Source organism: Giraffa tippelskirchi, chromosome 3, assembly GCF_054371585.1.
Source record: "Giraffa tippelskirchi isolate mGirTip1 chromosome 3, T2T-mGirTip1v1.2.pri, whole genome shotgun sequence".
NCBI lineage: Eukaryota > Metazoa > Chordata > Mammalia > Artiodactyla > Giraffidae > Giraffa > Giraffa tippelskirchi.
Window position 1 is genome coordinate 115,094,188 of NC_137277.1, and position 144,179 is coordinate 115,238,366.

Here is a 144,179-nt window from a genome sequence, read left to right on the forward strand (position 1 = left end):
GCTCCTTAACTGGTTTTCCGTGATCTAGTTTATCTCCATGAGAAGAACCCATTACTTTACATCAATTGCCACATTACTTTATTGTGAATATGTAATCTTCACTTCAAGTCTTTTCAAACAAATATCTCAATTTGGGAAACGCCTTATTTTATCCCAATTGCTCATCCAAAACAAAAAAAAATAATATGCAGAGTGCTATGCAAAATCTTATGGTAACCACAAACCAAAAACCTATAATAAATATACACACAAAAAAGAAAAAGGAACCCAAAGCACTAAAGATAATCAGTAAGTCAGAAGAGGAAAGAACAAAAGAAGAAAGGGGGGAAAGGACATTCAAAAACAATTCTAGGACAATTAAAACAATGGCAGTAGGAAAATACATATCAATAATTACCTTAAATGTAAATTAACTGGATGATCCAACGAAAAGGCATAGAATGGCTGAATAATACAAAAACAGGACCCGTGTTTATGTTGCCTGTGAGAGACTTACTTCAGTCTTAGAGACTGAGGGCAAGGGGGTGGAATGAAATTCGAAAGAAAGCTAGAGTAGCAATACTTACATTAGACCAAATAGATTTAAAAAAAAAAGGGCTATCACATGAGACAAGAAGGACATTACATAATGATCAAAGGATCAATCCAAAAAGAAGATATTACCATTGTAAGTATATATGCACCCAACATGGGCTTCCCTGATAGCTCAATTGGTAAAGAATTTGCCTGCAATGAAGAAGACCCCAGTTCGATTCCTGGGTCAGGAAGATCTGCTGGAGAAGGGATAGGCTACCCACTCCAGTATTCTTGGGCTTCCCTTATGGCTCAACTGGTAAAGAATCCACCTGCAATGCAGGAGACCTGGGTTTATTCCCTGTGTTGGGATGATCCCCTGGAGGAGGGAAAAGCTACCCACTCCAGTGTTCTAGACTAGAGAATTCCATGGACTGTATAGTCCATGGGGTTGCAAAGAGTTGGACATGACTGCGTGACTTTCACTTTCACATGCACCCAACATAGAAGCACCTCTCCATATATAAGGCAAATGCTAACACACATAAAAGGAGAAATTGACAATAACCCGATAATAGTGGAGGGCTTTAATACCACACTTATAGCAACGGCAGAATATCCAGACAGATAATAAATAAGGAAACATAGACCTTAAATGAAATGGCACATTAGACCAGATGGACTTAACTGATATTTATAAGGCATTTCAGAGGAGCCTATCAGACTACAGTCCATAGGACTGCAAAGAGTCAGACATGACTGAGCACACATGTATACCAACTGAAAGCAGCAGAATATACATTATTTTTAAGTGCACACAGAACATTATCCAGGATAGATCACATGCTGAGCCACAAAGAAAGTCTCAGTAAATTTAAGAAAACTGAAATCATATCAAACATCTCTTTGACCACAGCACTATGAGGCTGGAAATCAACTATAAATCTATAGTAATCAAAACAGTATGGTAGTGACACAGAAACAAACATATAGATCGATGGAACAAGATAGGAAGCCCCCAAATAAACCCAGGCACTTAGAGTCAGTTAATCTTCAATAAAGGAGGCAAGAATATACAGTGGATAAAAGGCAGTTTCTTCAGTAAGTGGTGTTGGGAAAATTAGACAGCTACATGTAAAAGAATAAAATTAAGACATTCTCTAACAGCATATACAGAAATGAGTTCAAAATCATTAAAGACTTAAATATAATTCAGGATACTATTAAACTCTTATAGGAATACATAGGCAGGACACTCTGACATAAACCAAAGCAATATATCTTTTTGATTCTGTCTCTTAGACTAATGGAAATAAAAACAAAAATAAACAAATGAGACCTAATTAAACTTGAAAGCTTTTTCACAGCAAACGAAGTCATGAACAAAATGAAAAGACAACCTACAGACTGGGAGAAAATATTTGCAAATGATGCTACCAACAAGGGATTCATTTCCAAAATATACAAACAGCTTATACAGGTAATATTGTGGCGGTGGGGGGGAGGGGGAGGGAGGAGGGAAAAAGACCTAAATAGACATTTCTTCAAAGAAGACATACAGATGGCCAACAGGCATGGGAAAAGATGCTCAAAATTCCTAATTATTAAAGAAATACAAATAAAAAGTGTATTGAACGTATCACCTCACACAGATCAGAATGTCTGTCATCAAAGATTAGTGACAGTAAATGCTGGAGAGGGTGTGGCAAAAGGGAAACTTCTTACACTGTTTATGGGAATGTAAATTGATGCAGCCACTATGGAGAACAGTATGGAGATTCCTTAAAACACTAAAAGTAGAGTTACCACATGATTCTGCAATTCCACTCCTGGGCACATATCTGGGAAAGTGTAAATTTGAAGATACCTTCTCCACAGTGTTCACAGCAGAAATTTTTATAATAGCCAAGGCATGGAAATAACCTAAGTGTCCATCAACAGTTGAATGAATAAAGAAGATGTGATACACACACACACACACACACACACACACACACACACAATAGAACATTGTACATTGTTGTCCTCAGTTGCTCAACGCAAAGAGCTCTGTCCTACTCTTTGCGACCGCATGGACTTTAGCTCACCAGATTCCTCTGTCCATGGAATTTTCCAGGCAAGATTGCTAGAGTGAGTTGCCATTTCCTACTCCAGGGGATCTTTTTGACCCAGGGATCGAACCTGCGTCTCTTGCATTTCCTTCATTGACAGGCGAATTCTTCATCACTGTGCCACCTGGAAAGTTACTTGGCCATAAAACAGAATGAAATAATGTCATTTGCAGCAACATGGATAGACCTAGGTATTATCATAATAAATAAAGTAAGTTAGACAGAGAAAGACAAATACCATATGATTATCACTTAACATGTGTAATGTAAAAAAAAAACACAATTAAACTTACTTACTAAATAGAAGCAGACTCAGAGGCATAGAAAACAAACTTAACAGTTACCAAAGTGGGTAGCAGGGAGAGGAGACTGATCAATTTGGAGACTGGGATTAACAGAAACACACTACTATATACAAAATTAATAAGCAAAAGGGACCTACTGTATAGTAGCTGTGTGCATGCATGTGTGCTAAGTCACTTCAGTCCTGTATCACTCTTTGCAACCCTAAAGACCATGGCCCACCAGGATCCTCTGTCCATGAGATTTTCTGGGCAAGAACACTGAAGTGTGTTGACCATGCCCTCTTCCATGGGAGTCTTCCCAGCCCAGGAATCGAATCAGTATCTCTTATGTTTCTTACATTGGTAGGCGGGTTTTTTTTTACCATTAGTGCCACCCTAGAAGCCCACTGTGTAGCACAGAAAACTGTGTTCAGTAATATACTGCTGCTGCTGCTGCTAAGTCGCTTCAGTCGTGTCCAACTCTGTGCGACCCCACAGACGGCAGCCCACCAGGCTCCTCCGTCCCTGGGATTCTCCAGGCAAGAACACTGCAGTGAGTTGCCATTTCCTTCTCCAATGCATGAAAGTGAAAAGTGAAAGTGAAGTCACTCAATCGTGTCTGACTCTTCGCGACCCCATGGACTGGAGCCTACCAGGCTCCTCCGTTTATGGGATTTTCCAGGCAAGAGTACTGGAGTGGGGTGCCATTGCCTTCTCTGCAGTAATGTACAGTAACCTACAATTGAAAAGAATCTGAAAAAGAATATATATATATATACACAAACATATATATATATTCATAAATGTATCACCTTGCTGTAGAGATGAAACTTAACACATTTTAAATTAACTATACTTAATTAAAAATTAAATTATCTAATGTCCAGTTCAATATGATATTTTTCTAAATATTTCCCCAAATAATATCCACCCTAATTCATTATCATTTTCTACACAAAATTCATGCATTATTAAAATTCCCTTTTGGTGCTTTATTTATGTGCTAGCATATAGTTCACATAAACTGCTCTTTATATACATATGGTAAATATTAATTAAACACTAGCATACGAAGATCCTGTGTTTGATTCTGTAAGACATTCTAGAATAATTCTGATAATCCATAGGTAAAAGTTTGTCCAATAGGGAAGTATACATTTGATCCTACCTAATTATAGAAAAACATGATATACCATATTTCCATGTGGCTCATAATGCAGTCATCATATGATATATCATTGATTTATGACATTTAGGTCAAGCCAATTAAGAAACTCTGCATTCAGATAGATGTATCTTTCCTTTTCTCCTTTGCCTTTCACTTCTCTTCTTTTCTCAGCTATTTGTAAGGCTTCCTCAGACAACCATTTTGTCTTGCTGCATTTCTTTTTCTTGAGGATGGTTTTGGTCACCACTTTCTGTACAGGGTTAGGAACCTCCATCCATAGTTTTTCAGGCACTCTGTCTATCAGATGCAACCCCTTTAATCTAGTTGCACTCCCTCTGTATAATCATAAGGGATCTGATTATAATGCCTGATTGGCTTAGTGGTTTTCCTGACTTCAATTTAAGTCTGAATTTTTCAATGAGGAGCTCATGATCCGTTCCACAGTCAGCTCCCTGTCTTACATTTGCTGACTGTATAGAGCTTCTCCATCTTTGACTGCAAGAATACAATCAGTCTAATTTCAGTTTCGACCATCTGGTGATGTCCATGTATAGGTTCATCTCTTGTGTTGTTGGAAGAGGGTATTAGTTATGACCAGTGTGTTCTCTTGGCAAAACTTTGTTAGCCTTTCCCCTACTTCATTTTGTACTCCAAAGCCAAACTTGCCTATTACTCCATGTGTATCTTGACTTCCTGCTGCAGATGGTGACTGCAGCCATGGCATTAAAAGACACTTGCTCCTTGGAAAAAAAGCTATGACAAAATTAGGCAGCATATTAAAAAGCAGAGACATCACTGTACTGACAAAAATCTGTATACTCAGAGCTATGTTTTATTCAGTAGTCATGTACAAGTGTGAGAGTGGGAACATAAAGAAAGCTGAGAGACAAAATATTGATGCTTCGGAACTGTGGTGCTGGAGAAGGCTCTTTACAGCCCCTTGGACAGTAAGGAGATTGAACCAATCAATCCTAAAGGAAATCAACCCTGAGTATTCATTGGAATGTCTGATGCTGAAGCTTCAATACTTTGGCCACCAGATGAGAAAGCTGACTCGTTGGAAAAGGCCCTCAGAAGATTGAGAGCAGGAGAAGGGGGGCGACAGAAGATGAGATGTTTGGATGGCATCATTGACTCAATGCAGATGAGTTTGAGGAAACTCTGGGAGAAAGTGAAGGACAGGGAAGCCTGACATGCTGCAGACCATGAGGTCGCAAGAGTTGGACACAACTGAGCAACTGAACAACAATTAATAAGCTCATTACCTCAGGGTCAGAAATATCCTCATTTTAGAATGAGCATTGGAATATAATAGCTAAGGATGCAGTTTTGAAACCAAAACTTTTGGGTGCACCACTCCCTAGAGATAGGCTATTGGAAAAGACATTGAGCTTTTCTATACTTACCTGTCCTCATGTGCAAAATGTGTGTAACAAGAGAGAGCTTATCATATAAGTCTATTGTGCGGATGGGATGGAAGGAGTAACATGTAAATCAATTAGACAATATTGGGTTGGCCAAAAAGTTGGTTTGGGTTTTCTGTAAGATGTTATGCAAAATCCCAAACCAACTTTTTGACCAACCCTATATGCTACATGCAGCTTCCTGGTAGCTAAGGTCGTAAAGACTCTGCCTGCAATGCGGGAGGCCCCAGTTCAATTCCTGAGTTGGGAAGTTCCCCTGGAGAAGGGATAGGCTGCCCACTCCAGTATTCTTGGGCTTCCCTGGTGGCTCAGATGGGAAAGAATCCACCTGCAATACAGGAGAATTGGGTTCAATCCCTGATTTGGGAAGTTCCCCTGTAGGGAGAGCATGGCAAACCACTCCAGTATTGTTGCCTGGAGAATCCCCAGGGAGAGAGGAGCCTAGCAGGCTAGAGTCCATGGGTTCGCAAAGAGTCTGACACAGTTGAGTGACTAAGCACAGCATATGTGGGATATAATAAGGGCTAAATATTTTTATTGTTGTTCAGTAGCTAAGTCATGTCCGACTCTTTGTGACCCCATGGACTGCAGCATGCCAGGTTTCCCTGTCCTTCACTATCTCCTTGAGTTTTCTCAAACTCATGTCCATTGAGTCAATGATGCCATTCAAGCATCTCATCCTCTGTTGCTCTTTACTCCTTTTGCCCTCAATCTTTCCCAGCATCAGTGTCTTTTCCAATGAGTCATTTCTTCGAATCAGGCTGCCAAAGTATTGGAATTTCAGCTTCAGCATCAGTCCTTCCAATGAATATTTAAGGCTTATTTCCTTTAGGATTGACTGGTTTGATCTCCTTGTCATCCGAGGGTCTAAGGGTCTTCTCCAGCATCACAGTTTGAAAGCATCAATTCTTCAATGCTCAGCCTTATTTATGATCCAGATCTCACATTCATAGATGACTACTGGAAAAACCAGAGCTATGACTATATGGACCTTTGTCAGCAAAGTGATGTCTCTGCTTTTTAATATACTGTCTTGGTTTTTCATAGTTTTTCTTCCAAAGAGCACGTGTCTTTTAATTCTGTGGCTGCAGTGACCATCTGCAGTGATTTTGGAGCCCAGGAAAATGAAATCTGACTCTGTTTCCCCCTTTTCCGCATCTACTTGCCATGAAGTGGTGGGACCGGATGCCATGATCTTAGTTTTTGAATGTTGAGTTTTAAGCCAGCTTTTTCATTATTCCCTTTCACCTTTGTCAAGAGGCTCTTTAGTTCCTCTTCACCTTCTGCCATTAAAGTGGTATCATCTGTGTTATCTGAGATTGTTGGTATTTTTCCTGGAAATCTTGATTCCAGTTTGGTCATCCAGCCCAACATTTTGCATGATGTGCTCTGCATGTAAGATAAATAAGCAGGGTGACAATATAAAGCTTTGTCATATTCCTTTCCCAATTATGAATCAGTCTGTTGTTCTGTGTCCAGTTTTAACTGTTGCTTCTAGACCTACATACAAATTTCTCAGGAGGGCAGGAAGGTAGTCTAGAATTCCCATCTCTTCAAGAATATTCCACAGTTTGTTGTGATCCACACAGTGAAAGCCTTTAATGTTGTCAGTGAGGAAGTTTTGTTTTTTTTTTTTTTTTAATTCCCTTGGTTTTTCTATGATATCACAGGTTTGGCAATTTGATCTCTGCTTCCTCTGGCTTTTCCAGCTTGCACATATGGAAGTTCTTGGTTAACATACTGCTGAAGCCTAGCTTGAAGGATTTTGAGCTTAATTTTAGCTATCATTTTAAATTATGATTGATCTTACATGAATGTGGAAAAACACACATCTTAGAACTGATAATCAGTTCAGAAATACTTCTAAGGTGAAAATGTAGTCCAAAAGTCTATATCCAGTTGGGGGAATCAGAGGAGGTATACAGTTAGTGGCATTTCAAATAGATCTTGATAACTAAGTAGGAAATTATACCTAGTCCAATAGATGCGACAACATCGAATATGCAAAAATAATTGGGCATTCTTATATTTTCCCTCTAGATAGTCTGTGATCACTTTCAGAACAAAGTGCTTGTTCTAGATTTCTTTTTCAGATTCGAAGTATCCATTCAAATATTAAAGGCATAGTAGGCCCTCAGGAAAGATTTATTTTTTTAAAATGAAGTTTTAATGCAATGAATTGGACATTGTGCTGAAAATTACTGGAAATGTGCATGTGCATTAGTAATTATCACCATAATATCAACAGATTTTCAATGGTAAGACAGTTAGCATTGGTAATAACGATTTGTGCACTGTATCAATTTTTTAAGAGTTTGCATTCTACAAGACCATAGAACTTTTCTCTTTCAAAACAGAAGTCTTTTTGTGGGAATCTGTATAAATTAAACAATTAATGGTGAAAGTTTAGGACCAAAGGAAAGGATATTTTTATAGCCAAAATATATTATAGAAAATATGGTATTAGATTTCCCATTTTTATTTCACCAGTGGTATTTTAAATGCAATATACCAAAAATAGAAGTAAATGCAAGGAAAATGTGGATGGTCATATACTGTTCTGTAGAATATTTTAATTCTCTTTCTTACTTTGTATTCATTAGAAATTGCCCATCATTATTCAGTTCAGTTCAGTCGCCCAGTCATATCCAACTCTTTGTAACCCCATGGACTGCAACACACCACACACCAGGCTTCCCTGTCCATCACCAACTCCCAGACCTTGCTCAAACTGATGTCCTCTAAGTCTGTGATGCCATCTAATCATCTCATTCTCTGTCGTCTTCTTCTCCTCTTACTTTCATTCTTTCTCAACATCAGGGTCTTTTCCAATGAGTCAGTTATTTGCATTAGGTGGCCAAAGTGTTGGAGCTTCAGCTTCATCATCAGTCCTTCCAATGAATATTCAGGGCTGATTTCCTTTAGGATTGACTGGTTGGATATCCTTGCAGCCCAAGGGACTCTCAAGAGTCTTCTCCAACACCACAGTTCAAAAGCATCCATTCTTCATCACTCAGCTTTCTTTATAGTCCAGCTCTCACATCTGTACCTGACTACTGGAAAAGCCACAGCTTTAATTAAATGGACCTTTGTTTGCAAAGTAATGTCTCTGCTTTTTAATATGCTGTCATACCCTCTTATCCTTCTCCATCAGAGGGCAGACAAACTGAAAACCACCATCACAGAAAACTAACCAATATGATCACATGGACCACAACCTTGTTAATATGCTGTCATACCCTCTTATCCTTCTCCATTAGAGGGCAGACAAACTGAAAACCACAATCACAGAAAACTAACCAATATGATCACATGGACCACAGCCTTGTCTAATTCAATGAAACTATGAGCCATGCCATGTAGGGCCACCCAAGACGGACGGGTCATGGTGAAGAGTTCTGACAAAATGTGGTCCACTGGAGAAGGGAATGGCAAACCACTTTGGTATTCTTGCCTGAAAATCCCATGAACAGATGGAAAGGCAAAAAGATAGGACACTGAAAGATGAACTCCCCAGGTAGGTAGGTGTCCGGTATGCTACTGGAAATCAGTGGAGAACTAACTCCAGAAAGAACGAGACATTGAGTCAAAGCAAAAACAACACCCAGTTGTGGATGTGACTGGTGAGAGAAGCAAAGCCTGATGCTATAAAGAGCAATATTGCATAGAACCCTGGAATGATAGATCCATGAATCAAGGAAAGTTGGAAGTGGTCAAACAGGAGTAAACATTGACATTTTAGGAATCTGTGAACTAAATGGACTGGAACAGGAGAATTTAACTCTGATGACCATTATATCTACTACTGTGGGCACGAATCCCTTAGAGAAAATGGAGTATCTGTCATAGTCAACAAAAGAGTCCAAAACTCAGTACTTGTATGCAATCTCAAAAACGACAGAATGATCTCTGCTCATTTCCAGGGATACCATTCAATATCATGGTAATGCAAGTATGCCCTGACCAGTAATGCTGAAGAAGCTGAAGTTGAACGGTTCTATGAAGACCTACCAGACCTTTTATAACTAACACCCCAAAAAAGATGTCCTTTTCATTATAGGGGATTAGAATGCAAAAGTAGGAAGTCAAGAAACACCTGGAGTAACAGGCAAATTTGGCCTTGGAGTACAGAATGAAGCAGGGCAAAGGCTAGCAGAGTTTTGCCAAGAGAATGCACTGGTCATAAAAAACACCCTCTTCCAAAAACACAAGAGAAGACTCTGCACATGGACATCACTAGATGGTCAATACCGAAATCAGATGGATTATATTTTTTGCAGCCAAAGATGGAGAAACTCTATACAGTCAGCAAATTGTGGCTCAGATCATGAACTCCTTATTGCCAAATTCAGACTTAAATTGAAGAAAGTAAGGAAAACCACTAGACCATTCAGGTATGATCTAAATCAAATCCCTTACAATTATACAGTGGAAGTGAGAAATAGATTCAAGGGATTAGATCTGATAGACAGAGTGCCTCATAAACTATGGATGAAGGTTTGTTGCATTGCACAGGAGACAGGGATCAAGACCATCCCCAAGAAAAGGAAATGCAAAATGGCGGTCTAAGGAAGCCTTACAAATAGCTGTGGACAGAAGAGAAGCGAAAAGCAAAGGATAAATGGAAAGATATACCCATTTGAATGAAGAGTTGCAGGAATAGCAAGGAGACATAAGAAAGCCTTCCTTAGTGATCAGTGAAAAGAAATAGAGGAAATCAACGAAAAGACTAGAGATCTCTTCAAGAAAATTAGAGACACCAAGGGAATATTTCATGTGATGATGGTCTCTATACAGGACAGTAATTATAGGGACATAACAGAAGCAGAAGATATCAAGAAGAGGTGGCAAGAATACACAGAAGAACTATACGAAAAAATATCTTTATGACTCAGAAAATCACAATGGTATGCTCACTCACCTAGAGCCAGACATCTTGGAATGCGAAGTCAATTGGGCCTTAGGAAGCATCACTATGAACAAAGCTAGAGGAGGTGTGGGATTCCAATTGAGCTATTTCAAATCTTAAAAGATGAGGCTGTGAAATGTGCTGCACTCAATATGCCAGCAAATTTGAAAAACTCAGCAATGGCCACAGGACCAGAAAATGTCAGTTTTCAGTCCAATCCCAAAGAAGGCAATGCCAAAGAATGTTCAAACTACTGAACAATTGTACTCACCTCACATGCTAGTAAAGTAATCCTCAAAATTCTCCAAGCCAGACTTCAACAGTATGTGAACTGTGAACTCTCAGATGTTCAAGCTGGTTTTAGAAAAGGCAGAGGAACCAGAGATCAAATAGCCAAATTCTGCTGTATCATCAAAAAAGAAAGAGAGTACAAGAAAAACATCTATTTTTGTTTTATTGACTATGCCAAAAACTTTGACTCTGCAGATCACAATAAACTGGAAAATTCTGAAAGAGATTGGAATACCAGACCACCTTACCTCCTCCTGAGACATCTGTATGCAAGTCAGGAAACAACAGTTAGAACTGGACATAGAACAACAGACTCTTTCCAAATCAGGAAAGGAGTACATCAGGGCTGTATATTGTCACCCTGTTTATTTAACTTATATGCCGAGTACATCATGAGAAACACAGGGCTGGAAGAAGCACAAACTGGAATCAAGATTGCCGGGAGAAATATCAATAACCTCAGATATACAGATGACACCACCCTTATGGCAGAAAGTGAAGAAGAAATAAGAAGCCTCTTGATGAAAGTGAAAGAGGAGAGTGAAAAAGTTGGCTTAAAGCTCAATGTTCAGAAATCTAAGATCATGGCATCTGGTCCCATCACTTCATGGCAAACAGATGGGGAAAAAATGGAAACAGTGACAGATTTTATTTTCTTGGGCTCCAAAATCACTGCAGATGGTGACTGCAGCCATGAAATTAAAAGACACTTAGTTCTAGGAAGAAAAGTTATGACCAACCTAGACAGCATATCAAAACGCAGAGATATCACTTTGCCAACAAAGGTCCATCTACTCAAGGCTATGGTTTTTCCAGTAGTCATTTATGGAAGTGAGAGTTGGAGTATAAAGAAAGCTAAGCACTGAAGCATTGATGCTTTTGAACCATGTGTTAGAGAAGACTCTTGAGAGTCCCTTGAGCTGCAAGGAGATCAAACCAGTTCATCTTAAAGGAAATCAGTCCTGTATGTTCATTGGAAAGACTGATGCTGAAGCTGAAACTCCAATACTTTGGCCACCTGATGTGAAGAACTGACTCCTTGGAAAAGACCTTGATGCTAGGTAAGATTGAAGGCAGGAGGAGAAGTGGACAACAGAGGATGAGATGGTTGGATGTCATCACTGACTCAATGGACATGAGTTTGAGTAAACTCTGGGAGTTGGTGATGGACAGGGAGGCCTGGTCTCCTGCAGTCCATGGAGTCACAAAGAGTTTGACATGACTGAGTGATCAAACTGAACTGAACTAAACATAATATGCAGGACATTACTCAAGAAGGTCGTTTACTAGATTGTCAGCATTAAATGTAAGAGCATATCTATGTCCACTTGAGTGACCAGTTGACTCTGTTTTTCTAGAGTGTGTATAAAAATTTTCATCATGATTATCTATAGTCCCATGTTAGCTTTGTTAGCTAAGTGCTGTATAGGTCATGTCGTGTCTTAGTCACCCAGTCATGTCCAACTCTTTTGCGACCACCTTGACTGTAGCCCACCAGGTTCTTCTGTCCTTGGAATTTTCCAGGCATGAATACTGGAGTGGACTCCCAGAGGATATTCATGACCCACGGATCAAACCTAGATCTCTTGTGTTTCCTGCATTGTCAGGCAGATTCTTTACCACTGTGCCACCTGGGAAACCCAAATGCTATACATAGATTATTTTTAAGTGTATATAACATAACTCATAATTATTCTGACTTTTGGTGGTTGAAAATGTGTAAAACCTAACATTATCCTTCTCTGAAGAAATAGGGTTTAAAGGAGATATTAGAGTTCCTCAACAGATTACTGAATTTGCAGTCTAGATGTGTACTTTGCGGCTTTTGTCAATGGATTTTGATTCTTAGGTCACAAATCAAGCATAAATATCCTTTGGATACACTAAACCTCTCTTTGCTAGATTGAAATGGCCTCCCTAATGCTACTTAGTATCAAAACAGATAAAATAATCTCAATTGGACAAATGATAGATATCAACTTTCAGCAATCACATTCAGATTTGCAGTGCATGTTCTGGTACCTTTAAATTTGCATAATTTCCTTCTGAAATAAATTTTAATCGAATACTTTGTACCCAGTTATACTCTTGTCTGAAATCTTCCAAAGCACTCTCGTTGCCAAGGAAACCATTTCCTTGTTATCTGTGCATTCAGCATTGTTTCACTGTCTGGCTCATTTTCCTTTTTCTCTTTCACTCTTTCCATGAGTCAAATGGAAATTTCATGTCATACATTAGTTAAAATAAAACACATTGCTTTCCTCTGAGTACAAAGTTCATTTAAAAGATGCAGAACACGAGTTTCAACAATGGCTTCTTCACCATATCGCTTTTGTGTGGGTATGGAAAAAAAGAGAAAGAAACCAAAAACAGAAAAACACAACCTTTTCTTTCAGGCTTTATTCTGCATTTGGAAGCTGAAAAGTGTATCAAGTCTTTGATTTGATCTCCCAGCTATATATGAGCGCTGTGAAAGTCTGACACAAGTGCTTTTTCAATAATTTTTTAACACTGGTTCTTTGCATATAGTATAAAAAGGAAAAGGTGGGAAAAAGACATAAACATGAAAGAGAATTTTAAAACAGTAAAATGATTTAAAGTCAAATATTTTCTAAATACTTCTTCTTTTCTTACCCTCTCACACGCTATTCCAATTCCCAAATTTTACTATTGGCAGACTACCTCTTTTGTAACCCCTTTGCAAAATGCACTTGTATACATTTTAATGAAGAAAAAATATATAGTCTTGGTAACAGTTTGATAACAGGGTTAATTTTTATTCCAATAATCTACACATGCTTAGTGTATTGAATACCACCATCAGCAGAATTTTGCAAACATGTGTGGATTGCCTAGGATATGAATGCTGCTTATTGAAGATAAAGGCAGAATCAGTACTTGACTGGTGATAAAAATTAAATAAGATAAAACCCAGTAATAAGTCATGATACAATATAGGCACCTCATTTACCTAATTTTATTTTCCACATACAAAAGTGTACAAAATTATTACAACAATAAGACATTTTCTTATAAAAATATTTTGTTGTTTAAAAAGTTCATACAAATCGAGTTTGTTTTTCTTCAAATCCATACATACACAGAAGGAGGTAAGAACTTGATCATTTGAAACACAGAGGTATGCTTCATTCTGGATAACTAAATTTACCAGAATCCTGATGTTTGCTCTTAAAAAAAAAAATGCAGTTTTAGTTTCAGTTACAGAATTAATTTCTTGTAAAATATCTGTTTTAGTAATGATGGGTTGTGTGTGCTATGTGCTAAGTCACTTTAGTCATGCCCGACTCTTTGTGATCCTGCGGACCAGAGCCTACCAGGCTCCTCTGACCATGGGATTCTCCTGGCAAGAATACTGGAGTGCGTAGTAGTCATTTCCTTCTCCAGGAGATCTTCTTCCCAACCCAGGGATCCAACTCTCATCTCCTGCATTGGCAGGTGGGTCCCCACTAGTGCCGCATGGGAAGCCTAGTGATGAGTTAATTCAATTCAACCTGAGTTTTCCACTGAAAACAAATAGAAATACAGGACAATATATTAGTTTGGTTGATTTATGCTTTCAACTTTCTCTTGGAACCAAAAAGTAGAGCTCAAGTCTTCCAGGGAAGAGCTGTCCTAGTAAATACCTTACACTTACAGTCTAGACTTGCAATTTTCTAGGTTCCCAAGCCCTGGGAGTAAGAAACTTTAAAAAATAACCAGCTATCATCACAAAGATAGAAACTCAAGTTTGAATCAACTCAGCCCATGATCTAGAAGCAAAAGCAAATTATGTTTGAGGGAAAGGAATAACATTTAGGGCCTCAAATTATTTATGAATTTAATTTAAAATATTATAGCAATGTCTGGCATTAGATAAGAAAAAATTAATTTTACAAGTAACAAGAACTGAATAAAAATTAAGAAAAAGAATATAACAGAAGCAGATATTAGTTTTAGCAGACAGTTTAAAGTAACTGTAAGAAATTTGTTTAAAATGAATGAAGAAGAATTTCAGTGAAAAAGCAGTTTAAAATAAAAATAAAACCAAATGAAATTTAAAATTAAAATTTATTATATGTTAAATAATAAAGAAACATGGGTTTTAAGGAAGATTCAATCCAGTTGAAAAGGAAATTAGCAGACTAGAAAATAGATCAGAAGAAATTGTCCAAACTGAAGGAAAGAGAAAATGAATAGAAATATAGAATATGAGTCATAGAAAAATTCTATCATATGTGTGATTGGACACCCAAGGGGAAAACATAGAATTAGAAGTAATATATGAAGATAAAAGGGCCCAGAATTTCCCCCAAATAGTTAAACACATTGTTAAAGATTCAAAAAATGATTCAAACCCCAAGAAAAATAAATAAAAAAATGATGATATTTAGACATGTAATAAAAACTACTAACATCAGAGAAACAAAAACCCCTAAAGCAACTGGAATGGATAAAACATACACATAAACACACAGACTGTCTACTGTCATTGAAACTATACTAAAACTGGGAACTATTTTTTCAACAGAAACAAGGGGAGCTAGAGGAAAACTGAATTATATTTTTTTAAGTGCTAAAGAAAGAACTGCCAGGCTAGGATTCTAAACCCAGCGAAAATTTCCTTAAAAAATATGGCAAAACAAATACAGTAAGAAAATACTATTTGTCAGCTGTAGGCTTGAATTAAGGAAATGTTTTACAGAGAAAGATAATAAAGCCAGAAAGAAGTAAAGATTCAGGAACAAGTAATAACAAATCAAAAGATTAGCCTTTTGCACTTTTTAAAAAATATTGGCAAACACCTCTGCAATAATAGCAACTTTGAAGGTTGCTATTGAAGGTTATTACATTATCGGATGAATGGTACATGTGCTAATTTATATTAAACATTAACACATCAATAATATGATTTAATTTATAATTTAGCTACTAAACTAATGAGAATGTGAAAAGTGAAAGTGAAAACATTAGTTGCCCAGAAGTGCTCAGCTCCTTGCAACCCCATGGACTGTAGCCCACCAGCCTCCTCTGTCCATGGAATTCTCCAGTCAAGAATACTAGAGTGGGTAACCATTCCCTTCTCCAGGGGATCCTTCCCACCTTCCCACCCAGAGATCAAACCTGGGTCTCCTGTCTTGCAGGCAGTTATTTTACCATCTGAGCCACCAGGGAAGCCCCTGAGAATGTGAAGGACTGCATTAATAGAAAAAAACATAAGATAGTAAAAATGTGTAATTAATCAGGAGAAAACAAAAATGATGATAGGAACATGGAGAAAGTATGACAAATAGCACATGATTACACAGTTGATTTAAAATCAGTTAATTCAGTGATTACAGTAAATTTCATAGATCAAAAATTAAAAAGAGAAAACCTTTATGGCTCATCTTTAGTTATTTTCTGTATTATGTGTGTGTTGATGTACACTATGGATGGTTTATAGATGCAGGCTATGGCAGATTATATTCCTGCCTTCTGCATCTCCCTCCGTTTTTGAAATGCGTATAAAAGGAAGTCACTATTTGAGATGAAGGAGCTCAATGTTTTGGGGAAGAATTATCCAGAACATATCAATGAGTGAACCAAAACATCACCTATTATTTTTAACAGTGGCTATGCTCATGTGGTAGCCCACTGTATCTATTTTACTTATTTATTTATTGGTTTTCTTTGGTGTATGCTACATTTTTATGAGGGATGCACAATGCTTTCATGGTAGGAAAAAAAAAACCAAAATATGAAACATAAGTTAAGTTACCTGTGGATGAATTCTTACATTTGTAGAAGAGAAGACAACAACAACAAATTAAAAAATAAATAGAAACAAGCACACAAGGGCTGCTGTTGGTGGAAGTCATGGACAATTCCTGTCCAATGGCCTTTGGTCAGTTTGAATGCTTTCCCATAGCCCTCAGGGTGGACACACTTTCTGATGTAAAGGAGCTGTATAACTACTCAAACTATGTTTTCTTGTTCTCTGTTCTGTTGGTCCTCAACAATCAGCTCCTGGTTGAGAAACCTGGCTTTTCATAAGCTTCACCAGTGAAACAAGGCACTTTGAATCTTTTGCACAATGCACTGAGCAACAGCTGCTTATCAGGTCTACTTATAGGTTCTTTGATGCTCGGCATAACTGTGTATTCCAGGGTGTGCAAATGTTGTTTGCATGCCAAAGAGCTTCTTTTGTCTTTTCCAATGGATTTCTGGTTCTGATCTGAACCGCATTCTTGAAATACCCAAAGTCTTATGTATGAAAAGGCATGCTCTTATATATAAATACCATATATATATATATATATATATATATACAAACTGATATATAAATACCTGGATATTCACCATTAGAAAAACTTTCAACCTTGGGAAAACAAAAGAGAGAGAGAAAGGGAAAGGAGAGAAGGAGAAAAAGAGTAGGAATAGGAGGAAGTATGGGGGACAAAATGAAGCATGAGTGTATCAAAAATCAAACTGTACCTTGAATAAGATTTAGATTTTAATTTTGGGGAATATATCAAAAAATAAAGTGTATTAGAAAGAAAAATGTAATGAATCTTTCTGCTTCTGTTTAGTTTTCAAATATTTGATTGCAGTCTTCCTGTTAAAATATGTACAATATGCTCTCCTCTCATTATTGGTGTAATTTCCAACAAAACTTAGCAATATATTTTTTTCTTTCAGGAATAGGTCAATCACTTCAGAGGTTTCAAAATGCTGATTGTTATTTCCTATGTGTTACCTTTTTATATAGAGGGGGTAAACCTGAAGAAATATAAAACTGAAATATAGATAGTAAAATGACAGAAATTCTCTATTTTGACTTTGTCATTTTGGGATTTCATTGCTAGTATCATTTAAAATTCTGCTAGTTCAGTTACTCTTGTCCTATTGGCTTTCACTCAGTGTATAAGTTCTTGTCAGGAGAACAACTGAAACTCACTTTATAAAAGTTTAAAAAGACACTGTCCTGTAAAACACAGGATGCCTTTGGAGTCCAGCATTGAAGATGTAAGAAAAAGACAATTTTTAGAGACAAGCATAATTAAAAGTAAATAAATTATAGAGTTTGATTCTGGACATGCTTTTACCTGTGTTCAAGGAGCTTTTCATAGTCTCAGTGTATTTATAACTGGAGAGGAACTTTAAGAGTATCCAGATATATATTTGGCAGCTGGAGCCGTTTTTAAACTGAAGTGAATCAGAATGTGATTTATTTATTTCCTAGCATTTATTATTTAAATTAAAGACACAGACCAAGGTTTGGATGTGTTCAACGATGTAGCTCTTCAGCAGAAAAAAAAAACAACCCCACAAACCCTCAGGCACGTGAACTGGCACCATCAGCATGAAGAAAAAGATGAAAGGAGACATGGGAATGCATTTCTTTGTAAAACTTTGTTTTTATACTCAAAACTTAAATTCTCAATTTTTTCATCATATACCCCAATAAATCTGGGGGAAAAGCTCAGCTGTGCTTTCTGGAGTTGGACTGAGAACTTTGAACGGCGTGTAGATTATGTGCTGTTAGAAATGAAGGGGTAGATGAACAATCAGTAACAGAATGACAGTAGCAAGGACTGGGATAGAAGACAGTTGAAGCAGGAATATGTGTAACTTTGCAGTAACCAGATTTTAGATATAAGGTTTAACATCTAAATATCCCTCAGCTATTCTTGTTGAACTAATAAGTAAGACATTTCAAACACTAAACAAGACTTTTGATTCCATTTTTTTAAAAAGCACTACATATGATACTTGACATGCAGTAGATGCTCCCCAAATGCCTGCAAATATCCATATGTGTTCTGGGCTCAGTTTTCATATCTTCAGTTTTGCCTGATACACATATAGCACCATTTCACCAGAATAAATGGAAACATCATTTCAGATTCACTCATATATCGAGTTTCTCTTTATCAAAACAACAGGTGATTCATTTACTTCCTCCTCTAGAAATATATTGTCTTTCCCCTTAGATCAGTCTTTTTTTTTCTTTTTTGCATTTTGTAGTATGATTTTGAATTCAATATGCAGCTATCTCTATAGTAGATCAGTCTTTTAGTGGTGTATTTCTGCAGATATATACATTTCCCTTTAGCTTAGTTTTCTTTTTCTTCTTCTTTTTGTTACCATCTTAAGAAGCTAAGCCTCTGTTGCCTTAGCTAATGGAGGAAAACCTGTATAAAAGCAGTTATTTGTAAATGGCCATCTTCATTTTATTGTTGAAAACATCATTCAGATCCTCAGATGGTTCCTTCATGATGCTTGTCTAGGGAAGCAGAATAAGAATGATTTCATTTGAAAGAAAGGAAATTGTTCCTTGAGCTATAAGCGAACAGATGAATGGAAACTATCTTCTTCCTTTTTTCTGTGACTTTCTACTACCTTGGATCCTTCTAACTTTGCTTTATTCAGTTGCATTGATTATGGTCTCTTTCACACCTTAATTACTTGACCCTTCTTCTACTATGTGAAAATTAGACTAAATCTGTCAAAGGTTCATAGTTGTACTCTAAGGAAAACTAGGCAACAGTGGGTCTGGACTTTAGAAACTGAGTGCTAGAACTTGAACAGTGATGTTAGAATTAGGCCAGGGATCAAGCTAAATTCATTTAAAGTGAAGGGAGAAATTCCAAAAGAGACAATTTAGAGGCTATTTGTCAATGTTTATTTTGACATTGAAAGTTGTTTTTGACCTATTACTTGATATAGCATTGCTCTTTAAAAGAAAAAAAAAATCTAACTGCTTTGAATATCATAATTGCATCTTTGCCTAAGATCTCAAATATTTTGAGAGACTTTGCCAAGTTTCCTATCTGAAAGCATCTTAATTCATTATACGGCTTTTTACTTGGATGTACATGCTATGAACTAAAGAGAGAAAAGGGTTATTACGGAAACCTGGCCTAAGGAGAAACAGGATTGGCTTTAGAGCCACATCTGTTAAAAATATAATTAAGAGAGTGTTTTCCTTAAATTCTGGATGAGGCTAAACTGGTCATCTGACATGTTGCCTGGCTTGTACAGGGATTTCATGAAATCTGTGCTTAGTGCATTCTTTTCTATAATCATTTGTATTACTATGTGTCCATTCACCCAAAGCTAAAAGGAAGTCAAGTGTTCAGACTAATATAAAACTTCAAAGATTTCTTTTGTGTGATCTTTTCTAGTTTTGTCTTAATATAATTTTGCTTTCCTTGATTGAGAGAGAGCTAGGGCCTGAGCATGTGGCTGTGTGGAACCATCGCTCACATAAGGTCTCTGTGTAGGAACTTCTAGGTGGCTCAGAAAAAGTGATGACAGGTCAGAGCAAGTCTTCCCAGTGGTGTAACTTCTGGTGGATTCTTTAGCTTTCACTAGCGTAATATTAAAACCATGGAAGGGTGACAGGCAATATCCTTTGTCTCTTAACAGTCATTCAATTTCACCTCTGCTTCTACCGGTCCAATTCTTTCTGATTAGCTATTTCAGTGGCAAATGAAATAAAAATCCATGGTATTAACCTGTCATATTATGAAACCTTTTTTGCTCTGGTGCATACATTTGGCACAGCTGTGAGTTTCACATTTAAATAGCCCTCCACCAGTGGACTGCTTGAAACTATTGCTTTTCTATGGGAAATTAAACAGGGAGCTGCTTAATGCTCCTTGTTAGTTTTTTAATAAAAATGAAAGTGAGAAGCCAGCAATACCAGCGCAAATGCCTGCAGGACCCCATGGCTGTGCTAAAAGCCGAGAGGAGGAACCAAAATGCATATGACTCTAAACTGGCCCTGCACTGGTGGCTTTGCAATATCCACTCTACTGTGGTCCTACGAAATTGCCTCTCAAATGTTGTTTAGAGGTTATGTTAAATTGGGAGAGTCTTCTCCTGGGATCTTAGGCAGGAGAATGTGGTTTCCTAATAAAATATTGAAAGTTACAATGTAGAGGCAGAGCTACAGCTGTTGAATTTGTGCAGCTTCTATGGGTTCAGGGTTTAAGAAGAGGATAAAAAATAGTGGGATGGGGGAGAGAGGAAGTGAAGAGACTGGGAGAATGAGATGCACAAAGAGGAAACACAGAAAGAAGACAAGAGACTGAAACAGAAACTGAAAGACAGAGTAAGAGCAAGACAGAAAGGGTAGAAATAGGAAAGATGAAGGAAAGAGAAAGAGGATAGACAGCACCCTGAACATGAGTGTCTGGCATGGCATTAAACAGAAACCGTTCATCTAAGTTTATTAGCCCTTGATCTCACCAAACTCATTTCTAGGGCATACTAGACTTTCAGGGAAAATAATTCCAAATTAATCCTTATTTCAATGAAGGATTCTTACTTCAATTCAGACCATGTCTGGTGGAGTATTGCAGAGGTTTGCAATTGTAAACATGGCGTTAGTCACCAGCAACAGTATCCCAAATTAATGTGTTTATTTTCCTTATTTACCATACAAATAAATTTATTGAGACAACAAAACTCAATGATCTATTTTTTTTAAATTGGGATATGAACTAACTTTAAATCTTAAAAAGTTACTGTACAAGACTGTTGACTGGGAAAAAAATGCACAACATGAGAATTGTGAGCTGAGGAAATAGACAATACTGTAATAGTGAGGACTTTGATATGTCAATGGTTATAGAGACAAAATGGTTAACAATGGTTAGATCCTAGAGACAGAAAATCAATAAGGAAATACTGGTTTTAATCTGCATGTTAGACCAGATGAGTTTAACAGACATTTATAGAACGTTCCTTCCAACCACAGAAGAATATCCATTTTTCTCAAGTGTACATGAAGCTTTCCCCAGGGTAGATCATATGTTAAGCCACAGAAGAAATCTCGATAAATTTAAGAAAATTGAAATAATATTAAGCACCTTTTCCAGCAACAGTGATGTGAATCTAGAAATTACTTATAAGAAAACTGGCAAATTCACAACATGAATTAATTTGTGGAGAATAAGCAACATGTTACTAAACAGCACATAGGTCAAAGAATATGAAAAGAGAAACTAAAAAAAAAACTTGAAATAAATAAAAATGGAAATATAATAAAAATATATGAGATGCAGCAAAAACAGATCTAAGATGGATATTTATATGATAAAAACCAACATTAAGAAAAAAATATAGCTCAAATAAGCAACCTTACTTTATACATCAAGGATCTAGACAAAACTATAATAACAATAACCAGTGTTGTAGAAGGTTAGAAATAACAAGGATCAGTATGGAAATAAATGAAATATTCATTAGATAGAAAATAAAAAGTTCAATAAAACTAGGAGACATTTTTTAAGGTAAACAAAATAAACTAAACTTTAGCTAGAGTTACCAAGTAAAAATGAGAAAGGGCTCAAATAAATAAATCAGAAATGAAAGGGAAAATACTACAACTGATAGCACATAAACACAATGGGTTCATAAGAGATTACTGTGAATGATTATATGCCCACAAATTGGATTATCTAGAAGAAATGAGTAAATTCCTAGAAACATACAACCTGTCAAGACAGAATAATGAAAAACCAGAAAATCTGAGCAGACTGATTACTAGTAAAGTGATCTAGTCAGTAATCAAAAAAGAAAAAAAAAAGCCTCTCAAGAAATAAAAGTCAAGACCAGATGGAGTCACTGGTGAATTCTATGAAATGTTTAAAGAAAATATAATACCAGTTATTTTTAAACTCTTCCAAAATGGAAGACAAGGGAAACTTTCAAACTTCTATGATGAGACCAGCATTACCCTGATGCTCAAATGACCAAGAAAGCTACAAGGAAAGAAAATTATGTCAATATCCCTGATGAATATAGATGTGGATATCTTCACCAAAGCATTAGCAGACTGAATTCAGTGGTGCATTAAAAGGATCATTTACTATGATCCAGTGGGATTTATTTCAGGAATGCAGGATGGTTCAAAGTCTGCAAATCAATCAGTCATCACATTTACAAAATGATGGAAAAAATTATTGATCAATCACAATAGATACAGAAAGTAATTTCACAATTTTCACCATCCATTTATAATTAAAAAAACTCTTAACAAACTGAGTATAAAACAAAATTAAACTCAATTTAATAAAAGTCATACATAACAATCCACAGCTAACATACTTAATGGTAAAAAGATGAGCCAAGATCAGGAAGAAGACACAAATACCCTCTCTCAGCACATTCAATCAACAAATATTAGAAGTCCTAACTAGAACAGTTAGGCAAGAAATAGAAATAAAATGCATCCAAATCAGAAATGACAAAGAAGTAAAACTGTCTCTATTTGCACATGACATGACGTATCTGTACCAGAAACAATTAATAAATGAATCGACTAAAGTTATAGGATACAAAATCAGTATATTAAAATTAACCGTGTTTTTGCACACTAAGAATGAACTATCAAATACAAAAATATAACCCCATTTGCAATTGCATCAATAAAAATACTTAGGAATTAACATAACTGAAGAGGCAAAAGACCTGTACATGAAAACTATAAGACATTTGTGAAAGAAATTGAAGAAGACACAAGCAAATGAAAGCATTTTCCTTGCTAATAGGTTGTAATGATTAATGTTAAAATGTCCACATTATCTATAATAATCTATAGATTAAATGTAATCTATAAATTTTCCTAAGGTATTTTTCACCAAAACAGAAAAAAAAAAAAAATCAAAAATTCATATGCATCCACAAAAGACCCCAAGTAGCTAATGTAATCCTAAGAAAGAAGATTAAAGTTGGAGGCATTACATAATTTTTAAATTAAATTTCAACACTATAATAATCACAACAGTATGATATTACATAAAGACAGACCCATAGATCAATGGAAAATAATTGAAATCTCACAAATAAACTCACAAGTATACTATCAACTCAAATGTTAAAGAACCTGCCTGCAATGCAGGAGATCCAGGTTCAGTTCCTGGGTTGAGAAGATCCCTTGGAGAAGGGAATGGCAACCTACTCCAGTATTCTTGCTTGGAGAATTCCATGGGCAGAGGAGCCTGGTTGGCCACAATCCATGGCGTCACAAAAAGTTGGACATGATTGAGTAATTAACACTTACACTTTCAATTTACAATGAAAAAAGCAGGAAATAGAATAAGGAAAGGGTAGGCCTTAAATAAATGGTATCGGGAAATCTCAATAGCCAAGTACAAAAGACAAACTGTACCCCTTTCTTACACATCATATTGAAAAATCAACTCAAAATGTATTAAAGATTTAAATTTAAGGCCTGAAACTATAAAACTCCTAGAAAAAAATAGAGGATAAGTACCTTGGCTTTGGTGTTGGCAATGATTTTTTTTTTTTTTTTTTTTTTTACCACTTAAAGCAAAGGCAACAAAAGCAAAAATTATCAAGTGATATTACATCAAACTAAAAAAAGATTCTGTACAGCTAAGGAAATCCCATAAAAAAAGTGAAAGGACAATTTATAGAAAGGGTGATAATATTCACAAATAATTTATATGATAAGTAGGTACTATCCAAAATATATTAATTCACGCAACTTAATGGCAAACAAACAATCCAATTAAAAAATGAGTAAAAGAACCAAATAGATTTTTTTTTAAGGAAAACATACAAATGGCCAACAGGTTCATGAAAACTTCTCAGCATCATTAATAATGGATAGCAAAACCATAATGAAATATCACCTCCCACGTTAGAGTGCCTGTCATCAAATAGACAAGTGATAGCAAGTGTTGGCAAGGATGTGAAGAAAAGGAAACCTTGTGCAGCCACTATGGAAAAGAGTATGGCAGTTTCTCAAAAATTTTAAAATATAACTAACATATCATCTATGAACCCCACTTATGAATATATATTCAAAGCAAATGAAACAGGATATCAGGATATTGGAGAGATGTCTTCACCCTTACATTCATTGCAGTGTTGTTCACGATAGCTAAAACATGGAAAAAACATAAGTGCCCAACAACGCATAAATGAAAATACATACATACATATATATATATATATTGGAATATTATTCAACCATGAGAGTAAATTGTTTTGTCTGAGACAATGTCACAGGATCTTGAGGTCATTATGTTAAATAAATAAGCCATACAGAGAAAGACAGATAGTTCATGGTCTTACTTTTATGGAATCGAAATAAAAATCCAAATTCACAAAAACAGAGAGAAGCAAAATACTTTGCAGGGACTATGTGGGGGAAATAGGGAGAGTTTGGTAAAAAGCTACAAAATTTCAAATATAAGATAAATAAAGTATGAGAATCTAGTGAATTACCTGATGACAGTAGTTGATAGTCAACACTGTATTGTTACATTATTGAAATTTGCTGAGACTAAAACTTAGATGGTCTCACATTCATGAAAAGACAAATATGGAGATGATGGATATTTAATTAACTAGACAGGAGAAATCATTTTTGCAATTCACATGTGTATCAAATCATGATGTGCACTTTAAATATCTTACTTTTTTCAATTATAGTTCAGTAAATCTGAAAAAAAGTGTACAAAAAACTTATATGTGAATATCCATAGCAGCATCATGCATAATAATCAAAAGTACAAACTACACAAATTTCCATCATTGACTGAATGGATAAACAAACATGGTATATTACACAATGGAATATTTGTTGGTCTTAAAAGGGCATGAAGTACTGATATATTCTGCCACATCGATGAATTTTGAAAACATTAGGTTGAGTGAAAGAATTGAGAGACAGAAAAGTCCACACATTCATGATTCCATTTATATGAAATAGGAAAATCCATGGAGACAGAAAGCAGGCTAGTGGTTATCAGAGTCTGTGGATAAAGGAAATTGGAGAGTGACTGCTAATGGATAAGGAGTTTCTTTGGGGGTGATGGAAATGCTTGGCTGCACAACATTGTGAATATACTAAGGGCCACTGAATTGAACACTTTAAAATGGTTAATTTTATGTAGTGTGAATTTTCTCAGTTTAACAACTGCAAAACAATGAAAGACTAATGTTTGCTGCAACATGGATGAACCATGGAAGCATTAGCTGAGTGAAAGGATTCAGTCATGAAAAACCGTATATTATATGATCCCATTTCCATGAAATGTTCAGAATAGGAAAATATAGTGAGAAAGTAAAGTGATTGCCTTGTGGTGGGGGTAGAGGTGGGGAAGGTTGGAATGTGATACCTAGAGAGTATTTCATTTATTTGGGTGTTGAGGAAAATGTTCTGAGATTGATTATGAATATACCAAATTTTTTTTTTATTTTATAAATTTATTTATTTTATTTGGGGGCTAATTACTTTACAATATTGTAATAGTTTTTGCCATACATTGACATGAATCAGCCATGGGTTTACATGTGTTCCCCTTCCTGGACCCCCCACCCACCTCCCTCCCCATCCCATTAAGTTGTGCAATTTAAATGTATGAATGTTATAGCAAACTGAACCTCAGTAAAGCTCTTTAAAAGGAGAGACGTTGGGGGGTCACTTCTTGTAAACTCTTGCTTCAATAAGATAGTGTTTAGTTTTACAAGATAAACTTGTAGTAATATTTTTAGCTTTTACTTAAGGAAAATGGAGGGTTTCCCTGGTGGTTCAGATGGTAAAGAATCTGCCTTCAATGCAGGAGACCTGGGTTCAGTCCCTGGATTGGGAAGATCCCCTGCAGAAAGAAATAGCAACCCATTCCAATATTCTTGCCTGGAAAATTCCATGGACAGAGGAGCTGGCAATGGGCTACATTCCATGGGGTCCCAAAGAGTCAGATATGACTGAGCTATGGATCAAAATTATAAGTAAAATAATGTGTGAATTTTGAGACTCTCTAAAGATAGATATACGGTAAGAGGGAGAGATAAGAATGTTCTTACAAATTATTTCTATGGAAAAATCCCTCCTTATCTCACCAGCTCCTCATCTACCTCTTGCTTGGTTAACATTTTGGATCATGAGGATATTGAAGAACAAGTTTCCAAATGACTTTTACAAAGTTTTGAGTTAATTCAAAAATTAAATGAGAAATCTCATGTTCAAACATTCCTCTGCCTATTAACCTGAACTGTGAACAAAAAGAGTAGTAGATGAAAAAGATGTCAGTCATAATCTAGGCTTTATAGAGAGTGGAACAGCACATTCAGAGGTCAAATCTCCCCAAGCCAGGGTCCTGCCTTCAGACTTTCCATAGAAAAGAGCTCAGAAGAGTAAACATGGAAAAGAAGAAACATGGGTATTGAAAGTGGGAGATGGAGAAAAATATATCAGAGGAGAAGGCAATTTTGAATGGCTCATATGGATTTTATTTTTCTTTTTGCCTGAATGGAAATTAAAATCTGCCAGATTGTGAGACTGAATATCAGGATATCAGGTGACATGATGTGACTCATACAAAACTCATACAAGTACTCAAAAGAATCAAAAGTTTCGGGGTCATAAAATGTTTCAAACTCTTCAATATACTTTTAACAATTTATCTGCCTCTGTCTTTCCACATTTTCTGGATATGTGATATAGAGATTTATCTGATTTCAATTTTCCTTTGCCTGGTCTTTTCATATCTCTAGCCCACTTCAAATTTCAACAGGTAACCAAATATACCAATTTTAATCAAATAACATGATTTCTCACTTATGTTATTTCTCTATATTTGCCTTCCTCTCCCTTATTCCAGACCTGCTCACAGACTAGCAGAAGCCTGTATCCTTTATTTGATCTCCTTGCTGTGATTTAGAATATCTTAGAATTTGCCAGATTGTAATGTGGTATTCAAGTTGTCTGACTTAATATCAGAGCAAGTTGTGCACCAAAAGAATTTTGCAAATGAAATTGCTTAAAGACAAGATGATGACACATCACAATTTTCCTTTCCTAGTCAAAAGCACTACAGTGTATTAGGTGGAAATTATCTGTGTCTGGGAAGACACAGTAACTCAAAACTGCTACAGAACTGTAAGGTTCTACAGTTGGGAAAAAAAGAATAAAACTGCCAAAAAAGCAAGAAGAAAGTTGAGAAAGTGATAGAGTCTTAAAATGCATTCATGCATGACAAGTACATGGATTTTATCAACTCACTTTTGGAAAAGTTGAAGGAAGTGCTGAATTATGTTTTTTTCCCCCTCTTATTCCTATTATTGTTATTTTTATTGAATACTTCCAGCAACAGACCTGTTTTCTTTAAAAGGTGCTCCTAATTTCATTAGGAATCTCCTGTTTTCATGGCAGTCTGTTACTTTCCTCTCAAGTCAGCTTAGGATAACAGTTGATGCCTCGTGGCTAACCTCCTGGTAACTGATACAGCTTCATTTGATGATTAATTATTCATTGAGCACCTACAGTGCCCAGGGAAAGCCTCATATTCTTGCTAGCAACTTGCAGCTTATTAGGCAAACAGTGACCAAATGAAGCAAACAAAAATGTGACAGATTTGCTCATTTTCCTGTGAGTTCTGGATTCCTGAAGGGGGAGGGTATTCCCAAAATGAGATTAGGATCTGTATCATTTTAGAAATTTTAGTGAAATAATTTGAAAATGATCACCAATGTAACAGCACCACAAGTCAGGGATAATTTGGGACAGAGACTTTCTCTAGTGGATTTAAAGTAGATTTAAAATATATTTTAGATATAAAGTTTATATATATATATATATATATATATATGGCTCTGTGTGTGTGTGCATTTATGTTTATCTATTTATCTCTATCTCAATCTATCTATCTATGTGGGCTTCCCTGGTGGCTTAGATGGTAAAGAATCCACCTGCAATGCGGGAGACCTGGGTTTGATCCCTGGGTTGGGATGATCCCCTGGAGGAGGGCATGGCAGCCCACTCTAGTATTCTTGCCTGGAGAATCCCCATGGACAGAGGAGCTTGGCGAGCTGCCGTTGATGGGGTCACAAAGAGTTGGACACGACAGAGCGACAAAGCATGCACATGCACATGTATACATATGAGGTCCACGGGTTGGGAGGAAGACAAAAAATATTTATAAGGTAAAATATTTTCAGTCTTTGGCTATGATAAATTAGAGAAATTTGGCATGACATTTTTTGTGGCTTTGAACACAAAACAAGACATTAATACCATTTATAAGCAAAAGTGCATCCTAAAAACAGGGCAGATGATAATTCAATTGTGAAAATTGAAATTTGAAGGATAGAGATCTTGAGACCTTTGCTAGAAGAGACACAATTAACACATCTATGCTGCTAAGGATTCACAGGAACTTAGTTCCAGTTCAGCAACTCATTCTTGAGACCGTTGGTGGATTGCTTTATCAGTCTCTGAGGCATGCACTGCGAGTTCTCTATATACCTTGTTGCAACAGGACACCTTAGGGTCCTGCCTCATTAACTCATGTGACTGCAGATATTTCAGAGAAACCCATACAGGCCATGAAATGTACAGACATTCTTTCTGTACTGTATGTCAGTTTACCAGTGAGAACATGGAGGTGGGTTGTGGGGTGTTGCTCTTAAATTTAGAAAATAAGTGTAGGTTTGTAAGCATGAGACTGAATAGCCCTTGTCATTTCATTTCTAGCTGCGGTGACATTTTGAGCCCCATTCTTATTAACTTAAATGTCTAAAGCTACTAGGTTCATTGAATGTTTTGAAAACTTGCCCTTTTTGTTCATTTTCTCATCTGTCAACACTATAAAATGTAAATGACACAGCTACACACAGAAAACTGGGAATCCTATTTAGTTTGTAAGTCTTAGAAGTCCTTCAAAACAAAGCTTATGCATACATAAAAACACTGATCAAATAAAGTCTGAGGTCTAAACTAAATAAAGTTCAGGCCAATGGCTGTCAGTAATAAAGGTTATAAAACCCAGGAGATGAAATGGATGTGATATGTGGGTCTTTGTATTGTCAGCAAGTAAGGCAACATAACTTATAGAGAGCACTGCATTGAACTGACAAACACAGAACTGAAAAGAGAATAACCACCTTGCCTTTATTTCAGGGAACAGTCATTGCTTTCTTGCCTAATGTGCTTTGGCCCAGAAGAAAAAATAACCCATGGGCTAATATGTTAGACCTGCATTTGATATATCCATTCTTCCTTCTGAAGAGTTGTTGAACTAATTTCTTATTGCACACATTCCAAAAATATCTTCTAGTTGATGCTTTTTCTAATAGGGTTGACAGATAAAATATAGAATCCCCAGATTTGAATTTTAGATGAAAAACAATTGAAAAATGTCAGTATGTATGTTGCTACATTTTGGGCATCTTCTACTAATAAAAAAAATCATGGTTTACCTGAAATTATAATTTAGCTGGTCATCTTATAGTTTTGTTTGCTAAATATGGCAATCCTAAATGTGATGATTCTTAGCAGAATCGTCTACACTTTTAAAGGTTATGTTTATCTTCGCCAAACCTGTAACTCCCTCTTTAGCTCTCCGGACTGATTAATAAAACATTTGTACATAAGTGATGAAAACAATATTTACAATTTCTTCTAACCCCAGAATCCTCAAGAAATCAAGTATTTTCACTTCCTGGGATATAGATCTCTTTAGCAGAACTGCTTGATATGGAAGCCACTGCCTTCTGTGGCTGCAAAGTGCAGAGCCAAAAGTTCATTTGATCTCTTCACTGACCAGAGCTATCAGCGCATTTCCACTTCATTAATTTGCATTCCCTGAAGTAAGAGCACAAATAGAAAAACTTTAGGACAGTAATTATGTGACAGTAGGTGCTGAAGAAGGGGCCCACAGTGACATGCTTTGGAGCATTAAAAATATTGTAATCAATGATACTTCTTACTCAATGTTGTGATTCATTTATTTTTAAAAATCTTGTGGCCACATATAGTCTTACCCTGGAGGATGAAAAACATAAAAAAATAAAATAAAATAAAAAAGATTTCATAGAGGCTTGTGATCTTTATGTCTTAGTGCAGCAGCAGACTTGCTCTTGAATAGAAATTGCTATGTAAATTTCCAGTGATAAAGTCTCTTACATTTGGAAAAAAAAAACAATTTCTTTTTTCTACTAGGTTAGAAATCTTTGCCAAAGAGGGTACTTTTGCTTTATTTTATCTACTTGGATTTGTTTCCTTAATGTTTTTAGCCATTTTTACATTTTTTTTCCATTTACACAGTTGTTTGTTTGTTTTTTTTCCATCTGTAAGTGATGATAGCACTTTTTACCTCCCTAAGTTGTCTCACTCGATAAAGATTAAATGAAACGAATGTCAAAAATTCTTAGCTTAGTTCTGAACAACAGTAGTTTATTGTTTGACATCAATTGATTTAATGTCTTCTGATGTGCTACTCATACCATTTTGCAACAAAATTATTAATATGCTTTCTGTATAATGTATAATGTGCAACAAACTTAATTGTTGCTGCCACATGAAATCTTGGATTCTACCATTTTCTTGGCAAATTTGAAGGGTAATTTTAATTGTTATAATTGTTAAAATGGTTATAATTTCAGTCTTATTATGTATCTGTCCTAAAGGACTTCATGTTTTGTGCTGTTTTTTTGTGTTGTTAAAATTCTTGGCTAAGTTGAATATAATCAACTAGCATTCCATTCAGTTCAGTTCAGTCGCTGAGTCATGTCCGATTCTTTGCGACCCCATGGGCTGCAATACACCAGGCTTCCCTGTCAATCACCAACTCTTGGAGCCTACTCAAAATCATGTCCATTGCATCGTGATGCCATCCAACCATCTCATCCTATGTTGTCCTCTTCACCTTCTGCCTTCAATCGTTCCCAGCATCAGGGTCTTTTCAGTTGAGTCAGTTCTTTGCATCATGTGGCCAAAGTATTGGAGTTTCAGCTTCAGTATCAGTCCTTCCAATGAATATTCAGGACTGATTTCCATTAGGTTTGACTGATTTGATCTCCCAGCCCAAGGGACTCTCAAGAGTCTTATCCAACACTACAGTTCAAAAGCATCAATGCTTCAGTGCTTAGCTTTCTTTATAGTCTAGCTCTCACATTCATACACGACTACTGGAAAAACCATAGCTTTGACTAGATGGACCTTTGTTTGCAAAGTAATGTCTCTGCTTTTTGATATGCCATCTAGGTTGGTCATAGCTTTTCTTCCAAAGAGCAAGCTTCTTTTAATTTCATGGCTACAATCACCATCGGAAGTGATTTTGGAGCCTCCAAAAATAAAGTCAGCCACTGTTTCCATTGTTTCCCCATCTATATGCCATGAAGTGATGAGACCAGATGCCATGATCTTAGTTTTCTGAATGTTGAGTTTTCAGCAAACTTCTTCACTATTCTCTTTCACTTTCATTAAGAGGCCCTTTAATTCTTCTTCACTTTCTGCCATAAGGGTGGTATCATCTGCATATCTGAGGTTATTGATATTTCTCCCAAAAATCTTGATTCCAGCTAGTGCTTCATCCAATCCAGTATTTCTCATGATGTACTCTGCATATAAATTAAATAAGCAGGGTGACAATATACAATCTTGACATACTCCTTTCCCGATTTGGAACCAGTCTGTTTTTCCATGTCCAGTTCTAAGTGTTGATTCTTAACCTGCATACAGATTTCTTAGGAGGCTGGTCAGGTGTTCTGGTATTCCCATCTCCTTCAGAATTTTCCACAGTTTATTGTGATCCACACAGTCAAAGGCTTTGGCGTAGTCAATAAAGCAGAAGTAGATATTTTTCTGAAACTCTTTGCTTTTTCAATGATCCAGCGGATGTTGGCAATTTGATCTCTGATTCCTCTTCCTTTTCTAAGTACTGCTTGAACATCTGGATGTTCAAGTTCACAAACTGTTCAAGGCTGGCTAGAAGGATTTTGAGCATTCCTTTGATAGTGTGTGAGATGAGTGCAATTGTGCGGTAGTTTGAACATTCTTTGTCATTGCCTTTCTTTGGGATTTGAATGAAAACTGACCTTTTCCAGTCCTATGCCCACTGCTGAGTTTTCTAAATGTGCTGGCATATTCAATGCAGCACTTTCACAGCATCATCTTTTGGATTTGAAATGGCTCAACTGGAATTCCATCACCTCCACTAGCTTTGTTCGTAGTGATGCTTCCTAAGGCCCACTTGACTTTGCATTCCAGGATGTGTGGCTCTAGGTGAGTAATCACACCATCACGATTATCTGGGTCGTGAAGATCTTTTTTTTATATTGTTCTTCTGTGTATTCTTGCCACCTCTTCTTATCTTCCACCAAAATGTGACCAGGCTCGCAGCTGCTAGCCACGTATTCCTGAGATCCTGGCGGATGTAAATCATCCTCCAGGAGGGTCACAGCCTGAGGTAGGCTTTCCAGAGAAGACATATGGCACACCTGAGATGTTCTTGCAGCACACCTGGGTAACCGAGCGGCTGAGGCTGGGGAAGTGATTAAGACACACGGCACACCTGGGACAGTGCTTTCACCAAGCACCTGGTCACCTGAGGTGCTCAGACCTGGGAAGGGCAAAAAACACACGTGCAACCCACAGAGACTGAGGCTGAACTGTTTCTGATTGTCTCCTATGGAGGTACAGGTCAGCAGTGGCCTCCTGCAGGGGCTCTGGGTGCAGTAGACTTGGGTATGGCATAAGCCCTCTTGGAGGAGGTCGCCATTAACCCCACCATAGAACCACCAGATCTTACTCAGGACTGGGGAAACAGACTCTTGGAGGGCACAAACAAAACCTTGTGCACACCAGGACCCAGGAAAAAGGAGCAGTGAGCCCACAAGAAACTGAGCCAGACATGTCCATGAGTGTCCAGGAGTTTCCAGTGGAGGCATGGGTAGACAGTTGCCTGCTTCAGGGTCCAAGGCACTGAGTGTAGCAGTGTGTGCATGGCATCTTTTGAAGGAGGTCGCCATTATCTTCATTACCTCGACCATAGTGTGGCCTCAGGTCAAATAACAGGGAGGGAACACAGACCCACCCATTGACAGAAAATTGGATTAAAGATTACTGAACATGGCCCAGTCCATCAGAATATTACCTAGTTTCCCTCTCAGTCAGTCTCTCTCATCAGGAAGCTTCCACAAGCCTCTTATTCTTATCCATCAGAGGGCAGACAGAATAAAACCACAATCACAGAAAACTAACCAATCTGATCACATGGACCACAGACTTGTCTAACTCAGTGTAACTATGAGCCCTGCTGTATAGGCCAACCAAGATGGATGGGTCCTGGTGGAGAGTTCTGACAAAACGTGGTCCACTGGAGAAGGGAATGGCAAACCGCTTCAATATTCTTGCCTTGAGAATCCCATGAACAGTATGAAAAGGCAAAAAGATATGACACTGAGAGATGACCTCCCCAGGTCAGTAGGTGCCCAACATGCTACTGGAGATCAGTGGAAAACTCCAGAAAGAATGAAGAGATGGAGCCAAAGCAAAAACAACACATAGTTGTGGATGTGACTGCTGTTGGAAGTGAAGTCTGATGCTGTAAAGAGCAATATTGCATAGAAACCTGGAATGCTAGGTCCATGAATCAAAGCAAATTGGAAGAGGTCAAACAGGAGATGGCAAGACTGAACATCGACATTTTAGGAATCAGCAGACTAAAACAGACTGGCATGGGTGAATTTAACTCAGATGACCATTATATCAACTACAGTGGGCAAGAATTCCTTAGAAGAAATGGAGTATCCATCATAGTCAACAAGAGTCCAAAATGCAGTACTTGGATGCAATCTCAAAAATGAAAGAATGATCTCTGTTCATTTCCAAGGCAAACCATCAATATCACAGTAATCCAAGTCTATGCCCCAACCAGTAATGCTGAATAAGCTGAAGTTGAACAGTTCTATAAAGACCTACAAGACCGTCTAGAACTAACACCCAGAAAGATGTTCTCTTCATTATAGGGGACTGGAATGAAAAAGTAAGAAGTCAAGAAACACCTGGAGTAACAGGCAAATTTGGCCTTGGAGTACAGAATGAAACAGGACAAAGCCTAACAGAGTTTTGCCAAGAGAATGTACTGGCCATAGCAAACGCTCTCTTTTAGCAACACAAGAGAAGACTGTATACATGGACATCATCAGATGGTCAATATCAAAATCAGATTGATTATTTTCTTTGCAGCCAAAGATGGAGAAGCTCTGTAGAGACAGCAAAAACAACACCGGGATCTGACTCTGGCTCAGATCATGAACTCCTTATTGCCAAATTCAGACTTAAATTGAAGAAAGTAAGGAAAACCACTAGACCATTCAGGTATGACTTAAATCAAATCCCTTATGACTACACAGTGGAAGTGACAAATAGATTCAAGGGATTAGATTTGATAGACAGAGTGCCTGAAGAACTATGGACAGAGGTTTTTGACATTATACAGGAGGCAGGGATCAAGACCATCCCCAAGAAAAACAAATGCTTTTGCATTTGCCTTTTTAGGCAAAATGGTTGTCTGACAAGGCCTTACAAATAGATGAGAAAAGAAGAGAAGCTAACAGCAAAGGAGAAAAAGAAAAATATACCCATTTAAATGCAGAGTTCCAAAGAATAGCAATGCAAAGAGATAGAGGAAAACAATAGAATGGGAAAGACTAGAGATTTTTTCAAGAAAATTAGAAATACCAAGGGAATATTTCATGTAAAGATGGGCATAATAAAGGACAGAAATGGTATGGACCTAACAGAAGCATTCCATTACCAAATTTAATACACATTTAGATATATTTAACTGATTAAAATTTTAAAACAGGTTTAATATGAAATTTGCCTAATTGTTAACCTTTATAGTTCACAGAAATTTAACACTTGCCAAAGAACTTCTCAACAAAGTGTTAAAAACTATCATATGTCTACACCAAAAGCATAATATTAGGAAGATGATTGATCAGTGACAGCCACATTTATTATATATAGTAAAATATATATATAAAAGATTATCCGTAAGATATCCCCAGTCTCCTAAAAACATTAACAGGGTAAAGAATTGAGTTCAAAATAAAAATGTTAGCAAACTCATCATAGGTGGCATTTTCAGTAATATAAGATTCTTAAAACCTTTTCAGCTTGGAAAATTAATATCTCAATATTAGATAAACTATTTTTTATTTTACAATTCATGAGTTGTATAACATTGAATTACTATAATAGATAAATTAAAGAAAAAGAGCCAAAATGAGCAGAAATCTTTAAAAAAATTAGTTCTTTTGTTATAGTTTTAACTAATTGATTGGAATTATTATTTCTGAAATTGAATTATCACTTTTATAGTCATCATGTTTTATGACTTCCTATAATTACCTAGAACTTATATCACAACCACTGAAGAATATTAAAACTTAAAATATATTTTTAAAAGATAGCATTAAAATAATAAAACATTATAAATAAGATAAATGTAGGATTCCTTAAATATTAGTATGATACACATCTCATAGGACCTTGGGGTATCACGTTATAAAAAAATTAGGGCAAAAATTTACTTAAATAAAACAGTATTATAAAATGCAACCCTAGTTGAGACTTTTCTCCTGGCCCAGTTGCACCTGATATCAATGTCTGTGATTCTAATACACTTTCTAAAATATTCAGATACACAGACAAAATCAAATTTAGACTTTAATTAAAACAGAATTTCTTCTTTGAAGGGTAACTCATTTTTAAAGTTACGTTCGTCTTTCTAAGAGCAAGTGCTTTGTTTTCACTTTCCATGGAATCGGTCAATGCAAAACTCCACATCTCAAATACAGCTAACAAATGCAACAGACACTGCTTTTATGAATATGACATATAGGCATATGGGTCTAGCATTTTCAAAGCCTTCTTGAAATATTGTCCAATTAATAACCATATGTATAGGGATTCAGAAGTCAGTGTTTCATCATAACTACATTTAAAATTTAAGAGAAAGGCAAGATGTGTCATTTGGGTAAATTATCAAAGGATCACTCTAGGAGAATACTTTGTTTTGTTTTGCTCCTTTGATTTCTCTTTTTTTTTCTTTTTATTTTAATTAGAGGCTAATTACTTTACAATATTGAGGTGGTTTTGCCATACATTTGCATGAATTAGCCATGGGTGTACACGTGTTCCCCATTCTGATGCTCCCTCCCACCTCCCTCCTCATCCCATCTCTCAGGGTCATCCCAGAGCACCAGCCCTGAGCACCCTGCCTCATGCATCAAACCTGGACTGGTGATCTATTTCACATATGTTAATATACATGTTTCAATGCTATTCTCTCAAATCATCCCACCCTCGCCTTCTCCCACAGAGTCCAAAAGACTGTTCTATACATCTGTGTCTCTTTTGCTGTCTCGCATATAAGGTCATTGTTATCATCTTTCTAAATTCCATATATATGTGTTAATATAGTGTATTGGTGTTTTTCTTTCTGACTGACTTCACTCTGTATAATAAGCTTCAGTTTCATCTACTTCATTAGAACTGATTCAAATGCATTCTTTTTAATAGCTGAGTAATATTCCTTTGTGTATATACACCACAGCTATATTTTTATATAGAACTTAAAGCCAAGAGACTGAAAATCTAGGGAGGATGTAGTAAGAAAAATCAGGTAGTGTTAAATTGGTGAGTGCAGAGTAGTCTGTATAACATTTATAAGAGCAAGTGTTCCTGCATGTAACATAATGATTAAGAATATGAATTTTGGATCTAAACTTGTCTTTATTTAAAACTTGACTCCTCTTTATTAACTGTGGGACTCTTCAAAAGTTTTAGAAATCTCAGAAACTTCTCTATAATGGAGATTGTGTTTATGATACATTTTTACAGATGTAATCAAAAGATACACACCGAGGACATAGCATTCATTACATGTAACAAATGGTAGCTCTTTCTCTTCCATGGTTGAGCAGATCCTTTAGAGTTGTGAAATGAGATGAAGGCTTGTCACTATCTATTATATGAGGAGAAAATAAAAACTATGCTGACATTGACATATGATATGCTACATATTATCTTATTGCATATAATTTTGTATGTTAGTTCAGTTCACTTCAGTCACTCAGTCGTGTCCAACTCTTTGCAACCCATGGACTGCAGCATACCAGGCCTTCCTTCCATCACCAACTCCCAGAGTTTACTCAAACTCATGTCCATTGAGTTGGTGATGCCATACAACCATCTCATCCTCTGTTGTCCCCTTCTCTGATGAACATTTAAAGTACTTTCAAAGTTGTGTCTTTATGCTGCTGCTGCTGCTAAGTTGCTTCAGTCGTGTCCGACTCTGTGCGACCCCATAGATGGCAGCACACCAGGCTCCGTCGTCCCTGGGATTCTCCAGGCAAGAGCACTGGAGTGGGTTGCCATTGCCTTCTCCAATGCACGAAAGTGAAAAGTGAAAGTGAAGTCGCTCAGTCGTGTCCGACTCTTAGTGACCCCATGGACTGCAGCCTACCAGGCTCCTCCATCCATGGGATTTTCCAGGCAAGATTACTGGAGTGGGTTGCCATTGCCTTCTCCATAATCAATATTAAAATAGAACGTCCATGAGACCATATTGATGTAAGTAATTGAAAAGTAAATGAATGGGAGAGAATAGATAACTCTCTTGTTCAGAAGGATCCCAAATAATTAGGTAGATAACCTGCCTTTGAGGATGTGAGTTGCACATAGTGACTTTGTTCCAAAAAGTACAGCATGAAAAGAGGAAAAAGACAGTAGTGAAACTAGACCAATAGTTGCTCATCTTGGTGATCACATTTAACATTGATGGTGATAAATTATGCTGATAGTATATACCCTTGTAATGAAAAGTGGTACTTTACCTCTGTGGTCTTCCTCTAAGAAACACATAACTCTAGTCTGTTCATGAAGAAAAAAAAAAAAATCAGACAAATCTTAATTCACAGATATTCTACAAAATACCCTAACAGTACTTCAGAACTTCCAAAGCCACAGAAATAAGGGAAGACTGAGAAGCTCATACTAAGAGAGATAGCTTAAGGAGAAATGATGACTAAATGTAGTAATTTGGAAGGAATTTTGAAACAGAAAAGAGACATTAGGTAAAAAGTAAGGATATCCAAATAAATTATAGACTTTAGTTAATACTTTGGCCACCTGATGTGAAGAGCTGACTCATTTGAAAAGACCCTGATGCTGGGAAAGGTTGAGGGCAGGAGGAGAAGGGGACGACAGAAGATGAGATGGTTGGATGGCATCACTGACTCAATGGACATGGGTTTGGGTGGACTCCGGGAGCTGGTGATGGACAGGGAGGCCTGGCATGCTGCGGTTCAGTTCAGTTCAGTCACTCAGTCGTGTCCGACTCTTTGAGACCCCATGAATCCCAGATGCATATTATGGGAGTGGGTCTAGTTCAGTTCAGTCACTCGGTCCTGTCTGACAGCAGCACACTAGGCCACCCTCTCCATCACCAATTCCCGGAACTTAAACAAACTCATGTCCATCGAGTCAGTGATGCTATCCAACCATCATATCCTCTGTTTTCCCCTTCACCTTCACCTCCCCCCTTCAGTCTTTCCCATCATCAGGGGCTAATCCAATGTGTCAATTCTTTGCATCAAAGATCAAAGTATTGGAACTTCAGCTTCAGCATCAGTCCTTCCATTGAACATTCAGGACTGGTTTCCTTTAACATCAACTAGTTGGATCTCCTTGCAGTCCAAGAGACTCTCAAGAGTCTTCTCCAACACCACAGTTCAAAAGCATCAGTTCTTCAGAGCTCAGCTTTCCTTATGGTCAAACTCTCATACCCATACATGACTACTGGAAAAACCATAGCTTTGAGGAGATGGATGTTTGTTGGCAAAGTTATGTCTGTGCTTTTTAATATGTTGTCTAGGTTGGTCATAACTTTTCTTCCAAGGAGCAGGTTTCTTTTAATTTCAAGGCTGCAGTCACCATCTGCTATGACTTCGGAGTCCAAGAAAATAAAATCTGTCACTGTTTCCATTGTTTCCCCATCTGTTTGCCATGAAGTGATGGGACCGGATGTCATGATCTTTGTTTTCTGAATGTTGAGCTTTAAGCCAACTTTTTTACTCTCCTCTTTCACTTTCATCAAGATGCTCTTTAGTTCTTCTTCACTTTCTGCCATAAGAGTGGTGCATCTGTGTATCTCAAGTTATTTATATTTCTCCAGGCAATCTAGATTACAGCTTATGCTTCATCCAGCCTGGTGTTTCTCATGATGTACTCTTCAGAAAAATTACATAAGCAGGGTGACAATATACAGCCTTGAAGTACTCCTTTCCCGATTTGGAATCAGTCTTTTGTTTCATGTCCAGTTTTAACTGTTGCTTCTTGACCTGCATTCATATTTCTCAGGAGGCAGGTAAGGTGGTTTGGTATTCCCATCTCTTGAAGAATTTACCACAGTTTGTTGTGGTCCAAACAGTCAAATGCTTTGGCATAGTCAATAAAGCAGAAGTAGATATTTTTCTGAAACTCTCTTGCTTTTTCAGTGATCCAATGGATGCAGGCAATTTGATCTCTGGTTCGTCTGCCTTTTCTAAATCCAGCTTGAACATCTGTATGTTCAAGTTCACATAGTGTTGAAGCTTAGCTTGGAGAATTTTGAGCATTACTTTGCTATCATGTGAGATGAGTGCAATTATGTGGTAGTTTGAACATTGTTTGGCATTGCCTTTCTTTTTGGAATGAAAACTGGCCTTTCCCAGTCCCATGGCCACTGCTGAGTTTTTCAAATTTGTTGGCATATTGAGTGCAGCACTTTCACGGCATCATCTTTTATGATTTGAAATAGCTCAACTGGAATCCCATCACCTCCCCTAGCTTTGTTGATAGTAATACTTCCTAAGGCCCACTTGACTTTGCATTCCAGGGTGTCTGGCTCTAGGCGAGTGATCACATCATCATGGTAATCTGGACCATGAGGATCTTTTTCTGTATAGTTCTTCTGTGTATTCTTGTCACCTCTTCTTAATATCTTCTGCTTCTCTTAGGTCCATACAATTTCTGTCTTTTATTGTGCTTATCTTGGTATGAAATATTCCCTTAGTATCTCTAATTTTCTTGAAGAGATCTCTCTTCTTTTCCATTCTATTATTTTCCTCTGTTTCTTTTCATTGATCACTGAGGAAGACTTTCTTATTTCTTCTTGCTATTCTTTGGAACTCTGCATTCAAATGGGTATATCTTTCTTTTTGTCCTTTGCTTTTAGCTTCTCTTCTTTTCTCATCTATTTGTAAGGCCTCATCAGACAGCCTTTTTTGCATTTTCCTTTTTGCATTTCTTTTTCTTGGGGATGGCCTTGATCACTGCCTCCTGTACAATGTCACGAACCTCCATCCATAGTTCTTCAGGCACTCTGTCTATCAGATCTAATCCCTTGAATCTATTTGTCACTTCCACTGTATAATCGTGAGGGATTTGATTTATATCATACCTGAATGGTCTAGTGGTTTTCCCTACTTTCTTCAATTTAAGCCTGGATTTGGTAATAAGGAATTCATGATCTGAGCCACAGTCAGCTCCCAGTGTTGTTTTTGCTGACTGTATGGAGCTTGTCCATCTTTGCTTGCAAAGCATATAATCAATTTGATTTTGCCATTGACCATCTTGTGTTGTCTATGTAGAGAATCTTCTCTTGTTTTGTTGGGAATGGGTCTGGTAAGATCCTTTACTGTAATAAGGTATATAGCTCCCTTGCTAAGTCTAGTGTGTGGGTAACTCTCCATCCCCCTACTTATGTCTATGTCAAAAGCTTTCTTTGTCTGTTTTCATACTTTAATAAAACTCGGCTACACAAAAGCTGTAGAGTGATGAAGCCTGGTCCCCAGTCCTGAAGCTATATCTTCTGCTTCAGATATCATGAATCCAACATCATTCACCATAAGCTATCTTGCAGGCTCGTGTGGGATCTTCAGGAGAAGGTAAGAACTTTCAGAGCTCTAGCCTCTCTGCTTTCTCAGTATACATTTTTTCTGATTTACTTCACTAACCCTATACTGTGCCTATGTGTGTGAGTGATTGAAAACCTAAGAGTGAAGCATGTGGACTGAACTTGCCTTTCTCAGTCACCTTTTCCTGGTCTTTTGGACCATTTCATGATCACGTGGGGAATTAGAACTACTAACCTAATCATCAGATCATAGACTTTCGAGGGATTTGTGATCCATGCTGTTACCATGTACTTTTAGCTAGACCACAAGCTTGGTAGTCATGGGGAACCCAGACTTGCTAGCAGCTCATTCGGGAATGAGGTGGAACTCTAGCTCCAGCAGCACGTTTTGGAGCAAGGTGGAGCTCTAGTTCAAGGAATGTCTCTCAGGCTAGAGGTCACTCTCTTGGCTACCTACCTCAGGGGTCAGAGACCTGAAATTGAGTCTTTCTTGTGGCTATGCCTCTGATCTATGTGGATAAAAGCACTGCTGATCACCATGAAATGAACTGGAAATATTGGCCCTAGTAGCTTGAGGACAAAAGTCACTTTTTCCTCACTGGCTGACCCTTTTGTTATCACAAGTAATGGTGTGGTGACATTCAGAAGAGACATCTTGGGTTTTGATTCATCCCTTTATAACTCAGTGTGTCTACTGTGGTCAGGACTATATTCAGGAATGTGTACAGGCACATGTAAGACAGATCCTTCCCCTAGTAGTCCTATTTTGGGAAACATCCTGGGAAAGCTACTCAGCTCCACCCAGGGTGGTATCAGAGGAAAAGGGCAAACCAGACAAAGGTCTTGGTGTAAGGAACTAGAAGTAAATCTGGGATGCCATCAGATCTACCCCTGTGCATCTCCACCACCCCCCTTGGTGGTAGAAGCAGGAGGGATGAGTAAGGCACCTGCATCGGTAAGGCACAGACTAAGTCTGACTAGGGAAGAAAAGCTTTAGTGAAAAATCTGTCTACACCCCCATCTAGAGCAGGGAGGCATGCCTCCAGGGAAAAGAAGCCACAGCTGTGGATGCTGCTTCTTTCTCTCTTACAGATGGGAGCTAGCAGTTTCAGAACCACTCCTTTAAAATGTATTAAAAAAAAAAAACTGGGACAATTTTGATCCCTAGAATTTAAAAAATACACGCCTGGTCTTCTTCTGTGATACCGAATGGGCACAGTATCCTTTGGAAGATGGAGAATGCTAGCCTATTGAAGGGTCTCAATTGTAATACTGTTTTACAGTTAGATCAGTTCTGAAGAAAGCAAGAGAAATGGGTAGAAGTGCCACATATGTTGCTCTTCATGTCTCTGTGAGACATGCCAGACTTATGTCCTAAGGGTACAGATTTGGGTGTGAAACTTTCAGCTCCCTCGTGTTTTCTTACTTTGCCCCTGTATCTTGGGTCTCCCAACTGAACAGGCTGAGAATCAGGGCACCCTTCCAGGAGGGTTTGCCTCAGTCTTCGCAGAAATTCAAACAGTACCAAGTGTGGTCAAGACTATCAAGAGGATCCAAAATGTGCATAGAAGCCTTTATGGGACTAACTTTACTTTATGAGCCTACTTGGAGAGATGTAATCTATTTCTTGGGACAGAATCTGAGTCCTGACTCGAGAGCTTGAGTTTTGGAGGAAGCTACTACTTTTGGAGATTAATGGCTTGAATGTGAGATAAGGGGAAAGAGAAAACATGAAATAGCCCTCCTCCATACTGGGAGCCAAACAGTTCCCAAAACAGAGCCATTTTGCCAGGTTCTTGAAGGACTCAAGTGAGCATGTGCTGAGACTTTAGACTATACTAAGTTGGCTGACATAGAACAGGGAGAGAAGGAAACTCCTGATAAATTCCTAGATAGACTACAGGAGGCTCTCCACAAGTTTACTGATGTTGGTCCCAAAAGTGAGGAAAGATGAATGATCTTAAAGATAGATTTCTCACTCAATCGGCTGCAAATATCAGCCATAAACTACTAAAACAGGCTTTCGGACCAAATAGTTTGAAAAACTGTTGCAGCTGGCTCAGACAGTGTATTATGGTAGAGAATCTGAGGAGGAAAATAGGAGGCAAAAAAAGAACCAGGCAAAAGACTGAAGCCCCCCAAATGGCTATTAGACTTGCTCTGAAATAGCCTGAGAAAGTGCCCAGAGGGACCCAGGTGAAAAGAGATGGACTTGTTATTACTGTGGAAAGGAGGGGCATCTCAAGCAGGATTCCCCTCGGGCATCTACGCTGCCCCTAGCTCCATGTCTGGTCTACAGAGGACCGCACTGGAAAAGAGACTGCCCTCCGAGGCATAGGCCCCAGGGGTTGGACTCTCAAGGCAATTGGGAGTGAAGATGCCCAGGGGTCGCCACACAAGCTCCCATCCTAATTACGCCTGAGGAACCCTGGGTATTAATAACTGTGTGTGCGGGGGAGGGTGGCAATCAGTCGATTTTTTTTTTTTTTTTTTTTTGGACACTGGGGCAACTTTCTCTGCCTTCACTGAAAATCCTGGTCTGCTTTCCTCTTCATCCACTACCATAATGGGGCTGTCTGGATGAACCAAATGATATTATTTCAGTCATTCTTCAAGCTGCAAATGGGACTCTGTTCTATTTTTCTCATGAGTTTCTAATCATGCCAGAGTCTCCCTCACCCCTTTTGGGGAGGGATATACTGACCAAGGTCCAGGCCTCTGTTTTCATGAATATGGAACCTGCTCTTTTCTCTCCCATTAATTGAACAACATGTAAATCCTAAAAGCATGGGCTGATGGAAAAACTATGGGTCAAACACAAAATGCTGTTCCTGTCATTATCAAGCTCAAAGACACTTGCCTATTTCCTCATCAAAAGCAGTATCCACAAAGCCCGAGGTTAAGGAAGGGTTAAAACCCATCATTGAAAATTTAAAATTTAATTGAAAATTACAGGACTATTAATTCCCTGTAACAGTCCATACAACACTCCTTTTTCGGGTGTGAAAAAAGTCAAATAAATGATAAATGGAGACTTGTTCACAATATGCAAATAATAAGTGCCAAATCCTTATACTTTGTCTGAAATTCCTGAATGAGCCAAATATTTTTCAGTCATTGATTTGAAGGATGCTTTCTAGAGTTAAACCTACACTAAATCATCCACTATCTATGACTTTAAGACAATTGAGAGGATTCTTGGGCAATACAGGCTATTGCTGCATTTGGGTTCTGGGTTATGGGGAACTTGCCTGGCCTTTATATCAACTTACAACTGAGACTCAGCAGGCCCAAATCGACGAGCTGGTTTGGTCCCCAGAGACTCAAAAGGCTTTTAAGGCTCTTCAAGCTCTCTCCTGAAGGCTCCAACTTTGAGCTTGCCTACAGGATCAGAGTTTAGTTTGTTACTAAAAAAAAAGGCTATCACCACATTCTTTAAGGGTAATTGCTATTATTGTTTTGCTAGTGCGTAAAGTTCATAAGTTACTAATGGACACAACCTTACTGTACTGACTTCTCATGATTTAAGTTGGATCTTAAACTCTAACGTTCAGAGCAACAATGCTCCGCCTTTAAAAATGCTGTAACTCAAGGAGTGTTGAAAGCTCTAGGAATAGAGTATCACTTACATTATTCCTGGGGACCCCAATCTTCAGAAAAAGTTGAAAAGGCTAATGACATTATTAAGACGCATCTGTGGAAGCTAACTCAGGAAACACAAGACAGTTGGTTTAAAGTTTTACCCATGGCTTTAATGAGGGCTTGAACTGCCCTTAAGAAGAAGAGACTGTCTCTATGACAGATTGTTTTTGTGCACAGATATTGTCATAGATCCTGAAGCCTTAGAATTAATTACATGACTCAGCTTTCAGCTTTTTAACCACCTCATCAACTGAAGGCTTCCCATTGTGGGTTTCTCCACTTCAAGGAAAGGGCTTTCTTCAACCTTGCGAATACCTTCACCAACAACAATTATATGTGATGCCTCTTCTTGATCTGATGAGATCTAAAAATTCTAAGATGGACTGATGTAACTATGGACATAATGTAACTTTTAATTTTGATTATGTTTTAATTTGGTTTAATGACTGTTTTGCCTTACATCTGTAACTGCAAAATGGGGTTTGTTTCTAACCATCTTAAAGCTTTTAAGCTACAAATGGTTGTTCAAGCTCCTTCCAGCGCCACAACCTCCTCCAATTATTACTTGAGGCCCCTGGATCAGAGACCCTCAATATGAGGGTTAGGAGAATATGCTGCCTCAACAATTTAAGGCCTGTGCCCCTGGCCAGCAGGAAGTTCTAATTCTACAGAATTAGAACAATGTCCCTTTTCCCTTGGCAGCTATATTCTCCTAAAAGAAAAAGGGGGGAATGAGAGAGCTCATCCTTAGGTAGGTTGACAAGGAGTCTGGGGCCTTTGAAGAGGAAGGGGTCCAGGGCCCTCGAGAAGGAGAAGGGGGTCCAAGGCTCTCAAAGAGAAGAAAAGGACAAACATTTTTTTCTACATTGCTTTGTCTTCGTCAATATAACAATGTATCTTGCTCAAGGACATGTTTCTCCTTAAAAAGAATTTCTGACATGGTATTATCTTAAGATATATATTATGGGAGTGGATCTGGTAAGATCTTTCTACTGTTAGTTCTAATCCCATTATCTTAAGACGTATGCTGCAGGAGTAGGTCTGGTAAGACCCTTTACTGTAATAAGGTATATAGCTCCCTTGCTAAGACTAGTGAGCAGGGCACTCTCCATCCTCCTCTGATGTCTATATCAGAGGCTTTCTCTGTCCCTTTTCATATTTTAATAAAACTCTGTTACACAAAATCTGTTGAGTGATCAAGCCTGGTCTCCAGTCCCGAAGCTAAATCTTCTATTTAGGAGATCAAAAATCCTGCATCGTTCACCATAAGCTATCATATATAAACTCCAGTAGTCATGTGTGAACGTGAGAGTTGGAACATAAAGAAAGTTGCACACCAAACAATTGATTCTTTCAAATTGTGGTGCTGGAGAAGACTCTTGAGAGTTCCTTGGACTGCAAAAGGATCAAACCAGTCAATCCTAAAGGAAGTCAACACTGAATATTAATTGGAAGAACTGATGCTGAAGTTAGACCTCCAATACTTTGGCCACTTGAAGCAAAGAGCTGACTCATTGGAAAAGACCTTGACTCTGGGAAAGATTGAAAGCAAAAGGAAAAGGGGGTGGCAGAGAATAATATGGTTAGATAGCATCACCATCTCGGTAGGCGTGAATTTGCACAAACTCCAGGGGATAGTGGAGGACAGAAGAACCTGGCGTGTTTCAGTCCATGGGGTTGCAGAGTGGAACACAACTTAGTGACTGAACAACACAAAATATATATAGGTTGGTGATGGTTTAGTCGCTAAGTCATGTCCGACTCTTGCGACGCCATGGTCTGTAGCCTGACAGGCTCCTCTGTCTATGGGGATTCTCTAGGCAAGAATATTGGAGTGGGTTGCCATTTCCTTCTCCAGTATATATATTAACAGGAGCAATTTAACTTCCAAAATATTTTCCCAATTTGAGATTATTTTCATTCTTGTCTATATATCTGTGTATAAGTCTATAACTTTCTGGTGCCTAGAAGTATATTTGGAGTGAGACAAATCTACTGAATGGAATTAGTGAAGGTGCTCACATATTATTTTATTTTGCATATCATCTCTACCTATGGGAAAGACACTTGAAACTGCTTTCCAACTATAATTCTGCACAAAAAAATAAAGAAAGTTTGTGTAATCAACTGATGACTGCAGTAGATTTATGTTCCATTTAAAATTAGAACAAAAATTTAAGTGTTTTCCTGTATATCTATATGTTCAGTGGATAATATTGTGTGAGAACAAACTAAACATGACAGCCAATTAAAACTATATCCCCCAAAATCAAAATAATTGTGAAGAGTGAATCATTTTGAGAACTGCTGAAAAAAAGTGCAAAATATGTATCATCTTTTATTACAATTCAGCTGTTATATAAATTGCTTTTTATTCTGGTTATCTCTAGACTTTGTAATAATTTTTCCAGAAACATATTGACTTGAAGTAGAAAATTCTTCAACTATAATAATCCTCATCAAAATGAATATCCTCTTTAAACCTCAAGTCCAGAATAAGTACATTCTTTATAGAAGCCAATTAAGTAAGCAGTTTTTACTGTAAGTCGATACGCAAGCCAAGGCTAGAACTAAAAACATGTGCATAGACTTTAAGCATTTATGCCAAAGATGAATTGCTGACCATTATTTTGCCTTTTTTTTTTTCTCTTTAGAAGTGTCTGAATATCTGGGATAGTGTCTTTTTCCTGTATTGCCCTTAGAGTTTATGAAGCTACATCATTACTGGGGGGGGAGGGGGGGACAGTTTTATACATCAATTTTTTGAATAGATTCCAAATTTCTACTACAGAACTCTGCACTGACTGATCCATTAAAATTAAAGCATCTACAAGCAGCAGTGCCTTGTATGCATATGTGCATGCTCAGTTGCTGAGTCAATTTCGACTCTGCAACTCTATGGACTATAGCCCATAAGGCTTCTCTGTCCATGGGATTTCCCAGGCAAGAATACTGGAGTGGTTTACTGTTTCCTTTTCCAGGGGATTTTCCTGACCCTGAGAGCAAGCCTGTGTTTCCTGCGTTGGCAGGTAGATTCTTTGCCACTTGAGCCACTTGGAAAACCCATCACCTTGTATATTTCCTCAAATTTTTCAGTACATGAGAAATATGATTGAGAACATTTGCTCATATTTATTGAGTAAGCATTAAGAATGTTAGACTGTTTTATTTAATCCTCACAAAATCTCGTAAGTCAATATTATTATTCCCCATTTTTATAGATGAGGAAACTAAAACAAAGCAACTAAGTAGCTTACCAAATATCTCAAAGCTAATAAAATATAATAGACAAATCATTTGAAACATACATACTTTTTTTAGAAACCATATCCTTAACCTTATTTTGTGTTTCATCGTATATCATAAATGGCATTGAGGCAGTGTTAGAAAAATGATGCTATTAAAGGTATGATGTGAAAAAGTGAGAGAACACAGGTTATATGGAGTAACTATAATGATGCAACACAGCTTGATGATATACAAAATAAGCCAGGTCTTTCCTTTAAACATTTAAAAATAGTTCTTGAGTATCTAATACGTATATTTCAGGCACTAGGTTATCATTTATGTGAATACAAATAGACGTGGATATTATTCTGTGGAGCTCATCATCTAATTAGGAATACATTAAAAATTATATATTGTGACAAAAGGAAAAATCTGAGTTATGGAAATTATAGCATGTCAATTTCTAGACTGTGTGACTGACATAGGCTCACCACGAGGAGAGATGATGAAGCTGAGATTGTGATTGAGAAGGAGGTAACTTGCTTGAGGTGTTATTTTTTCAGGTGAAGCTGGTTCAATGGAATGAGTAGGAAGATCAAAGTGGGAGTTTTAGATTTAAAGAAGCCAACATAGATGAAATAATGAGGGATGAAGAATGGTATAAAAATTCGGGAGCGAGAGAGAGAGGGCCTCTCTAGAGAGAGAGCCATGGGTTGAATCTTGAATTCATATCTATTTCAAGAACAATTGACAATCTTTGGAAGATTCTTAGCTCAAAAATAACACAAATATGCTTATGTTTAAAATACATTACCATGACTTCAGTTTGAGAGCAAATTCAAAGTGATCAAGATGGGAAGGGCAAATGAGATGGAATCTGTAGTAACAGTCCAGTTGAGTAGACTTTAACCAGAGAGTTAGACTTCAACCAGAGAGTTAGACTTTAACCACAGGTAACATTAGGGATGGATTGATATTTAGAAAATATAAATGAAGAACATGGAAATTTATTTGTTATGAGAGTAAAGAAAGAAGGATTGAGACCTTTAAACTAGTCTGCTTAACCTGATGGATGGTAGTCCCATTCATTAGAAGAGAGAATGCTAGCGAAGGGCATGATGTTAAAGGGCAAAACTGAGTTTGATTTTGCATATGATGAGATTGAGCTGCCTTTGAAGCATCCAAATGCAACTGCTATGCAGGAAGATGATGATAAGAGTCTAGAACTCAGAAGTGAGCTCTGGATAAAGAGATTAAAAGCAAGTACTAAAAACCTCGGATGTGAATGTGATTGTCAAAGAAGAAATTATATAATAAAAAGATGAGAAATAAGACCGAATCTTGGGGACTTCCCCTATATAAAATCTAAAATGAACAGGAGAAATTAATACAAACTAACATGAATGGGTCAAAAAGATAGGTATTGTGGTTTGGCAGAAGAGTGTATAATTCATGAAAGCTGCAAGAAAAGAGAATTTCTAAAGAAAGAGATTGATTAATACTACCTAATGCTACTAGGTAGCATTGAACTCCTAATGTGAGTTCAAATGAGACAAAGGCTTAAACATCTCCATTGAAGCTATCAGCCTAGAGATAACAATCTTTTTTGGATAAGCTGCTGGAATAACTTTATTATTATTATTATTATTTTTACTCCTTCACTGACTCTTCCTCTTTTTTTTTTCTCAAAAATTATGTATTTTGTTTGTTAAGAGAGGTAATATAGAGACAGTATGTAATCAAGGGTAGATATTATTTCCACTTCCACAAGGCAGTCTCTATCAGTTATGTGAGTTTTCTGTACACTTTTAACATTTGTGTTTGGCCTTACAGATATGTGCTTATTCTCAAATTATTTACAAATGAACTGCAGAGAAGATGTGTCAAATATGATTTTCTCAGTTTGCAAAAATTAACCACACTTATTCTTCCAAAGAAAAGCATGCTGTCCATCAACTTGGTGACTGAGTGGTCATCATACTTCCATACCATCCATCATGCTGCTCATGGTCAGAAGTTCGGTGAGAATTTAACATGAAAGTTTGGAGTATTTTTGTGCCCTGGAGGGGTGTTATTTAGGCAAGAGGATACATTGAGATAAACTGCCACAACTGAAAATAGAATTGTTATAAAGGGCGGTGTGGCTGTGATGATTATTGTAGAGAGAGTGGTGGTTTGTCCTTAAGCTCTACTCTGATTGAATCTAAAAGATTGAGTTTCCTTTCACTTACTTGTCCCCTCTAATCTGGATCATACAGGTTCTTCTTATCAAATAATATCATTGCTACATACAAATTAATCAAGTCATTCTAATTTTGGGGGCCTTAGCAGAAAATTTAATGACTGCATTACATGGGTTAAGTTCCACAGACCTCCACAAAACAGGCTAATGTTGAGAAGAGAGATAGTCTCATAAACAAAATAACTAGAGCTTGGGATTAGAATTCAATGCACTGGCTCACCAGTCGTCTCATCACTTAGCTACGAAACTAATGTTACAGCTGTTCATGGCCATCTAAAATAGCAGAGAACATATTGCCAATGGAGAATGTGGGTGTCAGGCACTATTTCCCGGCCGGATTTCACATTGGATAATTCTCTACCAACTTCCTAAATCTTTCTGTTCTTTTACTGGGGCAATATCTATTCTTTTCCTTCCTTATGAATAATGGTGTGTGCTGTTAAATACTTGCCATGGTATATTCCAAAGATGATTTGATATTCTAAACCCAAATAATAAGAACACCATTCCATGTTCGATGCATGAGACAAGGGCTCAGGGCCGGGGCAATGGGATGACCCAGAGGGATGGGATGGGGAGGGAGGTGGGTGGGGGGTCCAGGAAGGGGAACACATGTAAACCCATGGCTGATTCATGTCAATGTATGGCAAAGACTATTACAATATTGTAAAGTAATTAGCCCCCAACTAAAATAAATAAATTTATTAAAAAAAAAAAAAAGAAGAAGACAAGGTTCAAAGGAGCAAAACTGACTTTCCTTTGGACATCTAACTTCTACATTGTGGAAACCAGGTAGCTTCAAAATCATATTTGCTTTATTCCAAAATCAATTACCCTTCAATAAAATAGTGTTTTAGTAATGCCATGTTTAGTTAAGAACAAATAAAATGCAAGAAACTTTCAGAAAAAAAAAAAAAAAGAATGACCTATTACTCTTCTAAATGGTAATAAATCAATTCAGAATACATAAATTGAGTATCTTCTTTGAGTATAAACACTTTGAATCAATTAGAGCATGTGCAAGTTTGCTACAAATGGAATTTCATATTTAGCCAGTGGAGCTTTTCAACAAGTGCTTTAACTTCAGACCAAATGTTAACATCCATTAGTATTAGATAGAAACTTACTGGTTGAAAGCACTAGCAATATTTAAAGTTATATTTCCAGTTTAAACCTTCCTACTTCTTTGCTTTGATTTTTCTCATCTCCTTCCTTCTACATTCTTTTAACAGAAGCACTCAAAACAACTTGGATGGAAAAACTATCTTGACTTCATATAAAAACCAGCATCTTAAGTGACTTCCAAGTTGTCTGATGGATATTGTTTATCAAGTCATTTCAGTCTCTCTCTTTAAAATACACAAAACCAAATGTACTCCGACAGACAGTAAAGTAAATCAAATAATATATATTCAGTTCTTTCCCAAATGCCTGAAACAAATGCAGCACTTACAAAATATGACAAGTGCTTTGCTGGCTTTATCTTTTTCTTTCTTTATCAGGCTTGAAATCATTTTTGAAAGGAAAAAAAAAGAGTCTACTGTGGACATTTCTATTTCAACAAGATAGCTAGCTATTCTGTACTAGGTAGCATGGACACATTATACTGTAAGAACTTGAATGCAATTGATACACTTCTCTAAGAGGCAGATTCTGGAGTAGAAAAAAATTATAATTACTCTCTTCTTTTCCCAGGATAAAAAGGAATATAAGTGAAAAGAAAGCATTAGCTTATTTATATTAAAATAAAATTTAATACAGTTTATTGAATAATTCCTAAGATATTAATTTTATGAATCATTTAATAATTTTAATCTACCCATTGTTTGGCAATTATACAAATAGTGTACATATTTAGTTATTGGAATAAAAGCAGCAAAATATCTTGGAAAACCAAGACATTACCTCAGCATCTCCACATAACTAGGATATTAGTGTCATGTTAGTTCACTTTCACTTTGAAATATCTGAGTGTGAATTTCTGATTCCAGTCAATAGGAGTTGATGAAATATTTAAGTAGCTGAAACTTGCTAATCTGTAGGTCACTAGCCAGCTGCCTAATATCTAGCTTCTTTATTATTCTTTGGTCTTTAGCCAGCTTTCCCTTGCTCACTTCCAACATTGTTCAGTTCATCCTCTCTGCTTAAAATGCAACTTTACACATACTCTACTTTCTCTTCCTCTCCCATATTCCTTCTCTTCCTCTCTTTCTTCATATTCCAACCCACATACACTAATGATATTCTCTTTACTTCAACCAAATATTTTCAGTTCCTCCTGGAAACACATTCTTTATAACTGTGATAATGATTAATCAAAAACATTATTAAATTGTATAATTATTTGGTTGCCTATATTCTATGTGGACCTGTTAACGTGTGGTGATTACCCCTGCTTTAGATGATAAATCATCCCTGTGTATTAGTGATATTTCCTCACATAAACATTTGAGAACATTACTTTCTTACTTTTCATCTTAATCCATATTAAATTATAGATGCCTGCTCTGGAATATTGCAAGGTTTTAAAACTTTCAGGAACTAAAAGACCTGTTATATTTGCTGTCTTCAAGTGATAATGAATAAGTGAAGGGGGAAAAAAATCAGGGCATAAACAAAGATAGCACAGCGTAGGCTTTAAGAAATATTTTGGTGTGCCTGGTTAGCCCACTGTTTGGAAAAGAGGATCCAGGTTACTTGCAACAGAGATTCTTCAGAATTGAGTAATAAGTTCTATTTTTGGGCTGGGGGGGTTGACACCCAGTAGGAACTAACGAGAAAAAAAATTATTGAAGTGGTAGATTAAATAAATTATAAGAACAACTGGGGCACTAATGTGTTCACAAGCGCCAGTCCATTGCCAATAGGAACATCTGAACAGTTCTCATTTTATGGGAATAGCTATTGTTGAGAAGTCTGTAGAAGCAAGACAAGTGGCTGACATTGATGCCGAGTGGCCTGTAGGAGAGAACATATCAATCTACTTAACTAAGGGCTCATAGTTTTGTAGTATCCCAGTTTAAGTATCACTGAGGAGTCTATCTGATTTGACTTTTTATTGATTTGTGCGTGTGAATGAGTGTATCTGTATATATATTCAAAAACATGTATCTGTATCTATTATTACAACTAAATATTTATGCTTTATGAACTCATAATCTTATATGCTAACGTACTATTTCTTTGGCTTTACTCATCTTTCTGGTTTTGGGCATCATAATCTTGCTTTTGTGCTTTGGCATTTTATTCTTCATTATCTTCTTTCCCAGTTAAACATCCACTAAGATTTCTGTTAGAAAATCTGCAATGGGATCTCCTCAAATTTTAGTTAATATTTATGATTAAGTCTTGTACCATACAATAATTGTGCCCAACTGCTAGTAAAAGAAATAGGAAATCATAGTGATTCAAATAAAATTAAAGTTTATATCACCCTCTCATAAAAGAAGCATAGAGTTAAGTGCTCCAGGACTGATAGGAAAGCTACATATTGCCTCCGAAGATGCCAACACATTTAATATTTGACTCCAACATTCTTAGCACTCAGCTTCCATCTTCAAGGTCAAGGTCCAAATAATTAGAGTTCATCTACCATTGGATTTAAGACTTAGACAGGAAGAAGAAAATGGAAGAAAGTGACAGCAAAAAGGTTCACATTAACCCTCTGTCCCAAAGTTTTCTCAGAAGTGCCATCTGTCAACTCCCATTTAAGTCTAATTGACCACCTTGACCTCAAGGGATCTTGAGAAATATTGTCACTTAATCAGGCACATAACCACATATTATAAAATGGTAGTTGATTCCTGAAGAGAAACAAAGTATGCTTGAAGTAAAAACAAAACAAACAAACAAAAAAACAACCTAATATTTTCTGATTAAAGTGTATTCTTCTCCTAGTAGAAAATAATATATATACAGTATAATAATGAATATTTTAGCTTCCTCTGAATTTTTATGTTATCTTTTTAAATTTCTAATTACCTCAAATATTGCAGTATTAAAGTATTCCTACTCTGACTTTTATAACTTTTACACCATAGTAGGCATAATTTGAAGAACTCATTTTTTTAAGAAAGAAAAATTTTAGATTTCTTCCTACTAGAAAGTGTGTCAACAAGTATGGCAGATTGTATTATGACTTCAAATCATTTGCTCCTCCCTCTTTTTTGTATTAGAGGTTTACTTAGCTTGGCACATTGCTATGTAACTTGCATTGCCTCTCTGTAGGTGAAATATATTTGGTTGGCCAAAAAGTTCATTTAAGTTTTTCCATAAGATGTTTGTGTTTTTCACAAGATGTTTGGATTTTTCTATAAGTATTTTGGTCAATGCAATACTTCCACTTTCGAGTGTCAAGTGTGGTCATGTGACTTACTTCAGCCAATAAAATGAACCTGAAATGGTATGAGCCTATCTCAAAGGAAGCTTTATGTGCTGTTGGCTGTTACCATCAGCTCTCTTGTTCTTTTCTGTTTGCCATCTGCATAGCATGTTCCAAACTAGGGCTCTTCCTTCAGCCTGTGTTCTGAAAGGTGATGCATACAGAGTAGAGGCAAGGCACATGACAACCACAGACACAAAATACAAGCAAGGACTAAACTAATGTAATTTTATGCTTCTAAGATGTTAGAGTTTCTTATTGTCATTGCATACATCAGGGAAAGTTGATTAATACTCAAGTACATAATTGACTTATTTTAATAAAAAAAAATTCTACTTTTTTTTGTTTGATGCTGTTAAAATTGCTTGATAAACAAACATCAAAGTACCAGTGCCTGAAGAATATCTTTCTTCCTTCTCATACAAGTATGTTTTAATCATTATCAGAAACTATACTTGTTGAGTTTATCTTGCAGAGTTCTCATCATTATTCCCCACAGGTGAGATGAGGGAAAATAAAAATAGTATTACTTCTCCCATTTTTGCTCTTCTCTGTTTGAATGTGAATCCTTTTCCCATATCCAGATTCTCCTATTAATAAGGAACAATAGCAACGGAAAAGAACCTCAGTAGAAATCAAGCAGTGGGCATTCAAGTGGGACTTCCATTCTTTCAGAAACAATTGAACTAAATCAAAGTTGCCTGAGGAGAAATAAAAATGTGATTTTTTCTCATTGAACCAAACTGTACTGTCTGAACTTGCCTCTAAAAATCTAAGAAACAATTGTGCTGTTACTAATTAAAAAAAAAATTAGAAAAACAGTTAGTTTTTTTGTGTGTGTTTTAGGGAGCCTACTAAGTGAAACTGTTTTAAGAAAAATCTCTGCATTGAGTTGGCAGACTACAGTATAACAGAATTCAAAACAACTGTCTTTAACATAAAGCAAAGAGATTATTTAAAGAAAAAGATGTTATAGATACTAGACTTAGCTCTTTGAATTGATGTATATATGCTTACATATATATTTTTTTTTCCTTTTTTCCTCCAACCTTGATTCAACTACAGTAATTTAATTCTCATGTAATTCAAATAACTGTATTCCTTTAGAAATAAGATTAGCCACAACAAAGGTAGAAAAAGAGATCTAGGACTGGGTGATATAATAGACATTCTTTAAAAGTAGCAGTAATATGCTATTGAAAAGGAAAACACTTTAAGGGGAATGTATAAAGAGATGGTAGCATCAGAGCTATCTCTGGAGCCCATGATTCTCATGATGTGGCACTGTTTTAATTGACTTCTCAGGTGGCACTCGTGGTAAAGAACGTGCCTGCCCATGCAGGAGACAAAAGAGACACAAGTTAGATCACTGAGTTGGGAAGATCCCCTGGAGGATGGCATGGCAACCCACTCCAATATTCTTGCCTGGAGAATCTCATGGACAGAGGAGCCTGGCAGGCAATAGTGCACAAGGTCAACTAGAGTCAGAAGAGATTGAAGCGACTTAGTCACACGCACTTTCAGAAACTAGACTTCTTAAGATAGAAATCATCAAAGAAATATTTTATAGTAAATCCCATGATATATAAAGTTGTAGTGCACATGACAGTGAAAGATGTAATATATGCCACTTTGAGAGATGGATCTTTAAATAAAATGATAAAATTAAATTAATGGAATACAATTAAACTTAAAAATTCCCAGTTCTCCACCATGTCCCTCCTTTTTCACTTGCCAACAAGACCTAAAGGATCCAGTAACGATCCAGAAATTCTAAGATATCCTGTGTGCACTAAATCAGAAAAGCCAATGAGAATTATGTGCTCATTGGGCACAGTGAACACTGCTTGAGCAGCCTTGAACTGCAGGGAAAAGAGGTGGAGACATATCACCTATTAAGACACTATTCATGCATGTGCTCCACTGTCCCTTAGACTTAACATACAAATCACAATTTTAAAAAACACAGTTTTTAAAAATTTCAAATTGCCAATAGCAGAACCAAACACTGTACCCTTTTGAGTAAGGAGATTTCTGCAGTGGCAGAGGTCACAAGCCCATAAAGCCAACTCAGGACTGATTTCTCTTCCTTCCATCCTTCCTGCTTCCTTTTCTCCCTGCCTCAATCCTACCTTCCCTTTCTCCCTTTCTTCATTTTTTTTAAAAAATAAATTTATTTATTTTAGTTGGGGGCTAATTACTTTACAATATTGTAGTGGTTTTTGCCATACATTTACATGAATCAGCCCTGGGTTTATATGTGTTCCCCATCCTGAACCCCCCTCCCACTTCCCTCCCCATCCCATCCCTCTGGCTCATCCCATTGCCCCAGCCCTGAACATTTGTCTCATGCATCGAACATGGAATGGTGTTCTGTTTCATATATGATAATATACATGTTTCAATGCTATTCTCTCAGAACGTCCCACCCTCACCTTCTCCCTCAGAGTCCATAAGACTGTTCTATGCATCTGTGTCTCTTATTCTGTCTCGCGTATAGGGTTATCGTTACTGTCTTTCAAATTCCATATATATGCATTAGTATACTGTATTTTGTATTTATATATGCATTAGTATACTGTATTTTGTATTTGTATTTATACTGGTGTTTTTCTTTCTGGCTTACTTCACTCTGTATAATGGGCTCCAGTTTCATCCATCTCAATAGAACTGATTCAAATGTATTCTTTTTAATGGCTGAGTAATATTCCGTTGTGTATATGTACCACAGCTTCCTTATCCATTCGTCTGTTGATGGACATCTAGATTGCTTCCATGTCCTGGATATTGTAAACAGTGCTGCGATGAACATCGGGGTACACGTGTCTCTTTCAAGTCTGGTTTCCTCGGTGTGTATGCCCAGATGACTAAAGTGATAAAGCTTTTAATCTTAGAAAGCAAAGATATCTTAATGATCCTGCATGATTATGACTTCTTTAAAATAAAGAACAGTGAAAATACAGCCTAGTGGGGGAAAAGCTTTTTAGAAGTACAGGCATTTTGTTACAGGGCCAGAATTTTTACTAGCCTGATTATAAGATAGCAATATTAAGCAAATAAAGCTTTTAAGAAAGATGCTGATGATCAAAACAGCTATTTTCCTAGTCCAGTTTCAAAGATCTGTTTGAGAAGGAAAGGAAAGATGGAAAGAAGAGAAGGGAGGGAGGAAGGGATGGAGGAAGGAAGCAAAGAAGGAAAGAAGGAAAGTGAATCTTGTGAATGAGTCTGTAGAGCAAAGATCCTTGATTTGGGCTGTGATATTAACCAGAAATGAATGCTCATTTTTGTCCAGCCCCTGACATTTTTGTGTTATTATAATAGTTGTCTTCTCTTAATAAAACTTAGTTTGCACTAAGACAGAGAGCTCTACCCTAATTATTACCTGAGCAAAAATAATGTTTCCAGGTAGAACAATGGGAGTACCAGGGAGAGTAACAGTTGTGTATTATGTTGTTCTAGTTGATAAAAAGGAATAATTTTTTTCAAAATTATTCTTGTCCAGACAACCTAGCAAGTTTTACTACCCTAAATATTGAAACTGTCTAGACCAACCTAGACAGTTTTCCTACCCTACGCAGCTTCCTCCTTCAATTTTCAAGCTTTACAGGTAAGATAAAGAAAAATTAAATTTGAGTTTTATGTTTCTATTGTTTACATTTTGTGTGCTCAGCCGCATTGCCGCTTTGTAGCACCGTGAACTGTAGCCTGCCAGACTCCTCTGTCCATGGAATTTTAAACGAAAGAATACTGGAGGGGGTTGTCATTTCATACGCCAAGGGATCTTCCTGTTGCAGGAATTGAACCCACGTCTTTTGTGTCTCTTGCATTGGCAGGTAGATTCTTTACCGCTAGTGCCACCTGGGAAGACCCAGGTGGGAAGTAAGCCATTGCCTGGCCCAAGCCTGACTGTGAGAGAGTTAAACTTGCACAATGGTTTTAGAATTACAAGATTACATTAATTTACTTCTTCAACTTAGGTCTTCTTTTTTATAAATTCTGTAAAACCTTATCTTTTTTTTTTTTTTTTTTTGTAGCTATACAGAGAAACAAGAGAAACCAACAGGATCAATGTTTGCTTATTCATAAAGTCAAGCTGCCTTAACACAAACTTTCTATTCCCCTCATCCTTCATGAATAATTGAATCTTAACAGCATCCTCTAAATGATAAATAATATTTCATCTTAACAGAAATCCCTTCACAGAAAGTAGTTAATTCAAGAGTATTCATGATTGCTTCTTCTCCTGTGTTTTAAGTGTTTTCCTTGGTGATTATTTTCATCATTGCCTTTGTTCCAGTCTTCTAATCAGGAAGACAGAGTCACACAAAAAGGCCTCACTGAGAAACAGAATGTCAGGCTGGAAAAAAATAGGTGCATAATTGAAGTTTTGTAGCTGGTAAGAGATTGTGGGGCTCAGAAGATATTTTGCTATTATTGGCATGGTTAAGATTACTTGGATGTTTTGGTTCTTGAACTAAATAAGTATACAGTGTGTCAGTAGTTCCAAACAATGATTCTACTTTTACTTTTCTGCTCCACTGAGATGAGTGACTTTAATATCAGTGAAACTAATGACAAGGTCAGAAGGGAGATTGATTTTGGAGTGGGAAAAACAATGTTAGAAAACCAAGATTCACAAAGCACAAAACTGCGTATCACTACACGTTAAAAGTATATTTGTGATCATAACAAGTATTAATTCATTGAATACTCCATGCCTCACATTGACTTAGTAACAAGTAATACAGGGAAATCCTTCTTTATAGATAAAACTATTTCTAATAAGAATTTCAAAATACTTTGGAAGAAGTTGAATTTGGTTATTTTTAACTTGAAAGGCTAGTAGCCAAAATCACACGAAGCACAAGTTGTACGAAGAAAGAAATCCATGATTCAGTTCTTTGTGAGCTTGTCAAATATAATTATGGCTTTAGTTTTCAATTATATTTCTGGAGGAAAAGAAAAATATTTATTGATTTTTAAATTACTATTGGTAAAATGTATAGCAGTTATATTTTTATGCTGAGAATACTTTAATTGTGACTTATGTTTGAAATTTGTGAACAATACAAATACACATTTCTTTTTTCTCTTGGCACATTGAAATAATAGTAAAACAAAACAAATAGCAAAAACCACAACAATAAAGAGTATCAAATAGAGGCCATGAAAAAATGAGAAATGTTAGTGAATTACTGGAAGACAGAAAACAGTAGGCACAGTGTTGACTGATGACATGAGAAGCCAAGGTTTAGTTGACAAGCAAAAAGGGTTATAACTGATGAGCTGGCCGAGCTGCTTACTAGGCTCCAGAAGGCAGGAGTGAGAAGTTGGGTTGAATGCAAGATCACAGGGATGATTGCCCATGCTTATCCACCATGCAGATCGGATGATTGAAAATAATTTCATTGTTTTTAAAAAAAAAAAGAAAAGAAACAGCATTTTATGGAATGACTTGGGCAGAAATAATGGACATTAGTGACCAAATTTCCATGGTTGAACTTCAGGTTCTCCAGCAAAATGATCATGTGCCAGACCCTTACCCAGATGATAAGAAACAGAGAAAAATATAAATAATAGAACTAAGAAACAGAAAACCAAAATTCTAAATAAACTCTTGTGCAAAGTCAACTATATTTCAATAAAAAAACTCAGAGTGTAAAAGAAGTATTACACTCATTGAAAAAGGATCACAAAACAAGCAGCATTTCCTGAAAACTAAAACCAAATAATGACACTAAAATATAAATTCGAAGATATATCCCTGAATCTAAAACATAAGAATACACAGAGATAAAAGTATGAGAGATAATATACAAGATAAAGGCTCAACTATTGGGAACTTCAGAAAAGGTTATCAAGAACAACAATAATATTAATGCAATACATTTTCTCTGAGTTAAATTTCTTGACATTAGAGAAGACTGAATCATAAATACAATGAAGGAAATTTTTTTAAAGGTTAGATATAATGAGGATATCTTAAAGTTCTCAAAAACAAAACAAAACAAAACAACCAAATCCTGCAGTAATACATAAACACACACACACCACACAAAATAACTATTGAAGTTGAGCCCTAAGCATTATTGGTTCATACAAGACAATAAATTTAGCTTTGTTTCCATGGCAGTATGTTAATGATGATTTAAACCCAGAATGTTTTTCACTATAAGCCTTTTGGACTAATGGACTTCTATTTTGTAGTTTTAATCTTTTTTTTTTTTTAATTGAGGTGATTGTAGATTTGTCAATCCTAAAGGAAATCAGTCCTGAATATTCATTGGAAAGACTGATGCTGAAACTGAAACTCCAATACTTTGGCCACTTGCTGCGAAGAGCTGAATCATTGGAGTAGACCCTGATGGTGGAAAAGAGTGAAGACAGGAGACGGGGATGACAGAGGATGAGATTGTTGGATGGCATCACTGACTTGATGGACATGAGTTTGAGCAAGCTCCTTGAGTTGGTGATGGACAGGGAAGCCTGGTGTGCTGCAGTTCATGGGGTCACAAAGAGTCGGACACAACTGAGTGACTGAACTGAACAAGAAAGAAAGGGCTTCACAGGTTCCTCAGTGGGTAAGGAATCTGCCCACAATGCAGGAGACAGGAGACACGAGTTCAATCCCTGGGTCAGGAAGATCGCCTGGAGAATGGCATAGCAACCCACTCCAGTATTCTTGCCTGGAGAATCCCATGGACCAAGGAGCCTGGTGGGCTACAGTCCATAGGGTCACAAAGAGTCAGACACGTCTAGAGAAACTGAGCACAGCATAGCAGCACAAGAAAGAATACAGGGAGATCTCTTAAACATTTTGCTCAGTTACTTCTCATAGTAAGATTATGCAAAACTGTAGTACAGTGTCTCAAACAGGATATTGACACTAAAATTTAATTCATAGCTCTCCAGTTGTTTTAGTTATTCTCATTTGTGTGTGTGTGTATGTCAGTGTGTGAGAGAACATGCACATTAACTTCTACACAGTTATGGACTTTATTGGTTCATGTATCTATTATTACAGTTAAGATATTAAAGAATTGCAGTATTGTAAAGGTCCCTCATGTTTCCCTTTTATAACAAAACCCTCTATTCTCTTATGCACTGCCATGTTGTTGTTACTGTGGTTTGGTCACCAAGTCAGGTCCAACACTTTGTGACCCCGTGGACTGTAGCATGCCAGGCTACTCTGTCATCCACTGTCTCCTGGAGTTTGCTCTAATTCATGCCATTGAGTTGGTAATGCTATCTAGTCATCTCATCCCCTGTGGCCTCCTTTTCCGTTTGCCTTCAGTCTTTCCCAGAATCAGGGTCTTTTCTTATGAGTCGGTTCTTCATATCAGGTGGCCAAAGTATTGGAGGTTCAGCTTCAGAAACCATCCTTCCAATGAATATTCAAGGTTAATTTCCTTTAAGATTGATTGGTTTGATCTCTTTGCAGTCCAAGGTACTTTCAAGAGTTCTCTCCAGCACCCCAATTCAAAAGCACAAATACTACAGTACTCAACCTTCTTATAGTTCAACTTTCATATCCATATATGACTACTGGAAAAAACATAGCTTTGACTAGATGGACTTTGTTGACAAAGTGATGTCTGTGTTTATTAATATGCTGTCTAGATTTGTCATAGTTTTCCTTAAAAGGAGCAAGAATCGTTGAATTTCATGGTTGCAGTTACTGTCTACAGTGACTTTGGAGCCCAAGAAAACAAAATGTGTCACTGCTTCACGCTTTCACCTTCTATTTGCTGTAAAGTGATGAGATCAGAGGCCATGATCTTCGTTTTTTGAATGTTGAGTTTCAAGCCAGCTTGTTCACTTTCCTCTTTCACCATCATCTAGAGACTCTTTAGTTTCTCTTTATTTTGTGCCATTAGAGTGGAATCATATGCATATCTGATGTTATTGATAATTCCCCTGACAATTTTGATTTCAGCTTGTGATTTATTCAATCCGGCATTTCACATGATGTACTCTGCATGTAAGTTAAATAAGCAGGGTGACAATATACAGCCTGGTTGTACTCCTTTCCCAATTTCGAACCATTCTTTTGTTCCATATGTGGTTCTAATGGTTACTTCTTGACCCACATATGGATTTCTTAGAAGACACATAAGGTGATCTGGAACTCCCATTTCTCTAAGAATTTTCCTGCAGTTTGTTATGATCCACACAGTCAAAGACTTCAGAATAGTTAATGAAGCAGAAGTAGGTGTTCTTCTGTAATTCCTTTGCTTTCTCAATGATCCAAAGAATGTTGCCAGTTTGGTTTCCATTCCCTTTGCCTTTTCTAAATCCAGCTTGTATGTCTGAAAATTCTTAGTTCGTGTACCATTGAAACCTAGCTTGAAGGATTTTGAGCTTAACCTTGCTAGCACGTGAAACGAGAGAAATTGTAGGGTACTTTGAACATTCTTTGGCATTGCCCTTCTTTGGGATAAGAACAGTCCTATGGCTACTGCTGAGTTTTCCAAATTTGCTGACATATAGAATTCAGCACTTTAGCAGCAGTATCTTTTAGGATTTTAAAATAGCTCAGCTTAAATTCCATCACCTCCACTAGGTTTGTTCATGGTAATGCTTCCTAAGGCCCACATGAACTCAAACTCCATAATGTGCGGCTCTAAGTGAGTGACCACACCATCATGGTTATCTAGGTCATTTATATCTTTTTTGTATTGCTCATCTGGGTATTCTTGCCACGTTTTCTTAATCTCTTCTGCTTCTGTTAGGTCCTTACTGTTTCTGTCCTTTATGGTGCCTATCCTTGTATGAAATGTTCCCTTGATCTCTCCAATTTTTTTTTTGAAGTAATCTCTAGTATTTCCCATTCTACTTCTTCCTTCTATATCTTTGCACTGCTTATTTAAGAAGGTTTTCTTATCTCTCCTTGCTATTCTCTAGAACTTCACATTCAGTTGGGTATATCTTTCCCTTTCTCCCTGGCCTTTCACTTCTCTTCTTTTCTCAGCTATTTGTAAAACTGCCTCAGACAACCACTTGGCCTTCTTTCACTGCTTTGTCTTTGGGATGGTCTTGATCACTGCTTCCTGTATAATGTTATAAAACTCTGTCCATAGTTCTTTAGGCACTCTGTCTATCAGATTTAATCCCTTGAATCTATTTGTCACTTCTGTATAATCATAAGCAATTTGATTTAGATCATACCTGAATGGTCTAGTGGTTTTCTCTACTTTCTTCAATTTAAGTCTGAATTTGGCAATAAGGAATTCATGATCTGAGCCACAGTCAGCTCCTAGTGTTGTTTTTGCTGACTGTATAGAGCTTCTCCATATTTGCCTGCAAAGAATATAATCAATCCGATTTCACTATTGACCGTCTTGTGTTGTCTATGTGTAGAGTCTTCTCTTGTTTTGTTGGGAATGGGTCTGGTAAGACCCTTTACTGTAATAAGGTATATAGCTCCCTTGCTAAGATGAGTGAGCAGGGCACTTTCCATCCCCCTACTGGTGTCTATGTCAGACGCTTTCTCTGTCCATTTTCATACTTTAATAAAACTCTGCTACACAAAAGCTATTGAGTGATGAAGCCTGGTCCCCAGTCCCATAGATATATCTTCTACTTTGGAGATCACGAATCCAACATCATTCACCATAAGCTATCTTGCAGGCTCATACGGGATCTTCAGGAGAAGGTAAGAACACTTAGAGCTCTAGCCTCTCTGCTTTCTCAATATACATGTTATAAACCTCTGTCCATAGTTCTTTAGGCAGTCTTCCAGATCTAATCCTTTGAATGTAGTTGTCACTTCCACTGTATAATCATAAGGGATTTGATTTATGTCATACCTGAATGGCCTAGTGGTTTTCCCTACTTTCTTCAATTTAAGCCTAAATTTAGCAATAAGAGCCTAATGATCTGAGCCACAGTCAGCTCCAGGTCTTCATTTTACTGACTGTATAGAGTTTTTACATCTTTGGCTGCAAAGAAAATAATCAATCTGATTTTGGTACTGACCATCTGGTGATGTCAGTGTGTATAGTCATTTCTTAGCTTGTTGTTAGATTGTGTTTGCTATAACAACTGTATTCTCTTGATAAGCCTTGCTTCATTTTATACTCCAAGGCCAAAATTGCCTGTTAATGGGTACTTCTTGATTTCCTACTTTTCCATTCCATTCCTCTATGATGAAAAGCACATCTTTTTTTTTTTTTTTTTTTTTTTGGTGTTCTAGAAGTTCTTGTAGGTCTTCATAGAACAAGTCAACTTCAGCTTATTCAGCATCAGTGGTTTGGCATAGACTTGGAGTATCATGATATTGAATGGTTTGCCTTTGGAAATGAGCAGAGATCATTCTGACCTTTTTGAGGTTGTACCCAAGTACTGCACTTAGAACTCTTGTTGGACTATGAGGGCTACTCCATTTCTTCACAGGGATTCTTTTCCATGGTAGCAGATATGATGGTCATATGAATTAAATCCCCATCCATTTTAGTTCACTGATTCCTAAAATGTGATGTTCACTCTTGCCATCTCCTACTTGACCACATCCAATTTATCTTGACTTACGAACCTAGCATTCTAGGTTCCTATGCAATGTTATTTTTCACGGAATAAAACTTTACTTTCACCACCAGACACATCCACAATTGACTGTCATTTCTGCTTTGGGCCAGCCACTTAATTCTTTCTGGAGCTTTTAGTAATTGCCCTTGACTCTTCCCCAGTAGTGTATTGGACACTCTCCTACCGGGAAGGCACATCTTCCAGTGTCATAACTTTTTGCCTTTTCATACTGCTCATGGGGTTCTTGTGGCAGTAATACTGCCTTTCCCTCCTTCAGTGGAATGCATTCTATTAGAACTCTCCACTATGACCCGTCCGACTTGGGTGGCCCTTCAGGGCATGGCTCATAGCTTCATAGAGTTAAGCAAGCCACTTCACCATGCCATGACTATGATCTAAGAAGTGGAGGATTTAAATAGGACATTAGAAATCATCCGATCTAATAGAACTATTTTAGTGATATATGCAGATGACACCACCCTTATGGCAGAAAGTGAAGAAGAACTAAAGAGCCTCTTGATGAAAGTGAAAGAGGAGAGTGAAAAAGTTGGCTTAAAGTTCAACATTCAGAAAACTAAGATCATGGCATCCAGTCCCATCACTTCATGGCAAGTAGATGGTGAAACAGTGGAAACAGTGGCTGACTTTATTTTGGAGGGCTCCAAAATCACTGCAGATGGTGGCTGCAGCCATGAAATTAAAAGACACTTACTTCTTGGAAGGAAAGTTTTCACCAACCTAGATAGCATATTAAAAAGCAGAGATATTGCTTTGTCAACAAACGTCCGTCTAGTCAAGGCTATGGTTTTTCCAGTAGTCACGTATGGATATGAGAGTTGGACTATAAAGAAAGCTGAGTGCAGAAAGCTGAACTGTGGTGTTGGAGAAGACTCTTGAGAGTCCCTTGGACTGCAAGGAGATCCAACCAGTCCATCCTAAAGGAGATCAGTCCTGAATATTCATTGGAAGGACTGATGCTGAAGCTGAAACTCCAATACTCTGGCCACCCGACCCTGATGCTGGGAAAGATTGAAGGCAGGAGGAGAAGGGGACGACAGAAGATGAGATGGCTGGATTGCATCACCGATTCAATGGACATGAGTTTGGGTAAACTCTGGGAGTTGGTGATGGACAGGGAGGCCTGGCATGCTGCAGTCCATGGTGTTGGAAAGAGTTGGTCATGACTAAGCGACTAAACTGAACTGAAGTAAATAAAAGAACTAAGGCCAAAATGAGCAAGTTAAAAAATGTGCCATTTCTCATTGGTCAAACTGCTGAAGTAGAAGTAAAACAACAAAGCAGCCTATTTCTGGTTCAGGTTCACTGATAATATGAATTATGGGAGTTTTTTTGTAAAAGTGATAATATTGATGTACCAACCAGGCTGATGCAGATATTCTGAAAGTAGACTGTAAATAAATTCTGTTTTAATAGATAAGGAAATTTTCCTAAGGTATTTCACCATTAAAACCAACAAGTAAACAGTTGAATAATACTTTGAAATTAATTTCTTCATATTAGATTATTTCCTAATGTGACAAATTCTAAGTTATATCTTTAAAATTTTAATTTTCTTATTTATGTATTAAACAAATATGTACCTGATATATGTAACACATTTTGGATATGGAATATATATATATATATATAATGATACATCATCCTACATAGTCCTAGTACATAAGAAAGAAGCCTAACAAGTAATAAAACAGATATATGTCACTAACTGTAACGTTTAACTCTTTTACCATTTTCATTCCACTTCCATAAAAGAATATGACAAATGCTAAGCTTATGCTGGGGACTTCCCTTAGTCAAAAGGATCCCCTGGAGAAAGAAATGGCCACCCACTCCAATAGTCTTGCCTGGCAAATATCATGGACAGAAGAACCTGGCAAGCTACAGTTCAGGAGGTCTCAAAGAATTGGACATGACTTAGCAACTGAACAACAACAAAATTGTGTAAAAATCTTAGAGCCAAGAATTCCTATTGGTGTAGTTGCCAAGTGTTTTATTTTTATACACACACAAATTTCATAATACATATTTATATTATGTATTATAAATTATAATGTGCCTATAAATTATTCATAGTATGATAAAAACAATTTATCGATTATAATTACTTTTGTATTTTGTCTTTCCAGCCCTGTTCATTTTTTTGGCATATGTCTAATTAGTTTTCTTCATAATAATTCTATCTCAATAATGGTTTATATTTTCAAAGTTTTTCAATCTTTATTACATTTAAGACATTTATAGGTTCACAAAGGGAACGACAGAGGATGAGATGGTTCAATGGCACCACCGACTTGATGGACATGAGTTTGAGTTGGAGTTGGTGATGGACAGGGAAGTCTGGCTGCTGCAGTCCATGGAATTGCAAAGAGTTGGACACAATTGAGCAACTGAACTGAACTGACCTGATAGGTTCACAGGACAAGTGATCAGGAGGTACAGAGGTTTCTCATACAACCCCTGCCCTCACACATACATAGCTTCTCCCATTATCACCAGCCCCTAATTGAGTGTTAAATTTGTTACAGCTGATGAACCTATATTGTCACAGCATCAGCCACAGTTATAACAATTGCTTGTTACTGTTCACTCTTGGTTTTATTCACAATATGGATTTAGACACGTTTATAACAACATATGTCCATCATTATGCTATCAAACTGAATATTTTCACTGCCCTAAAAATCCTCAGTGCTCTGTCTATTCATCCCCATTCCCATCCTGCCACAACCCCTGGAAACCACTCATCTTTTTACTGTCTCTTTAGTTTTGCCTTTTTCAGAATATCATATAATTGGAATTATACAGTGTATAACTCTTTCAGATTGGCTTACTTCACTTAGTAATATGCATTTAAATCAGTGCTGCGTTCTAGTCGATTGTCTGGATGTACTACTAATTATTTACCATTTCCTTTTGAAGGACATTATTGTTGCTTCCAAGTTGTGGTAGTTATGAATAAAGCTGCTCTAAACATCTGTGCATAGGGGATGGCTTTCCTACTTTCTTGGTCCAGTGTCAGTTTTAGACAGGACCTTTGGCTCTGGCCCTTGGGAGTAGAGCTTTTTCTGTGTGCATCCTTCACTTTTTCCTCAAATGGTAGCCAAACTCCATCTTCTATCTGTTTTTAGTATTGAGCAAAAGACAGTCTCTAAACCTCTAGGATTCCTAAAGCCAAGAAGAAGCCTTATTTAAATAGGACCTGGGTTATTCAGTTTATCACAACTCTGTTTACTTAATGTATACTTAGGCAGTCAACACTATGCAGTATTCTCTCATTTACTTTGCCTGTCCCATCCTGCCTGAGGATTTCAGTATGGAACCCCAGATAGATTTAAATATATGTCACTTAAAGGAATGGAATTCTGTCAGATAAGACCTACCATATCTAATATATTCCTATTATTAAATATATTTATGGGCTTCCCTGGTGGCTCAATCGTGAAGAATCTGCCTGCCAATGCAAAAGACATAGGTTTGATCCCTGATATGAGAAGATCCCACATGCTGCACAGCACCTAAGACCGTGAACCACAACTATTGAGTCTGTGCTCTAGATACCATGCCCTAGAGCCCATGCTTTGTGGCAAAAGAAGTCATCTCAAAGGGAAGCTTGTGTACTGCAACTAAAGTAGTCCCCACTTGCAACAACCAAGAAATGCTCACGCAGCAACGAAGACTCAGCGCAGTCAAAAATAAATAATTAAATACGGGTATTTATGTTGAGAGAGCAAGTCTGACATAATAGTACTACTAACTGTCTAGGGTTAAAAAATAAATTCTAAAGGCTAGCTACATCTAAGTTTTAGTAGTCTTTGGATAAGTTACTTAACTTCTTGGGACACACTTTCCTCATTGTCAATTAAATTGAATTTAAAAGTTAGGTACAGTTTTGCAAGTCACTATTCTCATGTAAAGATGAAGAAAATTTCGTATCTACTCCAAAGGAATTTGTACTTCAGCCTACATGTTATTTGATTAATATCTAAAGTAGCTCTATTGTTAAAAATTTTATGACTCTAGATTCTTGTGTTCAAAGAAAAAAACTCAGACAATAAATGAATAAAATCATTTAACCGCATTAGATAATATTTGAAGTTAATAATACAATATAGCTTAATTCAGCCTGACATAATGCTATTGATTTTAGTTTATATGAGGAATTTGATTTGTGCTCCTTTTGTCTCTTTTGATTAATATTGATAGAATATTTCAGCCTATCCAAAGACTCAGACAACCAAAATACTTAGGTGTATTATATTTCAAATAAATTTAAAATTTTATTCCATTAAATCTTGGTTTAATAAATTAAAAAATCTCCAAAATTTAGTTTGGAACAGACTATTTCCAGATTTCAGATAATAAATATGTTTTAGTATTATTAGATATATTTCACATAAATTATCATCTCAATTCCCACTTTTTAAAAGAAATATTTGCCTTTGAAGCTTTAATTCCCTCAGATTTTCTTTTCTGTGTTTTTTTTTATTTTAGTATAGTTGATTTACAATATATCAATTCCTGTTTTAGTTGGAAAGAAGATAGTGCTATGGATAGTAACAGCTTACCAATTTTTGCTATTTATGAGATTGTTTTCTTGGTATAGTTTGTCCTAAGTTGTTTACAATCATAACATACTAAGATCACTACTCGTTATATCTTGAAATGTAATGCTTATTAGCTATATAAATTAAACTCTGTATATTGATAAAATGACATCTTATTCAATTAAAGAAAATATTTTAATAACTTTGTATTGACAATGAAAATATCTATATGCTATGGTCATAATTTATTATGAAATTATTTAGGTGTGTAAATGTGTTTGTAAAAAGAGGATGAGTGCAAGTGTGTGTCTATATATCAGTGTATCTTAACTGCTTATCTAGGGAATAAGAGGGGCTGTACATGTTTTAATTTTCTTATTTTTTACTCTGAGATTCCTTTCCTCCTGACATCAACATTAGTGCTAACACGCAGTAAGTGTCTTATAATTCAATTCAGTTCAGACCAAACCACCAAGAGTTAGTGTCAGGCTCCACAAGTTTAAGGACTCAGTCCCACAACACTGTCCTCATCTTTGGTGACAATGTAAAGTCCTGATCAACCATACTTCTGATTAACTGGCTGTGATTTGGAGATTCCTGTAACTACCTCCTCAGGTGCAATGATTTGGAAGAGTGACTCACAGAATTCACTCAGGAAAGTACTTACATTTATTGGATTATTATACATTAACAAATGAAGAGTGAAATGAAGAGGAATACAAGGCAAGGTCTTAAAGGGTCCCAATCACAGGAGCTTCTGTCACTATGGAGTTGGGATGTGCCATTCTCCCGACATGTGGATGTGTTGGACAAATCATAAACTCTCTGAACCACATTGTTAGGGGTATTTATGAAGGTTCCTTGCATAAGCATACTGATTAAGTCACTGGCCATTAGTAACTAACTCAATCTTCTGTCTCTCTCTCCTTTCTGGATGTTGGGGGTGGGGCTGAAAATTCCAAGATTGTAATCAATACTTGGTTTCTGAAGTTAAGGATGACCAGCCACCATCCTAAAGCTATCTAGGGGCTAAGGAAAAGTGCCTCATTAGATCAAAAGACAGTCCTATCACTCTAATCACTCAAGAAATTCTGAAGGTTTTAGGAGCTCTCTGCCAGGAATTGAGAACAAAGACTAAATATCTTTCTATAATAACATCCTTACTCTCATGGCAACTGGTCCCATTCCTTCATGGCAAATAGATGGGATAACAAGAGAAACAGTGACAGACTTTATTTTCTTGGGCTCCAAAATCACTGCAGATGGTGACTTGAGCCATGAAATTAAAAGACACTTGCTCTTTGGGAGAAAAGCTATGACAAACCTGGACAGCATATTAAAAAGCAGAGACATCATTTTACCGACAGAGGTTCATATAGTCAAAACTATGGTTTCTCCAGTAGTCATGTATGGATGTGACAGTTGGCCCATAAATAAGGTTGAACACTAAAAAATTGATGCTTTTGAACTGTGGTGTTGGAGAAGACTCTTGAGAGTCCCTTGGACTCCAAGGAGATCAAACCACTTACTCCTAATGGAAATCAATCCTGATTGATTGGAAAGGCTGATGCTGAAGCTGAAACTCCAATACTTCGGTTGCCTGATGGAAATGTCAACTCACTGGAAAAGACCCTGGTGCTGGGAAAGACTGAAGGCAGGAGGAGAAGGGGATGACAGAGGACAAGATGATTGGATAGCATCACTGACTCAATGGACATGAGTTTGAGCAAGCTCCAGGAGCTGGTGAAGGACAGGAAAGCCTGGTGTGCTGCAGTCCATGGGGTCGCAAAGAGTCAGACACAACTGAGCAACTGAACAATTTTTTTTTTTTAATTATAGTATGCTTTTGTAAAAAGCATGGCTTCCCTGGTGGCTCAGAGGGAAAAGCGTCCGCCCACAGTGCAGGAGACCGGGGTTTGATCCCTGGGTCAAGAAGATCCCCTGGAGAAGGAAATGGCAAACCATTCCAGTATTCTTGCCTGGAGAATTCCATGGACAGAGGAGCCTGGCAGGCTATAATCCATAGAGTCACAAAGAGTCAGACACGACTGAGAAACTAACATTTTCACTTTCACAGGTTGGCAAACTTTGGTCCTGGACCCAGATCTGACCCACTTCCTGTTTTTCTAAACAAAATTTTATTGTAACACTTTTTTTTTTTTTAAATAGGAAACTATGAAAAGCAGTAAAACTCTTGAATTAAACTTTAGAAATACCAACGAAGAATACTATTCTGGATATGTGTTTTGTTATGCTTTTTAATTTTCTAAAATCCATGTTAAAATCTTTTTAAATCAGAATTTGCGATGTTTTTTCAAGTAAGTCTCTATTGCAGCTCCTGTAATTAACTTTTATCTGTCTGTGATAAGATCTTGCCAGTGAAAATCAATCTAACTCACTTCAAGACTTTTCGGTTGTGGATCTACTCAATCTGCAGCACCCAGTCAAGAAAATAAAATTTTGGATCCCAAACAAATTTCCTTTTTAGGAGACCAAGAAAGAGATTAAAGGTGTGCTATGAGTATTGTTTTTTTGTTTTTAAAAATTTTATTTTGTAATAGTTTAATGCTAAAGCTTAGTTCAGGAGAATACAAGACCAATGAACTTCAATGTTCAGTTCAGATAAGAATGTACATTTACCAAGCAAATAATAGCTTAATTTGGTGTCATAAAAATGAATAAGACATAATTTTTCTCTCAAGGAATTCACAGTCTAGTAAATGACAAAATACAATCATAACTTTAATTTAGAGAGAATACATCTCAGAAATCGATATTGTATATCAGCTTCTTAGTTTTTTGAGGTATATTTTAAGATTATTTGTGCTTGCATTAGATAGACCACTTTTAGGATGAAACAAAATGTAATTTCATTTTGTATTCTGGGAGAAACTGAGTAAAGATTCAGAGTATAGGACATTCTCTGAGAGGACAAAAAAAGAGAAACGTTAAACAGAAGGAAAACAGAAGTGCACTGTGTGGGAATAAGCTCAGTGAAGGAAACCTGTAGAGGGAGAAAGACTGGCCCTGGATAAGTGCTTAAATAGAATAGACCTTGGATTCTAGAGTGATGTGCCAAAGATTGAGATCAATTTATAACTGCCATTAGCTACTGCCAACATTAATTGGAGATAGTTGAAGACTGGAATAGAATTATTTGAAAACACTCAGATGTCTAGCCTCACTTGGAAATTAGACCATTTAGATTCCCAACTTCTGAGCTCCCCCCTCCTTTTTTAAACAGCTTGTCAAAGTATAATTGATAAACTGAAAACTGTACCATAAAATGCATATGTTTTGATGAGTGGGGATTTACATACACACTTGTGAAGTCATCACCTGAATCAAGCAATAAACATAACCATCGCCTGCAAAAGTGTCCTCGTGAAATGTTGTTTGTATGTATGTGTGTAATAAGAACACTTAATATACTTTCTACATGTTTAACAAAAATTTTAAGTATTTCAGTAGTATTACCTGTAGGTAATATGTTATAAGATTTTTTTGGTATAGTTCTTCTGTGTGTTGTTGATGTGATGGTATGATCACTCACCTTGAGCCAGACATCCTGGAATATGAAGTCAAGTGGGCTTTATGAAGTACCACTACAAACAAAGCTAGTGGAGGTGATGGAATTTCAGTGGAGCTATTTCAAATCCTGAAAGATGATGCTGTGAAAGTGCTGAACTCAATATGCCAGCAAATTTGGACAATTCAGCAGTGGCCACAGGACTGGAAAAGGTCAGTTTTCATTCCAATCCCAAAGAAAGGCAATACCAAAGAATGTTCAAACTATTGCACAATTGCATTCATCTCATATGCTAGTAAAGTAATACTCAAAATTCTCCAAGCCAGGCTTCAACAGTATGTGAACTGTGAGATTCCAGATGTTCAAGCTGTATTTAGAAAAGTCAGAAGAACCATAGATCAAATTGCCAACAACTGTTGGAACATCAAAAAAGCAAGAGAGTTGCAGAAACGCATCTACTTCTGCTTTACTGAGTACGCCAAAGACTTTGAATGTGTGGATCACAACAAACAGTGGAAAATTCTTGAAGAGACAGAAAGAAATACCAGACTACCTTATCTGCCTCCTGTGACATGTGTATGCATGTCAAGAAGTAACAGTTAGAACGGGACATGGAACAACAGACTGGTTCCAAATCAGGAAAGGAGTACATCAAGGCTGTATATTGTCACCCTGTTTATTTAATTTTTATGAAGAGTACATCATGAGAAATGCTGGACTGGATGAACCACAAGCTGGAATGAAGATTGCTGAGAGAAGTATCAATAACCTCAGATACGCAGATGACACCAACCTTATGGTAGAAAGCGAAGAAGAACTAAAGAGCCTCTTGATGAAAGTGGAAGAAGAGAATTAAAAAGTTGGCATAAAACTCAACATTCAGAAAACTAAGATTATGGCATCTGGTCCCATCACTTCATGGCAAATAGATGAGGAAACAATGGAAACAGTGATGGTCTTTATTTTTGGGGCTTCAAAATCACTGCAGATGGTGACTGTAGCCATGAAATTAAAAGATACTGACTCCTTGGAAGAAAAGCTATGAACAACCTAGACAGAATATTAAAAAGCAGAGACATTACTTTACCAACAAGGGTCTGTCCAGTCAAAGCTATGGTTTTTCCAGTAGTCATGTATGGATGTGAGAGCTGGACTATAAAGAAAGCTGAGCACTGAAGAATTGATGCTTTTGAACTGCGGTATAGGAGAAGACTCTTGAGAGTCCCTGGACTTCAAGGAGATCCAACCAGTCCATCCTAAAGGAAATCATTCTTAAATATTCATTGGAAGGATGGATGCTGAAGCTGCAACTCTAATACTTTGGCCACCTGAAGTGAAGAACTGACTCACTGTAAAAGACCCTGATGCTGGGAAAGATTGAAGACAGGAAGAGAAGCGGATGACACAGGATGAGATGGTTGGATGGCATCACTGACTCAATGGACATGAGTTTGAGTAGGCTGCTGGAATTGGTGATGGACAGGGAAGCCTGGCATGGTGCAGTTAGTCCATGGGGTCGCAAGAGTTGGACACAACTGAGCAACTAAACTGACTATGTTATAAAGCAGATGCTTAGTATTTATTCATCATACATAACTGAAATTTTATGCCTATTGAAAAACAAGTCTTTATTCTCCCACCCTCTGCTCACTCCCCAACAAACAACATTCAACTCTCTGGTTCCATGAGTTTATTTTAGATACCTCATATAATTAGAATCTTGCAGTATTTGTCCTTCAGTAGCTAGCGTGTCTTACTTAGCATAATGTCCTTCAGGTTCATATGTGTTGTTGTATATGACAAGATTGACTTCTTTTTGAGAGTGAATACAATATTTCATTGTATATACCACACTTTCCATATCTATTCATTTGTCAGTGGACTTTTTTTCCCTATATTTTGGCTGTTGTGAATAATTGTGCAGTGAACATAAGTATGCATATATCTCTTTGAGATCTTAGTTTGAATTCATTTGGATAAATACCAATGTAGGATTGCTGGATTACATAGTAGTCCAACTGTTAACTTTTTGTATCCATACTGTTTCCCACAGTGTATAGACTATATTACATCCCCACCAACACTGTGAAAGGGTTCCAGTTTCTTTGCATCCTGACCAACACTTACTTATCTTTTGATTTTTTTTTTTATTGTTCTGTTTTGTTTTGAAAATTGTCATCCTAACAGTTGTGAGGTGACATTTCATTATGGTTTTGATTTGCATCGCCCTGGTGATTAGTGATGTTTACTACCTTATCATATACTCTGAACTTACTTTGAGAAGTTGTTGAGGTAGGTTAAATGTTTCCAACAATATTCAGAAAAGCACCATCAAAAAAGTAAACAAAGCAAAAACCTAAACAAACAAAAACACTTTGCATATGATATTCACAAAATATGATATTTTTCAACTGTGCATTATGAGAATGTTCACCTGAAATCTGGGCCAAAACCAGTAAGATACTGAGAAGAAAATTCTGACTCCAAAATCTGGAACAGCAGGCACAGTGGTGAAGCCAAGTATATGGGTTTTCTAGGCCAGCAGCTGATCATAGACTAACCAAAGAGAATAATTCCAGTGCTTTGGAAGAAACAGTGTGATAAAAAACACATCTTAATCTTCCCTTGGTGAAGAAAAAAATCATATTAAAAAACCACTAAGTGATAAAAACTTCAAATAACAATGTCATTTTAAAGACTCTTTGAAAACTTCATGTTCTTTATCTCATCCATACTCATCACTGTCATTCACAGATCAGTGCCAAGTCAAATTTTCAGTTCCCTTTGATTTTTAAGCCACAGCTTCCATAGTGGCTCAGATGATAAAGAGTCTGCTGCAATGCAGGAGAGACCTGGGTTTGATCCCTGGGTTGGGAAGATCCTCTGGAGAAGGCAATGGCAACCCACTCCAGTATTCTTGCCTGGAGATTTCCATGGACAGAAGAGCCTGGAGAGCTACAGTCCACGGAGCAAAAAGTTGGACATGACTGATTGACTTTCACTTTCACTTTGATTTTTAAATTGGCAGTAGAGTTACTTAAATACCGTTTCAGTTTGTTGAGAAAATTTGATTTAAAATAGAAAAAATAAATAACATCCAAATCTAAATGGCATAACCTTTTGGAAAGAGAGATTAGGGATTTGGGCATTTCATATGTGTTCTTAACATTAGATTTTATGGCAAAATTCTGAAAACAGATTCTTGAGAGGAAGAAGCAGAAAATCTGTAGGAAAGATACATTAAATTTTACCTAGATTGAATTATGCCTTCAAATGTTTTGTTGCCAGATATTTCAGCCTTAGGCATATTATCAGGCAAAAAAAAAAGAAGGAAAAATCTGAAGTACTGCCATGTGATGTTGTAAATAAATCAGGTCATGGATGAATAAATCCAGGGAGTATTTGGCTTAAGAGCAGAGTGGTCTCTTAATCCTGTTCAGCAGGTGAAGCTTCATTATTATCGCATTCCTCTTCTTTCTAAAGTCCTTCTGTATTTCCTCAATAACACTCCCTCTCCACCTATCTCTGATTGTAAGGACACTTATTCTTATTTAAAAGAATTAATAGTCAACAGAAAAATTAGAATCAGATTCTTCCAAATAGTAATAAATTAAAAACATATTTGTATGTGTGGGAGAAAAAAAAAACACAACAAACCTTCTGAATATTAGCTGATAATTAGAAGAAGTAACCTATGTCCTACCCAGGATAACAGAAGAGGAGATTCATCTCAGACCAAATGCAAGGAAAGCATATTTGATTAACATGTTGTGAAGTATTATCTTGTCAATGGCTCCATTTCATGAGATAGAAAAGGTCTACAAGGTATGAGATCGTGGTATGTCAATAAAAAATCTCAGCTCTTGAAACTGGCAAAATAGAACACTGGACATCCTCCTGGACGTATCAATGGAGTGATAAGTTTTGTCTAGTGGATGCTTGGAGGAATATCTGATTTTACAGGGGTGTGCACATTTTTATTAATTTTCTATAGCTAGACTATTTCACAAACCTGTAGGGCTAGAGGTAAATTTATGGAAAAATCATAGCAATGCAAATGTCCATTGCCTGTAATACATATGAGCCCTAATGTAAATATATTATTAGATAGGGCTGGATTAACAAAGCATCACCGACTGAGTGACAAATAGCAGACATTTATTTTCTCATGGTTCTGGAGGTTAGGACCTGAAATCAAGCTGTTGCCGGGGATGCCTTATTCTGAGGCCTCCTTGGATTATAAATAGCCATCTTCTTCCTCTGTCTTAACATGTTTTCCCCTCTGCACCTGAGTCCTAACCTCATTTTATAATAAAACTAATCAAATTAGGACCTACCCTAATGACATTGTTTTAGCTTAAATTACATGTTTAAAAACCCTGTCTCCAAAAACTGTCACATTCTCAGGTATTAAGCATTAGGAATTAAACATATAAAATTTTAAAGGGACACAATTTAATCCTCAATACTGTATTACTTAATAAATTGAATAAAGGACTTATTTATATATGAATGATATCATTATGGTTTTTCTTTTTTAAAAATTTTAATTTACCCAGTCAGTTCAGTCACTCAGTCATGTCTTATTCTTTGTGACATCATGGACTACAGCACGCCAGGCTTCCTTGTCCATCACCAACTCCCAGAGCCTCAAACTCATGTCCGTTGCATCGGTGATGCCATCAAATGATCGCATCCTCTGTAATCCCCTTCTCCTCCCATCTTCAAACTTTCCCAGCATCAGGGTCTTTTCAAATGAGTCAGTTCTATGCATCAGGTGGCCAAAGTTTTGGAGTTTCAGCTTCAGCATCAGTTCTTCCAATGAATATTCAGGACTGATTTCCTTTAGGATGGACTGGTTGGATCTCACAAGTCTTGTTCAACACCACAGTTCAAAAGCATCAATTCTTCGGCACTCAGTTTTCTTTATAGTCCGACTCTCACATCCATACATGACTACTGGAAAAAATATAGCTTCGACTAGACAGACCATTGTTTGCAAAATAATGTCTCTGCCTTTTAATATACTGTCTAGGTTAGTCAAGGCTTTTTTTCCAAGGAGCAAGCGTCCTTTAATTTCACTGCTGCAATCACCATCAGCAGTGATTTTGGAGCACCCCAAAATAAAGACTGTCACTGTTTCCATTGTTTCCTCATCTATTTGCCATGAAGTGATGGGACCAGATGCCATGATATTAGTTTTCTGAATGTTGAGTTTTAAGCCAACTTTTTCACTCTCCTCTTGCACTTTCATCAAGAGGCTCTTTAGTTCTTCTTCACTTTCTACCATAAGTGTGGTGTCATCAGTATCTGAGATTACTGATATTTCTCCCAGGAATCTTGATTCCAGCTTGTGCTTCATCCAGCCCGGCATTTCACAGGGTGTACTCTGCATAAAAGTTAAATAAGCAGGGTGACAATATACAACCTTGACGTACTCCTTTCCCGATTTGGAACCAGTCTGTTGTTCCATGTCCAGTTCTAATTGTTGCTTCCTGACCTGCATACAGATTTCTTAGGAGGCAGGTCAGGTGGTCTGGCATTCCCATCTCCTTCAGAATTTTCCACTGTTTGTTGTGATCCACACATTCAAAGTCTTTGGCGTAGTCAGTAAAGCAGAAGTGGATATTTTTCTGGAACTCTCTTGCTTTTTTGGTGATCCAACAGATGTTGGCAATTTGATATCTCGTTCCTCTGCCTTTTCTATTTCCAGCTTGAACACCTAGAATTTCATGGTTAATGTATTGTTGAAGTCTGGCTTGGAGAATTTTGAACATTACTTTGCTAGCATGTGAGATGAGTGCAATTGTGCAGTATTTTGAGCTTTCTTTATCATTGTCTTTCTCTGGGATTGAATGAAAACTGACGTTTCCCTGTCCTGTGGCCACTGCTGAGTTTTCCAAATTCACTGGCATATTGAGTGCAGCACTTTGACAGCATCATCTTTTAAGATTTGAAATAGCTTAAGTGGAATTTCATCACCTCCACTAGCTTTGTTCGTGGTGATGCTTCCTAAGGCAGTCTTGACTTCACATTGCAGGATGTCGGGCTCTAGGTGATTGGTCAAACCATCGTGGTTCTCTGGGTCATGAAGATCTTTTTAGTATAGTACTTCTGTGTATTCTTGCCACCTCTTCTTAATATCTTCTGCTTCTGTTAGGTCCCTACCATTTTTGTCCTTTAATGAGCCTGTCTTTGGGTGAAATGTTCCCTTGGTATCTCTCATTTTCTTAAAGAGATCTCTAGTCTTTCCCATTCTATTGTTTTCCCCTATTTCTTTGCACTGATCACTGAGGAAGGCTTTCTTATCTCTCCTTGGCATTCTTTGGAACTCTGCATTCAAATAGGTATATCTTTCCTTTTCTCCTTTGTCTTTAGCTTCTCTTCTTTCTCAGATATTTGTAAGGCCTCCTCAGAGAACCATTTTGCCTTTTTGCATTTATTTTTCTTTGGGATGGTCTTGATCACTGCCTCCTATACAATGTCATGAATCACCCTCCATAGTTCTTCAGACACTCTGTGTATCAGATCTAATCTCTTAAATCCATTTGTCACTTACACTGTATAATCTTAAGGGATATGATTTACATCATACATGAATGGTCTAGTGGTTTTCCCTACTTTCTTCAATTTAAGTCTGAATTTGGCAATAAGGAATTCATAATCTGAGCCACAGTCAGCTCCTGGTCTTGTTTTTGCTGACTGTATAAAGCTTCTCCATTTTGCCTGCAAAGAATATAATCAACCTGATTTCGGTATTGACCATCTGGTGGTGTCCATGCGTAGAGTCTTCTCTTGTGTTGTTGGAAAATGGTGTTTACTATGACCAGTACCTTCTCTTGGCAAAACTCTGTTAGCCTTTGCCCTGCTTCATTTTGTACTCCAAGGCCAAATTTGTCTGTTACTCTAGGTAGCTCTTCAAATCCTACTTTTACCCAGAGAAAGAGAAACAGAATGTGTTGCAGCTTATTAATTCAGGTTATATCTCTTGACTACATAAAAGTAAGCTCTCATCCTAGATGTAGTCATGAGATTAAAAATATATATATATTTTCTTCTCTGCCTATGTTTGTGCCTAATGTCTCTTTTTAATATTAATTATATCAATAAACAGTGATCAGTTTTGGATGGAATCTCAGGAAAATCAAAAATCTTCAGAAAGTTTGTTTCCTCAACAGCTCTATTGGAAACAAATTATGGCTGAAAAAAAAAAAAACCCACGCCCTTGAATTACAAATCACCTTCATGTCTTCTTTTCCTTAACTATGAGAAGAGAAGGAAAGCAGTGAAAGAAGGGAATCTGATGTGTGTTTTGATGACAGTCTAGCTCTCTGTGGAATTCTAGAGTTGTCACTGTATGTTATCTTCCTTTATTAAAGCTTGCTTTACAAGATCTGCTGGGGCTAATATGGGTTGGACTGTTTGGTAACATTCTGCAGGAAATGAAGCCAATTTTAGAGGGCTGATGGTATAGTGCGAATAGGAGTGAGAACACTAAGTAAAGATACTGAACTTACAAGGCTAGGTCCTAGACTTGAAGAAAAAAATGAGCTTCAGTCATTTCTAATGATTCAAGATATGACAGAAATTGGTACTCCTTATTGTACAGATTATTCATTGAAAAAACAGGATAGAGTTCTGATTATTTTTAAAATCAATCATCTGAAATTATTGTATTTATTAAGGCATATAAAGGCAAAATTTGGAAAATCTACACATGCGAAAAATTGTAATGCCAATAAAAGAAACAGTGTAAAACACTGCAATAAACTACCATAAGGATTATTTTGGGGGCTTCCCTGGTGGCTCCAGTGGTGAAGAATATGCCTGCCAATACAGGAGATGTGAGTTCAATCTTTGGGTCTGAAAGATCAACTGGAGAAGAAAGTGGCAACCACCCATTCCAGTATTCTTGCCAAGGAAATCCCATGGACAGAGGAGCCTGTCAGGCTACAGTCCATGGGGTCATAAAAGAATTGGACATGACTTAGCAATTAAACAACAATACAGTGAAGAAGGATTAGTTTTCTAGTCAATTTGAAATTGTTGTGAATTTCTAAAATGGTTTTCATGTTCCCGATGACAGCATACAAAATTTTTGGCAAGATAATCCACTCCAAAGAATACAAAACAGTTTAAAGTTTCCTTAATAAGATACATTCTGCCTATACATTTTAGCTGAAGAGCTACTTCCAAAAATAACTTGAAGGTGATTTGCAGCTTATCAGTGAAATAGTTTCTAAGAGAGTCTAAGAGTGGGTTTACTGTGTAATGGAAAAATAACTTTCTCTCTTATTTACTCATCCTAGAGCTCAGTTTCTTCATGTGTAAAGGGAGAGAGAACATTGATAAATCCTAATGTACAGGTTTGTTATAAAAATGTTGAAGTGGATATATGTGTATATATAGATGATTCACTTTGCTGTAAACCTGGAACTAACCCAACACTGTAAATCAAGTATATTCCAATAATTTTTTTATATATTCAGCTGTCCATAGAAGTGCTTAATAAATGACATCTTCCTATATCAATATATGTATTTTATTGTGGGCACCCAGTGATGATGTAAGTAGTGATGATGTAAATAGTGGAGTATCATGATTAAATGTTTATTTTATTAAAATTACTAAGGCATCATTTTTCTTGGTCAAGGTTTATATGCATGATAGTATCCATAGAGATGTGTTAGAAAGACTGTAGTCTTGTAATAGCCCAGATAAAAATTTGTTGTTATTGTTCAGTCACTCAGTTGTGTTTGATTCTTTGTGACTTCATGGACTGCAGCACACCTGGCTTCCCTCTCCTTCATCATCTCCCAGAGATTGCTCAAACTCATGTCCATTGAGTTGGTGATGCCATTCAACCATCTTCTCCTTTGTCATCCCCTTCTTCTGCCTTCAATCTTTCCCAGCATCAGTCTTTTCTAATGAATCAGCTCTATGCATCAGGTGACCAAAGTATTGGAGCTTCAGCTTCAGCATCAATCCTTCCAATGAGTATTCAGGATTGATTTCCTTCAGGATTGACTGGTTTGATCTCCTTGCAGTCTAAGGAACTCACAAGAGTCTTCTCCAAAACCACAGTTCAAAAGCGTCAATTCTTCAGCTCTCAGCCTTCTTTATCGTCCAGCTCTCACATCCATATATGACTACTGGACTACTGGAAAAACCATAGCTTTGACTATACAGACTAAAAAAGCATAATTAAAGACAGTAAATCAATAAAGTAGAGAAGAAGAAATTATGCATATGAGATACATTAAGATTCTAAAATTGTCAAACTGGAGCATAGAATGATAAAGCAAGTGCAGAGAATCAAAAATTCAAAGATATATCCAGATTTCTGAATTGTAAAATGATAAGTGTCTACAGGGAAATCTAAATACCCTACAGAGTCTTAATGAGCTGCTTCTTCCATGCTTCCTGTCTTTGACCTCCTTTTACAGTATAAATGACAGAACAAGAAAATTTTTACAATCTATAACCTACCTACCTAACATCCCTAACCTACCTAAATCTCTTTAGTAAGTCTCATTACTTTTAAAATAGTTCAGAATCTGCATACAGTCTAAGATTACCATTACTGAGGTCCTGTGCTGATGTTTCTGAGATTTTTTTTCTGAGATTATTTTATGCCACATTCTTTTCCAATTTCTATACCTAAACCACATTTCCCTGTCCATTTTTAAAGCACAGCAAGCACTCTCTGACCTCTGATTTTCTAAACTACTGTCCCTTTGACTGGAAGCTTCTCTTTGCATGGTTGACCAGTTCTCCACCTGACCTCACCTTCAGTATCATCTCCTCCAAAAGGACATCTCTGGACACCCAATCTAATATAGACTTGTGATTATTACTTCAATTATAGCATTGAATATATTTTTCTGGAGGGCACTTCTTACATTTTATAATACATTTACTTGTTTAATCATTCAATATACACCATTTTCAAAGATTTTCAGCTGTCAACAGACGAGCCACGTCACTTTGCTTTGGTAAGTGTGTGTCCATCAGTTATCATGACATGTAGTAGGCAGGAAATATATACATTTCTCTGGGAAAGAATGAGTCTCTCTAGGAAATACAGACATCCATGGCTTAAAAACTATCCAAAAGGAGAATGTAGACGTGTAATCATGCTGCTGCTAAGTCACCTCAATCGTGTCCAACTCTGTGCCACCCCATAGACGGCAGCCCACCAGGCTCCGCCGTCCCTGGGATTCTCCACGCAAGAACACTGGAGTGGGTTGCCATTGCCTTCTCCAATGCATGAAAGTGAAAAGTGAAAGTGAAGTCACTCAGTCATGTCCGACTGTTAGCGACCCCATGGACTGCAGCCTACCAGGCTCCTCCATCCATGGGATTTTCCAGGCAAGAGTACTGGAGTGGGGTGCCATTGCCTTCTCCGGTAATCATGCTGCTCACAGGTTAATTTAAACGTTTGAAGTGAATGCGATGGCTACAGGAGAACAAATAGAAGGAGATGTGGAATAAGATTAAATACTGAGGCATGCAAATGTTTAATTTTTTAATTATAAAAGTGATACATGTGTGTTGAAAAATTAATAACAGTTCTAGCGTAGGCTACCCTAACTAATCCTATGGGAACCACTGTTAACCATTTGGCAAATACCTCTGAATACACATTTGCAGAAAAAACAGATATTTAGAATCAAGAATGATTAGAATTAAGACTGCTGGGAGAAATATCAACAGCCTCAGATATGCAGATGATACCACTCTAGTGGCAGAAAGTGAAGAGGACCTAAAGAGTCTCTTGATGAGGGTAAAAGAGGAGAGTGCAAAAGCTGGGTTAAAACTCGACATGAAAGAAATGAAGATCATGTTATCTGGTCCCATCATTTCATGGCAAAATAGAAGGGGGAAAAGTGGAAGCAATGGCAGATTTTATTATCTTGGGCTCCAAAATCACTTTGATGGTGTCGCAGCCATAAAATTAAAAAACAAAACAAAACACTTGTTCCTTGAAAGGAAAGCTATGACAAGCATAGAGAGCATAATAAAAACCAGAGATAACACTTTGCCAACAAAAGTCCTGTAGTCAAAGCTGTGGTCTTTCCATAAAGTAGACTAAGCGCTGAAGAACTGATGCTTTCAAATTGTGGTGCTGGAGATTTATGTTAATTCCAGAGGGATTTCATGATATTAAATATTTTATTTCTTTGCACTGTTCACTTAAGAAGGTTTTCTTATCTCCCCTTGCTATTCTTTGGAAATCTGCATTCAGATGGGTATATCTTTCCTTTTCTCCTTTGCCTTTTGCTTCTTTTCTTTTCTCAGTTATTTGTAAGGCCTTCTCAAACAGCTATTTTGCCTTTTTCAGTTTCTTTTTGTCTTTTGTAAATCTTTTCTTCCAGGCTGATCGAATTTTCATGGTAGGAGAGTGGTGTGTGTGTGTGTGTGTGTGTGTGTGTGTGTGTGTCTGTGTCTGTGTCTGTGTCTGTGTGCACGTGTAAGCGAACTGAAAAGGAAACATGCAAGAAACAGAAAAATAGAACCAGTGGCTTTTCCCTTGTCAGACTAAAATGACTCTCCACTGTTCCTAAATCAATCCCATGGAAGTCACAGCCTTTAATAATATTCCAAGGGTCCTGGACGTTGGGAACTGGTAGTATTTAATTACTCTAAGAGTGTGCTTTCAGGCTCTTGGATCACTTGAGGTAGAAAAGACACCAAAATGCTATCTCTTTCAGGAGTGAAGCTCTGATGTGTGAAGACAGTCTTTAAAATTATTTTGTCATTGTAGAGTCAACATGTGTATTTCTAAAAATGAAAACCTAGATAATGGGACTTGCAAGTAAGAAATTTGAAGAAATTTACAAATGGGTTATAATATAAAAATGTAATCACTGAAATGCGTACTGTATCCATCACAACTCAGATCCCTTTTAAACTACATAATTGCAACTACTCTTCTATTGCCATCTGCCATAAAGACAGTATTTACTGAAAAAGAACCAGATGTGGTAAACAAATTAACATGTGTGCCATTGTCAAATGCTGCTGTTCTAAAGCATACAAGTGACATGGCAATTAATGCCTGTGAACAGCTGGTTTTAAAGAGTATTGAAAGTGATTACGTTGTCCCATAAATGGACAAATCCACAGATGTTTCAGGTTGTGCTCAGTTGTTGGCATTTGTAAGATATATTTTGGAAAACACTATGAATGAAAACATGCTGTTTTGTAAAACTTTTCTAGTTGGCATAACAGAAAACGTAAACTTTTTGAGATGTTTCAAATGACAGCACAGGTTTTAGGGTAAGTCAGATACAATATATAGTTATTAATATAGATTTGTGCATATCAAAAATTGGGGAGGAGGAGACCCTGTTGCTTAATGTTGCTTAATGTTTCTGGATATATTGTGCTGTCCATGAAAATTATCTCAATGAACATGTCTTCAAAGATATGTGAAAAAATGGCATCATTTGTTGGAACTCTTCTTTTTGCAGATCTTCAATGGCAATGGTGGAAGAATTTTAAATGAGCTAATTAAAATGTGTTCAAATATTACCTTTCTTTCTTGATCAAATATTAAACTTGGCAGACTAATTAATAATCCATCAAAGTTTACAAGGTCAGCTTCCTTGGAATATCTTTTTTCTCACCTTTTGGCTGATATAAATATTTTGAGACAAAGAGAAATGCATCCTTGTTTGTCCTGACAAAATTGAGGCGGCCATAGAATTTAGTCAGTGAAATTAGATGACAATATTAGGCTTACTTTTGCTAACAAATATAGCCATTTATAAACCAAACTGGAATATATTGTATGATAAATTATATGACTTTCTCAAAATAATATTTTTGTTCCATAATTATTTTATAGATATGAACATTAGTTTTGCAAATTTATCTTTAAATGTGATTTTTTTTATTGTTTCCCAGAATAGAATATAAGCAGTACTATTACCCAGTGTCACAGAGATCTATTTGATTATTGACTCTATTCCAAATGTATCAGAAAATATATTCAGATTACATATAGGGCTGATGTGAGAAAAAATAATTTCAAATCAACTGCTTCACATTTCAGGGAATTATTATAATTGTGGTAGTTTAGTAGATAAATTAACACCTGATTGTGAATTAAAGAAAGCTGTTCCCAGCATTAAAATCAAAGAGAAATGTGTGTTGTTTTCCAATTCACCAAAAACAACCAGAGCTCATAAAAATAAAATAAGTTACTTTCAAACAAAGATCCTGAAATAATACAGGTGAAGCATGAAGAAGCAAATTGAATACCATCTAAAACAAAAAAGCGTTCTATTTTTCTGCTCTTCTCTCCCATTGATAGCACCTGTACATTTCTCTCCATTCTGCAATTTCAACTGCTTTTTCTTAGTATTCTAGCTGGAAAAAAAATCATAACAGATCCTTTTTGTCTTTCATGTGTCTGAAATAACAAATACACTTCAATTGGTTGGAAGAAAATGTAAACAAAATTTGATTTGTGGCCAAACATAATGAATTCTTTGTATTAGTATAAAGGAAAGAACTAAATTTTCTCTTGGTATATATAATATCCTTATGGGCATAATAGAATAACAGAAACTAGGTTTACTCTTCTACATTAAACAATGAAAGAACAGAAGATATTAAATAAAGTACATTGTACCACAGCCTTAGCAGGATGATAATCTTTGAGAGAAGAAAAACAAAGGGATGCAAGCACTTTGATGGTTCCTGGATACTTCGTAGAAAATATTTCCAGAAATGTGACTTGAGAGACTCACTTCAGTTTATGTGGTGCCCAAGATGGATAGAATTTGCAAAGTATACTGTATAAAAGAGTGAGCTGGAGGGTGGGGGTAACAAGGAGAAAGAAAGAAAGAGATAGATTTAGATCCAGAGATATGCAGAGGTTTCCTCTTGGGGAACCTGAGTTTGATGAGCAAATGTACACGCTTCACCTGAGTATGATCAACACGTGCATAAGCTGGGGAAAGAACCACTGAAAAGGAACTTAGAGAACAGTGATCAAAGTTCACTTAAGAAATGAAATAGTTTATTCTCACTTGTTTAGTTTCTCAGTTGTGTACGGCTATTTGCCATCCCATGGACTGCAGCATGCCAGGCTTTCCTGTCATTCACTATATCCTGGAGTTTGTTCAAACTCATGTCCATTGAGTCAATGATGCTGTCCAACCATCTCATCCTCTGTCTCCCTGTTCTCATCCTGGCCTCAATCTTTCCCAGCATCAGGGCCTTATCCAATGAGTCAGCTCTTTGCATCAGGTGGCCAAAGTATTGGTGCTCCAGCTTCAGCATCAGTCTTTCCAATGAGCCTGATTCCTTCCAGTTGTTCTCACTAGACAAAGTTAAAGGACATTCAAATGCATGTGATACTGAGTAGAGTCTCATAAAAAATTATCTCAATAATGAGGTCTTGTTAAAACTATGCTATTGTGGATCCACCTAGCATGCTGCTGCTGCTGCTGCTGCTAAGTCGCTTCAGTCGTGTCCGACTCTGCGACCCCACAGATGGAAGCCCACCAGGCTCCACCGTCCCTGGGATTCTCCAGGCAAGAATACTGGAGTGGGTTGCCATTTCCTTCTCCAATGCATGAAAGTGAAAAGTGAAAGTGAAGTCGCTCAGTCGTGTCCGACTCCTAGCGACCCCATGGACTGCAGCCTACCAGGCTCCTCCATCCATGGGATTTTCCAGGCAAGAGTACTGGAGTGGGGTGCCATTGCCTTCTCCGTCCACCTAGCATAGCAAACCTCAAAAGAATCCAGTTGTTTCCAACTAATTAGGTGCATGAAGAATAATATTTTAAAATATTTAAAGGCATAAAAAACCTTGGCACTTAATCACAACATTCACAATGCCTGGCTTCTAAAAAAATCACCATGGATGCAAAGAGGTCAGGCACATAAAGCACAAAATTAGGAAAAAAACTAACCAATGTAAACAGAAAAACAATGATGAAAAATATATGAATAATAGACATAGTTATATGAATAATAGATAAGGAAATTAGAAATTCAATTTAAATATATTTTATATGTGCAAGAAGATAAAAGGAAGTATGAGTATGAAAAGGAGAGGTGTGTATAATATTAAAATAGTTAAAATGAACTTCTAGATATTAAAATAAATGTAAACCCATGGCAGATTCATGTCAATGTATGGCAAAAACTATTGCAATGTTGTGAAGTGATTGGCCCCCAACTAAAATAAATAAATTTATAAAAAAATAAATAAATAAATAAAATAAAATAAATGTCTCAAATGAGAAATACATTGCATAAGGTTAAAAGTATATTACACACCACAAAGAAAAGATTAGTGAAATTGAAGACATATAAAATGAAACTGTGTCAGATGAAACACAGGCAGAAATTATAATTTGTAGAGGTTTCATACTAATATAAGATGTCAGTAATAGGGAAAATTGAATGTGGGTTATAATCTTTACAACTTTTCTATGAATTTAAAACTATTCTCAACTATGAAGTTTGTTTTTAAAAAAATGAATGGAGGATCAGTGAGCTGAGCAACAACATCAAGCAGTCTGTGATTATATAATTGGAGTCTAGAGAAGGAGAGAGATGGCAGAGAAGGGAAAAAAACATTTGAAGAAGTAATTACCAAAATCTTTCCAGGTTTGATGAAGCCATACACCTACAAATTAAAGAAGTTCCTTAAAGCCCAAGTGAAGAAACACAAAGAAAACCCCTCCAAAGGTCATCATAATCAAATTGCTTAAGCTATGATCCATGTGAAAAGAATGTCTATTATATTCTGTACATCCATTCATAAACTGATTTCCTCTCCAGACACATATTTTGCCATAGCACCTCTTGCTGTTGTCTAGCTATTCTGCACATCGAATTTTCCAAAAATTTCTTATGAATCACATGCCTAATTCTTCATTAAATGGATTTCCTGCTCTCATACAGCCCAGAACCACTTACTTGTTTATAAACATTCTGTTCAAATGTGACACTTGAAAGTCTTCCTAAGCGGAAGAATCTATACACCAATACATACTTCCATGCACATCCGTTTCAGCAGCCTTGAGAATGAAGGTAACATAGTGGACAAGTCTCATTGATATTATGGTTTTGACAAACTTGACTTCATATAACTATAACAATAGTAATAAACACTATATTACATTTATTTTTGAGTTAACATTACTTTATAATGTTATATGTTTCATGTGCACAACTTTATATTTTGACTTCTGTACATCCACCAAAAATTTGTTTTCCACCTATCACCATACAATTCATGCCCTTTACCCATTTTACCCTCCCCATGTCCCTCCTCTTTGGTGACCACTACTCTGTTATCTGTACCTATGTGTTAGTTTTTGTATGTCTTGGTTTATTTTGGTTTTGTTTGTTAGTTTTTTATATTCTACATATGAGTAAAGACATATAGTGCTTGACTTTCTCCATCTGACTTATTTCACTTAGCCCTCAAGGTTCATCCATGCTGTCCCAAATGACAAGGTTTCATTTTTATGTCTGATAGTATTCCATGTGTGTGTGTGTTTAAACACCACAACTTCTTCAATTGTTCATTTGTTGCTGGGCACTTAGGTTGTTTTCATGTCTTGGCTCTTGTAGATAATCCTGTGATAACCATGGGGATGCATAGATCTATCTTTTCAAATTAGAAACATTGCATATTTTATAATAAATATTATTCATCTGGGCAGGGCTAGGACTGTGGTGAGACAAACTATTTGCCTTAGCACAAAATTTAAGGAGGAATCCAACATCTCAGTAACAAGACAAATATATTTTAATGCATAATTTAAAAAATAAAAATGAATGCAAAAATCTACAATGTCACATTTCAAAAATTGAAATAAAAACAGAAAACATATTATTGGTTTAATTTTTCTTTTTTCTCCAGCCCCCAATATGTCTCAGAATGACATTTTTACTTGTTCTTATTAAGAGTTATGGTTAAGATTTAACAACAGAATCTTAAATCTGCTAAATCTTAAATCTGGTTAAGATTTAACAACAAAAATACCATGCCAATAGACACGAGTTGAAAGTCAATTTTAAATGTATACTTGTTATTTCAGGTGGGGGGGAATTGCAACATCCTTTGACAGACTTTCCTTGTAACATCAAGATAGAAAGAAATTCCATATGAGAATCAATATTCACAGAAAGATCATAAGTATACTCTATGCAAAGATCAAAGGATGTTTCATTAAGGAAATCAGTTCTCTCTGGCTCTTAATTTTCTAGTCATATGAATAGTTAAAAACAGTACTCTGTAAAAACAACAACAAGGACAACAGTGAAAACCACACACACAAAAACTACTCTGTATTTACTAAAGTTTACTGCAAAATAAAGAGAAAAATATCTGTTGCCTGACTTTTATTAACATCAAATATGAATGTTCTTAATTTCAAAGTTAAGCTGTATTTGCCAGAAAAAAAGTTCTGGCCAGTTGAATCAGAATTGAATTGATTTTGAACAAACACACCAGGAATTTTGCAGCAAACTCAAATAGCACAAGTTAAGCCCAGTTTGATCATGTTACTGCCTAATGCTGATTTTTATATGCCACCTTATTGTCTACAAAATGTTTTCGCAACCACCACCTTTGAGTCTTTTAGCTCAATTACAAGAGCTGATGTAAAGAATGCAAGCCAATGCTCCATGAATAAAATGGAGACCTAAAGTAGACTTGTTCAATTTCACATAGTGAGTAAAAATTGGAGGAAGTTCTTGAAGTTACCTAGCCCCAAATTCAATAATTTTCCTATTAGCTTTGTTTCCATTACACTATCATATGCAGAGTGGGAAGAACATCCAATTACACTTTAATTTTCTAAGTTCAGTTCAGTTCAGTCGCTCAGTCGAGTCTGACTCTTTGCAACCCCATGAACCGCAGCACGTCAGGCCTCCATGTCCATCACCCACTGCTGGAATTTACCCAAACCCATGTCCATTGAGTTGGTGATGCCATCCAAACATCTCATCCACTGTTGTCCCCTTCTCCTCCTGCCCTCAGTCTTTCCCAGCATCAGGGTCTTTTCAAATGAGTCAGCACTTTGTATCAGGTGGCCAAAGTATTGGAGTTTCAGCTTCAACATCAGGCTTACCAATGAACACCCAGGACTGATCTCCTTTAGGATGGACTGGTTGGATCTCCTTGCAGTCCAAGGGCCTCTCAAGAGTCTTCTCCAACACCACAGTTCAAAAGCATAAACTCTTCAGTGCTCAGCTTTGTTTATAGTCCCACTCTCACATCCATACATGACTACTGGAAAAACCATAGCCTTGACTAGATGGACTTTTGTTGACAAAGTAATGTCTCTGCTTTTAAATATCTATCTAGGTTGGTCATAACTTTCCTTCCAAGGAGTAAGCGTCTTTTAATTTCATGGCTGTAATTGCCATCTGCAGTGATCTTGGAGCCCCAAAACATAAAGTCAGCTACTGTATCCTCTGTTTCCCCATCTATTTACCATGAAGTGACAGGACTGGATACCATGATCTTAGTTTTCTGAATGTTGAGCTTTAAGCCAACTTTTTCACTCTCCTCTTTCACTTTCATCAAGAAGGTTTTTAGTTCCTCTTCACTTTCTGCCATAACAGTGGTGTCATCTGCATATCTGAGGTTATTGATATTTCTACTGGTAATCTTGATTCCAGCTTGTGCTTCTTCCAGCCCAGTGTTTCACATGATGTGCTCTTCAGAAAAGTTAAATAAGCAGGGTGACAATATACAGCCTTGATGTACTCTTTTTCCTATTTGGAACCAGTCTGTTGTTTCATGTCCAGTTCTAACTGTTGCTTCCTGACCTGCATACAGATTTCTCAAGAGGCAGGTCAGCTGGTCTGGTATTCTCATCTCTTTTAGGATATACCATGTATGTGCTGGTAAAGACTTACATTTTTTTGAACTTTTATTCTTTAGTTTATTATTTGAAAGAATCTCAAAGTTATAGAAAAATTGCTAATATAGCACAGGTAAATTGTTTTCTATTTACCAATTGAAAGTGTTTTTTTACATGAGGCCCCATAGAACCCCCCTCCAACACTTTAGTGTGTAGTTTTTTTTTTTTTTGGTCTGTTCATTTTTTTCTCCAGAATACAATACAATCATTGAAACTGACAAATTAACTAACATATTACCATCATTTACTCAACAAGGTTGAATTCAAACTTCCATCTAAGTTTTACCAATTGTTTCAGAAATGTTCTTAATGGCAAAAAATTCAATTTGGAGTCCTGTGTGCATTGAATCTTTTAGTTCCCTTTGTTAGGAAACCATTTTCAGTCTACCCTTTGCTTTTGTAACATTGAATCTTCAAAGACATAGGCCAGATAGTTCATAGAATGTCCCTTAATTTGAGTTTCTCTGATGTTTACTCAGATTCAAGTTGTGCATTTTAGGAATATCACAAAAGTAGTATTGTGTTCTTAATGCCTCTTATTAGATTGCCCAAGATTTCAATTGTCCTGTGTTAACTTTGGTCAGTTGATGAAAGTGATGTCTACCACCATGCTTCTGCTCCATCCAGATATTCAATTTATTATTTTTATATATCACTGTGAACCATGGCTTTCTGTTTTGCTGTCATCCATTAGCATCATTATTTATTTTGAGACTCAGTAGTCTCAGATTTGGATAGTAGAAACCCTCTAAGTGTTCTTTAGGCATGCCCTTCCATCATTTGAGCCTTTTACTGTTTTCTGGTATAAGATGATGTTCTAAACTCATACCTTTTCCTACCTCACCTCTAGATCAGACCTTTCTCCAAGGAGTCCAAGCTCATCTAGGAGAGACTAGAATTAAGAAACCAAGATCCAAGTTTAAGTTGTGCTTATTATTATTGGGATGTCCCTGCTTCCAGGCTATCTCAACAGGAAAAATTAGAAACTACACACATAAACACATATTTGCACCACTATTTATTTTTGTATGTTTTATATTGAAAACTAGGAGTTCATACAAACATCTTTAATTTCAATATGCCATAGAGTTCACATTAATTTCTTCCCTTTCTCTATTTGTAATTTTTTTTTCTAATGGTCAGAAACCCAGTTCCCATTATCCCTACATAACTTATTTATGTGATCAATCTCCCTCAGTGAAACTGTACTCCCAATACTACTATCATCCTCTTCATGCACAAGTGACTTTCTTGTCCCGCTTGGACTCCAGTACTGCTTTATTGCTCCTCATTATATGTGAATGTCCTCCTCTTTCCACCTTTATTCCAGCTCCTTGAGTGGGATTGCCCACAGTGTGGAAATTCTCACTCCAGCCTCCTCCGCCCACCTAGAGTCCATTACTTCCTGATGAAATGGCCTTCCTGCTGGTGGTACTCTCATCTGGCTAGAGTAATAACACCCTTGCTAAAGAGTCATCTCATACAGCTGCTCTCTTCAACCTACTTGGACTCACCCAGCCAGTAAAGAGATAACCCTCTAGACATATCTTCCTCCACTGTTCATGATCTCATTGTCTATGCCATGTTCTTCCTCCACATATACACTGGAATGCCCCCCCCCCCAGACCACTCAAACACTGACACTGCTTTGGGTTAGCTGCTTCCTTACCTTTATTGGATTCTAACACTGCATGCCACACCACCTTGCATCCTATTGCCTTATGTATTTCTTCCTCATTTTGCTGAACCCTGAAGACCCATGGATACCCTCCACAATCTCCTGGAGTTCAAAACCCCACATAGTCCACTCTCTATGCACAACATGAATTTCCTTCTCACCTCCTTATATAATAAATCATATAACTAGCTGCAGTCCCATGTGGATACCCTCTTTACCATATTTTGGTTCTGACAGTCCACATCAAACTGCACCCTCAGTGGAAATCCCTCTGAGGGCTTTGTTCTGATCTCTTTCACTGGACTATCTTCCCTTGGAATATCCTCTTACCCACAGTGATTCCAACATCCCATTCCAAGCATGGATACCTCTGGCATGAACACATATTGTCCTCAGTCCCACTTCATACTGGTGGACTAAATTTTTCATGAAGAGAACAGGAAATGGAAGGGCAAGAAAAGTAAAGTGTGTTCTAAGCACCTCAGTTGTGTCCAACTCTTTGCAACCCCATGGACTGTAACCTGCTAGGCTTCTCTGTCCATGGGATTCTCCAGGCAAGAATATTGGAGTGGGTTGCCATGCCTTCCTCCAAGGGATCTTCCCAGCCCAGGGATCAAACTCATGTCTCTTACATCTTCTCCATTGGTAGCCAGGTTCTTTACCACTAGCGCCACTTGGGAAGGCACTTTCCCTCATCATTGCCTGATTTGTTTCTCAGTAGTTGTTTTTATTCACAAAACTGGGCTGCATTTTCTTTCATTCTAATCAGACATGATAGTCTCAGATTGTTTACATGATAGTCACACTCAGTAAATTATGCAAATAAACTAAGTACAAAAATCATATTCTATAATACATCAACAATAAATGCACATGTAGGGAAATATATCTTAAAAGATGCCTTTGAAAGGATACTTTTTATAACACCAAATTATTAGAAAATATTTTCTATGATTTTAACTCATTTGATAAAATAATTTCCCATTAACAGTAATTAATTAGAAAGTAATCAATTAGAGCAGCTTTGTGTTAATTGGACAAGATTATCTTTATAAATGATCAGAACCAATTGGTTTTTAGCTTTTTCTAAAATGTGGAAAACAATAAAAAGAAAGATTTTTAGTTGTAGCATTGGTAGGGAATTATTTTGACAGCATGCCTTATAGGGAAAAAATATGTTTGAAATATGCTGGGCTGGCCTAGTTGTTCTTTCTCAGTGCTTTACATCACTTTTATTTTTAGACTTTTTCCTCACTGAATATGCTCTTGGCTTTTGGTATTTTTTATGTTGTGTATATAAGTGCACACATGTGTGTTTACTTTAAGGAAAGTGAAAATATGTGAGACACGGATTTATGAGTGAAGACCTAAAATCTCACAGGTTGCAAAATCTAAAATGTCTGTATGATTTGTGGGACAGGATCACTGGGGATTATTTTTCAGATGATTCATGGCAACTAAGTAGATCTCCTATTACTAAGTCACCATAACTAACACACCTTACCTGCTTTATAATCAAGTTGCTCACAGTCCTCCAGACAGTGTGCTAGAAAGGGAAAGAAGGTCTAACCGGTGGTGGGTATGAAGAAAATTTCAGTATCACTGCTACAGAGATTCTATTCTTTCTCCTACACCAGCACCTTTGGATCAGGCCAAAGAAATTTGGAAGACGGGAGGCCTTAACTCTACTCTATAGCGGTTGAAATGCTGTATAGCTAAGGCTTCTAAATGAGATAAAGGGCACAAAGCACTACTCTTTTTAAGACCAAACACAGAAGGTTACTTTGGCAGCGATGATTGCAAGAAGAATGCTAAGTATTCACATCTACAGTGGCAGAAAGTGTGCCTTGATGTTGGACCAGAGCTGCAACAGTCATGCCAGTGTGTGTAGTAGAAAAGACTTGCAGCAGAGGTGGCACCTAAACAACTAAAAGTGGTATAAACCCTGTCCTGATGTTCGGACCTAAACAGGAATCCCCAGAACCCTTCATCTACATCTGTGAAAGATTTAGAAAGGACTGGATGTGCAGGTTTCAGTTAGTTAGTGACATGTCAGAGAGTTTACACTTTATTAATGCCTTAGGATTATTGTATACTTGCCACGTGTGCCCCAATTTTATCTGACCTAATTTGTACTGGCCTAAGAAATACAATTGATGTATGAACATTTAGATTTACTCAAAACATCAAATTATGAATTTTTAAGTTTATATTTAAATTGCTATATAAATGGTTTTCATATGTGATGGACTTCCTTTTGACATTTCAGAGGAATCAGCTTACTCTGATCCTAACTTTAACATTAGTTGTCTCCCACTATCTCTTCTTGTTTTTACAGCAATCTTGCCAGACTTCTCTAGATCTCAGCCAGTCCTCTTGACTTTGAACAAAATTCTCCAGTGACTGTCTTCTTAGGCCCTGCACTTGCCTTTCTGCTCCTGTACTATGCGGGCAGAGAGACTTAGAGAGAGATGGCAGAGCTAAGAAAGAGGAAGCTGAGTAGGTTCTCTCTCCCTCACTGTTTGGCAATGTCTGCTGAAGAGAAAGAAGGGAATCCATTAGGTAAAGGCTTTGGGATAAACTGATGCTGATGGGGGATGAATAGCCTTGGAACAGGGCTAAACAGATCCTTATCTCTGACTTTAAGAAATTTGGCCATTGAACACCACTTTGGAAGAGATTCTTAATATCCAGTAAGTGTGGTTCCTAAGAAAGTCAGCATTTAGGTAACTATGACATAGAAAGTAAGAGTAGCCAGTTTCAGTTATTCAGGGAAACAGCAATAATCAACCAGATTGCCACTACTCCCAGTTAAGTCAAGGAACACTCATGTTCCCTCTTTATTCCACCTTCCAACTAGAATAACTAGCACAAGAAAAGAAAGGGAGTGTGTAAATAGTGATACTGTCAGATCTTCCCTGTCCCTGCTCCTCCTTCAAAACACTAAAGCCGCAAGAGATTTTACGTGGCATGGTGGGAGAGGGGAACAAAGTTTGAAACTAGTTTAATGTGAAATTTCTTCAAAATAATGGAACAGCATATTAAATATGAAAATAAAACTCTTCCAATTACTGAGAAATGGCTATAAATTTACTGACAATTTCAAAATATTAAGAGACTTACTGCATAGCAATGTTTGCATAAATGAAATTGTTACGTGTTGATATTATTGAAAGTTGATATTTCTTCATAAACTCTCTGTATTAAATGCCACTGGACATTCACTTAGACTTTTTGAATTCCAGAGTTGAGAACATGCAGCCAAAGTATAAGCAATGGAAATCCATGAAGGATCGCAATGAGCTGACAGGGTGGAATTTTTTTTTCTTTCTACTTTCAATCAATAGAGAAGAAAAAGGGTTCCACTGCATGGATTTGAAGGTCAATGTTGTATGGTAAAAAGCCTTAGCTGAACTTAGGACAGAAAGAGAACATTGAAGGAAGACCTGTCTGAGGCAATAGATGGTAGGAAATGACATTAAATGGACAGAGCTGTATAAGATAGGTCACAGACAAGGAAAGGAGGGATATGACAAGCCTAAAGCCAAATGCCAAAGCAGAACATGTTTTAGAATTACGAAAATGAGAGACGCAAGGTTTTGGAGACCCATGAGACAATTACTTTGAAGTATTGCTGAGGCATGTGTTAATTTCACTGAACAAATATCAATGTGTGTCAAACTCACTAATTAATGCAACAACTGAAGTGATCATGATGCAATAAAGTCCTGGCCCTCCATTGTTGCTAACCTAGAGAAAGATTCTAATGTTTCCTCTCTCCAAATTCTTGCCAATAAAAATATTTTATTAACTTGTATGTTGCTAAAGTATTTCTGAGTCTTTCAGTGTAGTTTATTTTAATACAATTTCATTCCAAATTGCTTTTTCATCTCTTTAACAGTTAAATATTATCAAAATCCTTGTTATTGCAGCAATGGTTTTTACAAATAGGCAGTCTAGATAGAGTCAAGGCTAAGACGAAAACTATAGCTAGATGTGGAGTCTACATGATTTTGTCTGTTGTGGATCACAGAAAACTAACTGCCACAATTAGGCAGAGTTGGTCTAGCCTAGGTTGAGAAGTATAAGCATGCCACAGGCATTCATTAACTTGATTATTCAGTATGGACTATAAACTAATAATTACATCTACCCAGAGAGCATGGCAACTATCTCCCTTTGGTACACCCTTCAGTGAGATTGTGATTTCTGTTCCACAAAGTATGTGATGAGAGCTCTAATTGGGGAGGAAGTATAAGGGTTTGTTTCTGTAAAGCTTTGGTTAGGCTGCATTTTCTCTCTGAAAATGCCCGTTGTATTATTTCTCATATTTTTTGTAGAATTTTATTTATTTATTTATTTTGATTTGTGACTGTGCTGGGTCTTCATTGCTGCATGGGCTTTTCTCTAGTTGTGATGAGCTGGGGCTACTCTTCCTTGCAGTGTGCGGGCTTCTCATTGCCATGGCTTCTCTTGTTGTGGAGCATGTGAACTCAGTAGTTGTAGTTCCCAGGCTCTAGAGCACAGCCTCAATAGTTGTAGTGCATGGGTTTAGTTGCTTCTTGGCATATGGGATCTTCCCAACCCAGTGATCAAACCAGTGTCTTCTGCATTGGTAGTGGATTCTTTACTACTGAGCTCACTGAAGTCGCCACTTCTCTTTTGATTCCCATACTGTTCTATGCTGGCATGTAGGAGCCTTACTTGAAGACTACTTGAAGACAACTTTTGATTCTTACATTTACATTTGTTCAAACTAACATCATTTTACGTATAGAAGTTTTGTATTTTATAACACATTCAAAATCTTTGTTGATTACATTACTTTTACTGGGAACAGCTGTAGGTACTGTCCTCTCTCTTTAATTTAGATATACATACTCTCTGTACTCTGTTTGCTACATACTTTCATCCTGCTACAATCATCATAAGCCCTCTTTGACAGAGTCATTTGCAACCTAAAGTTCTGTGCTGAAGACAGATTCTCCAAAGAATATGTGCATTAATTTATTTACATAGCCGCTCAGATCGCTTTTTCAGAATGGAGACATTCATTCCTCCAGAAGTCATGAATATTATCTGCAGGTTGATCATTATTGGTTCACTTTGGAAATTACCTTCAGCCTAAGGAAGCTGCCTTTCCCTAGGTCATGCATGTTACTGAAGTCACTTTGCATTGGTGCATGCAGTCTGAAAGGCCTGAAACCATTACTTTAAATTGGAGTATTTCCAACCCAATCCATAGTTGAGTGTGGGACTGGCTGAGACTTATTCGCATCTGCATCACATTCAACTTATCCTTCTCTCCAGTCATGTTTCCCTCACCTCCTTTCAGGTGGTGTCCCAATATATCCTCCCAAGTATGGCTCTCACATGCAAATTCCTATCTTAGATATTTCTAAGGACTCTGACCTAAGTCACTCGGTGCCAAGAGTGATTGTAAAGAGTGAACCTGTAAAATGAGTTCCAGTGGATTACTTGCTGGTTGGCTGGTATTGTGACTCTTATTACTGATAGTAAGTGGCATAGTAATAAGCCCTGGTATGCTACAACAATGCAATTTTTAAATTTTTTAAAATTTAAAATTTTTAAATTTTTCCCCAGTCATAAACAAGTGGAAAGTACATGTTTTTTTCCATTGGACCATACAATGTCTCAGGCATTTAAAAAGTAAACAAGAAGTAGATAATGTATGGGATTAGATGACTCTTGCTGGGTTGAATCAATGTTTGGGAAAAAGGCAAATGTAGATGAGCTTGATCATTATTTTAAGGCTATGTATGAAAGTCATAGGGCTTCTCAGGTGGCTCAGTGGTAAAGAATCTGCCTGTCAATACACAAGCCGCAAGAGACGTGGATTCAATCCCGGGGTTAGGAAGATCCCCTGGAGAAGGAAACGGCAACCCACTCTAGTCTTCTTGCCTGGGAAATCCCATGGGCAGAGAAGTTTGGTAGGCTGCAATCTATGGGATCCATAGGACATGACTTAGCAACTAAGCCACCAATCACCACATGAAAGTCATGATGCCTCCTTGGAAATATATTAAAAATCTAATTTTCTAATTCTAGAGAGCAGAGAAAAGGTGAAGAACAGGCTCAGAATTTGAATTAGAAAGTTAGAGGAGCTCCAACAAGTCATCTATGATATGATATGGGCTTTGATAGGGAAAGAATAGAACTCGATGATTAAATATGTTGATATCTGGGTCAATGGTTTCTAGAACTTTGACACCAGAGATCATTTAAACTCTTTGGGTATTCAAAAGTGTTCCACTCTCTGTTTGATCAAAGATAAGCATTTTATCCATGTATAATGATGATGCAGTTACCTCTTCTTGCAATACAGCATGTGTTTTTCTCAGGCATTACTCTTCTTTCTGCTCCTTGCCAGAAGACTCTTAACTAGGGTCAAATTACAGTATAAGTTGGCTGGGGAAGTTTCTGCTAAAGGAGAAAAATGACTAGTGCCAAAGAAACTGCAGGACCTAGCCAAGATTACAGTGAGGAACCTGGAAAGTACATGTGAAATTGAATGTGAGGGTACTGTATCCAGAAGGGCAGAATAGAGTTATTTAAGAGAGAGTTTCTTCATGTGGGAACACTTCCCTGTAACATAGAATTTAATGCTTTGGGAAGGACACTCAGAGATGGTCCTAATATACTATATGCCGGCTTGTGAAATGTTGGGAAAAGTGTTTTCCTTCACTAAATAAAGAAAAATGCAGAGATTCCCTGGCAAACATCAGGGAAAGGTAAAATGCTCACAAACATGGGCAATTAGAGTGCATATAGTACACAAATCTTCAAAACCTTATGGGAACCCTGAGTACAATTTACTTAGCCAAGTGCTAAGGAATATGTGAGTGAAGAGTGCACCAGCATTGTAAATATCTGTGATGGCTATCCTCTGTAGGCTAGGAATGATTTTAAAATATGATGGTATCTGATTGAAGGGAAGGTGATAGAATGACAAATGAATAGAGACCAGGTGGCAGAGTTTTAATCGTCAGGAGAAGCATGACTGAAGTTATTGGAATATATGTCAAAGTCAGAATATAATGGAAGCCAGGGACTAGACCAAACATCTCTACAGTGATTGTTAATAAAACACAGTGTTCCTCGGAATAAGCTATGTGGACAGTCAACAATCACGTTGCTTGTTTTATAAAATGAAATAATAATAGTAAAAAAAACCAGTATCCATGGTAGTTCAACTTGAGTCAGTTTACAGACCCCAAACCCACAAACTGAATGGGAAGCTGGGTCTCCAACATCCTGTAACATCATAAGAAATATGTAATGATTCCCCCACTTTTTTCCCCAAAGAATCTACAAATATTTACTCAGTAACCATGCCCTGGCAGTATATGCTAGTGATATAATAAATGGAGATAATAGATAATAAACAAACCTGGTTTATTTTACTCTGGTTTCACTTGTTCCAACAGATGCATCTGTTAGTCATTTCCCAAGTCCTCCCATATATAATTAAAATACACATCCTACTTGTTAATTAGGGCTTCCCAGGTGGCTCTAGTAATAAAGAACCCACCTCCCAATGCAGCTTAGACGGAAGAGACGCCGATTTGATCTCTGGGTCAGGAAGATCCCCTGGAGGAGGGCATGACAACCCACTCCAGTATTCTTGCCTGGAAAATCCCATGGCCAGAGGAGCCTGGAGGGCTACAGTTCATGGGGTCACAGAGTCGGACACTACTGAAGCGACTTAGCACATGCACACAGCACACTTGTTAGTTGACCTGTACTTGTTGCATGGAACAAATTATCCCAAAGTTTAGTGCCTAAAATAAACATTTTATTTTTCTATGTTTTTTGGACAGGAATTCAGGAAGAGTTCAGCTGTGTAGTTCTTAGTTAGGACTTCTCACGCTGGTGTAGTTAGATGTTGGATGAGGCTGCAGTCATCTGAAAGCAGAGCTGGATTCGATATCCATGCTGCTTCACTTGCCTGGATAGCAATTGGTGCTCACTCTTGGCTAAGAGCTCAGCAGAAGCTGTCATCTAGAGTAGCGCACTCTGGAGCTCTAGCCTGGTATTCTCAGGCTAGTTGGATTTCTTACATGGGAGATGGTTTCTCCCAGAGCAAGCATCCCATGGGAAGTAGGTACACAATGCCTATTTCGTTTTGTTTTTCCCTGACCTAGCACTGAAAGACCTATGATATCACTTATACTGTCCTCTCTTGGTCAAATAGTCACAAACTACTAAAATTTAAAAGAAAGAGAATGAGAAGAGTGTGAAAGAATTTTGAAACCCTTATTAAAATTGCCACATGCTCCTATAGATTCCTGTGGAGTAAGAGCTGTAGTGGGAAAGGCCAAAGGAAGTTCCCGAAACTGTTCCTTCACAACTACAACTTCATCACTGTAGTAAATCAAAACCTAGAGCCATGTACTGGGGAGAATGGCAGAGACCAGTGTCACCCTGGGAGTCTTAAAGAATGCAGGCGTTATAGTCTCTATCGCATTCTCATTTAATTTACTAGTATAGCCCCTATAAAAGCCAGATAGTTCCTGAAGTTTGACAATGGACCGTCAGCAGCTTACCTAAAGGATTACTCCTATTGTGTTTTGTGGTTTAAGAGGTTAGAGCACATTAGCATAACTCTAATTATATGATATATAGTCATTATCTGAAAAAAAAAAAACCCATTATTTTTCATTCCTATCAGGGAGGTGAGTCAGAAGAAGTCAACATTCACATAGAATGACCAAGAGTGTATATTAATGATCATGCCCTAGGGTATGTTAACTCTTCCAGAGAAGCCAGAATTTGATGGCTCTTCTATAGAATATTACTGCCTGGTTGTTATTATGTTAGTTGGACATGATAAGTGAGAAGTAGCATGTTAGCAACTTTGGTAAACATCATCTAGTCAAGAAGATAGATGTTTAAAATCTAGAAGACTTAAGAGTTACCCATATTAGTGCTGTGCACTGGAATATGCCAAAATATAACCCTGATTAATAAAGAATAACTTGTTGCAACTCATATGTCCCATCACTAAGAAAGAAGTATGGCCTTTGTTTGGCTTCTGATGTTAGGGAGACAGCATATTTCACACTTGAGAACAGAAGCCAGGTTTGGATAAGGGGCTTTGCAAGAAAGGACTTTGTAGCAGGCTCACTCTTACAAACAACAGAGAAGACTTGCTACTTGGGTCATATAATAGAGCAGATTCAAACTATGGCCATTAGGCCAAATCATGCCAGCTCTCTGTCTTTGTAAATAAAGTTTTATTGGAACATATAAGTGCCTGTATGTTTGCATATCTTCTACAGCTACTTTCACCCTGCCCTGGCAGGGTGGAGGACTGGCCATCCTTGGTTTGTATGGTTTTGATGTGCACAGATTTTAACTAAACCAGTTTAATTAGATAACACCAATCTTCCAAGACCATGGTTCAATCTTTAGTTACCATGGTACATTAACTGTAATTACATAAATCGTAACTTTGCTGATAGCTTTTTGGTCTGTGAATCAATATGTAAATAACAAATGCATACCACAGTTGTCAAACAATCAGCATCAACTCTCCGTCCACACATAGAGAGAAAATAGTATGTTGTGTTGCCTGTCTGTTTCCTAAGGATAAATTTAAGTGATAGCTTACAAAATGGATGATTGAAAGAGAGGCTTGTTAAATGTATGGCTAACTCTTGGAGATATTTTATGACTTTGAAAGAACAAGGGATGAATTGTTGGAAGCTGATACAAACTGACAAAAGGACAGTTTTCATTCCAATCCCAAAGAAAGGCAATGCCAAAGAATGCTCAAACTACCGCACAATTGCACTCATCTCACATGCTAGTAAAGTAATGCTCAAAATTCTTCAAGCCACACTTCAGCAATATGTGAACCATGAACTTCCAGATGTTCAAGCTAGTTTTAGAAACGGCAGAGGAACCAGAGATCCAATTGCCAACATCCACTGTATCATCAAAATAGCAAGAGAGTTCCAGGATAACATCTATTTCTGCTTTATTGACTACGCCAAGCCTTTAATTGTGTGGGTCACAAAAAACTGTGGAAAATTCTGAAGGAAATGGGAATACCAGAACACCTGACCTGCCTCTTGAGAAACCTGTATGCAGGTCAAGAAGCAACAGTTAGAACTGGGCATGGAACAACAGACTGGTTCCAAATAGGAAAAGGAGTACGTCAAGGCTGTATATTGTCACCCTGCTTATTTAACTTATATGCATAGTACATCATGAGAAACGCTGGACTGGATGAAGCACAAGCTGGAATCAAGATTGCCAGAAGAAATATCAATAACCTCAGATATGCAGATGACACCACCCTTATGGCAGAAAGTGAAGAACAACTAAAGAGCCTCTTGATGTAAGTGAAAGAGGAGAGTGAAAAAGTTGGCTTAAAGCACAACATTCAGTAAACTAAGATCGTGGCATCTGGTCCCATCACTTCATGGCAAATAGATGGAGAAACAGTGGCTGACTTTATTTTGCTGGGCTCCAAAATCACTGCAGATGGTGATTGAAGCCATGGAATTAAAAGATGGAATTCCTTCTGGTATTCTCCTTCCTTCTCTTGGAAGGAAGGTTATGACCAACCTAGACAGCATGTTAAAAAGCAGAGACATTACTTTGCCCACAAAGTTCCGTCTAGTCAAGGCTATGGTTTTTCCAGTGGTCATGTATGGATGTGAGAGTTGGACTATAAAGAAAGCTGAGTGCAGAAGAATTGATGCTTTTGAACTGTGGTGCTGGAGAAGACTCTTGAGAGTCCCTTGGACTGCAAGGAGATCCAACCAGTCCATCCTAAAGTAGGTCAGTCCTGGGAGTTCATTGGAAGGACTGATGTTGAAGCTGAAACTCCAGTACTTTGGCCACCTAATGTGAAGAGCTGACTCATTTGAAAAGACCCTGATGCTGGGAAAGATTGAGGGCAGGAGGAGAAGGGGACGGCAGAGGATGAGATGGTTGGATGGTATCACCGACACAATGGACATGGGTTTGGGTAGACTCCGGGAGTTGGTGATGGACAGGGTGGCCTGGTCTGCAGCAATTCATGGGATCCCAAAGAGTAGGACAGGACTGAGCGACTGAACTGAACTGATACAAACCTAGAAAGAGGCATGACAGGTCACCAAGGCCCATAAAATCTGTCCACTCTTTACAGTTAGTTATACAGCAAAAAGAACAAAGCAAGCATTGCTCAAATACTCCCCAAAATTTTAATCAATATTTAATTTTCAGATAACTATAAACACAGAGAGATGCTAGGTGCTCTTTCCCCAAAGGTAAAATCTTCCCAAACTATGATACACTATCATGATCAGAGTGGATTTTTTAAGAAGAAATAGAGCATTTTGGAAGATCCCCTGGAGGAGGGCATGGCAAAGCACTTCAGTATTCTTGCCTGGAGAATCCCGTGGACAGAGGAGCCTGGCGGACTACAGTCCATAAAATCTCAAAGAGTCAGACACGACTGGAGCAACTTAGCAGTAGCAGCAGAATATTTTAATTCTCAATGATTTCAATGCTTGAAATCACAATGTACTAAAATAAATATTAGTTTCACTATTTTTTCATTTTCCTATACACTTAAAATTTACTGTTTAATGTTTTGACAAAAAACTTTAGAGGCTACGAAACAATCACAATTTTACCCGTTGATTATTAAGATTTCTTTGCATCATTTCATCTTGCATGGTCATTTTTTCTCGTCTTTTTCTACCTATTGTGCCAAATGAGGACTCCCTGTATTTGTGACAGACGGTATGGCCCACAAATCTTTAAGTATTTACTATCAGGTTCTTCACAGGAACAGTCTTTAATGCTAGTCTATGGTATTAGTTGGCTCTTTATATACTATTAAAGAATCACATGTAGCAGGTATATTGTGTTACAGAATCTTAATTATTTTTAATAAGACAACAGAATTGTTGAGAAAGTCACATCTTGAATATAGATAAGCAACTACTTGAAGTTGAAGGTATTTCAAGCTGTAAAACTTCCCACCTTAGAGAATATTATAGCATTCATTAAGTTAGGGTGGATTCTATTAATATTAAGTGGTTGAATGTATTTCATCTCTCCCCACCCTACACATGTCACTCAGAATATGTCTGGAATGATTTTGCTGTTGCTCTTCCCTTCATGTATTTACAAAAAAGAAAGTAAGTGATAAGAAGAACTGCATGGTTCTGAGATTTCAGGACAGCTCTTTTAAACTTACCTTTTTATGAATCTGTCTAGTTTAATAAAAGCAATTACATTTTACTTGTACAAATGTTCTGAGATGGAGAGCTTTAAGTTTTCTCTCTTTTGCTTACACATCTTGAACAAAGAAATTCATTTCATGTGCTTAAATTAAGATATTGTGAGCAAATTTAAAATAAAAGAAAATTCGCAGAGCAGAATTTCTCATTGTAGTTTTTTTGTATTTCAGGATAATTAACTATATATGGATTTATATTATTAGCTTGGAATTTTAAAGAATATCAGAAGTGACAATATTAAATAGTTTTACTAATTTTAAAAATGAAAGCTATAGAGTTGTAGAAGGACCGGGAGAACTGTGTTCTGTCTGTGTCACCATCTGTCTGTTCCTCTCTGTCCATGAGATTATTGTCATAAGAAGAATCTTGGTGTTGAGAAAAGCATGGGATAAAAAGTAATCATCCTAAAAAAGTGTTTTTCAGGCAATTATTCTTGAACAATATGAATACTGAAAATGATGAAGACAAAGGGGAGAGATTCTACCAATATACATTCCCTATCCATAAAAGCCCTGCTGAGACTTTTACTTTCATTTATTTTCACCTTGCTGTGTGACTTTGGGCAATGTACTTAACACTTTTAATCAGCAGTTTCTCATCTGTAAAATGGAGGTAATAATGGTATTTACCTCAAATGTTATCTTGAGAATTTAAAGAAATATTGCTTGTGAAATGCATAATATCAGGCTTGGCAAAATATGTGCCCTGATATTTATTATAGTCTATGAATGAGCTCTGAGTTCAGCCAGCAGTCACTTAAAAAAGAAAAGAAAGGCTAAATATAATATGATGCTGTGAGTATTGCAGAAGCCATTTGATGTACTAAGCAGTAAGAAACCACTTTACCTATTGACTATAATCTGCTTTCTGAGGCAGCCAGGTGACTAACTCTCATCTTGTTGTTTTTGACAGATTGGTGCCCCCATATCCTGATAATGCAAAAATATCAGAGGCAGAGTAATAGAAGAAAACTGTAGATTGGGAAGCCAATAAGAAGTGCAAACACAGGTGCAAGCCAAGGGCTGTATAGCAGCTTTTGAAGCACAGAGTCTAGCAAAGGAGAACCTGAAGGAAAAAAAAAGTTCTTCTTTCCATGATCATCAGTCCTTGGAAATAGGAGTTTTTTCTTCATTCTCAGGGTTGCATTATTAGACCAAGAATGTACGATTAGCAGTTGCTTCCCTCAATGTGCTCTTTAGCTTAAACACTAAACGTAGAAGGTTGAAAAGTAAACAGTAAAAATTGGCCACTCAAGCTCTGAGAATAATTAATTAACCTAAAATGAGAGAAAATGTAGATAGTGTTAAAAAAGATTCTGCTAAATTATTTTGCCTCAAGCTAGAACTATATTATTTTGAATAATATTTTGTTAAAAATTTTAAAAATTAGGAATTGTCTATTTTTTAAATATTTTGGATTCTCTATTTTATCAAATAAGAGATAAAAGATGAGATGATGACATAATTGAACATAGAGTAAAATCTGATAGAGGAAATGTGAGCTGGATGAAATAAAGTTATTTAAAGAGAACAAAATCATGGAGAAGAATTAATATTTACATTATAGTTAGGAAGGAAGAAATCAAAACTCTAAATATAAGACAATGTGAAGAAAAAATTTGCCATGCTCCTCCATAAAGTTAAGTAATAGGATAAAGACATTTCAATAATCAGAAGGACTTCTATAAACCAATATTAAAAATACAGACATCCCATAATTTATAGAGGAAAAGTAATTGAACATGCAATTTACCAAAAAGATACACATATGAAAAGGTACTCAATATCATCATTCATCTTTTCTTAATTGTAGTGTGGGTACTGTAAAATTTGAAATTCCATATGTGGATTGCATTATAATTCTAAAGAACTACACTTGATGAAAATATTTAATGGGATTATGGATATGGTTTTAGTCTACTATTCTCATCCTCCTCCCATTATCTGCATTTTGATATCTGTTTCATATAAGTTATAATCACTATAAACCTTTGCTATTATTTTTTTAATAGAATTTCTACTTGTCTTTTTTTTTTTAATCACTCATCCCTCTTACCAGGTTTGTGTTTTCCCTTCTTTTCTCATTATCATATAGCACAAATTATCTTTCTGGTTCTCTGTTTGAGCAATAAAATTTTAATTAGAACTTACAATTTAAAAAATTACTTCACCCATATAATTTTTAATCTGCTTGTATTGATTACATTTTATCCTAGTTATGGGTCACATTTCCCCGTTTCCTTTTCCTGTGTACGTGCTCAGTCGCTTCAGTCCCATCCAACTCTTTGAGAGCCCGTGGACTATAGCCTGATAGGCTCCTCTGTCCATGGGATTGTCCAGGCAAGAACACTAGAGTGGGTTGCTATACCCTCCCCCAAGGAATCTTCCTGACCCAGGATCCAACCCATGTCTCCTGTATCTCCTGTATTGCAGGTGGATTCTTTACCCATTGAACCATCTGGAAAGCCCCTTCCTTTTCCTAGTATGTCTGGAAATCTGGATACTGGACAGTAAGAATCTTTTTGTATTCTTGGTAGTAGATTATATGTATTTAAATTGCGTTTAACATTGTTTTGCAATATAGTTAAGTTACTCTCACTTTGTTTAATACTTTTGGGGTTTGTGTTTAAGCTTTGTTAGGTTAGTGCAGAGTAGTCTTTAATCTAGGGCTAATTGAGCTCGATTACTGAGATGATATTTTTGGAGAGTTCTATTAGATACCTTATTTTTGAAGATTTTTCCATTTTGACTAGTGGTAATATGAATTAATAATCCCAGCCATGTGTGAGCATTGAAAATTGTTCCGTTTGCTCTTTTCTGGCAGGTCTTTCCCCAACATTGTGTGTTTTTCTTTAACACATACTTGCATTAGTACTCATCTTGAGAATTGAAGGAGTCCTCTTCAAATCTCGTTACATTTCCCTCTGTTCAACAACCTGTCTCCATTATTGTGCGACAAATTATAGCCACTTGTGGCCTCCTTAAACTTTGATCTGTCTTCATGTTATTGACCACCATGTTCTTTGTAGGTTTTCTCTTCCTACACTACCATCCTGAAATTGCCTCTAGGCATAAAGCCAGGGCAACCAGAGGGTTCACTTCATCTATTTCTCTTCACTGAAGTACCACTATCCTGCACTGTCAGTTTGCTGTCTGAACAATGTTTCTAATATCTTATCCAACTTTTCTGTTGTTTGAGGCAGGGATATAAATTAGTTTATTTCATTCAGACCTTAAATGAAAATTAATAATTAATGTTTGATTGACTTGTTTCTATATTCAGCAGACTAATAGTAGAGTAATACTAATAGTATTCCAATACTGTTTGTAAGAGGTTCAGAAATTCTTATTGACCTAGACAATGCAGAAAAAGTGTGCTCCAGAAAACTTTGTAAGCATTGAGTAGAGACCATGAAAAAAAAAAATTGAACAATAGGTTGTTAAATATTTAAATATTTGCATGGATAATTTATCAGCTTATTGTTTGGGAAAATTTTGGATTTGATATTAAGAAGTACTTTTGGATAGTAGAGATTAAGAAATAACTCAAGTTACTGAGGTTAGTTATTCTAATATATATGTATGTGTGTGCATATATACATATATACATATGTATATATATATTTACCTCAGAAATCATTAAACTAAGGAAGAAACTTACTTCTATAAATGCTTTGAACAAAGTTCCCTAAAACAGCAGGACTGAATAGGATCACTGAATTTTTTGCAGTTCTATATTTTTGTAATGTGCTTCTCTCTCACTCATCAAAGAATGTTTAATCAGCTATTTTCTTTTTTCATTGATGAGCCCTCACTGTGCCTGGCTCACTAAATAATCCATATACAGTTTAAGGATGACCAGTCATGACCTACCCTTCTTCTCCAGGATTCCCTGTTCATCATGGTCTTCTTAATGAAAAATATATATTTATCAAGGTATACAACGTGATATAAAATTGTAGTGGAAATGAATGTATTGCTTTATTGAAACTGCTTTTCTGTTTACGCACATTTAATAATGTTAATAAGAACTGTTTTGCATCTTTTTCACTGTTTTAAACAGTATACTATTTGATATTTATATCAGAGTTACCCATTTTTGAATACTTGTGTACAGTCTCACAAGCAGTATGTAGGGTTCTTGATTCCATTCCAGATGGCTCAAATGGCACCAATTTGATTTCTGAAGGAATGTCAAATTGCTGTCTAGGTGAATGCCTATGAACTATATGCAATGGTTTTTGTCAGGGGCACTAAGGATGATATTAGAAGTTATATTCATTAATTCATGTGCTCAAAAATATTTATTGAGTTCTTACTATGCTTCAGAGACTATACATCTGAGTACATAATGATAAATATAAATATCAGTTATAAATATTGTGGCATGGTTAACATTGACACCCTTTTTTCTTGCACTTTAGTTTTCTATAATGAGTCTACTACATTATGTGTCATCTACACTTGGACATTACCAGATGGTCAACACTAAAATCAGATTGATTATATTCTTTGCAGCCAAAATTGGAGAAGCTCTATACAGTAAGCAAAAAAAGACTGGGAGCTGACTGTCGCTCAGATCATGAATTCATTGCCAAATTCAGACTTCAATTGAAGAAAGTAGGGAAAACCACTAGACCACTCAAGTATGACCTAAATCAAATCCCTTACAATTATGCAATGGAAGTGACAGATAGATTCAAGGGCTTCGATCTAATGGACAGAGTGCCTGAAGAACTATGGATGGAGGTCCGTGACATTGTACAGGAGGCAGGAATCAAGACCATCCCCAAGAAAAAGAAATGCAAAAAGGCAAAATGATTGTCTGAGGAGGCCTCACAAATAGCTATGAAAAGGAGAGAAGCGAAAAGCAAAGAAGAAAAGGAAAGATATACTCATTTGAATGCAGAGTTCCAAAGAATAGCAAGGAGAGATAAGAAAGCCTTCCTCAGCAATCAATGCAAAGAAATAGAGGAAAACAATAGAAAGGGAAAGACTAGAGATCTCTGATGTTGAAGTTGAAGCTCCAATACTTTGGCCACCTGATGTGAAGAACTTACTGATTCGAAAAGACACTGATGCTGGGAAAGATTGAAGGCAGGAGGAGAAGTGCAAGACAGAGGATTGAGGGCATCACTGACTCAATGGACATGAGTTTGAGTAAGCTCTGGGAGTTGGTGAAGGACAGGGAAGCCTGGTGTGCTGCAGTCCATGGGGTCTCAAAGAGTCAGACATGACTGAGCAACTGAACTGAACTGACATTATGTTTAATAGGTAGTAGTCAAATTGAAATTTTAATCAGGAACTCTTTATCACTCTGATTTAACCCTATTTACTCCCCTAATTCCAAGTATAAAATCACCAAACTGTTTGAATTGTAGTCTTGGATAGTTGTGAAAAATAAATTTAAATAGTAATAGATTGTAGTTTTCTCAGTATGGTTCTAAAAAATTAGCAAGATTTACCTGACTGTAGCACAAATGAAGCCCCACTTTAATTTTCATAAATTCCTAGCTTGACATTGGGTCGTTAGATAGTATTCAAATCCTCACATAATTACAAGAGTAATATTAATGAATGACTGTGTCTTTTATACCTGGAGTAAAGGAAAAGAATTGGGAGAAGCTTCCTTCAGCAAACCCCCTTCTACAGATGTGATCTGGCTTATGGTGGCAACTTGGCACTGAACGTTTTTATCAAGTCCAGAAAAAAAACCTCTTGATGGAGCATTTCTGCAAGTACTTTCAGAAGATTATTTATGGCTCTGCAAAAATGCCAGATTGCCTCATTTTAAGACAATTAAAACAGGAATTTAGGCAGCCGTTATTTGCATCTTTAGGAGAAAACCCATTAGCAGAAGGCCAGGGGATCATTGGGGCCCAGAGAAGCTACCTTGAACAATAATCTTGGACCTCAGTAAACCCTAGCTAGCTGAGCCGGTGACGCCTGTTAGAGCAGTCTGCACGTAGATGGGCACAGAAACAGAAGTTGAGAGTATTTTAGGATGATAACTAATATATTTTTTATGAGGCAGATTGAAATGAGACTCCAGAGAGAATGACAGAAAAGACTGATCAGAGAGTAAAATTGGTGAAAGAAGATTGGAAAGCAAGATTCATTGCAGGACATATAAATCATGTGATAACTTGCACATGGAGGCAGACTAAACTCCAGAAATTCACATTTTGCTAGAGGTCAGATTAATGAATTATCAATGTGAATACTTAAATTCTTTAATATTTTACCACATGTAGGAGAAAGCCAGTTGTTGACTAGAAAGAAAGTATCATCTCTGTCAGGAGGTTCAGCATCACAGTAAGAAATATCTGTACACAGATTTTGGTATAAAACAGGAAAATTTTTTTCAAAAATGCATTTAAAAAAATTAGCAACTGGAAATTAACATACACAGTGACTCACTGTCATGGTTAATGTTGACACTGATATTCCTGCTTATTGAAATAAATATTTAGCTAATGCTAGATGAAATAGGACAAATGTACTTTAATAGTCAAGAACTAGGAGTTCTATTAGGGATAAATATGGTAAAGGAGGGAAGGTGAAGAAACTATTTTTCTTCTTTTTTAAAAAAATTATCTCCTGTTCTTGGCCTAGTCTTCTTCTATGAAGTTCCTCAAATGAACAATTTCAAAGTCCATTATATTCAGGTACTGTGGTGGGTGCTGGAAGTACAAAGATATTGAAAAGTTGGTCTTTTCCTCAAAAAGCTCATAAATGAGGAAACAGAAAAACAGTGTGAGTAGTGCATTATAAGCTCATAAATGTCTTAGGTTTTTCTGCCAGCAATGAAAATGTGAACAATGAGGTGATTATATCTCATTTCCTTCTCTATGAGTTAGAATACTTGTCTGAATAATCAGAATGCTAAAAAAATTTGTTCATTCAATCCCTCTAACCTGAATACAAATGCAGTAAAATGAAGCCAAACATACTAATGCTGCTTATTTCTAAGAACATTGGGGTAAATGTGACAACTAACTAAGCTATTTATTTTAAAGACTGCAAATAGTTTTAATTAGGTCAGTTTTCATTCCAGATCCAAAGAAGGACAATGACAAACATGTTCAAACTGCTGTGCAATTGCACTCATTTCACATGCTAGCAAGGTAATGCTCAAAATCCTTCCAGTACATGAACTGAGAACTTTCAGTTGTACAGCTAGATTTAGAAAAGGTAGAGAAACCTGAGACCAAATTGCCAACATCTGTTGGATCATAGAAAAAGCAAGATAATTCCAGAAAAACATCTACTTCTGTTTCATTGGCTACACTGAAGCCTTTGATTCTGTGGATCACAACAAACTGTGGAAAAGTCTTAAAGAGATTGTAATACCAGACCACGTTACCTACCTCCTGAGAAACCTGCATGCAGGTCAATAAACAATAGTTAGAACTGAATATGAAAAAGTGGACTGGTTCAAAATTGAGAAAATAGTATGTCAAGACTGTATATTGTCCCCCTACTCATTTAACTTATATCCAGAGTACATTATATGAAGTGTCATGCTTAATGACTCACAAGCTGGAATCAAGATTGCCAGGAGAAATATCAACAACCTCGGATATGCAGATGATACCACCCTAATGGCAGAAAGTCAAGAGGAGGTAAAGAACCTCTTGATGAAGGTGAAAGAGGAGAGTGAAAAAGCTGGCTTAAAACTTAGTATCCAGAAAACTATCATGGCATCTGCTCCCATCACTTCATGGCAAATCAGTTCAGTTCAGTGCAGTCGCTCAGTTGTGTCCAACTTTTTGTGACCCCAGGAACCGCAGCACCAGGCTTCCCTGTCCATCACCGACTCCCAGAGTTTATCCAAACTCATGTCCGTTGAATCGGTGATGCCATCCTACCATCCCATCCTCTGTCATTCCCTTCTCCTCCTGCCCTCAATCTTTCCCAGCATCAGGGTCTTTTCAAATGAGTCAGCTCTTTGCATCAGGTGGCCAAAATACTGGAGTTTCAGATGGGGAAAAAATGGGAACAGTGACAGTCTTTATTTCCTTGGGCTCCAAAATCACTGTGGATGGTGACTGCAGCCATGAAACTGAAAGACACTTTCTCCTTGAAAGAAAAACTATGACAAATCTAGGATGTATGAAAGTCACTCAGTCATGTCCAACTCTTTGGAACCCCATGAACTATACAGTCCATGGAATTCTCCAGGCCTGACCACTGGAGTGCATAGCCTTTCCCTTCTCCAGGGGATCTTCCAAACCCAGGGATCGAACCCAGGTCTCCAGCATTGCAGGTGGATTCTTGAACAGCTGAGCCACAAGATAAGCCCTGACAAACCTAGAGAGCATATTAAAAAGCAGAGACATTACTTTACCGACAGAGGTCCATATAGACAAGTTATGGCTTTTCTAGTAGTCACGTGTGGATATAAGAGTTGGAACATAGAGAAGGCTGAGTACCAAAGAAATGACACTTTTGAACTGTGGTGTTGGAGCTGAGTCTTCACAGTCCCTTGGACAGCAAGGAGATCAAGCCAGTCAATCCTAAAGGAAATTGATCTTAAATATCCATTGGAAAGACTGATGCTAGAGCAGAAGCTCCAATATTTTGGCCACCTAGGAGAAGAGCCAACTCACTGGAACAGACCTGGATGCTGGAAAAGATTGAAGGCAGGAGGAGAAGGGGAAGAGAGAGTGTAAGATGTTTGGATAATGGCATCATTGACTCAATTGACATGAGTGTGAACAAACTCCAGGAAATGGTGAAGGACAGGGAAACCTGGCATGCTACAGTCCATGGGGTCACAAAGAGTCAGATAGACTTAGTGACTGTACAACAACAACTAAATCTCATCTGCTGTAACAGGTTCTTTTTATGCTGGTCAAATGGTTTTTTTTTTTTTTTTTTGGTTAAGGTAAAACTATCTACCTAACAAAAACAGAGTACTTAATTGGAGTTGTAACTTTGACTCAGACAGGATTCTATGAACAGTTTTTATGGTATTATAAAGTAGTGACTGAATGTATACAATAGTGATTTTTGCATTTTGAGACAATGTAATACAAGCTATGTTTATATATACATATATGTGTATGCACAATATATATTCATACATAACTATTTGTAAATATGTATGCTTTATTTTTATTCTTTTTCTTCATTCATCAAAGTATAAAGGAGGAAGAGGGCTCCTCAGGGAAATGGTAGAAAATTGAAGGAACAAAAGATGGAAAGATCATAGATAACTGAATTATTATGTGGAAACCTACCATTAAATACCAGTTAGATTGTAACTTGGATGAAAAATAAACATTTGTTGCATGATACCTAGCCTAACAAATACAATCTTCTCATATCTTGATCAATATAAGTGGTTTTCCCTTCTAATGTTTTACATCACTAATTATATTAAGGCTCATTAAGATTTCCATATTAATGTCCCTTTAATAATTTTTCTAATATTTATATATTTTTATTGTTGTGTTGTGGTTAGTCACTCAGTTGTGTCTGACTCTTTGCAACCCCATGGACTATAGCCCGCCAGGCTCCTCTGTCCATGGGGATTCTCCAGGCAGGAATACTGGAGTAGGTTGCCATGCCCTCCCCGAGGGGATCTTCCCAACCCAGGGATCAAATCCACATCTCCTGCATTGCTAGTGGATTTTTTACCATCTGAGGTACTAGGAAAGCCCAAGAATACTGGAGTTGGTAACCTGTCCCTTCTTCAAGGGAACTTCCCACCACAGGAATCAGACCAGGGTCTCTTGCATACCAGGTGGATTCTTTACCAGCTGAGCTGCCAGGGAAGCCTGTCTTTATTGCTAGTAGTTCTGTAATTTTTAGTTATTCTTCTTAAAAACAGATTTTTCTGAGTCTGTGAGGCTTTGTCTTTTCAATATGAATTTAGACCTATTTTCATTAATAAACTGTTTGCAATTATTTCTGCTATATGTATTGTTTTTAAATGTTTTATGTTTTATTGTTATTCTCTCCATTTCTGCCTTTGTTTCTAATTTTTCAGTTTCATTCTTGGTCTCATTATGGTTTGTAAGATAGATATTGATATGTGGATATATATCTTTTAATTATTAGCTTCAAATTTTTTAATCTACATAATAAAGTTAAAATGAACAAAATGAAAACAATTAATCTTCTTTTTCCACTCTTCTCTTCCCCCTCACAAAGCATCATCTTCTATTTAATAGATTACTCTGGTATTTGAATTATAGGATTATATATATTTTTAAGCATATCAATCTTACTCATATCTCATGCATTTTGTCTATTTCTTTGAGTGACATTGTTTTGTTTTGTTTTTTACTTTCTCTTTTGAGTATGTTCTCTTATAATTTCTACAGATTAGGTCCTTTGAAAGAATAAAATATGAGCTCTTGCATGTCCTCTCTCTTAAATGATCATTTAAGATTTTATGTTCAAAATCAGTAGTTCCTCAGAATTCTGAAGAAATATGTTTACAGTCTTGCAAGAAATACTGCCAAAAAGAAGTCTGTTTTCAATATCATTTAATTCTTATAATGTGTCTACATCTTAAAGTGATTTTTTTTTTAATTTTAGGAGTTCAGAAATGTTACTACAATGATGTATCTAGTGTTACATAACTGTGTACCTGTATGTTTAAAATTCCTGCCACTCAATACATGACAAACCTTTTCAATTCAATAATCCAATCATTCTTCAGTTCTAGGTAATTTTTAATTCCTCATTAAAAAAATGAAACTTCCTTTTATCTTCAGATCTGTAACATATTTTAAAAACAAATCCTAGGACTGTTTAGTTTCTCCTCGTTGTTTTAGTTATTCATTTACATTAATGTGTGGGCACCTTTCTCTATTCAACAGTATAGCTCACTACTGTAGTCAATTACGATATTAAGCATAGATTTTCAGAGGATTTTTGTTGTTGTTGATAGAAGTTTAAATTTGTATAATCACTGTTTCTGATATAGCTTTGGCAGTTATCACAGTATAAGGTATTACTTTTTGTCCTGTTAGAGTGAATATATTTCCTCAAATGTTAGTTTTTCCATTATTATTCAATTCTTTTCTGTTTGTTTTATGTTGTTGTTTTTCCTGAACGAGTTCAGAATTTTTGGTTGTGTTTGTGGTGTCTATATACAGCACTTTGGAATGCTTGCTTTGGGCCTCCATAAAGTGGTTGTAACAATATGGCACTTTTCTATCTCATAGAATTACTATATGAAAGAAAAGAGTAAACATTTTTAAGTGGTACAATTAAAATAAACACAAGGTATAACGGTAAGGAGAATTACACTACTATCTTTAACTTTTCTGTTATTTTGTGATAACAATTGCACATTAAATGACCTTCCTATGTTATTTTGAATTCCATTTCTCAAATGTCAGGTAATTCCTTGAATATTCATTTTTAAAAAAATATCTATAATGCTTAAGCTGTGACTGAAAACTCAGTAGTATTAAAAAAATAAAAAAAAGTGTATTCCTGAAAATGACTTTGATCTACATGAATATAGAATCCATGCAATCTGAAACAAGAAACCCAGCTATATTGCTCTGTTTTTTTCTCTGATATTTTTATCATTAAGTCTATTTACTTTAGAAGTGGATTTTCATCTTTCATCTATGCTGAGAAAAATATCTTATGTTTCTAATACTTTTGAGGAGTCAAAACAAAGCTTCATATTTGAGGAGAAAACCACCTTTGTGATCTTACAGTCACCATTCAATAGCTATTTTAAACAAAGAGCAGACATACATTTACCCAAAAAGATCTGTTTAGCATTGCCTTGATCAATAGTTACAAGAATGTCACACTTGGGAGGGGGCTAAGATGGCGGAGGAATAGGGCGGGGAGACCACTCTCTCCTCCACAAATTTATAGAAAGAACATCTGAACGTTGAGCAAACTTCACAAAACTACTTCTGAACGCTGGCAGAGGATGTCAGGCATCCATAAAGACAGCGCATTATCTTTGAAAGCAGGTAGGAGAAATTATAAAAGATAAAAAGAGGGACTAAAGAGTTAGGGACGGAGACCCGTCCCAGGGAGGGGGTCGTAAAAGAGGAGAAATTTCCAAGCACCAGGAAACCCTCTCACCGGCGAGTTTGGGGGAAGATTTCGAATCTCGGAGGGCAACATAACTGGGAGAAAAAATAAATAAAACCCACAGATTACGTGCCTAAAGGCAACTCCCAGCAAAGAACCCCAGACGCTCTCATCCGCCACCAGCAAGTAGGGGCTGAACGGAGAGGAGCTGGCGGCACTGCTTAGGGTAAGGACCGGGCCGAACGCCCTGAGGGCAATCTGAGGGAGCTAACGCGAGATAGTAACCTAAACTGTGGGACAGCCAGAGAGAGAAAACTATCCCACGAAAAGCTCAAATCTAAGGCACTGCCGGCCCGCTCACAGAACAAAGGACTGAGCGATACCTGAGGAGAGCTAGCCGGCTGCAGACCGCCCCACCCCCCCGCCAGACACAGCAGGCAGGCGGGCCCGCCAGAGCCGGAAAGGGGCAAACTCAGCCCCAGAGAGAGCACCCCCTACCAATCTGCGAACAGGCTCCCAGTTTCTAAGCAAAGACTGCCTGAGATCCCGGAGGGTCGACAGCCGCCGGGAAGGTCGCAGCCAGGGACCAGCTCCCCAGAACCGACACAAAGCACACCAGAGCCGAGCGCGCCCGTAAACTGAGGCGGGGACCAGGGAGGTGATAAGCCGCACCGCCCTAACAGGGGAGAGTGCGCTCGCCAAACTCCTGGCTGCCTGAGCTGCTCTGACCGGGAACGGCACAAACCGCGGGCGCAACCGAGTCTGCGCCTTTGTGGAGTACCCGGGAACCTGAACCTGAGCAGCTTAGACCTGGGAAGTGCACGCATCTCAGGGCCCACTCCCCGGCCGAGTAACCTAAAGCCTGAGCAGGGTAGACGGGGAAAGCACACACGCGGTGAGTGGGGGCGAACCCAGTGCGGCCGCGACACTGCGAGCTCACCACACACACGCCAGTGATAAAGGTTTGCAGTGTTCCTCCCTCCCCAGAGCACGACTGAACAAGTGAACCTAAAGAGACCACCTCCGCCCCTTTGTGGCAGGGCGGAAATTAGATACTGAAGAGACCTCCAAACAGAACCCAAATAAGCAGAGGGAAGCGCGTTGGAAGTGACAGGCCAACAGATTAAAATCCCTGTAGTTAACACCGACTGCATTGAAAGGGGCCTATAATCTTGAAAAGTATAAGCAGGAACAAGGATTTATCTGAAACTGAACACACCCCACACTGCTCACAACAGCCCCAGAGAAAGTCCGGGATATATATTTTTACTATTATATATTTTTTTTAATTTTTATAAATTTTTTTCTTTTTTCTTTAAGTCCTCTATTACACCTTTAATTTTCATTTTCATAACCCACTATTACCTTGCAAAAAAAAACCCTATTTTTAAAGCAAACTGCATACATATATCTTATACCTTTTATGTTTTCTTTTTTTTACTGTTTCTTTCCTGTTTTACTTTTTTTTTACTGTTTCTTTTTTACTGTTTTACTGTTTTTTTCTTTTTACACTGTTTTCTTTTTTCTTTTTTTTTATATTGAATGTTTTATAAGAGTCTAATCTCTACTCTAGATTTTTAATCTTTGTTTTACATATTTGATATCAATTTTGTACATTTAAGAATCCAATCTTTAGTACCCATTTTTACTCAGGAGTGTGATTACTGGCTTGATTACTCTCTCCCCCTATTGACGCTCTTTCTTCTCCCCCAGGGAACCTCTATCTCCCACCCTCCTCCTTCTCTTCTCAACACAATTCTGTGAATCTCTGAGGGTGTTCTGGGTACCGGAGAACACTTTGGGAACAGAATACTGCCCAGATCTCTCTCTTCCCTCTTGATTCCTCCCTTTCTACTCATGCTCACCTCTATTACCTTCCTCCCCCCTCTCTTTGTATCTCTGTAAACCGCTCTGAGTGTTCCAGACTGTGGAGAGCACAGAGGGACGTGCTTACTGGCTAGACTGCTCTCTCCACGTTTGAGTCCCCCTCTTCTCCTCTTGGTCACCACAAACCCCCCCCCCCCCACTTCACCTCTCCATGTAACTCAGTGAACCTTGCTGGGTATCCCTCACTGTGGAGAATCTTTTCACCATTAACCTAAAAGTTTTATTATTGATGCTGTATGGATGGAGAAGTCTTGAGGCTACTGCAAGAATAAGACTGAAAGCCAGGGGAAACATTAATTAATAAGAGATCATCCAATAGCCTCCACATATACACTGAAACCAAGCTCCACCCAAGAGCCAATAAGTTCCAGAGCAAGACATACCAGCAAATTCTTCAGCAATGCAGGAACATAGCCCTGAGCATCAATATACAGGCTGCTCAGAGGCACACCAAATCCATAGACATCTCAAAACTCAATATTGGACACTCCATTGCACTCTACAGAGGAGAAATCCAGCTCCACCCACCAGAACACCGACACAAGCTCCCTCATCCAGGAAACCTTGACAAGCCACCCGTCCAACCCCACCGAAAGTGAGGAACCTCCACAATAAAGAGGAACTTCAAACTACCAGAATACAGAAAGGCCACGCCTAACACAGCAATCTAAACAAGATGAAAAGGCAGAGAAATACTCAGTAAGTAAAGGAAAATGAGAAATGCCCACCAAACCAAACAAAAGAGGAGGAGATAGGAAATCTATCTGGAAAAGAATTTAGAATAATGATAATAAAAATGATCCAAAATCTTGAAAGCAAAATGGAGTTACAGATAAATAGCCTGGAGACAAGGATTGAGAACATGCAAGAAATGTTTACCAAGGACCTAGAAGAAATAAAAAGGAGTCAATATATAATGAATAATGAAATAAAGGAGATAAAAGACACTCTGGAGGGAACCAACAGTAGAATTACGGAGGCAGGAGATAGGATAAGTGAGGTAGAAGATAGAATGATGGAAATAAACGAAGCAGAGAGGAAAAAAGAAAAAAGAATCAAAAGAAATGAGGAAAACCTCAGGGACCTCTGGGACAATATGAAACGCCCCAACATTCGAATCATAGGAGTCCCAGAAGAAGAAGGTAAAAGGAAAGGCCATGAAAAAATACTCGAGGAGATAATAGTTGAAGATTTCCCTAAAATGAGGAAGGAAATAGTCACAGAAGTCCAAGAAACCCAGAGAGTCCCAAACAGGATAAACCCAAGGCGAAACCCCCCAAGACACATATTAATCAAATTAACAAAGATCAAACACAAAGAACAAATATTAAAAGCAGCAAGGGAAAAACAACAAATAACACACAAGGGGATCCCCATAAGGATAACAGCTGATCTTTCAATAGAAACTCTTCAGGCTAGAAGGGAATGGCAGGACATACTTAAAGTAATGAAAGAGAATAATCTACAACCCAGATTACTGTACCCAGCAAGGATCTCATTCAGATATGAAGGAGAATTCAAAAGCTTTACAGACAAGCAAGAGCTGAGGGAATTCAGCACCACCAAACCAGCTCTCCAACAAATGCTAAAGGATCTTCTCTAAACAGGAAACACAGAAAGGATGTTCAAACACGAACTCAAAACAACAAAGTAAATGGCAATGGGATCATACTTATCAATAATTACCTTAAATGTAAATGGGTTGAATGCCCCAACCAAAAGACAAAGGCTGGCTGAATGGATACAAAAACAAGACCCCTATATATGCTGTTTACAAGAGACCCACCTCAAAACTAGGGACACATACAGACTGAAAGTGAAGGGATGGAAAAACATATTTCATGCAAACGGAGACCAAAAGAAAGCAGGAGTTGCAATACTCATTTCAGATAAAACAGACTTTAAAATAATGGCTGTGAAAAGGGACAAAGAAGGACACTACATAATGATCAAAGGGTCAATCCAAGAAGAAGATGTAACAATTATAAATATATATGCACCCAACATAGGAGCATCACAATATATAAGGCAAATACTAACAAGTATGAAAGGGGAAATTAACAATAACACAATAATAGTGGGAGACTTTAATACTCCACTCACACATGGATAGATCAACTAAACAGAAAATTAACAAGGAAACACAAACTTTAAATGACACAATAAACAAATTAGATTTAATTGATATTTACAGGACTTTCCACCCCAAAACAACCAATTTCACCTTTTTCTCAAGTGCACATGGAACTTTCTCCAGGATAGATCACATTCTGGGCCATAAATCTAGCCTTGGTAAATTCTGAAAAATTGAAATCATCCCAGCCATCTTCTCTGACCACAATGCAGTAAGATTAGACCTCAATTACAGGAGAAAACCATTAAAAATTCCAACATATGGAGGCTAAACAACACGCTTCTGAATAACCAACAAATCACAGAAGAAATCAAAAAAGAAATCAAAGTATGCATAGAAATGAATGAAAATGAAAACACAACAACCCAAAACCTATGGAACACTGTAAAAGCAATGCTAAGGGGAAGGTTCATAGCAATACAGGCGTACCTCAAGAAACAAGAAAAAAATCAAATAAATAAACTAACTCTACACTTATAGCAACTAGAGAAGGAAGAAATGAAGAACCCCAGGGTCGGTAGAAGGAAAGAAATCTTAAAAATTAGGGCAGAAATAAATGCAAAAGAAACAAAAGAGACCATAGCAAAAATCAACAAAACTAAAAGCTGGTTTTTCGAGAAGATAAACAAAATTGACAAACCATTAGCCAGACTCATCAAGAAACAAAGGGAGAAGAATCAGATCACCAAAATTAGAAATGAAAATGGAGAGATCACAACAGACTCCACAGAAATACAAAGGATCATAAGCGACTACTACCAACAGCTATATGCCAACAAAATGGACAACTTGGAAGAAATGGACAAATTCTTAGAAAAGTATAACTTTCCAAAACTGAACCAGGAAGAAATAGAAGATCTTAACAGACCCATCGCAAGCATGGAAATTGAAACTGTAATCAGAAATCTTCCAGCAAACAAAAGCCCAGGACCACAGCTGAATTCTACCAAAAATTTAGAGAAGAGCTAACACCTATCCTACTCAAACTCTTCCAGAAAATTGCAGAACATGGTAAACTTCCAAACTCATTCTATGAGGCCACCATCACCCTAATTCCAAAACCAGACAAAGATGCCACAAAAAAAGAAAACTACAGACCAATATCACTGATGAACATAGATGCAAAAATCCTTAATAAAATTCTAGCAAACAGAATCCAACATCATATTAAAAAGATCATACATCATGACCAAGTGGGCTTTATCCCAGGAATGCAAAGTTTCTTTAACATCTGCAAATCAATCAATGTAATACCACATTAACAAATTGAAAGATAAAAACCATATGATTACCTCAATAGATGCAGAAAAAGCCTTTTACAAAATTCAACATCCACTTATGATAAAAACCCTCCAGAAAGCAGGAATAGAAGGAACATACCTCAACATAATAAAAGCTATATATGACAAACCCACAGCAAACGTTATCCTCAATGGTGAAAAATTGAAAGCATTTCCCCTAAAGTCAGGAACAAGGCAAGGATGCCCACTTTCACCACTACTATTCAACATAGTTTTGGAAGTTTTGGCCACAGCAATCAGAGCGGAAAAAGAAATAAAAGGAATCCAGATAGGAAAAGAAGAAGTAAAACTCTCACTGTTTGCAGATGACATGATCCTCTACATAGAAAACCCTAAAGATTCTACCAGAAAATTACTAGAGCTAATCAATGAATATAGTAAAGTTGCAGGATATAAAATTAACACACAGAAATCCCTTGCATTCCTATACTCCAATAATGAGAAAACAGAAAGAGAAATTAAGGCAACAATACCATTCACCATTGCAACAAAAAGAATAAAACACTTAGGAATATATCTACCTAAAGAAACAAAAGACTTATACATAGAAAACTATAAAACACTGATGAAAGAAATCAAAGTGGACACAAACAGATGGAGAAATATACCATGTTCATGGATTGGAAGAATTAATATAGTGAAAATGAGTGTACTACCCAAAGCAATCTATAGATTCAATGCAATCCCTATCAAGCTACCAATGGTATTTTTCACAGATCTAGAACAAATCATTTCACAATTTGTATATGGAAATATAAGAAACCTCGAATAGCCAAAGCAATCTTGAGAAAGAAGAATGGAACTGGAGGAATCAACCTGCCTGACTTCAGGCTCTACTACAAAGCCACAGTCATCAAGACAGTATGGTAGTGGCTCAAAGATAGAAATATAGATCAATGGAACAAAATAGAAAGCCCAGAGATAAACCCACGCACCTATGGACACCTTTTCTTCGACAAAGGAGGCAAGAATATACAATGGAGAAAAGACAATCTCTTTAACAAGTGGTGCTGGGAAAACTGGTCAACCACTTGTAAAAGAATGAAACTAGAACACTTCCTAACACCATACACCAAAATAAACTCAAAATGGATTAAAGATCTAAATGTAAGACCAGAAACTATAAAACTCCTAGAGGAAAACATAGGCAAAACCCTCTCCGACGTAAATCACAGCAGGATCCTCCATGACCCACCTCCCAGAATATTGGAAATAAAAGCAAAAATAAACAAATGGGACCTAATTAAAATTAAAAGCTTTTGCACAACAAAGGAAACTATAAGCAAGGTGAAAAGACAGCCTTCAGAATGGGAGAAAATAATAGCAAACGAAGCAACAGACAAACAATTAATCCCCAAAATATACAAGCAACACCTGCAGCTGAATTCCAGAAAAATAAACGACCCAATCAAAAAGTGGGCCAAAGAACTAAACAGACATTTCTCCAAAGAAGACATACAGATGGCTAACAAACACATGAAAAGATGCTCAACATCGCTCATTATTAGAGAAATGCAAATCAAAACCGCAGTGAGGTACCATTTCACACCAGTCAGAATGGCTGCTATCCAAAAGTCTACAAGAAAGAAATGCTGGAGAGGGTGTGGAGAAAAGGGAACCCTCTTACACTGTTTGTGGGAATGCAAACTAGTATAGCCACTATGGATAACAGTGTGGAGATTCCTTAAAAAACTGGGAATAGAACTGCCATATGACCCAGCAATCCCACTGCTGGGCATACACACCGAGGAAACCAGGATGGAAAGAGACGCATGTACCCCAATGTTCATCGCAGCACTGTTTACAATAGCCAGGACATGGAAGCAACCTAGATGTCCATCAGCAGTCGAATGGATAAGGAAGCTGTGGTAAATATACACAATGGAATATTACTCAGCCATTAAAAAAAATACATTTGAATCAGTTATATTGAGATGGATGAAGCTGGAGCCTATAATACAGAGTGAAGTAAGCCAGAAAGAAAAACGCCAATACAGTATATTAATGCATATATATGGAATTTGAAAGATGGTAACGATAACCCTATATGCGAGACAGAATAAGAGACACAGATGCATAGAACAGTCTTATGGCCTCTGAGGGAGAAGGTGAGGGTGGGACGTTCTGGGAGAATAGCATTGAAACATGTATATTATCATATGTGAAACAGAATACCATTCCATGTTCGATGCATGAGACAAATGTTCAGGGCTGGGGCAATGGGATGGCCCAGAGGGATGAGATGGGGAGGGAGGTGGGAGGGGGGTCCAGGAAGGGGAACACATGTAAACCCATGGCTGATTCATGTCAATGTATGGCAAAAACTACTACAATATTGTAAAGTAATTAGCCCCCAACTAAAATAAATAAATTTATTTGAAAAAAAATAAAAAAAAATTAGGAAAAAATATGTATATACTGAATAAAAAATGTTTCTTAATAGGTAAAAAAAAAAAAAAAGAGGAATGTCACACTTGACTGTCTCAATGTGCATGCAGGCATGTGAACCGTGAACTTCCAGATATTCAAGCTGGATTTGGAAAAGGCAGAGAAACAAGAGATCAAATTGCCAACATCTGCTGGATCATTGAAAAAGCAAGACAGTTCCAGAAAAACATCTACTTCTGCTTTATTGACTATGACAAAGACTGTGGATCACAAAAAACTGTGGAAAATTCTGAAAGAGATGGGAATACCAGACCACCTTACCTGACTCCTGAGACATCTGTATGTATGTCAGAAAGCAACAGTTAGAAATGGACATGAAACAACAGACTGGTTCCAAATTGGGAAAGGGGTATGTCAAGGCTGTATATTGTCACCCTGTTTATTTCACTTATATGCAGAGTACATCATGTGAAATGCTGGGTTGGAAGAACACAAGCTGGAATCAAGATTGCCGGGAGAAATATTAGTAGTCTCAGACATGCAGATGACACCACCCTTATGGCAGAAATTGAAGAGAAGGTATAGAACCTCTTGATGAAGGTGAAAGAGAAGAGTGAAAAGCTGGCTTAAAACTCAGCATTGAGAAAACCATGATGGCATCTGTTCCAATCACTTCATGGAAAATAGATGGGGAAACAATGGAAACAGTGAGAGACTTTATTTTCTTGGGCTCCAAATTCACTGCAGATAGTGACTGCATCCATGGAAATAAAAGAAGCTTGCTCCTTGGAAGAAAAGCTATGATCAACCTAGACAGCATATTAAAAAGCAGAGACAATATGGAATCTATATAAAATGAGATGGTATAAGAGAAACTGATTTTTAAAAAATCCCTATGGGTCATTTAACCTATCTTACACAATTACCCATGTCTTCCTACTCACTATTAAATTTCTCAGTTCTTTTAAAACCACTTTTGTCTTCTTGGTGTCAGTCACCAAACCAAATAACCTATTAAATTCTGCTTGACCTTTCGATAACGTACACTTTAATATTTGGGCGTTTAATGTTTTGAATTTAAATGTTTTTGCCTCCAACTCACGGCTGAGGTTTTATCAAAAGAACTACTGGAGTACTGATCTCTGCCCAGTGCTAACCAGGACATAAGGAAATATCACCAGCAATGTGGAAGTGAATAGCAAAAGCACTAAGAACCAGGGACCCACAACCCAGGGGGAAATATAGACTCAGGAAAAGGAGATGCAGAACAAAGGGGAAAAAAGAATAATGGAGCAAACATTAATCAACTGTCTTCATGGAGTAAAGGAAATCTATGTTTAGACTTGTTTTATAATCAGGCTGTGTCTGAGCAGCGAGGCCTGTGTGCCTATGACTCAAGAGAACTCTAACAGGTTCTATAGTTGCCATTGATGTCACATAAAAAAGAACAGAATAGAGTCTGGGTTCTAATAGTGACTTTTACCACTTATTAATTGTGTAAGTTTAAAAAACTATTAATCATAGGGGCTTACTTTCTCCAACTGTAATGTCATCAGATTGTTATGACAATCAAGTGGAATATTGAAAGCAAAATATGTAATCTTTCCCTTCTGTTCTTAAAAATAATATATGGAATGAGGACTAGGTTTTTCAGGAGGTCCCTCTTCTAGCCAGTAGCTGCTGATTTATAGATGTGTTAGCAAAATGCAAACTGTTGCATTAGAGAAGCAGAGAAGGTAATGGGTACATAGAATCTGGTTACAAAGAAGTAGTATCTGGGCTGGATTGCTACATCATCCAGTAAGGTAATTTCTTCTTAACTGTTCCCAGACTTTTGTGGGTCTCACAAAAGTGAGAGGGATAAGATTGAGGGATAAGAAAGTGCTGTAGAGACAAGGAGAGCCACTCAGTATAAATAAAGAACACCTGCCTCACTCTCCCACTCTACCTCCCCCTCCCACTCTACCTCCCCCTCCCACTCTACCTCCCCACCCCTCCCACCTCAACTTGTTTTCATGACTGATGATGCCTCTGTGGTTTTTGATCCTCTTCATTTAAAAAATTCTCAACACTTTATCCTTCCCTGTTGCAGGTAGGAAAAAGATAAATTTTTGTTTAAATATCATCTTAAGTAAATTAGCGTGTATAGGCATTGTTTGTGTAATTACAGCAGTTAGTAATTAGCATAAATGGAGATCATGTCACAACTAGCAAACATAATTAAAGCTCACAAGAAGTCTAAAGAAAAAAAAAACCTACATATTTTGAAAGAAAAAGTTAATTAGATGAATTCCAGAATCATGTTTTGGAACAAACTCACACCAACCATACTGTACATTTAGGTAAAAGTTGTTTTAGCGTAAGAATTTTTCTTAGGAACTTTTTGTTTGTTTTAAATAATATTTTTAAATCAAGGAAAATAAAATGCCAAAAACATGGACTTTGCTTATTTTCCTCCTATTTCCATGTATCCCATACATTGTCTTTTTAAGGGAAGTTTTGTTTATAGTTTCACCCTTTTTAATGCCCTAATAGAAATTGCTATTTTATGTGTTTATCATATATTGTCTTATATTGCTATTAAAAACATGAATGCCAAATTGTTCCACCTACTACAAGCTACTATTGTTTGGCCTCACACAGAATTGTTTTTAGTAACACAACTACTAGATATTTGAAAGTTATCATATTTGGGGCTTAAAAAGACAATGTAAGTGATACATGGAAATAGGAGGAAAATACTGCAACAGGGAAGGATAAAGTGTTGAGAATTTTTTAAATGAAGAGGATCAAAAACCACAGAGGCATAAGGCCAAACAATACTGAAACATTGGAGTCTGGAGTAGAGAAAGGATTATTGTAGGGCCATGGATGGAGAGTGTTCACTCATGGGCTTAAAAACCTTGAACTCCTTGAAGACTTCCACCAAACCCCTTTTATAGGAAAGATTGGCGGATAGGGGTGGGGGGAGTTAGTTCTTGCAAACTTCTTGGTGACAGATCCTTTGTTCTTGCAACTGTCCCTATAGGTTAGGTCAGAGGTCATGATGTTCTGGTAAACCTCCATCAAAACAAACGTTATTCTTATTATGCAACTCTTTTTTTTTTTTTTCCTAAAGATGCAATATTCTTAAAGGTCGTAGATTGAGAATTATATACAGCAAGGGAAGGGGAGGCATTAAATTCTGTCTCCATGTGTCTTTGTGGCTTTTAACACTTAAATCCTGTAGCTAAATGATAGCATTACTTCTCATTTTACTTTTTCAAGGTTCCAAGGGTTGATTTTCAACCCCCTAGGTTTAGGCCCTGGCTGAGAGAGGGTTCCTGTGCAGGCTGGTCACCTTGCCTGGGAGCACTCATTCAACAGCTGGTCAGGGTCCTCTGGCCAGTGCTCAGGCCCTGCAGAAGAGGCAGATTTCAGGGGCCACACCATCTGGGCCAGGGTCCTAGACCACCGTGCCCAACCATTGTCAATGAAGCAAAGTGCCCAGGACTCAGCCGGCCCTCAAGTTCCTCAGCCGCCTCCCCCATACCCCAATGGGGGGCAGGTCCCACAGAAAGCAACCCAGGGTAACTGCCTCAGTGAACTCTGTGGTGCTGAGCCTTGGTGGAGGGGGAGCACTGATGCCTGCACACTAAAACAGCTGCAGGCCTCCTCTGCCCCATTCCACTGGCTGAGTCATTATTTTAAAGGTGAGTAAAATGTTTATACTAGTAATATTTAAGTTTAATTTGTCTCAGTAGATACAACTGACATAATCAAAGAATAATGATGTTTAGCATTTTAGAATTTAGAAAAATATTTTCCTTTACATTAGCCTTTTATCAGTCTCCTGAGGTAATTATTTATAGTTGAGGGCAAACTAAAAAAGTTAGACACAGTGTAAAGTCATAGCCTATCAGTTGGAATGAGACCAATAGATGCCTAAATTAAATCAGAAAACTTTGGCTGTTAAATATCTAAAAAAAACTGGAACCCATTTTTATTGCACATTAGCTGTATTTTCTGAAAATAAATAAAATTGTCATTTATAAGAAAGTAAGTCTAACTAGTGTTCTGGGTAACCGATGCATCTTTGAAATAACTTATCCAAAACAGCATACATATTTGATTCTCTGTATCCACTATGTTCTATAAAGTTGCTCCAAACACTGAATTAAATACTGAATCATTGCTCCTAGAAGAAACATACGGTTAGATTCCTGTAAGCCTTGGCCACATTTTTGCACACTTAACCTTGTTTTATGTGTTTTGTTTATGGACAACTTATATAGATATAAAATAAGTTGTCCATAAACAACTTATTCATTAACATTGAATTCACTGTCAACTTCACTATAATACATGCCAGAACCAAGTTTCTCTAAAACATATACTGTCTCAGTAAAGCACATCTTTGGTAATTGAGAACACATATAGCACATCAACACTGCTTGGATGCCATTTTAAACAGCAACATCACCAACAAAAAGCCAAAAAGTATGAAAAACATGACATTAAATAGCCCACAAAACATATGCTTGCTTATGTATAAGGGACAAAACAATCTTCTTGTTCCACCTATGATGGGAAACAATTATTCACAATGCTATTTTTTTTTAATATGGTACACCTATTTTCTTCCAGGATTTGTTTTGGTCTTTGTTTTCTGAATAACTCATATTTCTTACCTCTTTGTATATTTGCGTGCTTTTAAATTGTTGCAAAAGTAGAATGAGTATTGATTTTGAGGTTATAAATGCATTTTAGTCAGTAGGAAATTTGCAAATACAGAATCCATCAATGAGAAGCAACTGTATCAAATTTCCGAACAATAAATATTGTGCTATATATTAAAGATATGAAGATGAGTAACAATTATTATTGACTTTGAAAGCTTTGACGTCTGCCTGGAAAGATGGGATATCAACAGATAATCATACTTTATTGTCATTATGCTATTATTACTAGAAAATCAGGAAGGAGGAAACAACTCAAGTTTTAGGTTTGCATGTAACTATGTGTTTTATTCGGAGAAGGCGATGGCAGCCCACTCCAGTACTCTTGCCTGGAAAATCCCATGGACAGAGGAGCCTGGTAGGCTGCAGTCCATGGGGTCGTGAAGAGTCAAACACAACTGAGCGACTTCACTTTCACTTTTCACTTTCATGCATTGGAGGAGGAAATGGCAACCCACTCCATTGTTCTTGCCTGGAGAATCCCAGGGATGGGGGATGGCTGAAGCGACTTAGCAGCAGCAGCAGCAGCAGCATGTGTTTATTCCCATCTTTCAGTATTATACATCAGGAACAATATGGTCATTTCCTACCACAGTTTTTTTATTTGTTTGTTTGTTTGTCCATTTTCCATTTATGAATTGTTTCCTCCTTGTTGATATGGAAAAAGTCTCAAAAAGCATTGCCTCTGCATTCCTCTATCTTTTTAGGGGTCAGTGAGGCAAATTAAGGCTTCATGGAAATTTGAACTTAGAAAAGTGAAACATCCCTTACATCTCTGTATTAGTTACCACCACTATTACTCTTTCCCACTGAATTATTTCTATAAATTTTCTTAGAATAAAACCACCAATGCATTTGTTCTCCATGGAAGGCAGTCATACATGACCATGATACTATTATTTCTCACTTCTTCCTGGTCTCATCAAAACAAGGTCTATCCATTTCCTAAAATTCCTCATCTAACTTAACTTTGAATTCAATTATATTTCTTAGAGTAATGTAGTGCCTTTTTTTAAAGTATGTTTTAGATTTGAGATCTAGCCCATTTAAATATTAATACATTTTATACTTGTATACTGGGGAATTTATAATCCTGTTTTTATCTTCCAATTCTCTGGTCTGGGGTTCCACCATGAAAAATAAAGTGCAGCTATTTTGCAATGCTACAGTTTTTTCGTATGGCACATCTATTTTCCTCCAGTTTCTATTTGGGTTTTGTTTGTTTGTTCTTTTTTGTTTCTTTCTCTGAGAATTGTTTTTCCCTTCAACTCATCCTTTATAGTCTCTACTCCATCTACAACAAAAATAACACCAACAGCCCTCATAACAATTTAAGACTCTATTGTTTATATAAATAAGACACCTTCCTGATGATCTTCAGCATAACTCAGTCTTTTATTGGAAATCTCTCATTTAATCAATCTTGCCCTTAACATCAGTGTTTTAGATGGCAAACCATCTTTAAACTCATGAGTGTGATGGGGAATTCACTTTTAAGTTCCTGTATGTTGGTTTATTGTTTCAAAGTGCCATTGCTTCCTGTTAATTAAGTTAAAATTTCACAGTAAACCACTGACCACTTTTTATCTGTCCCAATTTTAAATTGTCTCTCATATTATTTTTGTGTAGATTTCTGTCTTTCAAAAATATACCCATTTTTCTATATCAGCATTGAAATTAGTTCTTTATTTCCACTGCTCTAACATAAAACCTCTGAGTTTACATTCTCTGAATTTGAAATTGACTTTCAACAATTATTCAAAAAACTATTTTAGTGAACTTCAAATATATATTTACTTTCCATTCTCAAATGGTCACACCATCTTCAAAAGAACCTGCTCTGTTACCTTTAAAGACTGTTATGTACCTAGAGAACTTAGATGTTAGCTATCTCAGAGCACGGTCATTTGATCACATTTACATTTTGAAATGGGATTTATTCTGGTCTTATAATTGATATTTACTTAAATTTTCCATTTATTTTGATCTCTTATGATCAACCCATTGCATAGAAAGAGATAATACACTTTGGTGAGGTCTGTTTTGTTAAACATTGCAGGTTATTTGCCAGACCTTGCTGGCAAATTAGAAAATTATAAACTGTTCTACGGTATGTAGGCAGCAAAAATATATTAATATTTTATAGTTTCATGTTATTAGAGGGAATAGAAGCTTTTGATATTATCTTGTTAATCAGTTGATTTTTCAATAATTAGATCTTTCAATTCTAAAATTACTGAAAATGTTATTTTCAAGGTACTATAATGTAAAATTCACTAAGTAAAAAAAATGACATTTGAAAACAGTAGATTTTTTCTTATATTGAATTCATTTCTCTTACTATTCTTGGTGACTAATTCATTGCTACTATCATTTAAAACTTTGATCTTCTAATTTTTAATGGTTTAGAACTGAGATAATTAGAAAGTACATTATAATGACTTATTAGAATATGAACAGCACTATGCCTCAAACACAAATAATGAGTGGGAAATGTGTTGAATTTTTTTTAATGTTTGGAATTATATTGCCATTTGAGAAATGTAATTATCATTTTCCATAACAGTTTTGTTCCTACAAAGAAGTTTTAAAACAAGATTGCAGCTTGAGACCTCCAAATTTGTACAAATATGTTAAAATCTCACTTACGTCCTTTTAATTTTGATATATATAAACTATGAATTTGCAACTGAGATTTTTGCCTATTTATAAAAAAAGAACATGTGGAGGTTACATTAAAATATGTATCACATATCCTTTGTGAAATGTATTAGACAGCAAGCTAATTTACTATGTTTAGTTGGCATTGGTAGGGCTACTCAGTGAATATTCTGAAAGATCCTTAACTAAATCAAAGTTCTGACTCTTTACTTACCTTCTTACTGAATGACTTTGGACTAAGGTATTTATGGCAGTCATAATATATATTTAAATACTAAGAAATTTAGAAAGATTTTTGGATGAATCATTGGTTGTTAATAAGGATGGTTTGGGTATTGCAGGTTTGTTGTGATCATTGTTTTGCCAGTAATTCCATCTTAAAGTTTTTTAATTAGTCATATTTCTATTAGTTTTTGTGGGCAAGAACAAACTCATTGGCAGAGCTAACTCTATAAATTCATGTACCTCAGTTATTTCTAATTTAGGATTGTTCAACCATCTAACTTTCTCATTTATTATAGTTAGCTTTCTAATTTCAGTCAAAATCATAAAATAGAACCCAAATTATCTGTTCTAGAAAAAGAGAGACTCCAAACTCCAAAGAGTTTGATCTACACTGAAAACAAAATACACTATTTATAAAATCCCTATAGCACATTGCAACTAATCCATGAGAACATTTACTAAAGCACATGTTTTTAAAAAAGGGATGTGTAAAGATAATTTTCAAATAAGCTTTAATTATACAGAATGCAGTGACTTTAGTTTGTCCAATAGGAATCTCAGCATTGAGAGTATTTCCTGAATTGACCAGATAACATTGGATTTTTATATCCCACTTCACTTGATAGTGGCCACATCCTCTGAATTGTGTGAAATGAGGAATGTTCCTCAAACTAAAAACAGTGAATCACAGAATATATATTCTAGGGAAAACTGAGGAAGAAATGATGGCATCAGCACCTGCTTCAGTATCTTACCAAATAATAGCTGAAAGAATGTTTTAAAAGATATCAAATCAGAGATTTTCTATGCTAAGATGGTAGATCAATGAGATTGTCTATGACATAAACATATTCAAGAGCTATAACAAGGCTCATTGAAGGTTACTATATTTTCTTGGAAACTATTTTCTTGAATTTGCCCTCTGAGTTATGAGGAATTCAAGGTATGCATACCTAATGTGAAAGTCTGAAGTCATGGCATGTCAGAAAGAACCTTGTTTCATAGGTTATCTGTCTATGTAGGCTCATTGTTGTAATGCACACAGGAAATCAGGTTGGTAAACTTGGCACATAGGTTATCTCACATCCAACACCATCCCTGGAAACTATAGATCTAAAAAGTAGTAACACATCAGAGCAGTGCTGGAAAACAAGGAGGGATCCACAGAGGAAATATAAATATCAAAAGAATTCCTAAATAATATTACTATTTATTGGAAAAATAAAAGCTATATAAATTGATAAGAATAAAACAAATCTGGATAGCATAATAACCACAGAAAAAAATGAAAATATATATTAGTCCCCAAAGGTTATGTGGCTGAGTTTTCCAAATCTTGAAGAAATAGAAAATTCCCCTTGTTATATAATCTCTTCCAGAAAAAAAGGGAAGTCGCTTTATTATAGAACATGTACAACTTCAGCTTTATAAGTCAAAGCCCAGTCACTATCACTGTCTATATATTTTCACCATCAATAAATGCGAATTCTAATTTCATACTTACCCAACAACATCTGGTGGTATTATTCTTATTTGTTGTTTAGAGATGAAAATGTCATATCTTATTATTTTAATTTATATTTTCTTAATCACCAGATTATCTGTTCAAATGTTTATTAGTAATTACTTTTATAAACATGGATAATCTTAAATACAACAGTATATATAATATAATTAGTGGAACATACATTATGTTTGTTGAGTAGGTACTAATCCATGTATAGCAATGATTCTCAATAAATTCTGCATCATGACAATCTCCTGGGAGGGCTCAATCTAGAGTGAATTTTTCGTAGAATTGAGTAGATTAGATTTCTAGTCACAAATAGTTAATCCCTTCTCCCCTTGACATCCATAAAAAGAGTACACTCCCCTATCTTATTGATTTTGGTCTGGGCAGTGTGATTTGTTTAGGGCAGTAGAATATGGATGGAAGTTAAAGTAAACTAACCCTTAAAGAAATCCCATATTGCCATTCACCTCTCTGGTGAAAGCTTCTATTTCTTCATGAAAAGTCATTATTTTAAGTAACTGCTGTCACTCAATCAAAGCCCCAGATTGGCACAGGTGGACTAGGCCTAAACTCAACAGGAGCCTTTAGTAGAGCCATCTCTTAGATATATGAGCAAGAATCCATTTTTATGTAATAGTACTACAAATCAATAGGAAAAACATGACAAAGGATTTGAACAAATATATCACAGAAGACAACAAATAAATGAGCACCATAAGAAAGATGCTCAACTTTTCCAGGAAAATGCAGAAAAGAATCAGAGAAATTATCATTAACATGTCAAGCAAACTAGCATTTTTCTCTTACCAGGTTGGTAAAATTGATAGTTTGATCAGATATAGTGTTAATGTGGGTATGTAAATTGAGTATCATATGTCTATGCTGAAAATAACTAGCTTTTTTGGAACACAACTTGACAATATCTCTTAACAGAAAAAAATGTAAACTTAAAGCCCCAGAATTTCCACTAGGGAAATCAGAGATCTATTTTAGAGAAATTTGTTCACATACATAAAGGGTCATGCAAAAACTATATTTATTGTAGCAGTATTGGTGAGAACCTAAAAACACTTTCCTGTTCCATTATTAGACAATACTAAAAACAGGCAACTAAGGTACTTTTTCTAGGAAAATGAAATTAAGAACTATAATAGATTATTTATCAGTAATAACAAATTTCTTATCAAAACTAGCTTCCAGACCCTTATTTCTCAATCAAAAAGTAGATAATACATAGTGGTAAATTCTATTAACTCCAACCCAGTTTTTTACTGTGTAAGACTTCCTTTAAAAATCACTCTGAACAGGCCTTAAAATCCAAATTCCCCTTTTTGGGAGATTCCTAAATTCTATCAACTGAATATTCTCTCTTACCATAGTCAATCTAATCAACTTATCATTGCTTGGTTAAAGATTTTCCAGGAGATCTTTAGAGAGTTGAAAGTCAAGATTAGAAATAACAGTATCTGACTGTTCTATGCATCTGTGTCTCTGAGGGAGAAGGTGAGGGTGGGACGTTCTGGGAGAATAGCATTGAAACATGTATATTATCATATGTGAAACAGAACACCATTCCATGTTCGATGCATGAGACAAATGCTCAGGGCTGGGGCAATGGGATGACCCAGAGGGATGGGATGGGGAGGGAGGTGGGAGGGGGGTCCAGGAAGGGGAACACATGTAGACCCATGGCTGATTCATGTCAATGTATGGCAGAAACTACTATGATATTGTAAAGTAATTAGCCCCCAACTAAAATAAATAAATTTATTTTTAAAAAAAAACAAAGAGAAAAAAAAAAGAAAGAAATAACAGTATCTGTATCTATATCTATATCTATATAATGGTGAAGAGCACAGTTATGAAGCCAGATTCCCTGGTTGAATTGATATATTGAATTCTTGTTAAAAGTAAATTAGTCAATTTATTTAAACCAGTTTGGATAAGGACACAGATTTTAAGGTTTCAAGAAGTGTTAGACCTAAACATTAATAAGTAAGTAAATGTCCTAAATCTCTATCAACAGAAGAATAATTAAAAAAACCTACAATTCATTTGTATCATGTACAGTTAAATAGAAAGATAATAGAAGAAAAGTGAATTATGACATGAAATGTACCATGTATTTAAGTAAAAATAAACTATAGGTATATAATGTATGTTCAAGCAATATATGAAAATGTTCTTTAAGTATCACATCAAACCCAGAACAGTGTTCATCTCTGGGGACAAGGAATGGATGAAATTGAAAATTACTGAAAGGAGTTGTATCTTTTTTTTCTTAAAGAACGTATTTATACATTAATTGACTTTTTTCTTACAAAGGACATATTTTCATTGATTTTTTTTTCACATGGTGGTGATGAAAAACAGTTCATATAGTATATGGAACTGTAAAATGTTCATAAAATGCATGCCTTTTTCATCTAAAACTTCCAAATAATTTACAAGTGAACATACAGAGTACTTTCAAATACTTCTTTATTTGTGATTTTCAAATAATCACTTCAGGAAAGAGACTCAGCAGCTGTTTTACTGAAGCACTAAGAAAATTTAAGTCATGAAGTGAGGAATAATTCCTTAAACAATGAAAACGTCAGGAGGCATTTCGATAGGCAAAATATCATTCTGCCCGGATGGTTAGATTGTGTGTTGCTTCATTTAATTTTTGGCAAATTGATCCATTTTGCTTTCATGAATACATTTCTAGAAATCATAGGATGCTTTACATTGGCTCAGAAGGAAATATTTTCCTCAATAAAATCAAGCAGCATAATTTTTCTGGTCTTTAATCAGGGCAAGGAAGAAAGAAATTTCAGTCGTTAAGCTTTAAGGTTTGAAATAGAACTCTTCCTTAATACAATGTTTATCAGTATCAATCAAATATAGTCTAACAAGATATTATGGATAACAGTATCCTCAAAGGCAGTTAATGTATTTCAGTGCACTTTTTTTTTTTTAAATAATGATCTGTTACTTTAGAGTTTATAGATCTCATACAGATCTTTGATGTGTACCATTGAAACACATTTGAAAAGACAAATGAGTTTAAGGGAAAAACACTGATCCGGAAACACAAAGTACGGAATTAAAGTCTGCTAATCACTAGCTCTAATATATGATTTACATTTTTTCCTACCTTACTGAGGTATAAATGACACAAATTTATATTAGTTTAAGGTGTACAACATGATGATCTAATATATGTATATATTGTGAAATAAAGTGCAATAAGTTCAGTTAACATTTTATCACCTCATTAGGTACTTTTTTTTTTTTTTTGGTGATGAAAATAAGATCCACTTTCAAATATGCAACACAGTATTGGTAGCAATAGTCTGCATGCTGTACATCACATTTCCAAGACTTATCTTATGGCTAGAAATTTGTACATTTTGGCTGCCTTTATCCATTTCTTCCTCCCACCACTCCCAACTCTGACAATAACAAATACATTTTCTATGAGTTCAGATTCTGCATATAAGTGTGATCATACAGTATTTGTCTCTTTCTAAGTAATTATTGCTTACTTCACTTATCATAATGCCCTAGAGGTTCATCTATATTATTACAAATGGCAACATTTCCTTCTTTTTATAAATTAATAAAATTCTATTATATATGTATAATTATAGATACAAATATATCATATTTTTAATCCATCTATGTATTGACTGATACATAGGTTGTTTGCCTATCTTGGCTATTGTAAATTTAATGCTGCAGTGAACATGTGGGTGTGTGGATATCTCTTCAAGATTATGATTTTTTTCCTTAGATACATACTCAGAAGTGGGCTTCCTGAATCTCATGGTAGTTCCATTTTTAATTTTTTTAGAAAACTCCATACTTTTTTACAGAGTGGCTGTACCAATTTACATTTCCATTAACAGTGCACAAGAGTTTTCTTTTCTTCACATTCTTACCCACACTTGCCATCTCTTATCTTTTAGGTAATAGACATTGTAACAGGTGTGAGGTGATATCTCATTGTGATTTTAATTTTCATTTCCCTTATGATTAATAATATCGATCTCCTTTTCATGTACATGCTGTTTGCCATTTGTATGTCTTCTTTGGAGAAATGTCTATTCAGATTTTCTACCTATATTTAAATTGGATTTTGTTGTTATTTATTTGTGTATACTTTTAATGTGTTTTGGATGTTAATCCCATATAAGACAAATAATTTGCAAATGTTTTTTCCTAGTCTATGTTTCCGTATCAAATTCTTGATGGATTTCTTTGCTTTAGTTTGATATAGTCCCACTTGTTTATTTTTGCTTATGTTGCCTTTGCTTACGGTATCAAATCTATCATTGAAAAGCCTATGCCATGGAGTTCTGTTTGTTTTTTTTTTAATGTTTTATTCTTTCTAGGCAATTATGCTTTAGGTCTTATTTTCAAATATCTAATTTATTTTGAGTGGATTTTTGTGCATGGAGAGGGAAATGGCAGCTCACTCCAGTACTCTCGCCTGGAAAATTCCATGGACGGAGGAGCCTGGTGGGCTACAGTTCACGGGGTCGCAAAGAGTTGGGCACGACTGAGCGACTTCACTTTCACTTTGTGTATGGTGTAAGATAGTGGTCTAATTTCATTGGTTTGTGTGTCGGTGTGCAAATTGCCATACACCATTTATTGAAGAAGCTGATATTCCTCATTGTATATTCCTGGGTTCTTTGAAATAAATTAACTGACCATACATGCATGGGTTTATTTTTGGGCTCTCTATTCTGTTTCATTGGGATATATGTCTATGTTTATGCCAATAGCATACTGTTTCGGTTACTATAGCATTGTAGTATTGTTTGAAACTAGGAAGTTAGATGCTTTCAGTTTTGTTCTTCCTTCTCAAGATTACTTTGACTATTTGAGATTTTTTTGTGGTTCTATACAAATTTTAGAATTGTTTACACAATTTCATTGACATTTTGATAGGAATTGTATTGAAAGTGCAGTTTGCTTTGGATATTATGGAGATTTTAATGATATTAATTTTGCCAGTTTATGACCACAGAATATGTTTTGATTTATTGTGTTTTCAGTTTTTATGTAAATTGACACAAAAATGTTACAATTTTAATGTCATATAGCTTTAGTGTACAGATTTTTCACATCCTTGATTAAATTTACTCCAAGGTATTTTGATCTTTTTGATGCACTTATAAATGGAATTTATTTCTTAAATTGTTCTTTCTGCTATTTCATTATTAGTGTATAAAAATGAGATTTTTTTAATGTTGAGTTTGTATTTTGCAATTTTACTGTATTCATTTATTAGTTCTAACATTTTGAGAGGACTTTTAAGGTGTTATCTTTGTAGTGTAATGTCATCTCCAAATAGAAAAGTTTTATTTGTTCCTTTCCAATTCGAATGCCTTTGTTTCCTTTCCTTACTTAATTGTTCTGAGTAAGATTTCCAGTGGTATATTGAATACAGTTGGCAAGAGTGGGCATTTTTGTCTTGTTATTGATCTTAGAGGAAAGCTTTCTACTTTTCACCATTGAATATAAAGTTAGCTGTGGATATGTCATATATAACCCTTATCACATTGAGGTAATTTCTCTTTTCGACCAGGTTGTTGAAAGTTTTTATCACAAGTAGATGATGAATTTTGTCAAGAACTTTTCCTCCATCATATGATTTTATCCTTTATTTTGTTAATGTGGTATATTTTATTGATTTGTACTGTTAAACCTTCTTTGAAACCCTGTAACAAATCTCACTTGATGTGCTGTATGATCCTTTTAATCTATTGTTGAATTCAGTTTGTTCATACTTGCTTAAGACTTTTGCATCTGTATTCATCAGTGATTGTTGTTCAGTTACTAAGTCATGTCCGACTCTTTGCGACCCCATGGACTGCAGCACGGCAGGCTTCCCTGTCCTTCACCATCTCCTGGAGCTTGCTCAAATTCATGTCCATTGAGTCAGTGATGCCATCCAACCATCTCATCCTCTGTCCTCCCCTTCTCTGCCGACATTCAGTCTTTCCAAGCATCAAGGTACAGGGTACAGGTACCTTCTTTATGGTCCAAATCTCACATCCATACATGGCTACTGGAAAAACCATAGCTTTGACTATGTGGACCTTTGTAGACAAAGTACTGTCTCTGGCTTTTTAATACACTATCTAGGTTTGTCATAGTTTTTCTTCCAAGGAGAAAGCATCTTTTAGTTTCATGGCTGCAGATACCATCTGCAGTGATTTTAGACCCCAAGAAAAGAAAGACTGTCACTGTTTCCATTTTTCCCCCATTTATTTGCCATGACATGATGGGACCGGATACTATGATCTTAGTTTTTTTAATGTTGAGATTTAATGTTGAATATCATCAGGGATATTGGCTTGTATTTTTTTTTATTTTACTGTATTTTTCTTATCAGGTTTTGGTCTTAAGATAATGTAGTCTTGTAAAGTGAGTTTAATAATGTTCCTTCCTTTTTATTTTTTTTGGAGAAGTTTGAGATGGTCTTATATTAATTTTTCTAAAATTTTTATTCAGCCATTTATTTTTTAAATTTTTATTGAAATATAGATGATTTACAAGTTTTTTTAAGTTTCAGGTGTACTGTAAAATGAATCTGTCATATGTATATATATATATATATATATATATATATAAAACCACTCTTTTTTTTTAGATTCTTTTCTCATATAGGCTATTACTGAGTATTGAGCATAGTTCCCTGTGTGATATAGTATGTACTTATTAGTTATTTATTTTCTATACAGTAGTGTGTATATGTCAGTCCCAGTCTCCCAGCTCATACCTTATCCCTCTTCCCTTTTGGTAACCATAAATTTATCTTCTATTTCTGTGACTATTTTTATTTTGTTAATAAGCTTATTTGTCCCATTTTTATAGATGTCCCAAAAAAGGTATCATATGATATTTTCCTTTTTATGCCTAGCTTGCATTACTCACTATGACAGTCTCTAGGTCCATCCATGTTGCTGCAAATGGCATTATTTCGTTTTTTATTGCAAAGTAATATTCCATTGTATTTATGTACCACATTTTCTTTATTCACTCCTATTCTGATGGGCATTTAATTTGCTTTCCTATCTTTGCTATTGAAAATTGTGCATCTGTGAACATCTTGGCTATTTGTATTTTATTGAATTGATTTTCTCCAGATATATGCCCAGGAGTGGAATTTATGGGTCATATACTAGGTTGCTAAGAGTTGGACACAACTGAGTGACTTCACTTTCACTTTTCACTTTCATGCATTGGAGAAGGAAATGGCAACCCACTCCAGTGTTCTTGCCTGGAGAATCCCAGGGATGGGGGAGCCTGGTGGGCTTCCTTCAATGGGGTCGCACAGAGTCGGACGCAACTGAAGGGACTTAGCAGCATCAGGAGATTAGCACATTAGGTCTATATTTAATTGTTTCAGGAACCTTCATACTGTTCTGCATAACGGTTGCATCAATTTATATCCCCACCTTCAGTGTATGAGGCTTCCCTTTTCTCCTTACCCTCTCCAATATTTATTGTTTGTACATTTTTTGATGATGGCCATTTTGACTGGTGTTAGGTGATATCTCATTGTACTTTTGATGTGCACTTCTGTAATAATTAGTGATGGTGAGCATCTTTTATATATATTTTTGACCACCTGTATGTCTTCTTTGGAGAAATGTCTGTTTGCCCATTTTTTGATTGGGTTGTTTGGTCTCTTGACATTGAGCTGCATGAGCATTTTGTATATTTTTGGAGATTAGTTCCTTCTCAGTCACTTTGTTTGCAAATATTTGCTCCCGTTCTGTAGGTTGTCTTTTTGTTTTGTTTATAGCTTCCTTTGCTGTGCAAACATTTTTAAGCTTAATTTGGTCCTGTGTTTATTTTTATTTTCATTACACTAAGAAATGGATCAGACAATATCTTGCTACAGTTTATATCAGAGAGTATTCTGTCTATGTTTTTCTCTAAGAGTTTTAGAGTATTCAGACATATATTTAACTTTAATCCATTTTGAGTTTATTTTGTGTAACATGTTAGAGGGTGTTGCAATTTCATCCTTTTACATGTAGCTGTCCAATTTTCACAGCACCACTTATTGAAGAGACTGTCATTTTTATATTCTTGCCATTTATATTCTGTTCATATATATGCATGCCTCCTTCGTTAGAAAATAGTTGATCATAGGTGCATCAATTTATCTCTGGACTTCTATCATGTACTGTTAATGTATATTTCTGTTTTTGTGCCACTAACAAACTATTTTGATTACTTGTAGCTTTGTAGTATAGTCTGAAGTCAGGGAACCTGATTCCTCACGCTGTTTTTCAGATGTTTAATGGAATTTATAAGCGAAGTTATTTAGTCCTGGTCTCCTCTTTGCTGGTATTATTTTATTACTGATTCAGTTTTCTTAGTAGTAACTAGTCTGTTTAGAATTTCGATTTCTTCCTGATTCATACTTGATGGATTGTATGTTTCTATGAATTTGCCTGGTTCTTCCCATTTGTCCAATTTGTTGGCATATAGTTGTTTAGAGTAGCATTTTATGGTCCTTTTATTTATGTGCTATCAGTTCTAATGACTTCTCTTTCCTTTCTAATTTTGTTTGAGTCTGCTTTCTTTTTTTCTTAGTAAGCCTAGCTAATTTTTTGTTAATTTTGTTAATGTTATCAAAAATATCTCTGTTTCATTAATCATTCTATTGTTTTTCTTTACTTTCTATTTAATTTCCTCTCATGTTTTTTTATTTATAGGTATGGTTTTATTTATGCCTTTTTGTTCATTATTTTCTGGATGTTTGTAATTATGTTTTTTCTTTCTTTCTCTTCTTCTCTCTTCCTTTGTGATTTGATGGTTTCCTGTAGTGGTTTGCTTGAACTTCTTTCTGGTGATTTTTTTGTGTATTTGCTCTGTATTTTCACTATTTGATTACCATGAAGTTTACACAAAACATATTTATGGTAGTTTATTTTCA